Below are 144,179 nucleotides of genomic sequence, written 5' to 3' on the forward strand. Positions count from 1 at the left end.
GACTAGCATATGCTGCTGTACATTCTAAACACAATTACATGTTCAGTATAACTATTTTTAAACAAAACGTGATATAAATGCATGATGTTTTACAATCTTCTTTTGCTCTTAACTATACATCAGGGACAAATTTGCATGTTAATAAATATACATCATTATTTAATAGTTGCATATTTATTCAATGGATATTCAATGATTATGACCTCTGTGCTATGCTCCAGTGATCAAATAGTGAACAAATTAAATAGAGTCCCTGTCCTCGGTAAATTTGTCATGCATATTAATTGGTATTCTTATTTTCTAGAAGAAACATACTATTGGATTTGTTCAAATTATTTCAGTTTCTGCCCTCATGAAATTTATGGAGTCTGGGAGAGGCAGACATAATTACACAAACATTAATTACAGTTCTCTTAGATTCTATAGAGGAAAAGTATAGGTCTGAGTATATGCAACTAAGGGGCTTGAGCTCCCCTGGGGTAGGGGTTTGCTCTGAAAGCTGAAGGATGCTACAGGGTTAGAGAGGTTGATCTGCAGGTGGAGGACAGAGAAACTGTGATAAAATAACATAAGCACAGTGATCTCGTGGTTTTTTAGGGGTTTTAGTTTAGATTTGTAAAATCGTAGAGAGGAAAAGTCACTACCATTAAACACAACACGTCTAGTCACAGACTCATTGGCATTTAATTTGCTCCCCCACCCTCCCCTCCTCCAGCTCTATTCTTCTCCAACGTTGCTTTTCTTCAGAAAGTCCTTATTTTTATCATAAAATTCTCTCAGGAATGTTCATCTTTCTGGAACATTTAAGACAGTCTCTAACTGATCTTCTCACAGAGAAAATGGGAAATTCAATTCATTAAAGAGACTATATTTCTGATCTTGTTAAATAGATTGGTTTTATTAAAGAATCATTTCAAACCTTTAAAGATTATTACCCATTTGTTATAAAGCTACTTTTCAAATACTGGAGGAAATAAAAACCAATGAAAAAGATGAAAAGCAAATTGGAAAAAAAGAAGAAAACATGCTAAACAAACAAAAAGAATACCAAAAAAGCTTTTGTAAAAGTGATTTAAATTTTCCTATTAAGAGACAATGGACCTTAGATTAGCTCAAAATATGTCAAAGTTTATGATATTTACAAACAAAATGGTGCAAAATAGCTGAAAAAAATTTTTAAAGGAATGATATCCTAGATGTATAGGGCAAAAAGAGAAGAATTGAAACATTTGTATCATAGTAAATGGAAACAAAGTATTATTCTGTATCAGCAGGGAAAAATGCATAATGAAAAATATAACTGTCAAAAAAATCCCATATGCTAAATAAATAGCATTATATTGCAACATATAGATTGAAATTATTAGAAAACCAAAATAGATCAAAACACAATAGTTGCAGCAGAGTTAACAATTCCTCTGATTTTGATATATGAAGAATATAAAGATGCTTTCAATGCTTCTGATTAAATGAGTACCTACCCACCTACACGTTATGCTCTACTATATATACACATACATAAATGTACATACACATAATTATCTGTATAACACATATATATTACATATTATATACATACTAAATAATAATGTATGTACTTTTCTGGATTCATTTTCTATTAGATATGTTTTCTCGTACTATTATATGTTATACTATTATGTTCTCTCTTGTTTGGAATCATGATTTGACGGGTATCTTCTCTTGACAAATTGTATATTTATGATTATATAATATATAAATGATCAGCAGAAAGCAATTGTATGAGTCTGTGCTTATAATTATACATACATACATACATATGAAATAGAAGGAGCCAGCCTTACAAATAATGATTTAAAAAGAGAAAAACCACAGTCCAATTAGGTCCAATGCTTAATATTCTATATTATACAATAGAATATGATAATATTATATGATATCATACATACATGGAAATGAAACAAATTTATGGTAATATATACTGCTATATATTATTATATTATGTTATTTATATAGTTATAGAGGATAAATTATTATAAATTATAAATAACCTAAGTAGTATAATTATTCTAGAATTGCTAAATATACAAATATTTAGTAGATATATGCATGCATGAATGTATTATATATGCATGCATATATTAAAACATTGTATTTACTCATTATGAATACTTCTCATTATGAATGAATGATATATTTATTCATTTATTTGCTTATTCATTTTCAAGGGAAACAGCCTCTCAAATCATGATTTTAAAAAAGGGAGAGAAATCATAATAGTAAACATTAGCTTTGTAAATACATTGTCACAAATACCATTAAATTTTGAAAACTAGATAAAAATGAAACCATAATACATATGTAAGGATTTCACATTAAAAGTCTTAATATAAAGTGTTATCTTTAGAATTAGTGTTTAAAACCAGTAGTCCAGTATAAAATTACGTACTTGCTTCTAGGTGAAGCTGTTAATTTGAAAAACTTGTTCACTTTCTAGCCTCATTGAATATTTCTGTATGCTAATTTGGTATTCTGTGCTTTTGCACATCATAGTGTTTCAGATGTTGAATTGAAATTACCTGGTTTTTTTCCTTCTCCATTAAACTATTAACTTCTTTAAGGTGTAGCCTGTATTTGAATCATCATTTTATCTGAATGGCCTTGCCTGATATCTGCTCTACTAATGTAAGGAAAAGGGAGAGATGAAAAAGATATAAGGAAAAGACAGAGATGGAAAATATAAGATTGTGATGAGAAGTTACTGATAATTGTTCTTTTTAATTTTAAAAGGCTTTTTGAATGGAACATAAGTGAGCTAAAAATAAAAAGTATGTGAAAATGATATTTCAGATATGCTTTTTGTTTTCTCTTTTTCTTCTTACATATATATATATATACACATATATAAGAACTATATATATATATATAAGAACTCTCTCTCTATATATATATTTTAAGTCTAATGTCTAATTTATCATGCATATAAATTAGTTTATTTAGTCCCTGGTGGAAGTATAATATTGGTTTCAGTCAAATTGCTTCAATGTCTGGAAATAAATGTATTTTTAAATTTAAAATCAAATTGTTATTGACTGAGTCATGCTGAATTCAAAAAGAAGCTGAAATAAGACTTTTAAATGTCTATCTTTTAATCTGCCCTAATAGAACAATCTTTATGCCTGGAATTGAATCATCTAACTACTCCAACTCCCAGATACTTTTCCATGACATTTAAAAAACATTATTTTTGTAACTTCTCTATTCTAAAAAAAGAAGAAATATCATTAGACATAATTCAGCATACTTTCCAGTAAAAGTATACTAAAAATGCAGAAAATGTGTAACGTGTTTCAATTTGCTTGAATATTTAAAGCTTTTCCAAAAATATGTTTTAAAAACTCATAAGAAAATTATTAGAACTTCACAATAGTTAAGGACTATCTACTATTTCAATTTTTGCTTTTATATTATCAAAGCATTATTTCAAGACTGTCCTATAAATTATTCTTTAAAAATTTGACTAGTTCCCTATAGTGGCCTTCAACCACGAATTATGTTATAGCAGAATATAATTACTTCCATTTCAAATTATTAAAACTAGATATCATATATCTGATGTTAGGTATCAATTATATATAATCATACATCTAAATACTATGTAGCAGTGATTTCCTTTACTTTTTTCATTTGAAAGAACATCTTTTATATTACTTAAGATGTCAATATATTCATATATAGTTATATTTCACCCCCAGCACATTAGATCATTTTTTTACCCTTTACATCCTTAAAAATTTATTGTTTGCAATGCATATTTTTTTGGTTTGACTTAGAGAAATATCATCCATAGCATATACAGAAAGAGTTCAAGCAAGTAGTTTAATTGAAAAAGATTTTTTCATATTCAAAAAGTGAAATTCCTGCTGTTATGTGGAAAAGCATAAGGGTATTTGGTATAAATTATCCTACTTAAATAAGCTGTTAAAAAAACTGTGTAATATCTGATTTTTCTACTACTTTATATTTGATGATCTCACCATTTAGAGAAATCCAGGTAAAAACTCAAATTCTTAAGGGATCATTTAATACAAATCTAACATGTGCTAATTGTAAACAATTATAGCAATGGAAAAGAGTATCAACCAAAAAGCAAACCTCCTTCTCCCAGTGCCTCTCAAGCCCACTCTCCTATTATAACCAGTATAAATAGTTACTTCTTTATTTCTTTAAATCGTGTCTAGTTTAAAAGTGAGCCCTCCTTGTTCCTTAAACCATAGATAAGAATTCTTGGAATTCTTAATTTTATAGCCTGGTTAAAGTCAAATGTAAAGCCTGATTAATGAAAAATGCCAGAATTCATAAGCTCATGATGTTCTCTTTCTCTGGGCTTCTGTGCCTCTACCCACTTATGCCTGCTTTTTTTCACATTGTATTTTTATTATTGATTACACAGATACTATCAAAAGATCCGAGCTAGTGAGAAACATGATTTGACTAATGATTTAGAAGAATCACTCTGACTGATAGACTAACAGGAGATTGAAGGGACACAGGCAGAAATAAGGAGGCCAATCAGGAGATTACTGCAATAATCCAGTAGAGATACAATGGGCAGTGTCAGCAGGAGATGCTCAGAACTGGTCAAACACTGTATATCTCCTGAAGTTAATCCCAAGAGATGCTGCTGCTGGATTGGTTGTGAAGTGTGTGAACAAGACAAAAGTCAGGGATGATTCCAAGGCATTTGGCCTGAGCTATTGAAGGACAGAATTGCTATTTACTGGGATGGGGAAGACTGGAGAAAACAGGAAATGTGTGAAATTTGAATTGAGACAGCAAAATCTCAAATGCCTGTTAGACATTTATCTTGATTTTCTATTGCTGAGATGCTGAATAAATACTTACATTGGTTTCCTACAGCTGTCACAGCAAATTCCCACAGACTTTGGGCTTAAAACAACACACATTTATTATCTCACAGTTATAATGGTAAAGAAATCTAATCACACTGTGGCTGAGCTGGCTTTTCTTTCCTGTGTCTCACAAGACCAAAATGAAGGAGTTAGCAGGCAAGGGTACCTTCTGTGTAGGAGACTCTGGGGAATCATGCACTTCCAAGTTCATTAACTTTTTGGCAGAATTCAGTTACTTGTGGTTGGGATCACCATTTCCCTGCTGGCAGGGAGCTGAAGGCCACCCTTCACTTTTAAAGCTCTTTCTGATCTTTACATGTGGCCCACAGCATCAGAACCAGAAATGTCCTTCCTTCTCACACTTGAAATCTGTCAGACTTCTCTTTATGCTGCATGCATGGCTCTGTGCTCAGCCAGAAAAAAAAGGTTCTCTGCTTTTAAGGGTTCATGTGATTAGACTGGGGCCACTTGGGTAATCAAGGACCTATCTTGAGATCTGTCACCTTAATTACATCTTTGGAATCCCTTTTGCCAGGTAATGCAACATATTCACAGATTTGAAAGAAGTTGACGTTTGGGGGAGAGGTCATTCTGCCCATCACAACATCCAAATGGATATTTTAAATAAGCAGTTTGACATAGCATGAATGGTATTTATGGGAAAGGTCCAGAGTAAGCATGGAAAAATGGAGAGGAGAGTCATTAGCCTATAGATGGTACATCAAGCCATGACACTGGATAAAAGCATTAAAAAAAAATCACGTAGATAGAGAAGAAAAGAGATTGAATACAGTATTTTCCCAGTACTGAGAAATTTGGGAATCAGGAAGAAACTGCAAATGAAGAAAGGCAGAACATATGGGCAGAGATACACGACTATGGAAGAGGTGTCCAAATGCAATGTCCACTGTCACTATTTGAATTAGTGGCAAATTATTAGCTGAGTCAGGTATATTATTTGGTTGGGTGCGAGTTTTCACTAATTAACCTTTAAGATCCTTTGCACATTATAGTTTGACACCTATGTAGCACAAAATTTAGCTTTTTTAAATTCTTTATTGAAGTACAGTTTACAATGTTGTGTCAATTTCTGGTGTACAGCGCAGTGCTTCAGTCATATAGGAACATACATATATTCGTTTTCATATTCTTTTTCACCATAGGTTACTGCAAGATACTAAGTATAGTTCTCTGTGCTGTACAACATAAACTTGTTGTTTATCTATTTTATGTATATAAATTAGTATATGAAAATCTAGAACTCCCAATTTATCCCTTTCCACGCCCCCACCCCTGGTAACCACAAGTTTGTTTTCTGTCTGTGAGTCTATTTCTGTTTTGTAAATGAGTTCATTTGTCTCTCTTTTTTCTGTTTTTTTTGTTTGTTTGTTTGTTTTTTAAGATTCTGCATGTAAGTGACATCACATGGTATTTTTCTCTCACCCTCTGGCTTACTTCAATTAGAATGGCATTTTCCAGGTTCATCCATGTTGCTGTAAATGGCATTATTTTATTATTTTGGGGGGCATTGTATGAATATACCACAACTTCTTTATCCAAAATTAGCTTTATGTAGTGAGTCAACCTATCTTAATTTTAAATCAAAACTGAACAATGCCTTAAAGCAGTACACATTTCTTCATGAGTAAATCTTATTTTCTTTTTTATGCTGCTTTATTCATGTTTTTTATATTTGAAAATATTTCTATTCATAGAGATATTTTCAGCATAACATAAAAATTGCATTATTTTACATTTACTAGAATTAGTTATATTAATATAAACTGAGTTTTGTTTTCTCCACATGAATTCTTAAAATTGTGTCAGTTCATTTCATTTCAGTAAATTTATTAAGTTGGGAAAACATTTTGCTCTTCAATATGCATGGAATTTTCATTGAAAGAGCACCTATATAATTGTTATTAGCCATGTTGATTATGACATTTACCTACCGTTTGTGTCATTCTCTCACAATTTTACTGTTGTGGCAAACTTGATTAAAATTCTGGGTTTTGGAACCTCCATTGTGGTAAGAATTTCTTGTGAAATTACTAACAGCTCCTAAAATCCAAACAAAGTAAAATGTCAAACCCCCCTACATTTTCGCTTTGGAAAGTTTGTTTTACTCTGTTTTCTTGTACCAGTTAGCAATGAAGTTAAACTAGATCTTAAACCTTCCTTGTGAAATTAAGATAGAATTAATAGACCCTGCTCCTGGAAAAGTGTCAAATGTGAACATTTGATTCTAATTGTTTTAGGATTTTATCTTTGCCCATAAGGTAAGTTCATCAACATTTGCAGCATTCAGTTCTCCTAAGCATTGGAGGAGAAAAAAGTTTTTTAAATGTGGGTGACTTTCCTTGACTAAAATACATATTTTTGTTATATCTCTTACAAGTGATACACTAGGCATATATTTTCTTTTTCTTTTTTTTAAAGAAAAATAGCCACATAAAACTGAATGATGAGGAACATCTAGGCATTCCTTCTTCTTAGTTCATTAATGAAAACCCTTTGAATCTTCATGAGCCAGACACTGAGGTGAACACTGGGGAACTGAGCAAGATTGCATGAGGAGTTAAACTTAGGTAATAAACTCAGTTACTGGGTCCCATATCTTCTCTCCACCTCATTTCATCTGCCTTTACCAATTGACAAGTATAAAAAAATAAATCTGCCTACCTCAAACATGCTTAGTGTTCCAAATACATTAATTAAAATGCAAATTTTGGTAAAAAGACATTTTTAGAGAAAAATAAAAGAAAGTGGCATGGGAGACATACCTGGGACACAGACATCAGTGAAGCCCTGGTCCTCCGGCCGTAAGTGCAGAGTAAAACCCTGTGCTGACTTCATGATAAGCTTCAAGAAGAAGATTGTCGGTACCTTTCTCTTTCTATTGCAAACTGCCTTACATCATTTTAAAAACTGGTTGAACATAAGTAATGGCATTGTAATGTCAGTATTATGTGTATCTGGTCCTAAGTAGTAATATTTCGTTTTGAGTATTACATTCAAAACATCAACTTCTACCTGCCATTCATTCAAGAGTATCATTTTTATGTATGGTGGCTACTGAGTTCACCTGAGTATTTTGTCTTGGTTATCAAATTAATCCATCTTACTGCATCTGGAATAATTTTTGCATTCAGTTTTTAAAGCATGTGGTTCAATAGCAAGAATTGAAATCAAAGTTTGTTTTGTTGTCACATCAGATGGTCTGTTTAAAACTATTAAGCATTGAATCTATTATGACTTCTGTTATGCTGAAGCAGTATATTATGGTAAAATCATCAGTTGTAACCTTGCTTTTTAAATTAACTAAGGAGATATTGTTTAAAGTATGGAGTAAGTTACATTTAACAGTGCCATTCCATTCATTACAGTTGGATGTAAATTGGGTGGCAGTCGTTTGAAATACTGCTGATGTATCTTTAACTCCTTTCTATTTTCCCTTTTGATATCATGCATGACTAGGGAGCTGGCAAAAGCCGAGTGTGTAGCCTGAGCTAGCCTAATGATGCCCTCGTCCTCTATCTGTGAGCTTTTGCATAGTTTCAGCCCCCTTTGGAGGAACGGTTCAATAAGCTCCGCTGTTTTGAAACAGTGCCATTTAATGAACTCCTTAGAAACCCTCTCCTATTGCTCGTTTTTATCTCTGTTTCTTTCTTAACCATCGCACTCTCATTGTGAGATAAAAGTGAAATATGTTCAATAGTTACAGCTGAAAGAAAGACTCTGCCAAGTGGATCCTGGATGTGCTCGCTGGTACTTTTAGAAGGTTTGGATGGAGAGGCTGTAACCTGATCAGCGGTAAACGCCACCTCGGTCACAGTTTTGCCGCTGCTGCTGGCACAAAGATATTGATTCTCTACTTCCATGTCTCTTTGATGTTGCCTAACAGCATTGATGTAGAAAATATATATATATATATATATTATATATATATATCTCGACAGATTTTTGCTAGACATGCAATCAAGGTGTTGTTCTTGGTGGCAAGTGCAGAAATGAAATTTTCTTTTTACTTGAGTATTGGAAAATAACTTGTCCTCCAATGCTATATAGCTATTTTAGATTAAAGTTGTTCAAATTTTGTGGGTGTGAGAATCTCTGTAGACTTGGTAACCTATATACTGTTAACCTTTTCCTAGTAGGAAATTTAATTCCTTAAAATTCCTGGAACTAAGATTGGATTTTTTTCACTCTTAACTAAAAAAATCTAGGGGAAATTTTACTGCTATGAATGTTTCTATGTCCTTCAAAAGAAATCATAGTACATTTGGCAGAAGCTCCTGAAAAGTCTGAATTACACACAAGCTCTCATTCCGTAGTTTAGCTAACATGCGAGCCCATTTCTGTTAATGAAATTCATTTACTGCCTCCCTTCTGCATTTTTTGGCCAAGTACACATCTATAGTTTTATATTTCTCAGAAAATATTTTGTCAGAAGGACCCAAGAATTTATGAACTACTTCCCACAGATGGGTGAAATCGTACTGATGTGCTCTTACTTTCAGGATTCAATAATTCAATGATGTGTCACAACCTTTGTTAATCAAAATTGCTTTAGCTGTCTTTTTTACAAAACAGAAGCAAATGTCATCCTTTTCTTAGAACAAGATCCTTATGAGCTTTACCTTTTCTCTACTCTTAAAATCATCGTGAAGACCGAGAAATCTACCAAGAAGATCATGCATATAAACAAACTTGGACGTTTTTATAAAACTAATTGGCCTCTGTCTTATCCAGACTGGAATTTGCTCCCTTACTGATAAATACTGAGTTGCTAATCTTGTCAACATATGCTTAAAAAGATCCCTCAGAAGCAGCATGGCTTTTCACTGCCTATTCTCTGACAAATTTAATTCAATTGAAATTTTGGCTTCTAGAGACATATTTGAAAGAGTTCAAGGGGCTTTCAGCTGTGTATCACAACCATTTGACCACCATTTAATCGCAGGCAAGTTTTCTCAATTACTATTTGGCTGTATATATCACGTGTGGCATTTTCACGCTTAAGTGTTTTAATATTTGCCAATATCTTCCTCTTTAAATAGAGGTACCATCCTTGAAGCACCTGAATTCTGTTTGAATTACCTCATGAAAGGGAAAAAATTAAATTATCTAGTGACAGAAAACAACGTGTGGCCCAGCACTATGACAGCACTGTGACAACATCACTGTGATGTGAGTTGCACACACTGGAGAGAAAATAATATCTCACAGTAGGCTGTATCCCCAGAATCCCCAGAATGTGATGATATCATCATAATTCACATTTTTAGTTTCTTATCTCAGTGCTCATATTATGGGTTATTTGAATAATTTGCTGGAGAGTAAAATTTTAGAGAAGTATATGGGCCCTATGGACCTAGATACCAGCAAAGTACTGGAGATACTGTTTTTAAACTGTGCTGCTTTATTTGTTTTTATTTAAGATTATGTTACCACTACTGACCAGATTTTGAAAACTACTGTGCTGAGAAAATTCTCTGACTTTGCAAACTCTTCAATGTCCTTTTTGAACAAGGAAAATATGCTTATGAGCAGTTTAAATTAACTGAAATTTATGATTCATAATTGGGCAATCTTTGAAGGTAGTTATTTTGAGATGTTCAACAGTAGCAATGAATAGTGGAAATTAAAACTATTGATTTTCCAAATGCAGAATGACCACTGTAATTTTTGATCAAAGTTAACAGTGATTTCCTACCTAAGAACAATTTTATTTTCTTATTTGAAAAATAAAGCTATTAAGTTCTCATTTAAATATTTTAAATCTTCAGTCTATTAAGGAAGGAACATTTTGTAGCAGATTAAAAACAAGCCCCCAAATTAGAAATTCTAAGCTTTAAACTCTCCAAAGGACTCTTTGGTCTCTTTTGAGACCTTCCCGTGGGTAAAGAAAATCATGAGCTTTATACTTGGCAAACCAGATACGGTGAATTTTTGTAACTCTTTAATTGGCTTACTGAAGAGTACTTGATAGTTGATACTTTCTGAATTACATATTTTTAAAAGTCGTATCTATTAAAATACAATTCATATGTGATAAAATTTACCCTGCTTACATATAGTAGTTCTGTGAGTTTTTGCAAACGTACACAGTTATACATTTCTGTCACCCCTAATAATTAGCTTAAATGCTTTTACCCTTCGACTCTGGGCACAACTCATCTATTTTCTGTCCTTTATAAGTTTGCCTTTTCCAGCATACCATGTAAATGAAGACACTCAATATATAACCATTTGCGTGTGAGTTCTTTTCATTTAGCTCAATATATTTGATATGTGTCCATCTAGGTGCACTTCAGTAGTGTGTTAGCTTTTATTGCTCACTAATATTGTATCATAGGGACGTCCAACTTACACGCTTTTAGACCAATACTTACCTTCTGTTTTTAAAATATAAAATAGTGTTTTAAGAAAATAGCAGGATGCTAGAAAGTTTTTTTTTCTTTTCATGTTGTATATTTCAAGAAGGCCTTCAGAAATAGAAAATTGCATATTCACCCTCTAAAAACATGAACATCAGTACTTTTGTAGGAAAGCTGTATAATAAATAGTGCACAGTCTTTCGGATCAACATTAAAATTCGCTTTGAGTATGCTTAACTTGGAGTCCATCAGAAATGACTTTGGCTTGGCCACTGCCAGTGAAATAGGTAATCTAATTAGGGAGAAGCTGACTCAGCATACTTAACTCCAGAAAAGACTGTCCAAGACCTTTCTGTACCCTTGCAGGCATCATAAGTAAGATTTCTTGGCTCAGGCCTCTGTGTTTTTTCCAGGGCCAGTGCTCTTGATTCTTCTCTTTGGCATTATTCCATTTTGTAGATTTGTTAAATCTCTGGCTCAAAAATACTATTTTCCAACTTCTATACTGTGTTTACACCTGAACTGCTAAACACAGCTACCACTTAAATATTGTTAAGGAGCACTGATCTATAATGACCATTTTGTACCATGAAAGCCCTAAAAAACACTAGTCTCACTGCCAAGTTTGACTCTCCCTGTAGAGCCTATTGTGGGAATTACCATGCTGAAGACTGCAGACTCCAAATTAAATTCTCCAGCTACATTATCCATAGTGAAAGAGACTCCACTTACCTAGTTCAGCTCTATGACAATGTCCCTTATGTTTAAATTGGACAGCACAGACATAAGTCCTCCTCCCATAATAATTTTGCAATTTAAAAGAATGGATTTCCCTTCCTATTTATAACATTAACATTACTATTTATTAGACCTTTGTGAGGCATAGACCTTGACATGGTAAGTGTTATTTTTACATTGTATTGATTATTGTAAATGCTTACTTATGTCATAGATAATAGAAGATATCTATCACCCAACTTGTGCCTCACACCACCAAAGATATGACACGGTACACTTTCAGATTAATTCTGAATGGCAAGTTACCTTTCTTTAGACACATATTTGAGGCACAGAATTAAAGACACAATAGGTTTGGAATGAGAGAGAAATACATGAGGAAATTTCAATTCTCAGAGGGTTGTAGCCTGTAGCAATTGATAAATTCTGCAATCCCTTTAAACCCAAGAAATAAACCACTAGGCCGTTAATGATTTTAATAGACTCTTCCATGCTCTGCTTTAAAAAAATATATAATACCAAATCTTGTTACCTATAGGGAGATTGATCAATTACATAATAAAGTCACTTGAATCAGTTAACAGCTTGAAAAGTTTAAATTTTAATAAAAGTACTTGCATATTATTTCTATCTTAACTTCAGGAGATTTTCTTGACACTTGCAAAATATCCTGATTCTGCCACTGTTGTTCATTGCAACTCCTGTTTCCATGGAGAACTCTGATTAAGTCAGGTTTTATTATAGCTGAATCAATATTAACTTCTTAAATTGACTTATTATTGCAAGACTTTTGGGCATAATGAAAGGTAAGGGTGGCTCTAGAAGGGAAACATTAGAGGATAGTTGACTGCATTCTTGGCATTCTACTCAGTATTTCAAAACTCCCTGTCAAAAATGGGGCAATGGAATTACGAAGTCTGGCTTTTTGTTCCTAAATTAGCCTTGGCTCAGTAATTTTCCAAAGCATTTCTGGTCTTTGTTTAAATGTAGCAAAATGCAGAGTATATGTGTTAAGTTAAATATGTTAATGAATTTTGAGAATTAAAATTATACCACATTTATAGAAAATTCCTTAAAAGGAGAAGTAATATAGAGAGGGCAGTAATTTCAGGGGAAGTGTTTAATTTTGTGGGTTTTTTTCATACATTAAAAAATCTTAATGAAATAACTGTACATTTACATATACCACAGCACCCTTTCCAAAACCACAAAATCAAATAGAGTGTAAAATTTAGAAAATATTTTGCAAATTTAAAATAAAACTCAAAGGTTAAGGAAAAATGACATATGAATATTTTTCTTTAAAATATTCAAGTTGATAATTGATCCTGGCTGAGTTCATTATGAAATTGCTCAGTCTTCATACTGTCAAGAAGATTATGTATTTTATTTATACCTTTATTATAAAGTTGCTTATATATACATACATAAGTAGAGAATTTTTCAAAGAGATGAAGAAAGTTGCCTTGTAAATAAGCTGATTCAGCATGTTTGCATCCAGTGTTTGACAAATTGCTGTCAGAAATAATAGCAGAGGAATGTAAATTTAGATCTAACTAAGGCTTCCATAAATATACCAAGAGAAAAATCAAATGAGCAAACATAGTTGCTATGTACAGAAGTGTGCTAATGTTAATAAAAATTCAGGAACTACTTAAATAACACACAGAGCACATCAGCAGTGTTGGATGTCATGCAGAATGCTTTAAATATTTTAGCCATACTTTATTTTTATGTATACAAAATTTGTACATAGGTATTTTGGCCATATGAGTTATTAATTGTATAAACATTTATTGTATTACTGTTTAGCGTAAAGCAAGGGTGTTACATTGTTTTATTTTTTTCTCTATTACGTTGTTTTATTTTTGCTCTAAATAATTTTAGAATTATTTTTAAGAAGAAAACTACTTTAACAGTAACTACTTTGTTAGTCATTCTCTTCATTTTATACATTTAAAATACAATAATAAATGACATTTATTAGATAAAATGTCAGTCTTAATTACTAAAGTATCAACATTATTAATTATTTAATTTTTTTTCTTAAAATTGGGTATGTTAACTAAAACTAAGGCAGTAACACGATCTGGCTCACTGTTATCCAAGTCGTGTCCTAAAAATATTAATAGATGTTTCTTTAAAGTAATTATATTTCAGCATTTTTCTTCTAAAATTTATTTTAAATCCATAGTAAATATTATATTGGACCCAGATATTGGTTTCTAATAGTATTCTTCAAATAAAGGAAACCAGAGTTCCTTGGAGAAATGGCTGATTCTGAGACTAAGAGTAAATTTCAAAAATGAGGCTGGAGTATCTTGTAGTGGAGAAAAAAGTTAGAAAACTGTTGTAAACACATGCACACACTCACATGAAAAAATGTCAAAAGAACAAGAAACACAGGAACCAACCGAGAGAACTCCCAAGAGCCAAAGCTGAAAGAGTTTGACAAACAAATTAAGCAGTATTGGATTATAACCCAAAGTATAATATTAATGTGAAGAAATTATTTTATATACTTATATACAGAAATTATTGAATAAGTAGCCTACAAATCCTAATCCTTTGACATAGGTAAAAAATAATTTCAACAGAAAAAGTTAAAAGCAAAACTGATAAAACTGTTACAAGAAAATACAGTTAACTAAAAGAAATACCAAAAGGGGAAATATCTTCCAAAACACAAATCTCAGAAGTGATAAGGAAAAAAATGTATTTCTTTATATAAAAATTAAGAAGAAAAACAACCAACAGATAGTGCTCCTAATATAAAATTAACAACTAACTATAGAAGCAAAAGTACATACCAAGTCAATGTTCAGCTTCATTACAGTTTAAACAAGTGAGTTTTTCAAAACAATATAAAATCATTATACCCCATCAGATTAACACACACACACACACACACACATTCACACATGCAAACACAAAAAATATGAGAATGGGGATAGAGCAACTACCAGTTATATACAATATTGAATCAACTATCAGTTGATTCAGTCTTTTGAAAGTGCAATTTGATGATATTGTTTATAATATTTTAAAATTTTTTTATTTGTACAATGTATGTTTTTATTGAAGTATAGTCAATTTACAATGCTGTGTCAATTTCTGGTGTACAGCATAATGTTTCAGTCATATATGAACATACATATATTTGTTTTCATATTCTTTTTCATCATAAGTTACTGTGGATATTGAATCTAATTCCCTGTGCTGTACAGTACAAACTCGTTGTTTATCTATTTTATATATATTAGTTAGTATCTGAAAATCTCGAACTCCCAATTTATCCCTTCCCACTCCCTTCCTGTCCTGGTAACCATAAGTTTGTTTTCTATGTCTGTGAGTCTGTTTCTGTTTTGTAAGTAAGTTTTTTCATCCTTTTTTTTAGATTCCACATATAAATGATATCATATGGTATTTTTCTTTTTTTTCTGACTTACTTCACTTAGAATGACAATCTCCAGGTCCATCCATGTTGCTGCAAATGGCATTATTTTATTATTTTTTATGGCTGAGTAGTATTCCATTGTATAAATATACCGCAACTTCTTTACCCAGTTATCTCTTGATGGGCATTTAGGTTGTTTCTGTGTCTTGCCTATTGTATATAGTGCTGCTATGATAAATGCTGGAGAGGGTGTGGAGAAAAAGAAACCTTCCCACACTGTTGGTGGGAATGTAGTTTGGTGCAGCCATCATGGAAGACAGTATGGAAATTCCTTAAAAGAATAAAAATAGACTTACCAAATGATGTAGCAATCCCACTCCTGGGCATATATCCAGAGGGAACCTAAATTCAAAAAGATACATGCACTCCAATATTCATAGCAGTGGTATTGTTTATAATTTTAAGGGAATACATCTCTGAACCAAATAAATCTCTTCTAACAATTAACCTTTAAAAAAAATACTGTATTTGAACTCAATGATGCATCCTCGAGAATAGTCATGCATCATGTTTTATAATCAAAAAATTAATAAATAAAACACTACTTGTGTGTCCATCAATGGAAATAGAATAGAGAATATAATGGAAGACCATCTTTAGAGAATATTTTGTAGCTCTTAAAATATTAGATTTATATGACATAGAAATTAAGTCACTTAATTCTTATTAAGTGAAAAAGAAGTCTCAGAAAAACTGTCATTAAATGTGTTAAGAACTAATTTTTGGGAATGATTACCTTTGTGGAGAGATGTGGAATTGTACAGGAACAGTGTACAGAACTCTCTTTTGAGTCTTCTATTTCTTTAGATCTGGAAGTTGTTTTGTACTGCATGCGCAATACATAAAATAATAACATAAAACATAATTATATGCTCACATACCTGGTTCTCTTTTATTTATATAATAATATAAGAATAAATAATATAAGAAAAATAATATAAGAATAAATATAAGTAGTTAGTCAATTTTTGTTTTTAATGATGCAATGTAGATGGGCATAAGAAAGATATCAGCTTATAAGGTATTTCTCTTTCTGATAAAGAAAACATCAACTGTGCTTGTCAATTAAGTTCAGAAGCCAAAATTGTCTTGCATTAAAATAAACAATAGTACTGTTAATTTTTATCACAATTTATTCAAAAAATATTTTCATTTCTACTATTAATACTCTAGTTTCTAAAAGAGCATTCAAAATTACTTGAATACTTTTGTGCATTTAATTAAATCTACCAATAGCACAATTCTGTAATAATCTATGTTAATTTTTGTAAAAATCACACATCCAAAAAAATTTGCATGCATACCCAAGTCATTTTGCTATTCTAGGCCTAGATAATTACTTGTCTTTCCTGTCTTAAAAATGCCATGAAAAGTGTGAATTTTTTATGCTAATGACCCTTCATTATTCGCACAAGCTTAAAAAAAAGAACTTTGAAATGGTTAGAGTATCAAGTCACCAAATACTCCCTTACTCCTTCACATAGCTCATTGTTTATTTTATCTTTGAGTGTTATAAAAATCCAAAGAAATAACCTTGCATTAAAGGTTAAATTTTAATGAATCAGAAGTAATTATATCTACCAAAATAGTGAACACTATAATCACACAGGTATAGAAACTCCAAATAGATGTTGGTGGAAGAACAGAAACATCTAACAGTTACTCATCTGCCATTAAAATCTGTGCTTTTCTACATTCAGGAATCTTCCTAATGTTTTAAAATAAAACATAAATGTACATGTTTGATATGGATTATCCACTATTACTGAAGAGTCTTGTCAATATAATGAAGAAAGCAAACAATAAATAAAAACAGACTAAAAGAGACATAAATTACACCTTTCATGCTTTATATTTTGATTTACTGACACCCCTGAAGTATTGACAGTGACCAAGAAAGAAAATACACACTAAATTTAAAACATTCCTTGAAATTAAAAGCATAATGACAAAGACTAATAGATTTCACTCCTGTTTGATCTCTGTGCTGACATCATATTTAAATTGGTAATTTTAGCAAGGGACATTGAATCAATAACTCAATGACCTCAACTTTGTTGATGTACACTTTTATCTTACATCATCTATAAAACATTTATCAGCAACAATTTATAATATGAATGTTTGACTATGAAGTGTTTGGATACAATATCTATTGAAATGATGAAATAGCTATTAGTTCATGTATCTCTGTTAAGTAATGTTAAAAGTAAACTCCTAAATAAATACTGCAGAATCATTCAGCACCATATGCAGAGTACATCACTTCATCATATTTTTGGCAATCACATCACTACTCAAATTCATGAGAAGTGAACCACACATCTGTCCAAACTCGGATATTTATTAAAATGAAGTACTTATTTATTCTTGAAGGAAAAGAAGAAAAACAAAGAAGAAGAAAAAGAATAATAATAAGCAGAAGCACTGAATCCTTATAAAGCTCTTAAACATATTATATTCTGATTCTAATTTAGACATGATTTACATTAAAGATACAGAATTGGGGAATTGTAAGTATAATATCATTTTCCATTGGTTCGTATCGTCATTCCGAAGATGTGTGTTTTCACTTTTGATTTTCCTCAATTATCAATGCTTTTTCACACTTTTTCTATAAGCCTCGTTTTCCCCCAAGCCAATAATAAATGTTATATACTTTATAAATTTTCCCAATTGTCTATTTTTAACTTACTTACTTTTTCATTATAGTATTACAATATTCATTTCAGTTTAATAGAAAAAATAACAGAATTGGAATTTTAGAATTATAAACATAAATGGTAAATGTATTTATATTGTGAATTTGTTTCAACAAATTTTATAATTTATTGAGTAAAATCAATATTTGTACTGTTGATACACAAGGCAAAATAAGCAAGTCTCTATTTTCCATTAATTTTGCTATTTCTAGAAAAGAGTAAATTGGGTACTAACTTAAAAAAACTTAATGATTACAAGAGGATTAAAAGAATAGATTACTGGGAAAGCCAGATGAAGCAAGAAATATCAAGTGCTGGGTCTGTGACATAAGCAGAGGCTCTAATCATGATAAATTAGAGAATTGACCCAAAGCCATATAAGAATGGGACACACTTTTCAAAGAGGTAGAATTAACTTAGGTGCAGGAGATTTAATAAAACTTCTTAAATGAATACTCAAGCCATCAACATAGTTTGAAAAAGACCATACACCCATTCACCTGTGCTCTCCCACCCTTTTCCCATACCTACCAGTGCTCAAAAGGTGATTTTCCACAGTGAGAGAACAGTCTCAGAGCAGAGATGTCAGAGTTCACTCACACTATGTGTGAGCAAATAGAAAAACAACTGCAAGGTTATTCTGGAGCTAACCTTCAATAATTAAAAAATGGAAAGAAGAATCATTACATGAGCTATCAAAAAGAGCTCAACCCAGAATATCATATATCCAAAGCTGAAAGAAATTTCCCGTAACTCCTTCACTATAACACAACTAATAATAAAGTGTGTGTGTGTGTGTGTGTGTGTGTTTTAATGCAATACAAAGATGAAAAACACAGGAAACAAATATGGAACCATACAACAAATTCTTGAAAAATGTACATCACAAGTGCTAAAGAAAGGAGAGAACTGGACAGAATATAGGACAAGGATACAAGGAGATATACAATCTAAAATTGAGGTTAAGATACTGAGAATTATATTGTAGCAAAACAGAGAGGGTAAGAGAATAAATCAGAAGGAACAAAACATTCCAGAACTATATGTTAGTAATTCTAACCAGTGTTTTATAAGCTATACTACTACAACCAATAACAACAACAACAACAATAATAATAATACCCTCAGCTAATTTTAGGGTAAAATACAGTAGAAAAAAAATATTGGACAAATATAGCATATAAAATGGACGGTGAGAGTTAAAGGGTTCCAAGATTCTTATTTTGATTAGAAGACAGATTAAGAAAAATTAAAACTAGAATTATAAGCCATCTCATTCATGAAAAATAGATGCAACAAATTTAAACAATATACTAGCAGAGCCATTCTAGCAATGTGTAAAAAATATATTTTGGCATATTGTTATTTTCAGAGGATTGAAAAATATCAATTATTATATTTCAAAAATGTAAGATATTAGAAAATTATAAATATTTGAAACTTGCAGAAGGAAGCATATGATGAAATTGAACTTTTATTTATGTTAAAATAAAAACTTGTAAACTGAAAAGAGAATTTCTCAGATAAAATAAGACATTCTATTTGAGTTTATGATCAAGACTACAAAACATGCTATTTTAATATGTTGTCAACAATTTCTAATTCTATACATTCAGAAATTATAGAACTTATTTCTAAATTATCTCATTCATCAAAGAGAAACTCATAATGAAAGTTGTAAATAGTTATTAGTATAGATAACAAGGAAAACACCACAGGGTTCTTGATGTCATTGTTAGAGAAAACAAGAAAAAAGTTTTCCGTTTGTAAAAGAATCATTGAAACTAATTACTTTTGATATATTGATTTATTTTGATAGTATAGTTGACTGCATAGAGAATACTAAAAATTTTATGAACCTCTTTTTCAAACATTAAGAAAATTTAGCAAGATGACTAGTTTTAAGAAAACTGATAAAAATCTATTGCCCATTTGTACATATTTATAAACCATTAAAAACAATGAAGAGCAATAGCAACTAAAATATCAATAACTTGGACATAAAATAACAAACATTAAAATAACTTCGTGTAAAAAAAATAGCTTTATAAATAGACATCAAAGGAAATTCACACAAACGGGAAAACTTACCATAAAAAGGAAGACACTATATAGTACATGCGTTAAATTCTGTAAATGATGAAAAGTTCAGAGTAGTTGAAACGAGAATCCCAACAGGGATTCTGGATGAAAGTCAGTAAGTTGATTCAAAAACTTAAGTGGGAACTCAAATATCTAAGAATAGTCAAAACTTTCTGAAAATAAGAGGGTAAGGTGAGAGACATGCCTTACCAGATAGCAACTTCTTATAAACTAATAGTTATCAAAGCTGAGATGTATTGGCACAAGAGGACACAAATTAACAAGTAGACAAGAATAACAAACTCAGAAACAAGGGTAGAGGGAAAATAAAATATTTTTTCAATAAATTGACTAGTTATTTATTTGGAGAAGAAAATAAGTGGCTACTTCCTACCACAGAACAATAAATTGCCCCCAAATAAATCTATGGCTTAAATGGAAGAGGGAAAAATGTAAAAAAAATTAGCAGAAATTGGAAAAAACAGTTAAAGAATTTCTAAAACAAGATACAAAAAATGCATAACCTTTGGAGAAAAAAAAAGTGCAAGTTTCACAATATTAAAATAATATGTTTTATTTGTCTTAAAAACAACTTAAAAATTTTAACGTGCTGTGTGTTGCTAATACCGCCTTCATTCCCTGCACACTTTCCTCTCTTTATATTTTCTTCTAAACAATTATCATCTAACTACTATTAGTTCACACATTTATTTTGTATATTGCCTATCATCTTTCACTAAATGTATGATCTATGAAGGAGGCAATTTGCCTATTTTGTTTTATACTGTGTTCCAGTAATAAGAAGAGTGACTGGCAAGTATTATAGGATCAATAAATATTTGTTGAATGATTACATTAATGAATCAATACGAAAAATAAAAGGCAAACATCTTAATAGAAAAATGACAGAAGAAACAAGCAGCATTTACTAGAAGACGAAGGTACGAGGCATATAAATCAACAAATGGAAAAATGTTCAAACCTACTAATAATTAGAGAAATGTGAATGGGAATTACAATGATATATAACATTTTATACTCACTATATTTGTTAAATATAAATAGTATATTTTACACATGTTGGTGAGGAGATGTGTCAATGGGAACACTATAAACAGCTCATTGCAATATAAATAAATATAACCTTTTGGAAAATAATTGGGCACTTCCCTGAAACAGTGAACAGCCACAAACTTTACAAATAATTCAATTTCAAGACATGTACCACAGACAATGTCTTGCCAAAGTACAGTAAACAAAATACTAACATAGTCATAACAACATTATTCATAACAGTAAAACAATAAAGGAAAAATTCAAATGGCCGTTGATAAAAGAATACATATATTGTATTAATTTTGTTATCTTCACAGAATGGAATACTAGACAACCATTGCAAAAATTATTGGTTTGCAGCTATACACAGCAAAAATGATAATATAAACAAAATATTGAGAAAAAAATTGCAGAAGCCTGCTGATTTAGGGTTTTCTGGAGAAAGATAGTAAGATGCATTTTTTTAAAATACTTTTTGAAGAGAAATATCCTTTTTAGACAGATTTTATACATATATATATATATACACACACACACACACATATGTACTTTAACTATATTTATTATTCATTATAAGGAATTGGCTCATGGAATTATGGAAAGTGGCAAGTCCAAAACTAGAGAGCCGATGTCCCTTTTTGGGTCTGGAGACCTAAAGCTGTTGTAGAATCAGGAAGAGCTAATGCCCCAGCTTGGAGGCCCTGAGGCAGGATTCTCTTACTAGGGGAAAGGTCAACCTTTTTTCTATTCAGGCCTTCAGTAGCCTGAAAGAGGCCACTCAAATTAGGAAAGGTAATCTGCTTCACTTTGTCCACTAATTTAAGTGTTAATCTCATCCAAAGACAGAAACACCTAGAATAATGTTTGACCGAATATCTTGGCACCTTGTGCTCCAGTCAAGTTGATGCATAAAATTAAAAAAAAAAAAAAAACCACCGTATATGGTAAAACTCCTTTTTTATAGAATTTGAAACAAAGAAATATTAACCAGCTCTTTAGAAAAACATTTTTATGTCATGAAACTATGAATGTAAAATCACTACAATAGTCAACACCGACAGGCAATGGACCAACACCTACACAAATCTGAAGAGAAGCCGTGTGATCCAGATTTGGGGAGCAGGAAGGAGGGAGTAGACAAGCTGGGGAAGTTGCACTGTGCAAAATTAACAAATTTTATATTAATTTTTATTTTTTCTATTTAAAAATATGATTTTTTTAATTGCAAGTTTACATAGTTTAGTTTTTGATAATATCTGCATTTAACAGCCAGTCCATAGTGTTTCTGAAGAAGAAACAGTTTCCACAAATTAATGGAGCACATCACTGGGTGTGGTGAAAGCCAGACCGCAGTGGGATCTGACTTTCCTTATCAAGCCTGTAACCATAGCCCACATTGTCTACCTTTCTTGCCTCTGGAACAACCAGCTCCCCTACCTCTATGCTCCAGCCACACCCCAGTACTTCACATTAAAGGATGACATTGGTACAGAGATAGACGAGGAGATTAATGGAAAAAAATAGAAAAACCAGAAAGAATTTGGTAGCCCCCAAATTACACATATTACATATATATATAGATACAGATATAGATATATTCATATATATGGACATTTGTACATATACACATAATTTCATGTATTTTATATTTATTAAATATTCTTGGAGAAAAAGAAGAAATGAGGCCACATCTGTTCCTTCTATTGAGGTTTATGATTTATCAGAACTGTTAACAAATAAACATGGTTTAATAGATATTATGAGAGAAATAAATTATTTCATGTAATCATATTTAGGAGTAATTAAGTAATGGCATCGCACAGCTTGAGAGGCATTTATCAGTAATGCCAAAAATTAAGTACAAAAGGCTAGATGTAGTCACTTAGGTAATTGAATATAAAGGAGTATTACATGTCAAAAAAAATGGATGTTTTTCTGAAAAAAGTTACTTCACTCTTTTTTTTCTCCAGATCATGATAAAATATATATTATTTATAATGTAGCCATTTTTAGATTAATATGAACTCCCAATTCTAATACTAGTTCTGGGAAAATAAGCATGGAGACCTGATTGTACAGTTTTTATTCCCAGGAATCGCAATTATAGCAATTATGTGAAGGCAAGAAATGTTCTATTTCTATTATTGATTAATGGATTTGATGCCAGACTATATTTGGGTACAGAACAACTATAATCTCTATTAATTTGCTATCTGCCATTAAACTATGATCCTTGCAAGACATAAGTTCAGTATTTAAATTAAGAAAATATGTTCCAGAAAATAATGAAACAAAATTATAGAAATAGCAGAAATATTTAAGGAAAATAAATATAGCTTAAGGATAAAAGAAGATACTTTCTTATGTGGAAACCATCTGTTTGCAGTTATACTTGCATGAAGAGTGACTATAAACCCTGCTAACTTAAAGTACTGGAGTGATTAACCAGCATTTCAAATCTTTTCAGTAAGATTTTTTGATCAGGTTGTTCCTTATTTTCACTTAAAATGTTTATTATTAATAAAAGCATTCCATTACTTGTTTACCATTTGAAATATATAAAAATGGACTTGGCCTCAGTGCCTTGTGAAAAATTGTCTACATTTTTTAATGTAAAATAAAATGACAAGCACACATCAAAGAATATGCTTAACTCAGTGAGCACATGTATGTGAAAATGCAAATACACACATATCTTCAAGTTTCGTCAGAAAGCATTATTTACTTAATGCTTACATATGGCAAAACCCATATTGTTAGACATTAGGTTGATGCTTACTTTTTACCATTATAAACAATATTTTCAAAGTGTCAGCAGTAAAAGAATAGTTTGAAAAAATTATTCTCCGATTATCTTTGTTTTTTTTAATAGTGCCTTTAATAGATGACTAACCTCACAAAAGGTCAGACACAAAGAATGGCATTGTCTTCTTCTAACAGCCTATACCTAGACCGAATATACATCTCCAGTCTCTTTACTTAGTTATTTTCACATTCTTATCATATCTAAACTGCAATGACCAACATCTACAAAAAAAAAAATTACACTTTGGTGCTAAGGGCTTTAGAGAATGCTAACAAGAATTAGATAAGTAGATACGCTAAATGAGATTTTAAAAAATACCTACATGGAAATATAATGAATGATACAGTGTGTTTAATTACAAATCATTATTCATAAAGACTACACTCCTTCCAGTAAAATATAGTATAGTCTTTTGCATGTAGCAGCTATCCATTAAATGCAGTTGAACTAGACAATAAGATAAAATTTGCTGTACATAAACTTCAAATATACAATATTACATATTGCTAGTGTTTGCCCAGAAAGAAAAATCATAATTTTGGTTAAATGCTTCAAATGTCAAACCCAGAAACTCAGACTTTGTGTTGCAAAAATGGAGAGCAAGTAAAATATTTTTAGCAGATGAAACCAGCCATACATGTAGGATAAGTCTGCTGAATGATTGCCTAGACATATAATTGTGAAGTGTGTCTGACCGTGCTGGATCCAATCAAAGTTTTAAAATCAAGGAATAAAAAAATATGTATGGAAAGGCAGTAGGCAGGAATACTCAATCAACAAGAAAAATACATGGAAGATGGCAGAATCAAGATGGTTGTCAGAAGGATGGCAGTCCTTGCAGATGGTAAATAAGGAAAGAAGATAACCACAAAGAGTAAGTGAAGGCTCTTCCTCTCTCTGAACCCCAGGACATTTATCAGAGCATATACTCATTCAACAGTTCATTCCAATGGCTTCAGATATAGAGGTTCATTATTGTTCTAACATTCATTACCCAAGTCCCTGCCATTTTGATAAAGAGAAGCAAACTATTTATTAATGAACTAATTTCTTGAGAAAATTATTTTCATGCAAATGTGAGTTGATAATATAGCATTTATCCATATGCATTGTTAATTTTTAGTCATTCTTTTGATGATTATTAATATAATAAACACCCAATAATACAATATGCAAAGTTGTACCATGTATATGTACTCTTAACCACTCAATTTTTTTTCACAATCCTATCATTCTTTTGAATCTCAGAATCTGGTATCCAATGGATCTTTTACATCTCTGTTTAGATTTTTGTCATAAAAATTCCAAACTCATGATTTGTTTTCCCTCTAAATCAAAGCCTCTTCCATTTTTGTGAGTCTTGATTAAAATCATTATCAACACAAAGCCTTATGTCACAAATTTTGGAGTCCTACTTGACATTCTCTCCTTTCTTTCAGGCTCTACATCCTATCCATCACAAAGCTTTGCCTATTACTAAAATACTTCAAATTTATATACATATTTCCATAACCACTGCTACCACGCTACTCCAAGTTACCATTATCTGTTCCCTGGACATCTGCAGTAGGTTTGCACTGAAAGTCCTCACGTCCAATCTAAATGCCTCAACACAAAGCTTTCTCAACACAGCATGACATATTGAAAACACAAGTCTGATACTATAAACCCCAGCCTCTCATACCAGATCTCCAAAAGCTATAATTGCACTAGGACAAAATATAAACACCCACTGAAGAGCAAAACTCTGTATCTAACCCTTAAACTTACTTTCTCCTCCTCTTCCTGTTCTTCCTTATGCTTCTTACACTTCTTACTAATAACCATGCTCTTTACTGCTTCAGAGCTTTCCCACGTGAAATCTCATACCTTTTCCCCACAAAATACCCACACAATATACTCAACACATGGATAGGTACATGAAACATTAGAGAAGAATTTTCAGATTCTTGAGTGTATGTACGTCTCTCCTGTTATGGTTAAACTCTTCTTCTCCCTTTCATTTTTTATTGATGAAACTTACCACATCTTATACTCATACAATATTTGTATAATGTATTAAAGTGTTTTGTCTGCTTAAAATAGAATATCTTCTAAAAGTGAATTAAAACAACAACATTTAGAGTTTGCTTAACAAGAGTCTGGATGTGGTTTATCTCAAGTGTAAATTGGTAACTCAATGATATCACAGCTCTGAATCAGCATTTCTGCAATTCCCTTGACCATTCATTCAGTTACCAAGAATGGTAGCCACCATTACAAATGCTATGACCACGTCAGTTATCCATATGACAGTAAAAAAAAAAAAATGATACTCTTCTGACAAGACTTTTTCCTCACCAGGGAAGAAAATAGCTCTCAGAACACTTTTCTTTATATCTTCTTGGTAGGAACGGGTCACACACCCATTCCTAGACTAATCAATGGCAAAGAGGAATGAAAAAAAAACTATAATTAGCCTAACTCCAAACATGATGATAGGATCCTTTATAGGGATTTATAAAAATGTCTAGCTGGCCTTAGGCAACTCTCTTGTCACTCTACAACTCCACAATTCCTATATGAAAAATTGCACTGGAGGAGAAGAAACTGATACTAGAAGAATGTGAGATAATTGCTTAGCATATTAAATGTGAGAAGACAGCTCTGGGTCAAACAAGAGAAAATCAGAGAAAGGAATTTGAGATTGTCTACAAATCAATCCCCAGTTAAGTACATCATTCTACAACATTCATAACCAACAATCATTTATTGTCAGCTTAAACATTTCCAGAGATGAAAATCTTATTATTTTCCTTACCACTTATTTGACTTTTGTACTGAATGGATTGTTTTAAGGTTATTTTTTATTACTGTTTTTATTTTTTTCATAAGAGGCAATAGAATTTCATTACAGATCTGTTAACAGGTTCTGGTGTGATGTATTTTGGAGAGATTTTCTCTTCTGATTCCTTTGTTTCTTTGGTATACTCTAGTCAATGCCAATCTGAAAAAAAGATCTAATTAGTGTAATGCACACAAACAAAAAGGAATTACCTCTTTTCTTCTGAAAGTTTTGTATATGAAGTCTCAATCCTAAATCTACTTTAGTTCTACTTCTTTGATTTTAATAGATGTTTTACACTATTAGCTGGCGTTGAACTTGTATCCACCTAAACACTTAGCGATCTTTTACATAAACTACTTGTAAGCCAGGTTTGAGGACTACTTTTTTGCTGTTGGTTTTTTATTTACTCCTAGTAGACATTTACACGATTAATATATATTGAAATAATGATCAACTAACCTCTGCCTATCCTTTATAATCCCCATTCATGCCCCTAGTCTCATTATTAGCACTTGGCTGTTTCTCAGATTTATAAAACTCTCAAGAGCTTTTTAGATACAAAATCTGTCATCAAGTATGTTTATAATCTAATTTTGAATAAAATCTGATAAGCTGCACCTTTTTAGACATATGGAAGTCACTGATTAGGTGTTGACAAAGTGGGTCCAGGTCTCAAAGTGGAAATCACTTGAGACCACTCTCCCAAGTGAGAGGGATTCATTAATCAGGACAAAATGGGCACTGCTTTTCAATAAGCTTCAAATTCACAATCTATACTATTAATCACCTATTTTCTCCATTTTTCTATAGTTAAAAGCAATATCATGAGGTACTCAGTCATTTGACTTGCTGAGATGAAAATACATGCACTTTACACCATTCCTTAGATGTGCAAGATTAGTAAAGTTACTATAAATAAAGAGAATGAGATTTGGCTAGACTTGATGTTAATGAATTTCTGTTAGAGATCCAACTCACTAATTCTTTCAGACAACCTTAGCAATGTGTAGAATTTACCTCGTTAATATTCAGAGAGGGAGAGAGGAATCTCTCGGTTCTTCTACTATAGTTCCAAAACATTACCGTTTTTAAAAATTATTGATATTGGTTTCACAATAATATTCGCAGACTCTCAAAATTCTAGAGCTTGAAACCCTAGATCTGGCAGTTCCATCCCAGCATGAATTTATTAAAAATGTTTGCTTCACCCCTTGTAAAAGAAGCCAAAACATGTTGACAAAATCCCTCCTTTTTAACGAGTGGAAGTTTTTCTCTCTGTCAAAGAATAATTTCAATTTTATATGAAAATCATGTGTCCTATTCCTTCTTACTTCATACCCCAGTAAATATATGCAAACCTAGACTGTCAAACTTCCTTTGTTAAATGAGATGTTATAAAACCATTAGCCCATGACACTAAAGTATAAAGACATTGTTAGTCTATGAGCCTTTTAATATTTTCTTGGTCCCTGATTTAGGAAAATATAGAAAAGACATCTGAATCGGGTAGAAGCTAACACCAGATTTGATAAAACAGATAATTAAAAATGTAGCTTACCTATGGTTTACCTGATTGTGACCAAATTCAACCACTACTGAAACATAATGACTGAACGCATACCTTACTACTTTATAGCTTACAAGAAATTCTAGGTTATTAATGAAATATAGAAATGAACTGCAGTTAAGACAGGTGGAAGGGACATGAGAGTCCTTCACAACTTGTTGCTTTGTTCATAAATAGCAATGATTGATTTTAGGCTCCAACAGACAGGGAAGAAGGGAAAACTAGAATCAAAGGATGTATTCCTAACTCTATCTCTACCACTGAAGCATAAAGTCAAATGTGTCATGCTAAGATCCCAGTCACTTTGTTTTCAAAATGAGAGATAAGAGCTTCTTTTTATCTCTAAGATTTGATAATTCTAAGTTCTCAGCTGTCTTCACATTTAGTTTTCTGATCTGTTTGTTGGATTATATTGACTCTCTGAATAATAATTTTAAAAATAGCTGGTTAAATATCACGTATAAAAACATCAATACATCCTGTTCCTGACTTCTTTTTTTTTCTTCCGTATTTGACCACTACATATCTGAACTGATGAACTGAATCTAATCTGTGGTGCCTAACACATTCTTGCAATGACTAATCTTTATCAATCACCAAAGTTTGTTGTGCTAACTTTGAAATAGCTGTTGATAGTGTAGTTATTTCATCCAATTGTAACAAAAAGAATTTAATGAGTGTTTGAAGTGTGTGTGATTATGCTATTTGAAAATGATACATTTTCCAAGATAAGGATTAAATACAAATCAAAGGAAGTTAACATTTCATTATGAATAGAAGTGATTATATGTGATCGGCAAACTTTGAAGCCTTCTGCACTGGCATACTGAATAATCAACACTGTTGTTTTGTCATTATCAGTAGGATAGCACTTTTGTAGCTTTTGAAATGCCTGCTGTTTGCATAGTTAAAGGTAAAGAGGAAAGTTTGTTTTCCCACTAACACTTCATTGATTGTTTGCTCTTCATTGATAGTTTGTGACACTTTATCTCCCTGGCCGCCGGACTTTTTGCCTGGCTTATATGGAGTGTTTTCATTAGAACCTAATTGATCTTGCAATTGATGAACTCAGTGCTAGTATGTCTCTTATAAACTATTTCCTACATGGACCTTCTTTCTCCTGGTGGTATCAGAATAATTGGCTCAGGACTTAAATGGAGCGTATCGAAAAAGTAAAGTTACTGTGAACCGGTTCCGATGTGGTATTTATTTCTTATCTAAAGCAAAGATTTCCTACATCACTCCTTGCCAAGTCTTACCTCACAAAAGTTGATTATCAAAAGAAGTGACGAATGTTTATGTAATTCGTTTTAGATATTAAACAATGGCTTTACAGAATGGGAGACAATCTTAAAGCATGCACTCTAAAAACAGTCTTATGAACACTCTGATGAGATTTAGTTTAATGTTTTTCATTAGGTAAACTATAAAGTTTCCTTCTATGACTCTAACTCTTAACTCTATTTTGTGTGTGTCTGTGTGTTTATTTTCTATGTCTGGACTTTTCCTCAGTGACTTTACAGTCTTTAGACAGTATTTTTGGCTCTTTATGAAAAAATGTTTTTTAAGTCAAAATTACAACTTGATATAGGCAGTAGTTCTTTTTTCAAACTCAGTATACCTACTGCCCTATTGTAAGAAAAATACAGCATGTTTGACTTTCCATAAGAAAACCCCAAGACTTAATGAGCTAAAGAAAGTCCTAAGTGAAATCCGCTGGCCTATTATTTTGTTGTCCATGGGATTTAATAACCATGTGGAAAGCATTGTTCAGCGTACTAGAGGGTGGCCCCTTCAGGTGAAATCTTAAATGTGCCAGGAAAGCAGGATGAGAAACTCCTCTCTCCATTCAGTCTTAATCTCTTTCTTTCAGGGCACTAAATTCATAGCTTCAAGTTGAAGAAATTAAAAATTCAATTAAATACATATTTCTAAGTGGACACACTTGCTTTGAATGGAACAGCATCTTTGAATTATAATCAGTTTTCAGAAATATTATTCATCAGATATAGCTATTGCCATTTTCTAGAAGTTATTTAGCATGTTTGAAATTAGAAAATTTAATATGGACTCCAGAGATCAAAGGACCAATAGTTAAAAGCTAAATGCAAATATCTTCATGTAATTTTCTATTATTCTGTTATATCAAGGATAAAAGACTGTCTAGAATGTTATGTCCAGAGATGGTATCCTTTTATCATTTCTATATTTTAAAACTTTCCCCATGAACTAATTGTTCTGTAATGCTTTGACTTTATTATTCATTTTAAATCAAAGTACCTGATACATAATTGTTTCATAAAATTCTTCATTATAGGAAAACATCCTTCATTTCTAACATCAAAAATTATGTTAAAACTAGCTGACCATAATCTTTATCTTGGCATCTGAAGTAAATATATATCCACGAAGAAAAAATACTCAGAAAAACCTAAAGAAGTCCTAAAGCTATCTTTTAGCATCTTAGACATGAAACAGCTTTTCATAAAATATATCATATTTGAAACCGTGTGTGTAGGTTATGTTTTTCAATGATATAAATTAAATGTAGTCATCCCATAATTAAGTATAAAGCAAACTAACAAATAAAAAAGTGTTAACATTAAAATTGTCTAAAGGTTATGTTCTCAGAGCTGATAGCATAAATTATACTAAGGTTTTCAGGTACTTGGATGAACAAACAACATTCTGAATTATATCTTCAATCAATCAATCACCTCCATCTGGGAGATTGAAAATTCCAGCTTTCATCATGCCCTGTCAAGTGATTTGGTATATTGAAAAACCTAAAGTAGATATACTACAAAGCCAACACCTGAAATGCAGAGAACTCAGTCATTGAGATGATCAAAAATTACAATTGATCTTTGAATTTTTTGCAGACAATAGTTATCTCCTATGTTTAAATTACTAGCCTTTAGCGTATTCCTTAGGATTTGCTAGGTTTTCAGTGGTCAGTACGTATTTTTGTTTGCTTTTGTTGAATTAGTGGTTGATGCTCATAAAGGAATAATATGAAAGCAGACTGAAAAGAGGAGATAGAGTACACAAAATTTCTTTGAGCTTGTAGCTGATTTAATTAGGTGCAGTAGGCTATACTTTAAGACTTGACTAAGTGTCCAATGCATATTTCTCTACTTCCTGAGAGTCACAAATGTTTATTACATTTTTGAACAATAATGAGGGGATAACTCTGCTTAATTTTTAGTTACAAAGAGATCTGCATCATCTTGTGGATTAGTTTTCAGTGACATCAAATGTTGTCATCAGCCAGTCTTACAAAAATGAGCTGTAAGTCACAATGTGTTATTCACTTACAAATTAATTTTTTTGATTCTTGAGTATTCAGATATCCTAAAAAGATATGATTTATGACATTTTCTTACTTCATGCACAAGCAATAGAGATGTCCTTTAGCTAGGAAGAAAGGAGTACTATAAAAGTTATTTAGGCAAACATTTTTTGAAAAAAGTTAAAGAATAGAGATTTATCTTTAATATTTATAATTTTAAAATTTCTACACTTTAATAGATTCTTCTCTATCTTAACTCTTAAGGAATTTTTTTTACAGAAGTTTCTTGATTATGTAATAAAGAGAAAATATGATTTATTATTTTTAGCGTTCTTAAACATTTTTGGTCTTTAAGAACTTTGGTTATTAACATATACATCTCCAAAATATGATTTACTTTAAACAATAGCTAAACCATTTATTTTTTTAAGTAAATGCATTGTACTCTAAAAGTGAATATTATCTGTTCAGTGAACAATAAATAAACTATGTAGAGAACATCCTAAGTATATATACTATATATATTGGAATGTCCTGGATATACATATATAATAAAAACTATACCCACAATGTGAACTTGAGCACATAAAAACTAATCTGTACATTGGAAGGACAGAGACAATCAACAGATTTCAGCTTGTACAGGAGAATATTTTTAATGAGCACTGCTGTAATACTTCCCAAACTCTGACTCAGAGTTAAACAAGGATGAAATTTAATTAGTGCTAGATAATTTTTGGACCTTCACAAATGTAGTGTGATAATAATGTCATCTTTGACCTTCTCCATGATTATACTGTGTGAGAAATACCTAGAAAACCAAAAGAAAGAAATACATTTTAATGAGAAATTTATTTTATGAACCTGCTCCACAATACACAAGTAACATACGGCCACTGGTACAGTAACAATAAAAGCATCGTGAGCAATGTGTAGAGACCAAGCAGTCTTGCTTAATCTTTACTAAGATACGAAATACTGATATCAGAGCTTCACCGTAACAGTGGTGGGAGAGTACAGTGTCAGGAGGAGAGAGGTCTTCAGTAAGGTGCATCTGAGTTCAAATATAGCTTGTTTTAAATAGTTGTCATACTTGGGCTCCATTTCTTGTATCATTGTTGCTCCCAAATTGTGGGGATTATTACAGAGAGTGAGTCAATTTCAGGTTCCCCAACTCTCAACTTTCATCTTTCAAAATTTTTTCAAATTCTCTGAGAGATTTGCTCACAAGAGGTAATTTTTTTCCTAAAAGAATACACTCTCAGATCTGGGAGAGATCTCAGCTAACATATTGACTCACACCTTCAGTGAGAGGAGGAGGAAAATCAGCCCAGAACTGTTCGTAAATTTTAAGGATGATGCAGGGAAGCAGTCAAACACCTTGAAACAGAGTGGTTACCGACATCTTACTTCAGGTGCATTTTTCCCCTCACAATGCCAAACGTGTATCCTGCGCCGCATTAGATACTCAAACAATCTCATTTGCGAAAAGTTAAAATGAAGATTTTGTTTAAATGAATAACCTTCTCCTTCTTGCCTTTTCACTGTAAACTGCTTATTTTCCTGCATATCAGACTGAGGCCTCAAGGTCTAGCTAGGCTGTCTCTTCTCAAAGATGAAACAATTCTGACATCAGAATTTACATGAACTCTTATTGAACATTTCTTAAATGTAATACCTTTTTTCAGAATTTAGGTGATTTTTTAAGTACCAGTTAATTTTTTTTTGAAAATTAAGGTAACATTTTATAATAGAATTGAGCAATTAAAAAAATTAATGGACTTTTTTATTCAGCAGTTTGAACTTTACAAAGAAATTGCATAGGAAGTACAAAAACCATATGTTCACTCTCCACCCCTCTCATCATAGTTTCCTCTATTATGAACCTCTTGCATTGGCACATTTGTTATAATTGATGAACCAATATTGATACATTTTTAACTTAAAGTCCAGTGTTCACATTAGAGCTCACCATTTGTATTGTACAGTTCTATGGATTTCTTCAAATGCATGATGTCATACATCCACCATTAACATACCATAGTCTCATATAAAATAGTTTCAAATCCCTGAAACTTCCCTGTGCTCCACAACCTTCTCCTCAACCCCTGGGAATCATTGATCATTTTACTATCTCTATAGCTTGCATTTTCTAAGATACATAGGTGAAAACATAGAGTACCCAGTCTCTTCAGACCAGCTCATTTCAAATAGCAGTAAGAATAGCATTTAAGGGTCTTCCATGTCTTCTTGTGGCTTGATCACTCATTTGTTTTTATTGCCCAGTAATTTGCCATGTTGGTGGATGTACCATGTATTTTATCCATTCACACACTGAAGGCTAGCCTGGTTACTTTCTGATTTTATTATGAATAAAGCTATTATAAACATTTGTGTGCGAGTTTTTGTGTGGACATACGTTTTCAATTCCTTTGGGTAAATACTTAGGAAGGCAAGTGCTAGATAGTATGTTAAGACTATGTTTAGCTTTATTAAGAAACTGACAATATTTTTTTCATAGTCTGTCCCATTTTGCATTTCCACCAGCAGTGAGTGAAGCTTTTTGCTGCTCCACATCCTCACCAGCATTTGGTGTTGTCCATGTTTTGGATTTTAGTCATTCTAGTAGTATGCAGTGGTATCTCTTATTGTTTTACTTTGCAATTCCTTAATGACATATAATGTTAACCATCTTTTCATATGTTTACTTGCCATCTGTACATCTTCTTTTATAAGGGATTTTTTCAGACACCAAAACAAAAATGTGCTCCATGAAAAAAAATGAAGTTAGACTTCATTAAAATTAAACACTTCTGCTTTGTGAAAAAGTACTATTAAGAGAATGAAAATATAAGTTCCTAATTAGGAGAAAAATTGGCAAGACACATATCTGATAAAAAGAGTTCTATCTAAAATATAGAAAGAACTCTTAAAACTCACAATAGGAAAACAACCTGATTAAAAAGTAGGTAAAACATGTGAGCAATCAGTTTTTTGAATAGCAGTAAGCATTCCATACTCATGAATGTAAAATTAATTACAGCACTTCATACAACTACAGATCTACATAGTTTTGTACACTTGTTTATGTTTATCAGTCCTTAATTTTAAAAAGATTATTTTCAAGCTAATAGAGAATTACATGGATCACTCAGAGCTCATTAACTGGAAAAACAACTTTAACATAGCATTAATGAAAATGAGAAAAATGCATTAGTATATATTATTACCAATATAGATTAAGATCAAAAGAATATTGTGATTTTTTATTATTTTTAAATAACAGCTTTATTGATATATAATTTACTTATCATAAAATTCACCGTTTTAAAGTGTTTTTTTAGGACAGTCACAGACTTATGCAACATCACCATCTAATTGTAGAACATTTTAATCACTGCCCCAAGAAACCCATATCCGTTAGCACTCAATCCTCACCTATTTTCCCCTAGTCCCTGACAGCCAATAATATATATTCTGGCTCTATGGATTTGCTTGTTGCAGAAATTCCACATAAATAGAATCATACAGCACATGGTCTTTTGTGACTGGCTTCTATCACTTATCATAGTATTTTGATGTTCTTCCATATTGAAACATGTGTAAGTATTTCATTCCTCCTATTGCCAAATAATTTTGTATTTTGGTGATTAATCATTGACTTAGAAAACATTTCATATTATCTCATGCAAGGTTTCTATTGAGTACTGAATATGTATGGAAGATTCTCTTCAGTCAGTAGTTCATTAAGAAGAAATGGCAATTGATTTTAAAAATGGCAATATTGTTATAAGGGCCAGTGATTTCTTTGATGGGATAAAAAGCAGTATTTCTAATATTTTAATATCTCTTCAAGGGTGTGGCAGGTACAGTGCAAGGGTCTAAAGAACCTTCTTTCATACAATTTAAACAAAGACACTCCCAAGATAAAAGAACACAAAATGTGTAAATATGTATAGTTTTATAGACTATAAACTATTTTCAGCATGACTGGTGAAAATAAAGCTAATTATTGCAAAAATGATGGAATCATTTCTTAAAAAATAAAAAATGTGGTAAAAGCATAAACTTATTCAAAATAAATAATTTATAATGTTTTCACAAAGTATTGAATTTTTATAAATAATAAATATTAAATATTTTAAGGCTTACATATATAGTTTATTATGTATATACAGTTTTAAGTTTTCTCTAATCTTTAGAGAAAGCTTATTAGGAAATCTTATGCACTAACTTAACTTGTCTGAGTAATTTGAGTGCTATTATTCTAAAATACAAGGAATTTTAATATAATACACATACAATTATTTTAACAGATTAAAGGCATTTATTTACTGGTCCATACTTATTAAAATAATTTGTTTAATGTATAGAAACTACGTATTTTCCCTCAGTCTCTATCCACTAATGACAAATATAAATTCCAAAGAGAATAAGTTGATTATGAAATCTCCACTAAAACTGGTTTTGGCATTCATAAGTTGCTAAATGATATAGAAATGGAATTTCTTGAGAACAAATTTATCAGAAACTCTGAGATTTCAAAATTTGTAGATACTGAAAGGCATATGCAGAATAGATAAACAAGATTATACTGTATAGCACAGGGAAATACATACAAGATCTTGTGGTAGCTCACAGTGACAAAAAATGTGACAATGAATATATGTATATTCATGTGTAACTGAAAAATTGTGCTCTACACTGGAATTTGACACAACATTATAAAATGACTATACCTCAATAAAAAAAAAAGTTAAAAAAAACTATGTTAATTCTTTCCCAAGGGAACCCTGTCTCAAATCATTTGAACATTGTGTTGATTTGACACCTTTATCTCTTTTTATAGATTTTTAACTGGTGATATTATTGGCTAATGATTCTGAATTATTTTAGGGACTGTACCACTGAGAAGTCTCTAAGGCTGCTATGTTATATAGCTCCCTTAGTGTGACTTTAACTTGTCCACATTATGGAAATGTGCCATCCTAAATCAATAGATAGCAGATTAACCTTTAGCATTTACATTGCTAGTTACAGCTAGTTAGCAACTACTCCTAGTGATCTAGTGTTGAATATTCACCTAATTTTGTATTTGTCCATAATTTTAGCATTAAAAAAACAATCCCGTGATTTGTGCAATAGTACAACAAATCATTAGTGCTTTGCAGATGAAGTGAAAAATGATAATCGTCAGGACTTGGAAATCCAATATCTGTATATCACACATTTTATATGGCACTTACAATACTAATTTGCTCCTCTCAGATAAAAGTAGCTTAATTTACTTGTCCTTTACTATCTGGCTTGGAAAATTATTTTATTGCAAATAATTTAAACAGGAAAAAAGTTCCAAACTAAATATAGGAAATTAATTTCTTATGAAAAACATTCTAAATAGCTTATTGAAAATCAATTATTATTATAATAACATTTTCCATAAATCAAAATAGCTCTGAAAACAATAGCAGAAAATAGCCATTGATGCTGAAATTTAAGAACAAGACATTTGATGGGAGTGGGAAGAGATGCACTTAGTTCATATCAGAAGAATACTTGATAGATCCATGGACTTCAGAAAAATGTAGCGCAGTCAGTAATAACTCCTGGGCAATGTACATTCTAAAACATCTAAAAATACATTGAAAGTCAAAAGTCTACAAAAGATTCTAAATTTTATGTCTTGACATTCCTTTATATGTCTAGATTTTTAAATTACATTCATATTTTCATAGTACCAAATGTTAACTTGGAATCATTTTTTAAATTTGTCTTTCCATTATATTTGTATCAATGATACTTGACTAAATGTATATACAGATTTATGTAGTCAGTTAAATGCTGGTAATCTTTGACTTCCACAAAGGAAATTCTTTTGATAACAACTGCCAATCACATTATCTTTCTAGCTCTGAAATTTCCCAGGCTGAACTCCCCCAAACCAAAATTATGTTATTTGGACAATGGTTGAAGATTGTTTATCAGATTATTTGAATGCACATAGAATTATTCAATTGCTCTCGATTTTAACTGCTTTGCTTTGTATTCTCATAGGCACAAAACTGTTGTGGATTTTTTTTTTCATTTACCAGTTCTGCTAGTTCTGTAAATACTTACAAATATCTGAAACTTTGACCTGTATACTACATTCCAAAATGTACAGCCAGAACACAGTTGGCATTTTAATTGACCCTGATATTTTAATTGGCCCGAGACTTTTTAATATTTAGATCCCACCTGAAGCATCATCATCAGATCAAGGTTCTTCCTTAACCCCCCATTTTAAGTTAATCCCTCCCACATGGTCACTCTCCATCACATTAACTTGTTGGCATTGTATTCATATCTTTTATAGCGATCTGATATTATTTGTTGATTTATTTGTTATTTGTTGGTCTTTTCCAACAGAGAGTAACTTACACAAGAGCAATCATCTCTTCTGTCTTGTTCAACATTTTATTCCCAAAACCTAGAACAGTGTGTGACATATAGAAGGAATTCATCAATTAGTTGTGGCATGAATAATTTTCTCCTCTGACATGTCTATTCACCCCACTACTCAACCCATTTAGCTTCATGAAGATGCTCCTAAACTAACTTCAACTCTAGATTTATGTACTACCTATTTGATACAACCTCTGCACTCTTGACATTAGAACCAGGTAAACTGTTGTGGAGTCTGTCCCATCATGCATTGTGTTTAGCAGCATCCTTGGCTGCTATCAGTGACACGCAGATTTCTCCGTGTATTCTCATACTCTCATACTTAAACCACTGCCAAATTTTGTTCATGGTCCTTCCATAATGTGTTTCCATTCAAGCTGACAATTTATGTGCTAAAGCTCTGTTCAACATTTCTCTGGATTATTGTATTTCCTTGGCATGGTTAATTGATTTGCTGAATAAAAACCCAGTAGCCAGTCTCTTTCTTTGACCCTGTTTTAGCAAGCTTAGGTAACATGATTAACTGAATCATGCAATATGTTCATGCAGACTGTCCTTTCTGATGGGGTCTCCTAGTCTCTTTATCAGCATGATGCTGATGATTGGTCCCTTTGACTCCTGACTGTGCTAAACACGAACCATTTCTTCACATGAATGTTATTATTCTCTTTTATTGTGAATGACTCTCACATCACCCACTGATTCATATACTTCTTGGTCTTTCATCGATAGTTTTAGTTTCTATATTTGCCCCTGTTGGGATTTCCTCCATATCTTGAAGCCAGAGAGTCAATATAATTGGTCTTATTTTACCTAAACAAGCAATTTCAATTTAACACTTTAGATTCCATCTTGTGGCAACAGATATTGGCTGATTCACTGTTAATCACATAAAGGGTGATGCACTGAGATGGTAAATGAAAGCATATTGAATATTTCCTACTGACTTTCTGTGTTGTTGTTTGAAAAAACAGTCCATGTTAAATTTGTATGCACCTTTCAGAATATTTTAATTGCACAAAGGAATATGGCGTTTTCAAATGCTTGATAACCACACACACAAACACACACACATACATGCAACTATTTTTTATACCAGAAGAGTTGAAGTATTTACTTAAATGGTTATTTTCTTCAACCCTAAGACAAAGCAACTTTTAAATGATTGTACCAAATTGTTTTGTACTAATGATGGAGATTTTTAGCACTTATTTCTTAACTTTATTGTTGACTTTATCTTGCTACCTGTACAACTTTATAGTCATTATCATATAGTGGAAAGCACATTAATAAAATTCTTCATTTTGTATACATATAACTTATTACATGCTAAATCTTAACTTATTAATTTACCAAGGGAAAAATAAGTCATCTGTATTTTCCTTTTTGAGACGTCTCTCTAGGTAGAAAATAAACTCTTTTAAAATTTTACAAACAAGCTCATAATGAAATGACCTACAGAAAGCACAAGTTCACAGTATATTTGAAGTTAGGTTTATATTGCTTATATCATGGATCAATTAAATATTTTAATCTGAATTATTTAATTAAAATAAGACAGGAAGTAGATTTATCCAACTTCTAGAGAGATCACTTCTATCATATAGTAAAAACTCAATGATTGTATTTCTTAGCTATTAGATTTAGTATGGTTTTAGGTTTTTGTGCTTATTTTAAAATTTATAATCAACTATAATATTTTAAATTAAAGAAAAAATCAGTTGTTAAATTCCTATCCCAATAAAGATAGAAAAGTACCCAACTTTTAAAAAATGAAAACAATTACATGTTTAATTTGATAAGGTAATTAAAATGTATGTAAAATTATACAAATGTGACTATTTTAGAGCATAATTTATCAAATTCAGGCTTTGTCTGCTATACCAAAAATTTATTATGTATGATTAACTTCCTATTTATATAAATGGCATTTTCTTTGGATAATGTTCCATATAGTTACACAAGTAGACTGATGTACATTTCTTATTTTCATTTACACATCTGTTTACAAATTAAAATTCTATTCCAAAGACTTGAGTTCCATCAAATAAATATTTTTCTGACAACAGATACTAATTACAAATCAAAATCAAATTATATCCATTCCATTCAAGCCCACTATAACTTTGTCATAAGATCAAATATGGGAATGTTTTATTTATAACATGGGAGATAATTCAATAAAAATGCGTTGATATTCTCATAGCTAATTTTTAAAATAACTCCTACTTATTTTTCCTTTTCTTAGTTTGTCATTTCAGAATTCATAACAGTTTATATCTTTTGATTTAACATTAACATGGAAATTGAGGCAAAACAAAGAATTAAAGGTAGCCATTATATAACTAGAAAGATAAATAGCTTTTCTTTTCCTTAATTAAAAAAGTTTATAAACATGATCTACCAAATAATATTTGTCCTGATTAAATGTATCATTTCAGTTTATTCAGACTTTGCAAAATCAATTATGGTCATTTTCTATCAGCTGTTTTCCACCCTATTTTTATTTATAATTTAAATATCTATAGAATTTCTTTAATATACAAGCGTGAGTGTAATTAATTAAGTAAAGTTCTTTGAAAATAGTTTTTGGCAGGTACAAGTAGACCTTCAAATTTGAAAAACATACTTGAACAATAATTATAAATAACGGCTTAGTGTCCCAAAGGGTCTTGTCAGTGCGATCATTTATCTGTGTAAGAGTCTGTCGTAAATTTTGAATGAAAACCAAGGCACTAAATGTCTGGCTTAAATGCTGACTTCTCTGAAGCTAAGAGGCATGTCTCCTGAATTTAGTTGTCTTTCTTTTATTTGGCATTCATACACTGTTTCCTTTTACTGTGACTGTCTAAAGCAGACAAAGAAAAATAGGTGCTACACTTTCAGAGAGCACAAGTGACAGGCATTAGGACCTCTTGACTGCGTGTCTTGTGGTCAGGGGCATCCAGTGTTCTGCAGGTAGGGATTACACAGGCTGAGGAGCATCTGCTTTGCCCTGATGAGGGCTGATGATAGTGCTCTGTGTTATCCTGTAACAAGCCTACCGGTTAAAGAAAAAAAAGGTTGGAGAAATTTCTATCACGGAGCTAGTATGCCAGCAGGTGAGAGTGCAGCCCATCTGTGCATGAACAGCTACCCAAGCAAATAACATCTTATTTTTCTTTCAATGTAATCCACAAAGATAAAGGGCAAAAAGAGTCATCTTGGATAAGAACATGAAAAAAGATAGAAATAACACAAACCTGATACATCCTGTCACTTCTCAGAGTATGTTTTAAATACCGGGTTTCAGCTAGACATGGACTGAGCTATCACTAAAGAGCTGCTGTGAACTGGTTTGTTGTAAATATTATGCTTCACAAATTGATTGATAGTAGAGACTTATCCCGGAAATTTAAACTAATATGTTGACTTTCCCAATGTAGTCGCCTCCTGGCTTATTCACCTTATAATTATTCGAATTTATCTACTGTGACCCATGCAGACTTCCCTTTCTGGATAGACTATAGCACCTTTGAGGCTGGGAAGGTGTTTCAGAAATCTCTAGTAGCTAACATTTATGCCTGACAATAAGTATCTGCTAAATGAATCAAAAAGTCAATACAAATAACCTAAAATGTGAACCTGAAAAGATTTTGTTTTATTTTACTGGGAAACTGAATGGGCAAACTCTATTAAAGATTTAATTTTATTCAGAGATGGCACTTTTTTAGTGTTCTTGCTACAACTAATTTCATTTCTATGGGGAGACAAAGGGCATGATCTTCCGAGTTAAAATGTACTAATCATCTGTTGGCAGCTTCCAACAGTATGAGAAATGTTCTTGTCAGAACTGACCTTGTGAAAGTGGATTCCATGAATTTTCAAGAAGCGTATTAAATTCCAGTGAACATCAGCAAGTCCTGTTTCAACTGTTTTGCACACTGATAAAGAACTGAAAATGAGGACTGAGGAATTTTCTCTAAATTGCTGAAAATAGGTCAGTACTCATCATAGATTTTCAAACTATATTAGTATTTAAATGCTCAAAACAAGGTATTTATGGATTTTTAAATTAAGGTAGCAACTTCTAAATTTCTACACTGACCAGCAAATTTTTCTCATATTAAAACTTCGAAAGAGATTGTATTCTTTCCATACTAATATTGAATAATTTGATTCAGCTGACATTTTTATACAGAATCAATTTTAAGAATTGTTTTAACTTATCTTTTGTTTTTTATTTTTTTAATTACTTGTCTAGTATTTTAAATCAAAGTTCCAAAAGCAGATCTTAATTTTTTGTGTGGATAGGGGTAGGAAGGAGGATACTGATTCTGAATATTTCTGTAGGGCTTTGTACGTATTACAGCTACACCTGAACTCAAAGGCACTCTCCGAGCTCTTTAAGCCAATTATGAATCAGGGAAGCAAGGTTCTGCTTCCTGACCAAGAGGAAGCCACCCGAGTGCAATAGTCTAACTCCTTAGAGAGTAATTTTTCCTTAATGGGTTTCACTTCAGTGACTCATACTGATTATGTAAGATGCAACACAATTAAATACGCTTCTGTGTGGCTTTGCACACATGTACACGTGTATCTGGAACAATGCAATGACATTTGCAGTTGCTTCTTTAAATAGCTTTAAAAAAGGAACAAGCAACAGCATAGAGATTACCAAGAGCCACTTGAGTGGAGGACAGCGGGAAAGGCTGGATAGGACAAGAACTTCAGTGGAGGGAAACGGCCAGGCTTCGGAGAAGAGGTTGATTGTTTCTGTAAGGTTAGGAGTCATAAGGCGGACAGGAGAGATGGGGGCTAGAGATGCAATTTGAAAAGAGTCAATTAAGTCCAGAGAGGCAGGGAAGTGGTTCCAGATGGCAGGTAAAACACAGGAGAAAGAGAAAGTGGTGGAGTGGATAGAGGTGAAGAGGGCGAGGGGTGCCTGGGGAAGGAGCCTAGGGAGGCTTTTAAATCTGAATTTAATGATAGAATAAAGTAAGTACAAAGAAGCCAATGTTCTGAAACAACTTTCAATAACAATCTAACGTAATTCAAGATCAGAGTTTTAAGTACATTTGCAGCTATCTAGGAGTCCGATAGCATAAGCCTTCCCAGGAGCCATCTCCTTTCTGCCCTAGAGTCACCTGTCACCGCCGAAGCCTATGACGTCCGTACAAAGAAACACGTGGCTCATAGGCTGAGTCCACATTTTAAAATTGCCCAATATACTTTTCAAGATTATGGAACTCTATAATTATTAGTTTACACGTATTAAAAGGAATAGAAAACTAAGTTATAAACTTAAATTTTCCAGAGTTGAACTGAATTTCCCATGCCAGCCTAACAATTTTCTTTATAGGGTTTATAGGATTTAAGATTTAAGAGAGTAAGAAACCTCTTATAAAAATGCCCTTGATTTCTGTTTTCTCTTCAGATAATGGTGATGGCAACTATAGAATGGCAGAGATTGCTCCAATATAAGATGCAATCTGTTATTCCAAATAACAGATTGGAAGCAGTGGGAAGCAAATCTCTCTTTGTTCATGCTCTGGCATGAGAATTTTGCTTAAAAGTGCTGAGTAAAGTTGGTTCTCATTGAAAACTTTTTTATTTATTAGATGCTTACTTGTTTTGAATTTTTATTGAGCATCTATTATGCATTAGGAACTGTGGTGCGTACTAAGAATTTAAAGACTTATTAGGCAAAGTTTCTACTCTTCAGAAGTGTATACACAAATGAGGACACTGAGTTCAGAAAATAACTACAAAACCAAATTTTAAAAGTGTCAGAGAAATAGGGGAACATATAAAACCACTGTCTCATTAATCATTGAGACATCAAAGATGGCTCCCATGGTAAGTGGATCCCAGAGCTGTAAGTAGCCATATCATGCCCAAAGCATTGTCATGTGGTTTCTTCCAAAGGGAGGAACAATAGCTCCCATGAGTTGCCAGTAACTGTTCAAGTTGTCTGGCCTCACAACAATGTATTTTAGCTTCTTAAAAAACAATTTTTAAGGCCTTGGTAGGCTGTCAGTGTGTCTTATGTAATCACTCTCAGAATCTGTCTCAGTACTGCTGCTGGAGGGCAGGATGCTAGAATTTGACTGAGAGGCCCTAGAATAACAAAAATAATACAACCAAGGTAATGGATTTCCTTAAAGAAATAATCTTGTATAAGGCAGGGTAACATCATCATTTTAAATGATCTATCAGTTCTCTTTCTTGCATGGTCTAGATCAATGGTTCCCAAGCATGGCTTCACCATATAATTGTCTGGGGAGGTTTTTGTAAGAAGACAGACTTGTACACATATCCCATCCCTTGGAAATCTATCATATAGCAGTAGCCAGTGATGAAGAAATTACTGTGTGTATACATAAATATGTTGATTCCCTATATATTAAGCTCTCAGATGATTTTTTAATGCAGGACCATTTTGAGATTTGGGAAACACTAGTTTAAAGGGAGACAGCTGGCACTTGGAGCCAATGGCAAGTCCTCTGTCTATCAGTAAGTAGCTATGTTCCCTTCCGTGTGACTCAGGACCTAGCGTTCAGCCCTGGCACAGGACAGCCCTACCCAGAACATTCACTCTCCTGACCCACATGGTTCAGGTTCCAGGGCACGGTTTTTCCACACCTCTTGCCAAATACACTCAAAACAAAAGGCAACTGCATCCAAATGCCATCTGCAAAGGTCTGTGAGTTTTTCCGCTGCCAGCATCAGAGATGGATCATGCTTCAGAGTGCAGGCAGGACTTGAGCGACAGAAGAGCTTGGGTAGGAGAAAAGACAAGTTAATTAACCTGTCAAATCATTCCCTTCAGAGAGCACACATTCAATAAAAACTTGCATAATGAGATATCATTTCCATTTTCTTGCATCTTTTTGTGTTCTGATTCATTGTTCAAGAGGTACCTACAAATTAGTGTGGTATTTGCAAAAATCCCATATGTCTGAGGAATTTTACAATATAAAACAATATATTATTCTTAAATTTGTGTATGCTGAGGTCTAGCATGAAATGTAATTCTGATCCTTTACATTAACTACTAGGTTGATATTGAATACTAGAACTCACTAGAGAACATAAATGCAAAATGTAAACAATTGTTTACATTTCCTAAATTATCTTCTTAATAACAATGCATAAAAATTTGTAGATTTTGAATGTAATTACATTTTTGTTATTGGAGATTGGCTGACTATGGCTCACTGCCTGCTTTGGTAAATAAAATTTAATTAAACACAACTTCCCTTTAGACTTACTATTGTTGATGGCTGCTTTTGTGTTATAACAGCAAAGCTGAGTCACTATGAAGGACTATTTGCCTTTCAAAGCTAAAATATATACTATCTGACCCTTTACAGAAAAAGTTTGTTGACTCTGCTATAGGCCATTATTTCACTAGAATGCAAAATATGTTAAAATTTTAATAAAAGAACATAATATTTGCATTGGAGTTAAGTAAATATGGTGCCTTTTGTGGAAAATACAATAATTGGTGGATTATCTGTTTTTTACTTCTCATCCAGATATTGCCAATCAAAAGCCTACCCTGATATGGACGGAGTAATTAAATCAAAGCCTCTTTAATCATTTCTGAATCATACAAAAAATTCTCTTACATATTTTTTTGCTTGCTCATTTTCTAAGTTTGACAAGCTAGGACAAAGGGCTGCATTTTATTTGATAATTGGCTTTTGATATAACTTTAAATATTTAGAAATAGGCTATAGGGCCCCATTGTCTTCTTCCACGGGCTCCACAAAGGTACCACAGAGTCTCTGGACTGTATTTCATCCCTTACTCAATATGGGGAAGACCTCGTGCACAAGATAGGCTCAGAGAGCGCCAGCTGTCACCTTCTGTCAAGCCCAGAGAACAAGGTTTCCGGATTTCCAGGGCATTATCAACCAAGCATGAACTGTCTTTCCATCCCTGCTCCGGTTCTGTATGGACCTTGAAATCTATTTCAACAAATTGGGAACCCAAGTAGGGAGAGAAGACAACGGTCGGCCGTATCCTTCTCCCACCACAACCCCCCCACCACATGCAGCAGTCAGTCAGTCGGTGACAGGCCCAACGAGGGCAAAGTGGAGAGGCCTCCACTTCAATCAAATTTTGAGTTGTTAAAACAACAAGAAAACCTACGGAATGGGAGAAAATTTTTGCAAGTGAAACCGACAAAGGCTTGATCTCCAGAATATATAAGCAGCTCATACATCTCAATAAGAAAAAAATAAACAACCCAATCCAAAAATGGGCAGAAGACCTAAACAAGCAATTATCCAAGGAAGACATACAAATGATCAAAAAGCACATGAAAAAATGCTCAATATCACTAATTATCAGAGAAATGCAAATCAAAACTTCAATGAGGTATCACCTCACACTAGTCAGAATGGCCGTCATTCAAAAATCCAAAAATGACAAATGCTGGAGAGGCTATGGAGAAAGGGGAACCCTCCTACACTGCTGGTGGGAATGCAGTTTGGTGCAGCCACCGTGGAAAACAGTGTGGAGATTCCTCAAAAGACTAGGAATAGACTTACCATATGACCCAGGAATCCCACTCCTGGACTTGTACCCAGAAGGAAATCTACTTCAGGATGACACCTGCACTCCAATGTTCATAGCAGCACTATTTACAATAGCCAAAACATGGAAACAGCCTAAATGTCCATCAACAGGTGACTGGATAAAGATGTGGTATATTTATACAATGGAATTCTATTCAGCCATAAAAACCGACAACATAATGCCATTTACAGCAACATGGATGCTCATGGAGAATGTCATTTTAAGTGAAGTAGGCCAGAAAGAGAAAGAAAAATACTATATGAGATCGCTCATATGTGGAATCTAAAACACAAAAACAAAAACAAACAAACAAACAAAAACAAAGCATAAATACAGGACAGAAATAGACTCACAGACAGAGAATACAGACTTGTTGTTACCAGGGGGGTGGAGGGTGGGAAGGGACAGACTGGGATTTTAAAATTGTAGAATAGATAAACAAGATTACACTGTATAGCACAGGGAAATATACACAAAATGTTATGATAACTCACAGAGAAAAAAATGTGACAATGAGTGTGTATATGTCCATGAATGACTGAAAAATTGTGCTGAACACTGGAATTTGACACAACATTGTAAAATGATTATAAATCAATAAAAAATGTTAAAAAAATTTTTGAGTTGTGATTTTTACCTGAGATTGGGCATTTTAATTACTGAATTGAGACTCCATTATGCAACTTAAAAGAAATGAACATTTTTTTGTTACTCAAGAATAACCAGAGAGGTAATGAGACCTCACTGTATAAAATTAATGGAGAGCCTGAGTGACATAAATAAAAGTGCTTTATGATTACACCCCCTATGTTGTGTTCATGAAACCGAAGAGGCACACATAGACATTAGCACTTTTATAATTCCCAGTGACTTCCTATAATGTAGGCTATGGTACAGCGTTTATGACTCCAGACTCAGGCAATCTTGCCTAGGTTTGCTCTCCAGGATCACTTAACTATGTGGCCTTTGAAAGATATTTACTCTCCCTATGCCTCAAAGGGGCAAAAAACAGGGATGGGCATAACTGTAGAAGAGAATTGTGGAGAATGAGTTAATATGTGTACAGTGCTTAGATTAATGCCTAGTACAGTGAAGTGAGCTATTTTATGTCTTAGTTTTTACTATTTATTGCAGTATAACTTACAACTTGTATAAGTATACAAATATTAAGTGCACAGCTTGATGAGTTTTTTACAGATGTATACACTTATCAAAATCCAGAGATCAACATATAAAGTATTTCTTGTGCTCTCGAAGAATCCTATTCCCATTCCCAGGTAATATTCTTCCCCGACAAAGGTAACCACTGTTCTGTCCTGTCATCACCATAGTTTAGTCTGACCTGTTTTGGATCTTCATGTAAATTAAATCTTACAATATTCACTCTTTGGAGTTTTGCTACTTTTCCCCCTCCTTTTTTTTTTTCCTGTGGGATTCATCCTTCCTGTTGCAAAGAGAATAGTCATTTGTCTCAATGTCTTATAGCCTTTTGTAATATGAATTACCATCTTTTTAGTCCTTTGTAATATTGATGGACCTTTGTGTCATTTCTAGTGTTTAGCTATTAGGAACAAAGTTGCTGTGAGCATATTTTTACGTCATTTGAGGCAATAAGCATTAAATTTCATGCAATGCATACCAAATTCTGTGGGACTTGCTGATTCATAGAATACATATGTATTAGCTTTGTCAGAAACATTCAGTTTACCAAGATGGAGCCGATTTAACTCCCACAAGCAACATATTAGGTTCCAGTTGTTCACAGTCTCATCAAAATTTGGTATTGATAATCTCTTGAATTTTAGCCTTTCTTGTACGAGTGTGCTAGAAAGTGTACCAATGCAAGTGTGGTGGCATCTAAAGGGAGTTTTAATAATGAAAGTCTTCAGTCTTCATAGCTAATGAAATAAAGACTTCTGAACTTTAACATTAAATATGCTCATTGTTTATTTGGAATCTTTTTTTTACTGAAGTGCCTGATCAAATTTTTCCCTCTTTGATGTTTGAATTTTTCGTTCTTTTCTTTTTAATATGGAGGGGTCCTTACTCTGAATATGAATTCATTTTGAATATATATGTTTGTATGTATTGCACATATATTCTCTCAGTCAGTAGCTTGTCTTTATAGTCTCTTAAAAAGTGATCTTTCAAAAATGGAGAAAACTCCTGAATATTAACAAAGTCAAATGTATTACTCACTTTTTTATGGTTAGTTCTTTTATCTCCTGTAATAAATATTTTCCTACTCCAAGGTCATGGAAAGATTCTCCTTTGTTTTCTTATAGACATTTTGTTGTTTGATCTTTCACATTTACATTTGTGATCTTTCTTAAATATTACATATGGTGAGATGAGGTCAAAGTTCATTTTTTCAACGTTTGTTTTTATATCATTTTTTTTATCCAAATGATTCAGCTCCATTAATTCAATAGACTTCCCTTGCTCTCATTGTACAACATCTTCTTTGTCATAATTCAGGCGACATACATGTGTGACTCTCTTTCGGGGCTCTCAATTCTGTATCACTGTTTGCTTTTTTCTTCTTGTGCTAATACCATCCTGGATTAATTAGATTAGCTTTATAGCAAACTTGATTACTGATAATTTAAGTCTTTTAGTTGGTTCTTCTTCAAAATTACCTTGCATTTCTGTATAGATTTTAGAAAGAGCTCCACAATGTCCAGACACATGTGCGTGCGTGCACACACACATACACACATACATGTACACAATTTGATTAATATTGGATTTAATTCATATATCAATTTTAATTTGGCATGAATTGATATGTCAAAAATATTGACCCTTCCAACATGATGTTTCCACTGGTGAAACCACTGTTAATTACACTCATCCATATTGCTCAGGCTTCAGTATAATGTATTACACATATTTCCTTAGAATTAATATAAGAGCTTTACTTTCTAAAACTCTTATAAGCTATATGATTTTTAATGTGTCTTCTGTTGATTGCTAACATAAATAAATATAATTTGCAGAAATCCCCAGCAACCTTGCTAAATCCTTTTTTAAAAAATTAGATTGTAGATTTTTTTTCAGATTGTTCTACATCATACAATCATGTCTTCTGCAAATAATGACAATTTTACCTCTTGTTTAATATTTATGGCTTGTATTTTCAGATGGTCTAAAGTTTCCAGTACTGTATTTAATAGAGGAGCTTGCAGTAGACATTCTTCTGGTTTTTTTCCCAAATCTTGGGGAAAAAATTTCAGTAAATTTCAATACATTTCTATAAGATACATTGTAGGTGTTTTATAGACACCTTTATCAGATTAAGGATGTTTCTTTTAATTCTAGTTTTCAGAGATGTTTCATCATAGACATATGTTAAATTTATTGATTTTTAAAAATTCTTTTAAGATTTGTCCTCTACATTGCTGATGTTAGTTATAGATGCACATATATCTATAAAATTCCATATAATCAGTGTGAAAATGATTCAGTGCATAAGTTTTCCTAGTTGGTGCTTGCTATTTTTATCTACTGCAGTTTACAGATTAGGAAATTGACATAAAAACATTTAACAATCTTCTTGAACTATGACCTTTAGTCCAAATCTAGTCTTATTCCAAAGTTCTTGCTTGTAATTACTGTTCTGTGTCAGTGCGTGTGTATATATGTGTGTGTCTCATGAATAATTTAGTGTTTTATATGATAATTATAGTTTGCAGGTGAAGTAGTAGATACTCAGAATAAAAAAAGTCACCCATATCTCCACATATACCATACTTTTCTTTTTTTTATCAAAAAGCATGTAATATAGGAAATGGCTTAACTCATTTAGAATACCACAAAGGTAAAAATAGAACTTCGGGGTATCAGAGATAATGACTACAACAAGCAGTTACTAGCTGTAGGACTGGGAGAAAAGGGAGGAATTTCGGGTTATCAGAACCTAGAAGCTTGAAGAAAAGAGCCTGCATAGTAGAGCTCCAGAGAGCACAAAGCTGAATTGATGTTAATACCTCAATGTCAGGGTGGGGCCCTGTGGAACTGGATCTTGGACAATGAGGAAGGAGTATTGTTCATTGTCACTAATATATCTGAGACTATGAGTGTAGACCTGTAAATGTTACCTGACACGGAAACAGTGTCATTACAGATTAGGTTAGGTTAAAGATCTTGAGATGGGGCATTATCCTGCATTACCTGAGTGAAAAATGAAGTCACAAGTGTCCTTGTATGAGAGAGGCAAAGGGAGAGAATACACAGAGAGAGTATGAAGAAGGCTATGTGAGGATGGAAGAAGAAAGAGTTTTGAAGGTGTCTTGCTGTTGACTTTGAAGATGGAGGAAGGGGCCATGAGCCAAGGAATGCAAGGACTACAGCACTAAGATTTGGAAAATCAAGGAAACAGATTCTCCCCTAGAGCCCCCGGAGGGAGTGCAGCCCTGCCAACACTTTGGTTTCAGCCCAGTGAGACTATTTCAGACTTCTGACTTCTAGAACTGCAAGAGAGGAAATCTGTATTGTTTTAAGTAACTAAATATATCACACTTGTTAACAGCATATATAAAAATCTAATTCACAATTAGTTTTAAAAATAATAATATATATAGCAGTCACAACAAAGTGTTTTCTTGTTTTGAATTCAACAGATCAGTGAATCAATCCTTCTAAAAATTACATAATACAAAGTGACACCATTACAAATTAAAACATGCTGGGTTCCACATATGAGCGATCTCATATGGTATTTTTCTTTCTCTTTCTGGCTTACTTCACTTAGAATGTAAAAAACAAAAACAAAAACAAACAAACAAACAAAAACAAAGCATAAATACAGGACAGAAATAGACTCATGGACAGAGAATACAGACTTGTGGTTACCAGGGGGGTAGAGGGTGGGAAGGGATAGACTGGGATTTCAAAATTGTAGAATAGATAAACAAGATTACACTGTATAGCACAGGGAAATATACACAAAATGTTATGATAACTCACAGAGAAAAAAATGTGACAATGAGTGTGTATATGTCCATGAATGACTGAAAAATTGTGCTGAACACTGGAATTTGACACAACATTGTAAAATGATTATAAATCAATAAAAAATGTTAAAAAAAACATGCTGGGAGTGTATATTGGTGCAGCCACTATGGAAAACAATATAGAGTTTCCTCAAAAATTTAAATATAGAACTACCATTTGATCCAGTAATCCCATTTCTGGATATATATCCAAAGTAAATGAAAACAGGATCTTGAGAGATATCTGTATGATACCACCATGTTCATTGGTTCATTGCAACCTTCATCATAATAGCCAAGATATGGATACAATCTAAATGTCCATCAATGGATGAGTGGGTAAAGATGTAATATATGAATATTACTCAGCCATGAGAAAAGAAGGAAATCTAGCCATTTGCAACCATTTGAATGGACCTTAAGAGCATTAGGCTAAGTGAAATAAGTCAGACAGAGAAAGACAAATACTGCATGGTATCACTTATATATGGAATCTTTAAAAAAAAAGTCAAACTCATAGAAACAGAGAACAGTAAAGTGTTTTCTAGGTCTGGGGGAGGGGAAGGAGAAATAGGGAGAGGTTGGTAAAAGGATACAAACTGTCAGCTATAAGATAAATAAGGTCTGAAGATCTAATACAAAACATGGTGCCCATAGTTGATAACACTGTAGTGTATAATTAAAACTTACTAAGAGAGTAGAACTTAAAGGTTCTCACCAAATTAGGAAAACAAAGATAATTATATGAGGTGATGGATGTGTTAATTAACAAGATGGGGGAATCCTTTCACAATTACCTATATCAAATTATCATGATTTACACTTTACATATCTTACAATTTTATATGTCAGTTATACCTCAGTAAAGATAAAATTGAAAAACAAAAACCCAAACAGAAATTTGGAACATCAGTGAGAGACACAAATCAGGAGCCCAGAAAGACTCCAACAGGTGCATTAATAGTCTGGCAGGTGGGTTATCAGGTGTTGGTTTAAGATTGGCTTCACTTATCTCTTTCTGTTGCTTGGTTAGAAACTGGGGGCTGTGGCCAGGTAGCTGGGTTTACCTCACTCACACCTGACGATGCTTAGCACCTTTCAGGACACAGGGCTCACTCTCCCTCCACCTCCTTCCATGCTTCTTTTGGCTTCTGCAGGGAGGTGTGTACTAAGAAAAATTGGGGGACTGCTATGTTAATGTTAAATGAACCTCTTAAATTAGTGAAGTATTCTATTTGAATCTAGCAAAAAAAAAATTATTATTGGGTTGAAAATTACCTGTCTTGCTACCATGCTGAAAAGGTAAATTGGGTCCTAGAAAAACTTAAGGTGTATAACTGACCTATTATGTGTCTGTTTTCCATAGATTTATTCATGCTTTTGTCAGGCATTTGTATTTTCATTTCATACCATTTTACTAGTTAAAAAGCATAGCTTTTATTTTACTTTATCTTTTTATTGGCCAAATGTATAAGTAATATCATCAAAGAATATTCTTATTATGCTGTTACTTAGTAAGCCCTGTCCATACTCTTTACGTTTTAAAAAATACTTAAACATGTCATTATCTATTATTTGTCCATGATAGTTTCTTTTCTTACTCTTTCATCTGCCACTACTTTTCATGATTAAAGAATGGTTTTTATTTGCTTGCTTATATCAAGATCTACTCCTACAACAATTTAGACACTTTCATTCTTTCTATATATAATCGGAGTGATATGCTGTCTTCTTTTTGAGATTTGGTGAAATGTTTTATGGTATTTTAGTTGTAAGTTTGTCACAACTTTGAGAAAAAGGTCTACTTATGGCTGCTTTGTAAAGTACTTGCCAAATATTTATAAAGTTTTCTTGGTCACATCTTGTTTATGTTTTATTTGGGGTAAAATTGATTTCTTCGAGATAAAATGTCTAACCAAGACACTGGAAATATGAATTATCCCAATTATTGATAATTGGATAAACTCAAGGGAAAATCATGAAGCTTTGAGTGCATATCACATCACAGCCCACATCTGAAAAAAAAAAAAAGACATCTACAGCTGTCCCTTGTGTTCCTTGTCACTGCTGTGCTCTATCCTCAAAACCTGCAATTCCTAGCCAAAACTGACTGGATCAGAAAATGACAGCCATCCATGGAATGGACATAAAAGGAGCCAGGTGCCTGTGAAGAGGTCTGACTTGAAAATTCTGACCCCTAGAAATTCTCTCTTCTGGCTGGCAAACCACCAGCTTAGACAGAACTTTCTTGTGGGGGAGTCTGAATATGAATCACACAGAGAAGTAGTCTATATTAAATTAAAACAGAAGGTTAAAGAAGCATGGAAACCACAAGCAGAAGCCCTCGGGAAGAAGCGGCAGTGGAAATGGTAGTAGTAAGATGCAGTGGAACTAGAAGTAGACAAAGAAAAGGTGACTCAAGAGGATGGTGCACCACATTAGGCTGTCCAGCGGGCACAGCTGCTGCTGAGAGGTCTGTATTTCCTTAGACCCTCATGGATTTCACTTCCATCCCACAGTAAGCTGAACATCTATCTTTGTCTTAAACTCTAAAAGAGTCCTACTAAATGCTGGATATATAATTACAGTGTTTTACTCTGAAAGCAGCTACAACATCTTGAGCAACTGAAATAATTGAAGATGTGAATACATAACCTTGCCTCTGTCCATCAGCTAATATTTATAGAGTTCTTTGTTGATACCTAAGAGACAGGAAAAAACAGTTTCAGTCTTATGAGTGGCCAAACTCAATTTTAGTATATTTTAAATTAGCATTGAAAGGGGCATTAAACTTTCAAAATAAAGATGTTTCAAATGGATCTGATTAACTACATTTCATTGATCCCCTTAGATGTTGATGAAGGCACAGCAGGATAGTTGCTAGCACTATAATAAATGGTGTGTTTTTATTATGTTCATTCTTAGGAATCATAGTGTCAAATCTAGTCTTATAATAACAATTATAATGCTATTAGGAGTAGAGAAAGACTTCTGAAAGAATCAGGCTGCCACTAAATTGGTTAGTGTTCTAATGTATAGTAGTTTTGTAGCTCTTAGCTTTGAATTTCTTTGTTACCATATTTGTGTCTTGACCCAAAGGACATAGATTTGGTCTGAACACCAAATGATGTAAAAAGATGTTAAAAGATTTTATTTTTAACATGGTAAGAAAAAAAGGACCATATTTCTTGAATTAAGGTCTCATTTTCAATCTCAGGGGATTTTCTTTGTGAAACATTTACTAGAAGGAAAAATGTTAATTGAATCTTCTCATTTACACCTTCCATCTGTTTTCATTCCAGCTGTGTCTCCTTAGATACTTGAGAAGCCAGTCAAGTTTGCACTTAATGGTTTTAACTGATTGCAATTGTAATTTAATAAAACTGTTACAAATTAAAGGGAAAATGTGAATAAATATTATATACTTTATGTTAAATGTACAAAATAATAATTCCACCTTCTTTGGTTTAACTTAGTATGGAAAAAAAAAAATCAGCCCAGCACTGGCTTTCTTCTTCTGTAGGTTATTTGAAGAGCCATAGAGCATAGAGCATTTATATTTAGTTTCTATAAGTCAAGGTTTCCCAACCTTGGCACTATTGATGTTTTGACTCAATATGTATTTGTGTGTGTGTGTGTGTGTGTTGCTGTGTGCATCACAGGATATTTAACAGTAACCCTCGCCTCTACCCACTGGAAACCAGTACCCACCCCGCTCCCCAGGCACGATAATCAAAAATGTCTCCAGACTTTGCCAAATGTCCTCTGGGAGGCAAAGTCATACTGGTTGAGAATTACTGATGTGGGTAAATAATGAAAAAGTATTACAGAAAATTGGGTTAGATGCTCCAATGACTCCAGATAATCTGGTAATATTTGGTGAGACACTAGAAACCCACTAATTATAATGTTTTGTTGTTATTGTTCTTGTTTTCTAGAGTGCTTAGTGTGTTAAAAGTGAGTACATTTTCCCATAGTCTTTTTAGTCTTAGTTTCACTAAACTATAAACATTTCACTATCCTTCTAAAAATATTCAGATTTATCTACCACTTTGAGTACATTAAGAGGAAATATAAATATTCTGTCAAGAAAGAATGGGTCACTGCTAGTCTAGTACTTTCCATATAGTGGGAATTTCATAAATGTTTGTTGACTATAAATGAATGACCATAATTCTTACTAGGCCTTGAAATAAGCAACATCAATTGAATATAATGGTAAAAAAAATTTTTTTAAAAAGATAAACAGCAATCATCTTATTAAAAAGCATACAGAAAATGTACAGATCAAAATATTAATAAGAAAACAAGATTAAACAAGAAACTTACCCTAGAGATGTTCAAACAGGAAGAAATATGACAACTTCCTCTTTGGACAAAATAAAAAAACTCACCTTGGGATTCCCAGAAGATGTTCAGATGACATCAAGTTGGTGAAGGTGAAATAAAAGAGAAAAATATTATTGCCCTAGAGTCCCAATAAATAAAGAGTGAAGGATGGCATGAGTTTAGTCTTATTGGATAATGTAAAATACCCAGCTTTCCCAGTAAGATGGAATCAGATAATAATTTCCTTCCATGAATATAATTGCCTTTAAAATAGAAGTGATAAAATTTTATGTCTTCCAACTCTCTCTTTGGTGGGGGGGGGGGGGAGTGGGAGAGAGGGGAGGAAAACAGAAAGTGGCCCAAAATTGTACTAATGAAATTCTTAAAAAAAACACTTTTTCAATAAATTTTGTGTAGAAATTACAGAAAGCTTAAATCATTCAAATAGACAATCTTAAGGAATCATTTCATGCAACAAATATTTATCAAATGCTTAAATACACAAATGAAAATATGGTAGCATAGTTGAAAGGGCTTTGTTATTTAATTCTTCCCCTCCTTTATGTACGTAGCAACTCTGTAGCAAGTTATTTTGTACATAAGATGATTCCAGGATATCTGACAATACCTTACAAGATTGTTGTCGTAAAATCTAATTATGAGCTAACTCACTCATATATCTTTAAATAAAATGGTGATAGAAAATTCAGGCTCTGGAACTATTCAGGGATAGCTCATATCATTTTCCTGTTCACAGAGAAATATTAAAACCATACTAAAGATAGCTAAATTTGTAGTAATACCCTGATTATTGATGAAATGGCAATGATAGTCTAATTTCCTAAGTGTGATAGTGATGGAAAATACCGAGTGTGTGAAAAATTAATCTAGTGGGTAAGCTTCAGAGAAAAGACACATCTCTATGACACTTGTCGAATTATATTTATCAGAACAGGTAAACATGAGTGCTAAAACCACAATTCTGATTTACAGTTTGGAGGATTTGGCAAGACTATCAATGAGTGTTCAAGACTGGGCTGAAATCCATCCTTCTTTCGGTATATTCTAGGACCTGAGATAATTTATCTCTAATATGCAATTATACCTGTTACGGAAAACATGTTATAATCAAGACATATATGAATCTTGAGAAGACTTGACTGTTTTACTTATTGTCTGAAATGATCTTTTGTTGGTGTAGTAGGCAGAATAATGATCAGTCCTCAAACATGCCCACATCCTAATCCTTGAAACCTGTGATTATAGTACCTTACATGACAAAAGGTATTAACATCTTAGAAGTAATCAAGGTTGCTAATAAACTGACCTAAAAATAGAGAAATCATCCTGGATTATCCAGGTTGGACTAACATAATCACAAAGGTTCTTAAAAGTGGAATAGTGAAGCCGAAGGTAGGTTGGAGAGATGCACTGTGACGATTTAATCCTTTATTGTTGGCTTTGAAGCTGGAGGAAGGAGGCCACCAGCAAGGAGTGCAGGCAGTCCACAGCAGCTAGAAAAGGCAAGGAAAGGAATTTTCCCTTAGAGAAGCCAGAAAAGAATACTGCCCTGCCAACACCTTGATCTTAGCTCAATGAAACCTGTGTTAGACTACCACCTACAGAACCATAAGTTAATACATTTAAGTTGTTTTAAGTCACTAGTAGTGTGGCAATTTGTTATAGCAGCTGTAGAAACTAATATACAGCATTTTTATATCCAGTAAATAGGTCATCCTTGACTCAATTATATATATGGATTTAAAGCTATTTGTACATCCATAGCACATTTTCAGGCCAATTTCTCTACCCCTTACCACCCGGGAATGTGCAAGTAATTGCAAATAAATTTGATGAGAGTGTAAACAAAACTTTATTATGGAAAGAAATATCTGTAAATATATTTCAAATCAAACATCAGTAAGAATGGAATTTTCTACTATGAAGGACCATTTGAAAATCTTTTGTTTCAGTGTGATGGCAAATGTTGTGAAAAGTAATAAATAGTTTATATTCTAAGTTTTTCCTCTGATTTATAAGAGACAAGTTCATTATAGAATATTTGAAAGTGCACATATAAATACACACAGACACATATACATACATAAGCAAATAAATATATAGATGGGCCTAGATTTACAAGTCTATAGATGAACAAACATAACTTTTTTGTATTTCTTCTATGCATTCGGCTGAGGCATGTATATGCAAGTTTGCTTTATTCTGGAATTTTAATTAATAATGTATTCTAGATATATTTCATAATATACCTTTTAATAGCCATTCTGCATTACATATTTAACTGCTGCTCAATTGATGCAAATTTACTTTTCTTATATTTGTTATTACAAAGAGTGCTTAAGTGAACATTGCATTACATATATTTGGCATATTGAGAAATAAATTTCTAGAGTTAAAAAAGCTGAGTTGTGGGAACATACAATTCCAATTTTGATATTCCCAAATCACCAGCCCTAAAAATAGTACACAGTAGCGTCTGTTTCTCTACACTCTCCAATACTGAATATATGTATCCATTTTCTTGAATTTATTAAAAGCAAATGATAACTAATTGCACACATACACACACAGAGAGTCAGATGTCAGATTTCACATTAGAAACTGGAGACTTTATGGTGAAGCAAAGCACACAACTTTCTCTCCACTTGACTCTTACAGTATTGTGTTTGGATTTTTTTCTTAAAAAATTAGTTTATTTTTACGTTATAGTTTTGGTGAATTTTCTGTGAATTTCATAATCAATCCTTGAGGAGGTGGCATTAGATCTGAGAAATGAAGGATAATGATGTACAATCTATGGGACGATCTGGGAAAAGGTCAGGCCAGCAGAAGAAAGCACAATACAGGAGGTCTCTGCCTTCTTGTTTCTCACATTATATAAGGATGCAGGCAGACAGTAAAATGATGAATAAAGAAGTGAAGAAAGGAGAAAAAAGAGAGATCGACACTTGGGTTGTATTAGGAAAGAATTGGGAAGCTTCTCATGGGAGATTAGACAGTGGTGAATAATATGATGTTGAGAAAAGTCTTCTTTGAAGAAAAATGGCATTTAAGCTTAGACCTAAAAAGTGAAAAATTGGCAGGCACAGAAATTAGTAAAAATGAAACAGTAAATTTACTGGACCAAGGCCTGGAGGTGATAATGTGCCTGGCACTTTCTGAGAACCGGCTGGTAGGACTGCGCTGTGCTGTGTGGGGGAGTGCAGGGACCCTGCAGGGGAGATATCCAGTCCTGGGACCACATTTTGAAGGGCATCTAGAACATTCTTGAAGAAATGGAAGTCCCTGAGTTTATTCATAGCACAGCAGTTATTTGATAGCATCTACTTCTTAAAGTGACAGCTGTGGGGATGTAGCATGAGATGTTGGTACTTTTCTCTTCCCCTGGAGCTGCAGTCCCCCAGTTGTTTTCATAGTTCACTCTGGACCTTCCTCAGATACTCACTCAAATGTCACATTCCCAAGAAGGCCACTTTCATCTACTCTATTAAAAATTGCACACCACAGTTTCTCATTCACTTTCCATATTTTTTTCCCAGTGTAATTCTTTCAACCCTCTAAACTACATGCATTCTACATTTATTATTGTTTGTGTGTTTGCCACATTAAGTTATAGCTCCGTGAAGGCAAGAATTTTTGTCTATTCTGTTTACTACTATGTTCCCTATATCTAGAACAATGACTGGCACATAATAAATGTCTTTGTTATGGACTGAATCTTTGTGACTCCCCCACCTTGAAATTTATATGTTGAAGTCCCACCCCTCACTTGATGGTGTTAGGAGATGGGGCCTTTGTGGAAGTGATTAGTTGAAGTTATAAGGGTAGAGCCCTCATGAATGAGACAAGTGCCCTTACAAGAATCAGGAGAGAGGGTGCTTCTCCTCTGCTCTCTGCCAAGGGAAGAGGCAACCAGAAGTGGGTAGTCTGAAATAGGGGAGAAGTCCTCGTGAGAACCTGACCAGGCCGGCATCCTGGTTTTGGACTTCTAGCCATGAGAATTGTAAGAAAAAAAATTTGATAAGCCACTCATTTTATGGTATTTTGTTATAGCAGCCTAAACTGACTAAAATGGACCCCAATAACTATTTCTTGAATTAATAAATGGTGTGCAAAATTCAAATCAGGAAAAATAGGATATGAGTGGTCCATGAGAAGGATTTGACTGAACTGGATTATACACTGTCTGTAGAATCTAAGAATTTAGTCATAGATTCAGAATGAAGGAAGAAGAAATGGGTGGGATCAGGGCTAATTGCCTGACTTGTGGCTGCTAATGCATTTCATTTAAAAAGAGAGAGAGCGAGACTAAGGGAAGAAAGACTGTTGTGTCAGTCAGGCACAGTCTAGGCAAAGCATGGGAAATAGTCACTACGCCGCCACTCATGTATTCTGCTCATTTTTACCTTGAAAGCATCTCCCACTGTTTCGAGAAGTTGTAGTCCAGGCATACATTTTACATAATGTAACCATTCATATATGAGAATCCTAGGTCCAGTCTCTTAAATAGCTATTGTTAGTGTTGCTCATAATCAGAACTCTCAACGCTGGGAAAGTAATGTTACCTTCCCATCTTTTAAATCCCAATAAAGAATGCTTATTGTCGGGACGTTGTAGCGCTGAGCATTTCATGTATCATTTCTCACAGTCAGGCCTAGTGAGGGGATTTGCCTTAAAGGAAAAAGCAATCACAGACAAAAGAACTATTTTCTTTCAAGTTAAAATTCATTGTGAAAATGAGGAATTTTGCCTCAGGAGAATATGTGGATTTCCGTATTCAGTCCCATTTTAGACAGAAAATGTTGTCCTTGTGGACTAATTACAGACATTTGCTGTAATAAGTTTGCTTTCTTGTTTTATGCAAGTTCTAAGTCATCAATTTAAACAGTGCATTTTTTTGTTAAGTAAAGTAGGGGTGTGCCTGTGGCTTACAAGAAATGACTAGTTATTATATTTACAAAATAACCAATCATTTCCACTTCTAGATCCTTTCTTACTGTCTCTTCTTATATTTCTACCATAAGACAAATGCCACACTTGAATGAAGCTCGCCAGCCCTGTTTTCCTTAGAGAGCAACACTGTGAACAGAGGGATTGGAGTTATTACTCTGGTTATGATGATTCTGATTTAAGTATCATGGACCTTCTCATACTGCAGTACTGTATCCGAAAACCTCCAAAGGAATGGTCCCCACCTGATCCAGTTTCCCCTGTTCCTTTCAAGCATATTGACACATTCCAATACTGTCTACATTTTTGTGCATTCCCCAGACTGGCTTCTCCTTTGACTCGCCATGTTTTTTTCTTTTTCTCATATAAACACTGTCAATATCTTAAATGCCTTAACACTGAATATCCCTTTCTTCTTGGTCTTTTTTTTTTTAATTGAAATATAGTTGATTTACAATATTGTATTCATTTCTGGTATATAGAATAATGATTCAGTTGTACATATATATTCCTTTTCATATTCTTTTTCATTATAGGCAATGATAAGGTATTGAACATAGATTTCAACCTTGTCTTTAACTCCTCTGTCAGTCCAAGAGAGTCATACATTTCAATAAGTACGTCTTTGGGTTTGCCACATATTCACCACTCTCTTCGATCTTTATTACTCTTTCCAGCCCACCCTGCCCTTTCATTCTAAATTCAGTTTCATTTTGACCAAAATTCATCCTTTAGTAGTCTGTTAGGCAAGAGTTACTAAGTAGTGAACTTTCTCAGTCTCTGCCTGTTTGACAATGTAATTGTTTTACTCATCATTAAATAATACTGTTTCTGGGTATATAATCCTAGCTTGAAGGTTATTTCTTTGCTGTATTTTAAGTGTGTTTTATTTTGCCATTCTGGACTTGATATATTCCTTCAAAAATTCTTCTCTATGATCACTTTTAATATTGATTCTTCTCTGTTCTTTCTTTTCTCTTCTTCTGGAATTCATGCTCTTTATATGTTGATGCTGCTAAGACATATTTTGTAAATCATTAATTCTCTTTTTTTGACTGGATCTTCGAGCTGTTAACTTTTAAGTTTGCCTGTCTTTTTCCTTTCTGGAAATTCTCTGTGTTTGTGTTTTCAAATCTAGTTGTTAATTTTTTACACACTATGATTCTTTTTCTGCTGTTTGAATATTTCCCCCTTTTTTTTCCTCAAAACTTTCAAATAGTTCTGCTCCTCCCTGTTCTTTCTGTATACATTATCCTGTCTGTTCCATCTGTTATCTTTCTCACGTTGCTGTCCATATCTTTTGATTAATTATTTTTCACCAAGAGTTTATTTTCAACAGAGGCAATTTTCCTTGAGGGACCCCTTGTTTATGGATAATTGGATCCTACTACTCTCATAATTCTTTCATCTTCAATAGCACTCTCCATTATTAGTCTAAACTCCGGGTTTCCTTGACTTGCTTTTGAACTTTAAGTTTCATTTTTTATCACCATTTTTTTCTCTCAGGAGATATTTCTTCCTCTCCTGGGACTCCAGAGACATTTCTGGTTCAGGAACAGTTTTATGATCAGTTATTGATTGGGCCATTTATGCCGTCATTAATATGGATTTGAAGGTTATCCCACTGGAAGATACAGGCTTAGGTTTCTGATTCCCATCCATTGCTCCAGATGGACATTCAAGAACTTCCTTAAACTGATCAGTAGAGATATTTTAGTCCTTGCTTTTTTGTTGGACAAGCCTTCCAGCACATGGCTCTATGCACATAGTGAAGTTCCAGCTTCTTGTCTCTCAAAGAGATAGCCCTCATCTCAGTTTTTACATGGGCTTCAAGATTCGAGCTCCTAAAGCACTGAAGTCCAAGTATTTGTCCAGTGTGTTATGAATTGTTTGGCTTCAGCCCTAATTCCTACATCAAATTCAATTTTGGTCTTTTACTTCTGTTCCTAGGATAGTCCCTATTTTGTTTTTGAATTCAGTGTTATATTCAATTTCATTGTTATGTACCCTTTAGTATTTCTATGCATTTAAAGGGTCAGGAAATGTTAGGAGATCTGCACTACCTCACTCTCATGAATTTACCAGAAGTCCCCTATTGTTTCCTGTTGGCTCCTTTCCTGTTCCCTTGAATGTGTTGTCCACCCTTATTACTAATATCCTGAGTGATCCTGAGATCACCTTTACCTGAATCATATCATCACTTATGAGTCCTCTCTGTTTAATGCTACTATTTCTTATTCATCTGATTTAAGATTTTTCTGGATTTACAAATGCCTTAAACTTTATGATTTTATCACCATTTCAATACGACAGAAACAGAATTAACTTTATTCCAAATTTCCTCATTCTCCATTCTCCCTGTTTCTGGATGTGATGTTTCCACACTGCGAAATTCGTGCATAATTTTAATTATTTTGGCTATGTGCTGATGGTAAACAACAACCCAGTGTTCCTGCATTTTAGGCTGCATCCTCCCTCACACAGTCTTTTTACAATTATACTTTCTTTCTCAACACCAAAAAATTAAAATCTTTACCTGCTGCATGAGCTCTCTTTTTCATACATTTGAACCTTCTCTCCTCACCCAGTCACTTTAAGTTCAACATTCTTGAGACCTGCTTTATTTGCATTTCTGACTTTTAGTGCCTAATTTCCCTTTCTGTACAGCATAATGCCTGTATCCTTCCTGCAGAGTATATTAAGTCTGTTTTCTGTATGTATGAAGATTGATGCTGATGGAATTGGGCTTATCTGGTCCATATATGTATCTATAGCACTTTGGGGAGAGTTTCCTTGAATCTAGATGGAAAATTTGGTTATGGATTATGATCTATAATGAGAAATCCAGGCACAAGTAGGGGTACTGATTTTAAAATCCTTTCCAGAAAAATTGTGAGGAGGCAACAGTCCCTAGAAAGTAAAAGCAAGAAACGGGAGCATACCATATCTGAAGAGACTCTGGTTTATTTCTGTAACGTTGATCTTATCCCACGCCACTTTGCGTTTGGATTAGTAAGCTTCCTAAAATTAGAAACGTCACACTGAGTATCTATTAACTTATTTAAAAAACTCCCTTATATATAGTTATTCTTACAGAAGATATTGTTTGCCTCCAATAATGCCTGTAAAGTACTGTCGGAGTTCTTTGTTAAATTAGAAATAACTTCTAGCTTTCTCCACACTGGGCGCTCAACATATGTATGTTCTCTTTTCTGACAAAGTGTGAACATTGGAAAGTTACTACACTATTTTATTGGAAAGATAATCCTCTGGTTTCAATAAAGATAAAAATAGATAACCCCTTGGGCAGAAACCTGATTGTCCCCAGAAGTGCCATAGATAATGCTATCAACTCGCCTTCTCCCAAAGGCAACAGCTGGAGGATGTGTCTTTTAGCTGTGTTACATTTGACATATTTCTTGGCTTGTTTTGACTCAATTTGTTTCAGAATTCATTGCCAATTTACTGGCACTGGCACAAAAACACTCAAATAATTGTCATTTAGCAATCATAGTTACTTCCTTTCTTTCCAAGATTTATATAAATTATTAAGGTAAGTTGATAATAGATTTAGATGATTTTTTTTAGTTTGAACAAGTATATATACTCGTTTTATTTTTTCATTCCAAGAAGCATTTCATTATAATTACTTTGTACAAGCCACTGTGAGAGGCTAATTGAAGAAGATACAGAAGGAGTAAACTGAAAAAACAAAGGTTTGTTTTTTTTTCAAGAAGTTCCTTGTTAAGAGTTTTGTATATATTTAAAATAAAAATATTGAAATGACTCATGCTAGGAAGAAAATAGCTTGTCTGTTGGTGTAGAAAGTACCGTCCATATGGTTAATGTTGCACAACAACACTGCCTAGAGGATGTTTACTATTTGGGAAACACTGTGCCCAGTGTTTTCAGTAGATTGTAAAATTTGATTCCTATGCCATATTCATGTGTATTCCCTTACCACACCCACAAGGAAGCTGAGACATGAAGTTAACTCATTCGCATGAGGCTAAGTGACAAAATACTTTGCCACTCATTGGAGGCTCTATCTCTAATGTCTGATTAAAGAAATAAATTATCTTGGCTACAATGCCTGTCAGGTTTGTCGGCCAGCTCTGACTCTCACTGAACATATAACTTAGGGAAGTCTCTAGACTTGTATTTGCCTCAGTTTTTCCATCTACATACAAAAGGAGATCATCATCCTACTTCATGGGGTTCTTGAAAAATCAAGTGAATCACATAAACCGAACAGCTTACCTATAGTAAATGTCTAGTAAGTTTTAGTCATTGTTAATTTTTATTTACTACTACCCCTATTAATATTTACCAAGACAAATTTGATGTACAATAGGTTTAATTTTAGGGGAACTCTCAGACAAATAATGCTGTACATTGATAGGATTAGCTGCTGTGAAATGTCCTAAGCTGCTTATCACTAGACTTACCATTATGCTTCTTATCACTAACTTTTCATAAGACTATAATTTTATTGGGTGGGTGTTGAGGAAGTATTGAGACATTCATTTACTTGCTCACAAGGAACATTTCATGAGTTTCCTTATGTGCTAGTTACTAGAAATAAATGCTGTAAGAAAAAAATGACAAGACACAGACCATATGTTCAAGATGCTTACTGTCTACTAGGGGTGAGCAAAAAGAAACAGGCGGGTAGACTATGATGGGGATATGCATCATGCTAAGGGTTATACTCATGGCTGTATTCCAGAATGGAAGAATTAGATAGGCAGGGATGTTGTCTTGTTCACTACTGAGCCCCTTGTGCTTCGAAAAGTACCTTGCTTGTGGCAGGTGCTCAATAAACTTGACAAAGAATGAGTGCTCTCTAAGAGATGCTAAGCCAAGCAAAGGGATCAGGAGAGGCTTTTTAACAGGGGTGACCAATAGCAGTTAGATCAAGAGAAGGATGAAAGTTATCCCAGAAAGTGTGTATCAATTGTAGAAAATCTTAAAATCAAGTAGTTTCCAGAAAGTGTAAGTAGTTCACCATGGTGGAAGCTTAGCTCTAAAGGGGAAGAATAAAAGGAGAAAAAGGAGATCTTGAGGAACCTTGCACACCCTGATAAGGAGTCTGTGGCTCAATGGGGAAATATGCAAGCTTGTCCGCAGCAAAGTGATAGAATTAGATTTGCCTGTGAGAAAAAGTAGCATAGCCATAGTGTGGAGAGTGGTTGAGGTGGACAAGAGGAGAAATGGAAGGAAATGATAAATTAAATATACATTTTTCCCTAGCCTTCATATAGATATGATCATTTGAGATATTTTTGGATTAAATCTTAATGTTTCATTAGGAAGCCTCTTAGTCTTTGCAGTGTCTAGCTGAGAATAATGTTAGAAGCAGACATGTATAAATAGAAGGTAAAAATTACTCTGCTATGGCTTATTTCTGTCAATACATGATCTAAAACACAGCTATGGGATTTCATAGTCTGAGAAGCATTAAATATTTAATTAGAAAAAAGAAATAGACACTTGCTATTGAAAAGCAACACTTAAACAAACCACACCCTTTACGAATTCACTTTAAAAACTCTTCTGATTACTACTTATTACAGAAATTGAACTGAGTTGAAAATTTTGGATATAAGTTTCTGAAAGCAAAACGCTTTCCATTTTAGTAGCAAACAGCTGAATTTCACAGGGATTTTACTTTTTCAAACAATTGCAACTTTAATGACTAAGAATTGTTCACAGTTTCATAAAATTAAATCTCTATTTTGAACTCATTTGGAACCTGGGTCCCTCTTTAATCAATTTTAAAATAGAAAGCTTTGTGTGATGGATTTTATGCATCACTCAATATACAGCATATAATCGCCCTTGTATTTTGATTTAATCTTTGACATCTAAAAGTTTTAGTCGATTGAGATGTTTCCAGTCTGTTAAAAGAGAAAAAGACGTTTTGATGCTTCTATTTTTAATATCCTTGCTTCTAAAGCTCTATTTCCCAAATTAAGGGGTTTCCAAATATTACTAAAGAGAATGAAGAGAGCTACAATTTCAGTCTGACTGGAGTAGGTTCACACAACATCTTTTTTCTGGGCAATAACATTCTTGTTAATATATCTGCTTCCTGTTGTCACTCCAAATCTGAAAAAGGAATTTGAAACGTGTATAAGGCATACTCTTCTCTATATTACTTTGTCCTAGCAGCAACCAGCATGAAACCTGAAGAAGTATAACTGCTTTCTTCTGGGTAATATATTTGTAAGTAACACGTACCCAGTAATTTGTCCTTATCTCAACATTATATAGTGATCACAGAACATATAAGAAAATGAAAATGTGCATTTTCAAATTGTGCACAGACATTGAGTACTCTCGTTGGATGATCTTACAGTCTAGGAATTGTGGAAATTTCTCAGGACACCAAAGGATTATCACATTCTAGAAAACTTCATAGAGTTATACAGTGCAACCTCATATGCACAATATGCATTCATGCCCTTGCTGAATTAACTGTATTTGTATATCATTAAGGAAAAGAAAACTTCTAAGTTATCTATTTCATACTTCATCATATCATTACTACCTTCCCTGAAGAGAAAAAATAATTCTACTGGTTGAAATCCAGCATACCTCATAAGTAACTTCACGAATCTACTTTCAAGGAAGTTGAAAATAGGTTTTCCTGAATGGTCATGGTAAAATGAGAGTGAGATGACAAATATAATAAGGACCTAGTAGAGTTTGCAAAAGTCTTGGATTTGTTTTAAAAGGAAATTTTACATTTTATTTTAGTCATTATTGATAAAAGGTATGTATACTTCAGTAAAAATCACAGTTGCAGTACTTCTCAAATATTCTTATTCTTTCATAATTTTGAACATTTATCCAGGTATTCTGGGTAATATATGTAGCTATAATTCAATCAGTTTTAAAAGTTGTACAGAATTACATTGAAAAAACATGCCACAGCTTATTCTAGGTTGATATCTTTTTAGCATTCTAAAGACTTTGTTCTTTAGAATATGTAATTTTTTTCTGATTAAAAAAATCAGCTGTCATTCTTATTTGGTCCTCTATATATAATGTAAGTTTTTTTTTATTTCCTGTTCCTTTTTTTCCTCTGTGATTTTTTTAAAGTTTTAATTAGATATAATTCACACAATGTAAAATTCAACCAATTAAAATGTAGAATCCAATCTTTTTTTAATATATCGCAGAATTAGGCAATCAGGACTACTATCTAATTTTAGAAAATTTTTGTCAACCCCAAAATAAACTCTATATCCATCAGCAATCACTCCTGTTTAACTGCTAGCCTACTAGCACTAGTTAACCACTAATCTACTTTCTGTCTCTATATATTAGCCATTTCTGGACATTTTATATAAATTGACCCAAACAATATATGGTCTTTTGTGATATTTAGCTAAAGTTTTAAAAACCCATCCATGTTGCAATATGTATTAGTACTTTATTCCTTTTTATGACTGAATAATATTCCATTGCATGGAAAGGCTACTTTTTGTTTATGTACTCATTAGTTGATGGACATATGAGTTGTTCCCACATTTTGGCTATTATGAATAAGGCTGCTATGAACATTTGTTTACAAGTTTTTTTCAATATGTGTTTTCAATACTCTTAAGTAGGTATCTAGCAATGGAATTGGTTCTATGGGAACTCTATGTTTAATCTTTTAAGAATATACAAAATTGTTTTACATCATTTTAACATTCCACTAGCAATGTATGAGGTCTTCAGTTTCTCTACATCCTTATCAACACTCATTATTATCTCTCTTTTTTATTTTAGTCACACTAGTGTGTCTTGGTAGCTCATGATTTTAATTTCCCTAGTGATTAAGCAACTTTTTGAGCAAATTTCATGTCCTTGTTGATATATAATATATATCTTCTATAAAAATATCTTTTCATTTTTATATTTGGTTATTTATGTTTTTTATTATTGAGTTTTATATGTTCTTTACATACTGTGGGTACAAGTCCCTTATCACATATAAGATTTTGTAAATATTTTCTCCCATTCTGTGGATTTGTCCTCACTTTCTTCATGGTTCTATTTGCAGTACAAATGGTTTTAATTCTAAGGAAATTTAATTTATCTTTTTCTTTTGTGCTTGTATTTTGCTGCTATATCTAAGAAGCCATATTCTAACCCATAGTCACAAAGATTTAACCTTGTTTTCTCCTGAAAGTTTTACAGTCTTAGCCCTTGCTTTTAGGTCTCTGATTCATGTTGAGTTAATTTTATATATGGTTTTAGATAAGAGTACAACTTCATTCTGTGCATGTAGATATCCCAGCACAAACGTTGGAAAGACTATTCTTTCCTCATTAGATTGTTCTAGAACTCATTTCCAAATCAATTTAACCCTTAAATATAAGAGTTTATTTCTGAGTTTCTTTGAACTTCAAAAAATTCCTTTCAGTGATGTTTTGTAGTTTTCAGTGCATAATTCTTACACTTTATTTTTAAGAATTTTATTCTATTTAATGATATTGTAAATTGAAGTATTTCTTAGTTTTATTTTCAGAGTATTCATTGCTAATGTATGAAAATAAAGTTGGTTGTTTTAAAATGACTCTGTATTCTGAAACCTAGATATCCTGCCTTGTGGATTTATTGAGCATTAAGAAGTATTCAATAATAACAAATACAAGGTACTTAGGAATAAATATAATCAAAGATACTTAATAAATAATGAGGAAAGTATAAAATGCTATTGAAATACATAGATAAGACTGAGATAAATCTCAGTGTCTCAGTATGCTATTGTATAATTTACCACAAATCAATTTATAAAGATACTACAAACTTAATTTTTTTAAGGACAAGTTTGCTATTTTATAAATTGCAAAGAAAATCTTGACATTTGTATAGCAGAACAAAAAGCCAAGAATAGAAATATAATCTTGGGTAAGACAATACTTTAGATCCTATTGGTATCATATAAAAAATTATAGTTTTAAAATACAAATATTTAAGTTATGTAATACTGGAACATCGAGCTATGTAAACCAATAGTGATCATTACAAAATTATTAGTATGAAGTATTTAACAAATAGCACTAGACAAATTGTTTAAATTTGTTTAAATTAAATTAGTTCCTTGTATCCCATCACAAGCAACTATCAATTCTATGTGATTTCAGGAACTAACTTTTGCATTACTTTGATGCAATATGTTTTTTGTTTGGTTGTTTCTTATTATGTTAATTCTTGTTCCTACTTTTTATGATGTCATTTAGTATAATGACTGACATATTGAAGAAACCCAGTAATTATGTTTTTAGTGAGTATGTGAGGAAGGCAGTCAGTGCCACGCAACCTGGATTTGATCACAACAATGATAAACTCAGGAATCCATGAAGACTGTAGTCTATTCTGTACCTCTGCAGAGCAATGATATCGGCATTCCCTCAGTTACCATGAAAATAGAATCCAAAACAACATTCCAGTGAGAGATTTGACTGAGGCATTGACATGTATTTGTCTTATATTAAATTAAAAAATCTTATAGATTATTTTAAAAATAGTGAGAATGACTAGAAGTTTGGTGGAAAAACTGTAAGGCCTTATGCTTTTCTTACCAGCTATTCAATACTATTTGAAAACAACAGTTTTAATACAGTAAAATATACATTGGCATTGGCACAGGAATGGACTGTCAGCTCAGTGAAACAAAGATTCATCTAGATGTAGATACAGGTAAATACAGGGATTTAATGTGAGATGAAATTGACATTGGTAATCAGTGGGATGAATGTATGTTTTAACATTGTTGGAACAACTGATCTTCTATTTAGGAAATAATATATATCTATGATTGAATTTCTACCTCTCTTAAACTTGAATTAGTAACATTTGAATGGAAAACATAAACATGAAAATAAAATGATAAATGTACCAGACAAAACAAATGCAAATATTTTTACATTTTTTGAAATATGTAATACAATAAGAAACCAGGAAGCAAATTATTAAGACATTTTCAAAATCTACACTTTTAAAAAGCTTGTATAGGAAAGCAATTCATGAGCAAATTAAAATATTTAAAAATGGGCCAAAATTGATATGCATGCTAGCAAATGATTAACATTCCTTGAATATTTGCCAACACTTATTCCTCTTCCTCTTTTATTTCTAATAACACAACTTATTCTTCATAATTGATATATTTATTTTTTATTATTTTCCTTCATTCAATAAAATGTGAGCCATAAGAGGGCAGTTATTGTCTGTTTAATTTAATGATGTATTTTCAGTGTCCAGAATATGGGCTGGCCCTCTACAATTTTTAGTAAGTGACATCAGTAAGAAACATTCCCCACCATAATATGAAAATGTGCACAGCATTAAAAGAGGAAAAAAATGCTTAAAGAAGAAATACTAAGTTATCAGTAGTGATATGAAATTTGCTCAATCTTGACATTTACAAGTTAAAGCATTTACTTTTTTATTATGTATTTGTCTGGCAAGCTTCTAATAGTTTATCCATACTCACTGTTTATAAGGATGTAGAGAAATATATAGTAACATGAACTGCTGGTGGTAGTATAAATTTGGAGAATAAAATGGCAAGAAAAAGCATGGGTACATCAGGGTGCAGATATTTGATTTCTGGACACTTACTCTAAAAATATAATGAGAAAAACTATGCAAAAAAAATCTACAAAGGTGAATGTTCACCCCTGTGTTTATGTGTGTGTGTGTAGAAAGAGATGCATTTTATATATATATGGTACTCGGTAGCAAAATACACACAAGTTATACAAATATGTACACATATATGTATGTACGTATATACACTATAAAAATATTCTCCTCTGTAGCGCTACATACTGTTACATCTCTAAATGTATCTTGATAGTGAAATACATATCTATATCTCGCTATATAAAACTATAGATATAGAAATCTGGTATAATGCACACTCAAACCCTAACAGTGTTAGGCTTTAGAGCTATTTTCTAATTATTTTCAGCTGTTTTGTTGTAAACATTTACACTGTATAAGTGCCAAAAATTTATATTCTAAAAGAGAAAGGAATCAGTGGTATTTTTAAGGGGAACATCAAATTTTTGTGATTTTTTTTTAAGGGTAGTAATTGTCCCTATTTACCATTATATTTCTGTCATCAAGTAAAATGATTGGCAACTAGCAGATGGTTAATAATGATGTACTGAATAAATGAATGAATGAATGAATAGCAAGAGGATGCTTCAGATAAGCATGTATATTTTTCCCACCTTCTCTACTTTCCTATCTTTGAGGAGAATTGCCTAGAGACTCCATCTGTTACCATTGGTAAAATTTAACTTACTTTTATCTAACAGATTTCTAATTTTGTTTTCTTTACCGATGAATATAGTCCCTAGATTTTGATTCTTCACACATGGAGTACTTACTGATTAGTCTTGAAATTCCCTGTTGCTAGTTGAAATATGGAAGAAACTAGGGCCAGCCAACAATCTGGCTAAAAATTAGAGAAAAACCACCCACCTGGGGTCAATAACCCACTCTATTTCATGAAGCCATTCTTATTTCCACACTGAAGTGCTTTGGATATGTTAAAATGGCAAGGCTGATTGGTTCAGGTAACCAAAGTCACAGAAGGTGTTCACTTTACAATTAGATCCACTTGGAGAACCCTGTAATACATCCTGCTGAGGAGACTTACAGCTCCATCTTGCTCATGATCCATCTGAGTGAACTGATTGATAATCTATGCTGTTGCATCCTGCATCTCGCCTCCAGAAGAGCACAACCTATCAGAATCCACACTTCTCGGATTGTTAAAATAAATAAATAAAGAGCACAAAGTCAAACACAATCAGAACCAAATTACACAGTTTTTTTTAAATTAATTTGAAATTCTGGGTAATAAATGAGTCACTTCTAAAAGATAATTGTCTTGAACCCAAAAGAGATATACTTTTTCAAAGTGATATACCTTAATATTTGATATACATTGAAAGCCAATTGTGATTAATTTAATTCCTTAATTTTGATTAAAGATTGATGTGAGAAGGTTTAGTCTATTCTACTGCTAACAGTTCACTCATTTATATGTAGTCAGCGTTGACACTGAACAAAGGGGTCACACACTTTCATGTGCACAGACATCCACGTGCACACACACCTACAAGAAGTCTGCAGGTATCTAATGGGCAGAAAAGTAACAAAAAGCTTGACAATGTCAACAGACTTATCAGAGTCCAGTGTGATATGAAAAAGCTGAGCTGAGACAAAAAACAAAACCTTGTCAGTTCATTATCAATTCTGGGAAATGAAACATTTATTTCCTAAACTTGGACATTCTGTTGCATGCTGTAACAGAATTCACAACCAAGAGTGGAGAGGCTTGGGGAGAAGTCAGAAATCTACTTGAGAAGGAAAGAGGCTGGAAGAGAATCAGCCAAAGAACTAAGTGTTAAACCATAGAGCAGTTGAGATGGATTTGGATATTTACGTTTCCCTGGCTGGCACATGAAAGCACACTGTCAATAGTGCATGGACTCAACATTTGTGCTCAGATCCCTTCCCACACATCGCCATCTTGCCTTACAGATTCCCGTCCCCCAGTTTCAGATTGCCCGTCTCCATATTTAGGTACAGCCACCATGCTGTAGTACACTCCTGCATCATCCCACTGGCTTTTCCTTTGGGCTTCATATATAGCCCTAGACTTTTGGGAGGGGTTTTTTTTGGGTGGGAGTTGAAATATATCCTGTCTCTTCATTAAAATACATTCATTTTAGTCTTAAAGGCCTCTGTCAGGTAGGGAGGCCCTGGGATAGAGCAAAAGAGATTGGGTTTCAGAAGGTAGGTGTTTGTACAGAGAGCTCTCCCTGAGAGCCAGGATGCTCTTAAAGACTTCCTGCAGCCTTTGACATTAAGCACAGTTTAGCCAATCATTCTGAAGCATTTTATAATGGTGAAATTTCATTCCTTTAAATGATAAAGCACAGTCAGCACAGTTCAAACAGATTGTGAGCTCTTTAAGGTCAGGCACATTGCCTTATCATCTGTCACAATCCTTAATGCAGTGTAGGAGCTCAGTGAATGCCAAATGAAAGCATCAAAGAAGAAGAAAGGCCAAACAAAGAAATCTTTCTTCTTAAATAAATTCATTCTTTCAAACTATTTAGGTAACCTATAGATGAAATTGTTAGCCAATATTAAGCAGCTTTTAAAAATCAACTGTTACCAAAGTCTTTTCATTATTTCCCTTTAGATTCTTGAAGTAGCACTGAGAAATTGCACATTTAAATTAATTTGAAAATTTAAATCCAAGTTTCCATCATTCCAGGTTTTTCCAGGTCTATTTTAAAAAATAAAACCTTAGCTTATTTGCATTTTTACAAAGACGTATCAAACCCACATTTTTATCATTGGGTTTATTTTTCTTACTTACAGCTTTTCTTTTAAGAAATCATAAATGCCAAGCTTTCCAGATCTATTTCAAACCAGTCCTTGATTCCACCATATTACTCCATTTAGTTGACTTTCTCATGTATTGTTTTATAAGGTTTTTTTTTCTATTTGACATTTCAGCAATAATCTTGAAAAAAAACCCCAAAATCCTAAAACCTTTTTCTCTGTTTTTAACATTACAGATGGCTGCTTTTCTTAATTGTGGCATTTAATTAATTGTGTATCCATTTCCTTAAAATGTTATCTTCTGGTTTGCTTTCTAGTTTGACAGTTGACAGGTAATAAAATGTTTAGATCAGCACTTTTCTACAAACTTACAAAAAAAGTCAGAGACTCAGTGTCAAGCTCTCTCAGACTTATTTAATCATGAGTGGAAAGGAAGACATATTTTGATTAAGACTAGCTAAACCGATCAATAAAGACCTTGAACTTGTATAAGTTACAACTGGCTATTCCTAGTAATGGTGATAGCCTAAAAGTGAACCCTCAAACCATCAGCACAAAGTGAACAACAGACAACTTGAAAAAGGAATTTTTTTTCCCCTTTAAATATCAATTCAAGTTTGCGTACCTATGTTGGTACTCTAGGGATTCAAATTATGCTATTCTTACTGTTGTCCCTGTTGTTTTTTCCCTTTTAAAAATATTTTCTCCAGTTTATCATTCAGATAACCTTATTCCCCAAGCTCCATTAAGAGTGCAAATCAGGGAAACCACAGAAGGAATAGCCAGCCAGCTGTATACCTATGTAGCCTACCATTTTTGCGGATCCCAATTTTGACATGGTATTTGAAGTTCAAAAAGGCAGAGAAGGTCAAGGTGAAGGTGTACTACTTCAAAATACTCAAGATCCATTGGATATAAGACTTAAACAAACAAGACATTACTTTCATTGATTAAATGTAGATTGAATTAGGAGGAAAATATGACAGACACTGCTAAGGTTATGTCCCCCACTCATTGTTTAACTCAGCATGACTGATTCAATCTTCTGAGCCCCAAGGAAGGCCAGAGATGTCACTCCTGGGCTCCACACAATGCAGGAGCCTTAGAAGAGCAAAATCGACAAGTTGCACTTTATCCACTCACAGCCTGGAGCCACTGTTCTCATTCGGTCTTATGTTAGCAGAACAATGAGCTGCAGCAGGCATTGGGCTGTTCCGCATAATAATTATAGGTATCCCACAGGCAAAGCTGTTGTTGCTTTTAAGACTTGACAGAATGTGTCTTGTAGGCATGACCCAGCAGATGGGGACTTTTTCCTTTCATCTTTCCCCAAAAGCCACCTAGGTGAAATATATAAAGCATCTTGATAAGGGATATATTTTCTCCTATAGGGGTAGTTTGATTACTCTAAGCTGCTCTTCTTGTTCATTCACCTTAGAAATAATTGCCACTCCGTCGTAGAAGAAGTCAAGTATAGCCACAGAGGCAGGGATAGACCTTTTGCTCCATCCTGCTAATTTGTGTCACCTACTGCCCTGCCTTATGTATTGATGGTAGGGGAGAAAAAATGAAGCAGAAAATTAAGTCTGAAAGGATTTTTTGTCCTGCTGTCACTTTGTACAACATTTAGTTCAGTTGATATGACACTGTGCCTTTTGTTACATAAAACTGTCACATTGTCCCCTTCTGGTTAGCTGCAGTTGCTGCCCAAATCAATAATAACTGTCAAAACTGTCAAATAATGAAAGGATCCTATGATATGTTGGCTGCAGTGAATGGTATTTTTGACTATCCTTTTAAATATTATCAAATTAGTTTCAAACACATATTAAAAGAAAGAAATGAGATAAGCTTTGTAAATGATATAACAAATTTGAAAATGAGGACATCACTGTGTACATTAGTTACATAGTATTTGATACACTTCTTAGAATTTAAAAAAGTCAATTTTAGATGGATCATTTTTATATGAGAACTTTAATTCCTGAGCAAAGAGGTAACTCAAAAACCCCAAGCTTCTATCATTTCTCCCTGTATGTATGATAGTATTTAGTTATCAGAGAGAGAATTTATTCCAGATTTATGTACCTGTGGAAGAGCCCTTAAGGTATGCTTAGACCATAAGAGGGAGTTGTCACTTACTGGTATTGTTTTCAAACTAGACGACCAGCTATTGCCTTCTCATATTATTTGTAAGCAGGAAACCAAGTCACAGACAGCTATCGCTGGAGCCAATGTCTTAAATACTCCTGATCAGTCCCTCTAATTGAAAAGTACAGGGGAAAACTCAAGAATGGTTTCTTAGATGCCTTGGGTGAACTAAAGAATTGTATTTTGTATTTTAGTTAAACTGATCTCACTACACTTTGTTCTGCTCAGGGATAACATCTCTACATCTTCATGTTTTTAGTCTCTAAACAAGAAAACAGCATATAAACAAATTATGCTACTCACAGTTCCCTGAACCACCTGTTCCATGCTTTTGCAAAATTTGTGTTTTAGCACTTGAGTTTAGCCTGCTCTCAGTCACCCTCTCTTCGGACCTTCTAACCACGTCTCCTTGGTGTTTCAGACTATTAGAAATGTTCAGAATTAACTTCTCCCTTTTACATCTGATGTGACTTAGAGCATTTAGGTTCATGATACTCCCGCAGGTTTACCTTGAATCCTCAGTTCTACAGCCTGTAGAAATCTAAGGAGCTCTCCGCCTCCACAGTGCACAGTGCTGTGAACTCCCACACCTACCAGCATTGTGTTGGCTCAAACGTAAAGCTGAACGCCTCCGAGTTCTCCAACGAATTTATTATGTAGAAATATTAAGTTTCTGGGTAGACTTTGTTAGATATATTTTGGGTTAAAGATGATGAGTTTATGTGTTAAACATTCTCCAACGTCCTTTCACACATACCCTCTCATATTGAATTAGTATCATAGATTCCCACACAAAATGCATTCCAGCAAATTATTTTGTCCCACGTATTCCAAAGCTGTGCCATTCTTTAGGATTTTAATTAAAACTATTTAAAAATAAAAACAGATCTGTAAAAAAATCTGGCAATATCCTTCATATATGAATTTCGTTAATGGGCTTGGATAGAGAGAACATTTACCTCTCTTATTGGTGCACTAAGTCAATACCTGTTCTGTAAAATTCTGCAAGGCTTCATATAAATTCCTCCAAAAATATGGTCTTGGGTATAAGAACAAATAGTCAAATTTACTGAAAACATTTAAAATAAATTAACCCTTACAATACCCATATGCTTTAGAACAGAGAGAGTACAGTCACTTACACTGGTAAAAATAAAAATACATAAAAAGTAAAGATTTACTTAATTTATTATAAAATAATATTCTGACAAAATTACTCCACTTTCTGAATTCATAAAAGTGTCAATACGCTAATCCATCTGAAATTGTTGTTACAGGAATATTTATCAGAAGTCTTAGCTTGAATCTAGAATTCAGGCATGTGTAGGTCAGTCTGAAGGATACTGGATTCTGCTGATAATGCTCTATTTTATGATTGATTGGGACATTTCTGAGTAATAATTTATCATCAATATAGAGCTAAAATTGAACTTATGGACAATGAATTATTATTGAAACAGTTACATGGTTTAGAGATTAGAACTATATCTCTTGCTGATTTCTCTCTGGCTCAGTTTTATTGAAGCTGTATCTGAATCTTAGGACCAGGACACTGCAAAAAAGTAGTGAGGGAAAACTTAGAGTTAATTTAATACATAAACAAAGCAATGGCAGCTTAGATATCAGCAGCTGCATCAGAGTTTGGACAAAATGATAGTAAAAACAAAATATACCTGATTTTGTTGGAAACACATAAAGCAATGTTTAGAAAATGATTTACAGTATTTTTTTTTTTTTTGGAAAAAGGTTAATAGAATTAACAAATCTACAGCTCTATGGATCAAGGAAGAAAACAAATGAGGGATGGCACACATTACCAATGTTGGTTAGAGAGGGCACCACTACAGATTCTAAAGAAATTAAGTGAAATTAAGGAAATAATACTATTTACTTGATGCCAGTGCATTCAACAATTTAGATGAAATGGACAAATTTCTTAAAAATACAAGTTATCAAAACTGACTCAAGAAGAAGTTGAGGATATGAATAGCCCTACATCAGTTAAGTACAGTTGACCCTTGAACAGTGATGGGGCTAGGGGCGTCAACACCTGTGCAGTCAAAAACCTGCATGTATATAACTTTGTAGTCTGCTCTCCATATTCGAGGTTCCACATCCAAGGATTTAACCAAATGCTGATTGTGCAGTACTATAATACGTGTTTAAAAAAAAAAAATCTGAGTGTATGTGGACATATGCAGTTGAAACCCATATTTTTCAAGGGTCAACTGTAAATTAAATTTGCAATTAAACGCTTTCAGAAAAGAAAATTAAAGGCCCCAACAGCTTCACTGGTGAATTCTATCAAATATTTAAAACAGAAATAATACCAGTCATGCACAAATGCTTTTTTAAAAAAAGAAATGGGACCATTTCTCAATAAATATAATGAGGAAAGAAATTACAGACCAGTATCCTTGCATAGGTGAAAACAATAAGACAATATTGGTAAATAAAAAATATAAGGAAGTTACTAATTCATCACTAAAGGGATGTATCCTAAGAATGTAAGATTGATTTTTTAAAAATAATCAATGGAATTCAATGCATTAGCAGAATAAAGGGGGAAAGCATGTGGCCATATTTATAGATATCATACCAAAAGCATTTGAAATGAATCAACATCCATTCATGATAAATCTCTCAAACCACTAGAAAAAAGAAGAGAATTCCCAAAACCTGATGAAGATATCTATGAAAATTACAACAGCATCATATTTAATGACAATAAGGAATATTTTGCCCCTAATATTGGGAACAAGGCAAAGATTTTTACTCTTCTCATTTCTATTCAACTTTTTATCAAAGGTCCTAGCCAGTTAAGTAAGGCAAGCAAAGATAATAAAAGGCATATAAATTTGAAAGAAATTCTTAAGATTTACAGATGACATGATTGCGTATGTAGAAAATCCTAAAGCATCTAATAAAATGATCTACTAGAACTGATAACTGGGTTTAGCAATTTTGACTGTAAATTGTACCTTCCTATTTTGGAGGAGAAAATAGGTATGTTTTTAATTTTTTGTGATACAGTTGGTTTAAGATTTGTGGGAGATCCCTTTTTTGTTTTCTGTTTCTATTTTTTCTTTATATTAAAGAATAGAAAATATATTTTATTGATGTTGGCAATAAAGAGATACTTTGGTGGGTACCCATCATTTGTATCTGGCTGGATATTTTGGAACGTTCCTTCAACATTAGAAAAGTATCTCTGTATTTAAAATCCCTCATTATTTATATAGAGTAAAAAGAATCACTGTATTTACATACTCCATTATCATTTGATATAGGTTTCACCTGCCAGATGAAAGTAAGACTTTGATATAAAATACTGAGCAATCAAGTAGAGAATGGGGTATCCATCTTCTTGACACTGGTGACAGCAGATACTGCATATTCTATGGGTGAAGAAAAGCTGTAGAAGCTTCCAGACACTACTCAAATCAGAATAATTTTGGTGCTGGAGATAGTACCAGATTCCTGGTTCCAACAGATGCTTCATAGTTTTGTGATTGATGGGAATTTCATCTGAATTAACAGATAAAATCTGAAGTATGATGGAAGTGTGGGTTGGCTTTCAGTCACTGACTTCATTATTTACCAAAACTGTGCACCTTCCTGTGTAGCCTTGAGCCCCATCCCACCTGCCACAGCTCTCTGGGAACACCAGATCTCATTTCACCCTGCAGACTCAAGTTAGATGCATGAAAAATCAAAAGTGGAGCTTTCCTTCTTTCTCCTCTGCTTTTCTGCTGTACACCCTTACCAAGAGGGAATAAGTATATAACCTCTTGCTATGGCCCAACTGATGAGTGAAGGGTTAATATAAACAACTTGGAAGGAGAAAAATACATTGGTTTAAGTATGAAATATCAACCCTGCCTATTTGCATATTTATATATTTGCTCCACATAAGCAAATTGTACACCCTTTTCCCAGTATCCATAAAATACAAACATTCATTTAAAAGTACTCTCCAAAACCATAAATAAATTATAAAAAGTAAATTACATAAAACATGTTTTCTACCTACAAGAAAAATAATACAGAAAATTAATTTTTCTGAGTCCCAGTTGCTTAGTAATTTAAAAACATCAAATAACTCTTGGATTACAGCCAAAAATAAACTGATTACGGACTCTTAAAAATCAGTAACAATGAGAACTCTGAGTTTCTAAGTTGCAGCCAAAACGATATGCATTATAATAGAAAATTTCTCCATCTTGGTGAGCATTCCAAGTCTCAGTTGGACTTCAATATATTTTTTTTGCAAGCTTTTAATCACTTGCTTTCTTCTTTAAAAGAAATTAATGTCCATTTATATTTGTGGAAATCCTAATTCTAAAAGTTACCTCCTGTGTTCATAAAGGACTGAAATTAGGATATAAATTGGCTTTTCCACGTTATTGTCTCCAAGCTGGCTACGAGCATGCTCTGTCACTCTTGTTGCTTCCAACTGCAATTAGATTAGAGTGAAAGGCAAGTCCCCATAATCCTGACTTTCCTTAAAGTAATCCAATTCTATATTTTTATCAGATAAATGAACAACCTCTCAGAAGCTTCTCCATGTTCTCAGTTTTCTTCTAGGAAATGTTTTGCTCTCCCTTTTGTCAAAGCTTAGATTGCAGGAGCCCTGAGAAACCACCCCTCCGGGTCTAAAGGCATTTCCTGAGTGGGCTCTGTGAACAAATGACTTGTGTTCAAACATGTGTATTTTCCAACATTTTTTAACACTTGAACTTCCCCTAATCATCAGAAACTGAGCTGCTTCCCAGTAAAATGATCCAGAGACTAATCCAACTTAATGGCAGACCTTAAATGCCCTTTTTTGCAGGTGAGCAACCTCATCAGAAGACATCTAGAAACGGGTCCTTGCTAGTCATCCCTACCTCAATCAAGATGCATTCTTAGTCTCCAGCCTAATTCTTGGTGAAGGTGTTACTGGATCTGGGACCCAGGCTCTGCATCCTTCCTCTTCCTGCCACCACATGGTGTAGGGAAGACCAGTATGGTTTTTGGAAACTTAGGCAACATGCCTTTTTTCTGCTGTGTGACATATCATAGGCAACACCAGATGCTGCATGGCCAATTAAGGAGTGAATTTTTAGTTTTATGGGTCATTCCATTGGAAAATTTACCTTCTTACCAGAATCTTGGAAGCTTGTAATCTTTACAGGTGGCATTATGAGAGTCACTAGACAAGCACAAATACAACTTTTTCAGTTAGCAGAGGCTTACCCTTGAAATTTATTTTCAGTAGTATCTTCTTCTGATGAACCCTTCGAATTTTGTGAAATACAGTGCATGCACATGTATTGATTGATTGGAACACTCTAGCCATCCTGAACACATCCCCACGTTTCCTCCCCCATCCAGTCAGCAAGTGTGACAAGAAACTATGTTATAAAAATACTACACATCAAGAGGAGAAAGCTCATTTCTTTATTTAAAAGTATTTAAATAAAAAGAAATGCCGAAGACTATCACAATGATGCCTGGTCTAAACATAAATAAAGAGGGGTGGATATAGCTCAGTGGTAGTGTGTGCTCAGCATGCACAAGGTCCTGGGTTCAATCCCCAGTACCTCCATTTTTAAAAATAATAAATAAACAAATAAATAAATATAATTACCTCCCCCCACCAAAAGAAAGAGAGAGAGGGAGAAAGAGACAGTGAGAAAGAAAGAAAGAAAGAAAGAAAGGAAGGAAGGAAGGAAGGAAGGAAGGAAAGAAAGAAAGAAAGAAAGAAAGAAAGAAAGAAAGAAAGAAAGAAAGAAAGAAAGAAAGAAAGAAAGAAAGAAAGAAAGAAAGAAAGAAAGAAAGAAAGAGGAAGGAAGGAAGGAAGGAAGAGGGAGAATATAAAATAGGGAACAATGACAAATGTTTGAATTTCAGTCCGAATCTACTTCTCTATGAATGTAATTATGAAAGTATTATACTATGATTGATAAAATCATCAATCATACTACTTTGATAAAGTAAATCAAATAGTCTATGCATGTTACCTTCAGCTTACTATTTATTTTTGAAAGTATAAAATATGTGCGGTTGTTAAGAAATCCTTCATTAGTAGTAGTAATTATTTTCTGTAATCTGTCTTAGTTATCCTTACCATCACCAATACTTTTCTTGTTTTCATAGATGTTTACCCTTTTGTCTGATGGGTTTTGTGGATAAAAACGTGAGAGGATTAAATGGACAATGATCAGTTCCATTCAGTTCTAGAAGCTAAAATCTCTTCCTGCAGTTACAGATATAAGCTGCCTAATGCATAGTCTTTCTATTGAAAACTTTTGCTTGACATATTCGTTTCCCTAGTTAGTGTTTCATGTATAATTTCTCCATGTACGTCAACTACTGGATTCTCCAGACTCTGAAATTACACCATATTTCTGTTTCTGCATGTTGTGCTAGGATTCCTCTGACTGCGTTGCTTTAAATTAACAAGTTATAATATTTTGATTGGAAGTTCCTTTGGTAATTCATTGTCATCCATCACTCTATCCATGACAAAAGTGTCAACTTTCTCAGAATGTATTTCCTGAGATTGCTTCAATATACATACATTTTAAATTTTGTTGTTATATTTTGATCAGACAACTTTGAAGAAAGTGGTTTAAAAATGTGCACTCTCTGACTTTGCCTACTTCTCCTTGGTTTTATTTATTTGTTTTATGTATTATAACTGTGTGGCTAATTGCATATTCATATACATGTAGTGTCATGTATAGTATATGCCTTCTTATTTCTGTCTATATTAGAGACTATGTATATATATGTTAAATATATACATTTATATTTAACCATATTTGTTCTGGAATTAGGCCAATAATGGAACTGAATCAAGTCTTTACCACTTAATAACTGTGTGATAGGGCAAGCCAGTCAAACTTTCTGTGCCTCAGTTTCCTCATCTGTAAAATATGAATGAAGGTAATAATAGTTTTATTACGAATATTGAAAGAGTTAATACCTAGAACATTACCAGGACTTACTTAGCACTCAATCAATGCCTGCTATATTATTATATATTATTCTGTCATTTTTAAGGCTTTGTACCCACAATTCTATTTGTGACATAAATACTACTTGCTTCATCTTATTAGTATTTGCACAGTATACTTTTTCTCATTTTCTTTATAGTCAATCTTCCATTTGGGTTTTGAATGTCTCTCTCATAGAAAGCACAGTTCAGTATGATTTTAAAGTTGTATTTTCTAGTTTTTTCTCTGGTTAACTGTTGTTACCATTGATGCTTAAAATTATTTTCCTAATCAGATTAGAAATAATCAGTATTTATTTTATCTGGAATTTTAGTTCCAGGTTGTTTACTTTATAGAATCCGTTTACTGAGGAGTAACAAGTATCAATGAGTTTTATCCTTTCCCCTCTCTTTTCTACTGCTTCTTGAATCTGACTTCTTCCACTGCTGTTTGTTTGTTTGTTTTGGTAAATTTTTCAGAAAAAGTTTTGTCACTTTGAAATGGTCTAAGTTTTTTCATGACCTCAGTGTTTACTTTGCTTTCATATATAACTGAATTTGGATGCCTATATTCAGAATTGTTTTTCTTCTGGAATTTGCAAGCATTTCTCCACTATCTTGAAGTAGCCATAGATGCTGTGAGAAATTTGAAGCTGGTGTGAGCCTCATTCCTTTGTAAGTAATCCAGGTATTCCCTTTAGCTTTTATTTTTGTCATGGTGCCCTGCAGTCTTACTATGATGTGTCTAGGTGTGTGAGGTTTGAACACTTCTGCCCCATGTTGGTAGGCTGAATTATTAGATGGTCTCATGACCTTAACCCCCTGCTGTCACTGTCATGACTGCTTTATGGCAAAAGAGTCTTTGCAGACACAATTAAGGTTGTTAGTCAGTTGATCTTAAGGTAGCAAGATTATCTAGGTGGCTGGAAAGGCTCAGCTGGTAACAGAAGTAGAAGTTAGAGATTTGAAGCAAGAGAGAGAGTTACAGATTTGACAGGAGGGAGGTTCTCTGTTGATGAGATAGAGGAAGCCATGGAGCAATGTTATGATTTTGTTAAATCATCATGTGTTAAGTAGAGCCCCAGGGGATCAGATGAGGAACCAACCCCGAGGTTCAACAAAAGATCGCAAGAGGAACTGAGATAGAGAAGTTTATTATTCACAGGTCCTGGAAGAAGTACATGGCATACATACAGTGAGGTCAGGCTTCAGGGATAAAGAGCAGAAGGGTCTGCGGCACATGCCTTTAGGCTATTAGAGTAGAGAGCTTTGGTGTTCCCAGGCTAACTATAGATTGATCAAATGAAGAATGGCAGAGTTTTGGAAAGTTCCACAAGGGTCTTATCTAAGGGGTGCCCAAGGGGAAGTCTCTGAAGATGGAGGAGTGTCACAAGAGCCATTGAGAAATTATATTAGGAGCTTACATTTATTTGTGACTCTGAGGGCTTATCTAAGGCATGTGCTTCATGAGGGGCTAGTGTCAGTTTAAGGCCTCTGCAGGTTACTGGGGGAAACAAAGTAGATGCTATGGTAGCAATGTTGTAGAGTAACTCAGCCCTGGACAGGCAAAGCCCGGCTGAGAGTGGGTCTCAGTCCCGCAGCCGCAGTGAACTGAACTCTACCAAAGACCTGAATGAACATAGAAGCAGATTCTTCTCAGAGCCTGCAGATAAGAGCCCAGCTGGGCTGACAGCTTGATCCTGGTACTGTAAGACCCCCAGCAAAGAGCCCAGTTGAGCCCATGTGGACTTCTCACTTATAGAACTGAGCTGATGAGTGGCTGTAGTTTTAGTTTACTACATTTATAGCAATTTGCTTTTGACTCAATTCATTCAAATTATAAATAAGGAGACATCAGTTACAGGGCTTCTAGGAAAGTTCTTCGGCCCTCAACACATGAACAGATGTTAAGAATTCTTTTTTTTACCATTCCTTCACATGTTTTTTTAATTAGTAGACTTTATTTTCTAGAGCAATTTTACATTTACAGAAAAACTGAGTGAAAAGTACAGAGAGTTCCCATATACCCCCTTCTCCTCTCCCTTCCTACATAATTTGCATAAGTTCACTCTTTGTTTTATATATTCTGTTTATCTTGGCAAATGTATGGCATATATCCACCAACACAGCATCATGCAGAATAGTTTCTTTGCCCTAAAAATCCTTTCTCCTCCACCTATTCATCCCTCCTTCCCTCCCTTCCCTTGGGACCCTGGCAACCACCATTCTTTTTACTGTCTCCATAGTTTTTCCTTTTCCAGAATGTCATATAGTTGGAATCATATAGCAGATCAGTTTAAGATTCAGCCATATCTTTTCCTGGCTTGGTGGCATACTTCTTTTTAGCACAGTATAATAGTCCACTGTCTGGATTTACCATAGGTTATTTATCCACTCACTTATTGAAGGACATCTTGGTAGCTTTCAAGTTTTGGCGGTTACAAATAAAGTTGCAATAAGTATCTGTGTGGGTTTTCATGTGGACTTAATTTTCAGTTTATTAGGGTAAACACCAAGAAGTGCGACTGCTGGATCATAGGATCAGTTTATGTTTGGTTTTGTAAGAGACTCAAACTGTCTTCCAAAGTGGCTGAACTATATTGCTTTCCCATCAGCAATAAATGGAGACTTCCTGTTGCTTCACATCCTTACCAGCATTTGGTGTTATCAGTGTTTTGAATTTTAGCCATTCTAATAGGCATGTAGCGGTATCTCACTGTTGTTTTAATTTACTATTCAGCTATGACATGTGATGTTGAATATCTTTTCATATGTTTTTGGGCCTTCTGTATATCTTCTTTGGTGAGGTGCCCTTTTTTGAATCTTCCTATTCATGAACATGGAATATCTGTTTGTTTAGACCTTTGATTTTAAAGTAAGTTTTTTGATACTCCTATAGCCCTTTACTTTGTGGGTGATGGAGAATTCATGCTGAGTGCTGAAATCTGTCACCCTAGACTTTCTAACTTTCACCCATGCTTCTGATTCCATGACATGGAATATACCCTGAAATCTTATTTGGACTTATTCTTACATATATCAGTGCTATAACAGGGACAGGGCTGACTGCCCTTTGTAGTGTGATCTCTAGTTCCAAGATCACACTGCCTCTGAATTCTTCACTTAACTGCCTTTTGTGATTCGTCACGTCATTGCCCTTGTTAAAATTCTTCACATTTACAGTTTTCCTTACATTCTGATGGGTTCACTCACTCCTCACATTAGCCGGCTATGCTACAGAGAATGAAAGAAGCGGGGCGTGAGGGGTGTAAAAGGGAAAGCTTGAGGGTGAAAGATTTTTGGCACCTGTGTGTGGGTTGTTATTTACACTCTTGAGTCTGCTTCAGGGAGCTTAGTAATATTCATTGTTCTACAGTTTGCCATAAAATCAGCTGGTGGGTAATGTTTTATGGGAATCCTAATCAGGAGATTCACAGACTTACAGAAAAAAAGAAATATGTATATATATACCAGCCACCAACAACAATACCCTTAAGTAAATAACATGAAACAAAAACTATAGGAAGATTGAGAATCATTTCAGTCTTACACAGACATAAACTTTCTATCTCAAAAAAAGACAATGCCCATATATTTTTGAGTTGGGTAAGAATTCTATTTTATCTCGGTTCTGCTATTTATTGCAAAATATTTCCAAGACATTACATTGAAAGGAAAATAGATCACATACTAAGTCGTTTTCCTTGATGTCAGTAATTGTTTTTGAAATGCATTAAACTTCTCCCAATCTTGGATTTTATTTAGGGTTGCTTTTCTTTCTGTGCACCAAATGGAGTTACGAATTTTCTGGAGAACAATGTGCATCTATCCTATAAACAATTGGATTTTCTTTTTTATTGAAGTATAATTGATTTACAATGTTGTGTTAATTTCTGGTGTACAGCATAGTGTTTCAGTTTACATAAATATATTCCTTTTCATTTTTTTTTCATTATAGGTTATTACAAGCTATTAAAAGTAGATGCCTATGCTGTATAGTAGAACCTTGTTGTGTATCTATTTTAGTATCTGCAAATACTATGGTATGGTATTTATGGTAGTTAGAACCTGCAAATCCCAAACTCTCCATTTATCGGTCCATCTCCCCACTTCCCCCTCTAGTAACCATAAGTTTGTTTTCTGTGTCGACGAGTCTTAACAGCTGGATCTTCTGTGTTTGCTTCATGTGCTACAGGAAAAAAAGAAACTTAACAAACTATAAGATACAGAAAATTTTTATATCCAGCCTCACTTTCCTACTGAACCAATCAAATTCCCCTGGTCACTGACTCTGCCAGGAGACCAGCCTGGACAGAGCTGGTTTAATAATCCAGGCCTGAAACCACCCTATCACCAAATCCTCCCCAACAAAACTTCCTAAAACCTGAGTTTTATAGTTTTAATTTGTCCCTTTATAGAGAAGGTGGTTTTTTTTTTTTTCCCTCTGACTTGTTTCAGGAAATTTTCTTTGTCTTTGATTTTCTGAAGTTTTAATATGATTTGTTATTGACATTAAGGCAGGCAAATTCTCACTCATTATTATCTCAAATGTTTCCTCTGTTCTTTTTTTCTTTCTTCTGCTTATGGTATCCTTATTACATGTATGTCACATCTTTTTGTAAGTGGTATACTGAAGATAAAAGAAACACAGAATGGGTAGTAGAAGAAGGTATTTACAAATATTTACAACTGTATTTACAGTTACAACTATGTGACTAGTTAGAGAAACAAGAACAGTAAGTGTATGTGTGAGTGTGTGTACAGAAAATATCTATTTTTTTCTCTCTTAACCCTGTATCATATAACAAAAGATGCAGTAACTTTATATCATAGTATTTAATTATTGTTAACTTTACATCACAGTATTTAAGTCACAAGGAGAAGAATTTACATCACTTGCCTTCTCTTTTGGGGAAAGGGTTAATGAATTTCCAGATTTCTGAGGATAGTTGTATCATGTTAGATTAGGTATGACATTATTATCTTAACTTAGAGATTAAGTATGGGTTCAAGGGATGCATGTTGCTGCCAAGTTGTCTAGCAGTGGTTTGTAATGGTTTAATTTATGTGCTGACTTGGTCAGGCTATGGTGCCCCAATTGTTTCATCAAACACTAGTCTTGATGTTGCTGTGATGATACTTTTTAAAAATGTGATTAATATTTAAATCAGTAGGCTTTGAGTAATCAGGCCTACAACTGCCTGGTCCCTTCTTAACTTGCTAGCTGAGGCTATTTCTCCATGACTCCTGCCTTCAGAAATCTCAGAGGCAAGTACCATCATCTCTGTTCACTTTTGCCCCCAAATTAGGAAGAGCTTGTAAGAGGTTCCTAAGGATTATGTGAACACATTTGACAAGAATAAAACCACCTGATGGGATTATAGATTCAGCAGGTCAGAAAAATGCCCAGTTAGAAAACAAGAACCCAGTCTCCCACTGTTGTCGTCAGACAACTTCCTGCGTGGTTTTTTGCTGTCCTCTCTAACTTCTCTTCTTGGCTCAGAGGTGGTGCAAGCCTCGCAAACAGCCATTGCTCACAAGGCCTGTTACTCCCGCTCTCTCTCTCCTGTTGTGGTGCTTGTTTGTTTGCTGTAAACATGGACTTGAGAGTAAATATTGCGGTGATAGCTGATTGCACGAAGTCTGAATTCTACTGCCTCTTAGTGAACCCTCGCAGGAACTGCTTTCTCTCAACTATAACAACGTTTCTCATGCAGGAAACTTAGTACCTCCTTCTTTTAGCATTAAGATTTATCCTCATTTAATGACAAAGAAAGCCATCTCATTCAACTTCCTTGTACACTCCATAGAGTATGTTGTAAATTATTGGTATGAGATGATTTTGACAGTCCTCAGAAGCTTTTATAAACATGTGTTTCACTTAGTTTTATATTTAATTTAGTTTTCATTATAGCCTTATGAAGCTTACATTTCAGCTAAAGTTTACTAATTCTATTGTCAGAATCATGATTTTGTCTTTTTACATATAATTCCCTTGGCCTAAAATGTATGTTCCCAACCTTCTTGTCTCCTTTTTCTGCCATTACGCAGTCTTTCATGCTGTCCACACCTTGAACATCTACAATCCACCCGAAGACAGTGCACACTCTTCCAGTATAAGGCAGCAGAACCTCATTTGATCTGAATGCAGTGTCAACTCAGTACATTAAACTCCAAGTTAAATTAAGGAGATAAAAAGCAGTATATATTTTCTGAAATTTTTTTGGCATGTGCTCTTAACAAAATTCAATTTTCTCTTTGTTTCCTAAGTAGGTTGTTTAAGGATTGGTCCACAAAATTCAGGTGTTAATTCTCAGTGAAAATGTTTTCTCCCCTGCAGAAAGTTGAATGCCATTGAGCTTGATTTATTTTAAATAGTATTTTATTGTTTACATGTGTGTCTGCATGCATGCATATGTATGGACTTTGAAGAAATGTTAGAAATTATAAATGAGCTAATTAAGATCAAATGAGCCATAATTGCATTACTTTACTAGTATGCCTTGTTAATGGAGATTAATGTTGGAAGTGATATAACTATTAACATATTTTATTCAGAAAAAGACTATACCAGGCATCCTTTTTATCAAATCTTTTTTATTTCACATATATTTAATAATATATTTGGAATACAATTTTAATTCAATTAATTGATTTTTAGAATACCATATTTTTCATAGCATCACCATATTTAGTTGCCTAGAAGTAACAGAGTATACATATTTCATTTTCTCTTTTGGAGCAATTTGGTTATTGTTTCCAGCATGTTAAAAATTATATTAGAAAGTCTAATTGTACCTACATTTTAAATTATATCCTTACTTACAGAATAATTTCACAAAAATTGAATTGTACAGTCAAATGTCAATTACCACTAATTTTGTTTTGAATATACTGCAGTTAGAAAGAGGTAAGTAGATATGGCCAAAGCACCATTAAGAATATTGCCTAAAGCTCCCAAAATAGTGGCAAGATAGAGAGCACATGAGAGCTGACGTGGTTCACCCTGGACTAGATCTTTGAGGAAGCCAAGGGAAGACAGGGGAAGGACAGAAAGGATGCACAGAGGGAGAACTTTGGGGATCATCTATATTTAAGAAAAAAAAAAAACGACTGGCAAGCAGAAATGAGAAGAAAATCTCAGAAAGAATGATATAGTGTGCTTTTGTATAAAGTAAAATAGGGAGTTTTAAGAAGGATGTAAGCAATAGTTTGAGTGACCTAGAAACAAACATCAAGGAATTGTAAGCCATACGTCCATTCATTGAGTTTTTCTTAATTCAACCAGTATTTACTGAAAGCCAACTCTGTATCAGGCATTATGGGCATGAACACAGATAAATTAGAAATACCTTCTTCTCTCAAGAAGCTTAGGCTAGATTCTCCCAGAATCTAACCACTAGATTCCAGGAGGCCCCTGTTCCCTAATTATGACAACCAAAATGTCTCCAGGTATTGCCAAACATTTCCTACTGGTCAAGATCAGAGAACCACCAATTTAAACTAGTAGCTCTTTAAATCAGCTAGCCAAGGTTCTCAAGAAACTTATTCCTGTTAAAATAAGGATGCAGTCAACTCTAATACTAAATAGAAAGGTAAATGTAGCAAAACAGTGACACTATTACATAATCAAGGGGCTCTGAGATTATTTAGATGAAGGAAAGATGTAATAATTAATATTAATTATTTTTAATAAATGTTTGGCATAGAGTTAAGTGGAAAATTCATGGATATAAAAGCTGATTAAGTGTTGCTTCAAAATTTTCTATTTCCGCAATGACAAGCTTTCCAAAATACTGTCAGTTGACTCATTTATTAAACTATCAACAGATCTAATAATTATGCAGTATTAGACAACCTTAAATATTATTAAAGTGCAACATTTCTTGAGTTCATATAAAACAAATTTGAATTTCTTGATAAATAAGGGATAAAAAGAAAGTGAAAAATCTAACAAATAAATTAATAGCATAGATTAAGAAAAAATTTAGTTTGATTTGTAAGTATTTTTTGCATTTACTAGGTGATCTTCAAATATATTCTATATTCTTCATCAGTAGAAATTATATGTGCCTTACATTTTACTGTTCTTCCTCAAAAGTCCTTTCAGAGCACTGAAAACGTAAGTGCTTAACCAACCAATGAAGAATTGGAGAGAAATGATTTTAGAGAAAACAGTATAAATTTCACTGTTTCTGTTGCTTGAGCCAACAAAACTGCTTTATTTGCCAGTGTTGTTTTTCACATATGAGAACAAAAGTAAAGATAAATATGTCCTATATAGCCCCCACTAAAAAATCTTTTTAATTAATTCATTTACCTTCACTCATTCATAAACCATTTTTGGTTTTGAAAATGTAACTTGACCTTATTTGCTACTCTAGCCGTATGCTTTAAAGTAAAGTTCTTATTCTTGCAGTCTTGGAAAACTGAGGGACGATGTCTGAGTGAAGGACTCTTCTATTGCCGGATGGACAGTTAAATGCTACTTCAATATCTCTAATAGAGGTGTAAGTGTTGAAAAGCTCATTCCTTGATGTTTAAATATGCACTTTCATTACTCTTCTTTTGATAGATTCTGATCCTTTTATGACCTAGATTTTATTTATGTTATGTATTTTTTTTTTGCTTATGCAAATCTATCAGTGGGAGAGCTATCTTCAACCTTTAAGGTCAAAATACAATTCAGAACACATACATCCAAGATACCTAAGAGGCGTGACATTTTACATCAGACACATACGAGAGTGGAGGAGAAAAAAAGATATATTTTATATACTCAACAGCAAAACATACTTTTGAGAATAAATGACGTATATGTAATGCTTTGCAAATGAAAAACAAAATGAGAGAATAATTGACATTTCAGTATGAGGTTCCAAGAGGCTGAATAAATCATATTTTAATATTTAAATTAGATAAGTAATTTTACATCCTGAAATTTTGATTCTAAAAATATTATTATTGTGGTTTATCTATAACATTGTATTTCAGATTTTCATGGATTACAGTTCTCCTGCCAATCAATGTGTTGACTGTTATCCCAGTGTTATACTGTTACAAACAGAAATGTCATGATCTCACTTGTGACACTGCCACTAATAGTGTTTATAATATTCACTATATGTGTAAAGCATGATTGTAATAGGCACATATTTATGCACATTTGATTGTGATCTTATATTCTAACATTTAATTCATTGTCCAAATCAATAAAGTTACTTTTACAAATGTGTAACTCCTAAGGGAAAATGCACCTTTAAAAAACATAACTTTTGAAACATCCACATTCACGGTTAGAAGCATGCATGCATATTGAATCCACATGGCTTTAAACAAAAAGGAAAATACTAACAACAAAATAGGCTCCCTACAACACTAATTTGTGCTATCTAAATACACATGGGGGAATTAACACACTATATTCTTCTATTTCTGTTTATAAATAGAAATTTAAGTAATTAAGTAATGGCTTACAGAGTAGGATATTCATATTCTGGAAATATTTGGAAGAAAGCCTTTGACATACTGGAGGAAGATATATAAACTATATCACTGCTCAGGAATATTTAGAATATTTCAGATACTAGAAATGACATAGTCTTTGTGTATGGTATGCCTTTAGTACAATTTAGACCACCATTTGTCCTCAAGTAGGTCTATTTAAAGTATAATTGAGTGCCCTAGCAATTATTGTGAATAGCAGCTGTCTGCTGGTAAAAAGGCATATATATAATGAGGGAGAAAGGATCAAATACATGCAATAGAAAAGAAAAGCATAAAGAAAATATCTATATGAGGTATTTTAGCCCAGATTTTATACTTGAAAGGGACAAGGCCTATTAGCCATTTCCAATTAGGGACTATAAAAAAATGAATGAAAGTACTCATCTATTTATGAAAAGCAGCTGGGACTCCCTAAATCCAAAACTAGCAAAAGTTTATTTGTTCTAAAATTGTTACAGCTTACAGCATTTCATTTATTTTCATTGGCTATGTTAGGTTTTGTGAAAACCTTTCTTGTATCATGTACCTTCTGCAACACACAAAAACACCTTGCTTTGTTTTTCCCCTAAATAGCTACATAATTAGATGGATTATTTCATGTGTCTGTGCCTGTGTTTGCTGAAGAGAACAAGCCAGATAAATTAGCACTTAGCAGAACTCACAATAGCACATAATATGCCCTTGTGTTTCATATAAAGCTTTATTTGTCATTCACGGCTGGTTGGCAAAACTGACTTTGCTTTTGAAAATGACAGGTGGTACTCTGGTGAGCTCTGTATGGAAAAAGAAACAACCTTCACCAAGACAGTTTCTATCAATAGCTTCCATGATTTGGTATTCAATCTGGGCTTGTGTTTCTTCTAAAGTTCTCTTTCATTTGCATCTCTTAGGTCTGGCCTCACCAAGGCTCTTTAATAATCGGGATTCTCTACCACAGGGCTGGAAAGGCAGGCTTCTTCTCTCTGCAGGCCTGATTAAAAGACAGGTGAAGTTCAGTATATTTCAATAAGCCTCAACATTCCATGTCAGGAATCAATAGCCCTCCTTCTTTTTTTTAGGGGTTATTAAATTGCAGCTGTAACATTAGCCTTCTTTATCTAATTGATTGTCTTTTCACAGGGCTAAGAAAATCAATAGCAGTCAATGGGACTGCCCTGTTTTTACCTAATAGATGTTTTCTCCTAATTGGCTGCCTGGGTGGCTTCTCGGAGCTCAGTATGTTTTCAGAAGTCCACAGTATGTTGCAACCCTTGTAAACTATTTTACCCTGTGCAACAGTTATCGATTTTATAATGAAATCTAGAAAAATCAATAGCAATCAGGAATATAGATCAGGATTCCTAGGTACCTTATGACAAAGGGCAAACTCACTTTGCTACCACTTCAAACTGTGATCCAATTAAACATGTCCTTAAAACATTACATTTTCCAAAGACTTTGATCAAAGTCACTTGATTTGTTGTCCAAGACCTGGCTCGAAAGCCAATATTCAAAATGTATAATTTTAAAATAACATAGCCTTTTTTAATGGACTATTTCCCTACAAAATGAGATAAATTGAAATTATTAAGGGTCAAGAATTTGCTGGGAAAAAAATGTGACCTTTCAAAAGTCATTATATACAAGATGTGGTCAGTTATACTAATTTCCTGAGAATTAATAATAAAATATATAATTTTAAGTGAAAAATGTATTTGGTAGACTTGCCTAATTCTTTACATTTAACAGTAAGCAGCACCACCCCAATATAGGAGAAACACAAGTATTTTCCAACTGGTCACGCATCACTGAATTCGTGTTCAAATTCCATGTCTGAGTGCTATTAGATTTTTGCCACTGAATCTGTTTTGACCACATACCTGTGTAAATAATACAATGCTATAAATCAGTTTATGCTACAGTCGAGTTATGAAGTTCTCAAGAACAACTGTTCCCGCTTTTAAAAATAATCACAATTTAAGAGATATTAATATTAACTACTGCTTTTAAAATTTTAATTTCTCTTCTGAGAGAAAGAAATGGCTTTTATTTCTAAAGATCCAGAAGAGTCGGATTCTCTATATACGTGTTTTTTCACATTTGCTTTGCTCTTGCTGATGACTGTCATTTATTGCTCACTATTACACAGCTTAATTTTGGAATCTTATTTTTCTTGATATCTTAAATTCGAGACTGGGTATGTTTCTCAGATATAATTGCATTGCCCATTTTTATTCCAACTCCATGTGAGACTTGCATATCTGTATTCTTAAATCCCACTTGTTTTGATTCCTACCTCACAATAAAACAAAAAGTAAAGTCAGAAATTTCCACTTAAGGCCTGCCATTTTGTAAACAGTCCTTTTCCCTTGTTATTGCAACAAACTGGACATTGCCATTTTTTTTCAAACTAGAATCATAGGCTACAGGGCAGTTTTCTCACACATTCCAGATTAGTATGCATGTAGCTTAGTCATTATCATTCTGCAGTGAATTGACATGCCCTGCTAAAGTGTCCTCCCATTTTATATGCCTAAGCATGATGGGCATGGCAGTTCTGGAGCCCATGACAGTCAACCCATGTGTGTGGGGCTCTGACATCACATCTCTTCTGCATACATCGATTTGACCTCAGTTCCACCAGTTCTTTCTCTATTATCTGGCAGATGAATAGATAAATAAATCACATTACAAACCTAATGCCATTTATAAGAATTGGACTTTCATATGTACTGTTCATAAAGAAACCCAAGAAAAGATCAAGTCAAGATCTTTTTTTTTATTTCACCAAGCTTTGTAGAATGGGGGCAGGGATTGAGGGTGGGGAAGAACATTGAAGATAATGATACCTTTTTCAAGCCTAACAGAGACAAATGTCAAAGAAAGGCACTAAAATGTCAACCAGGCATGGCCAATAACGTCCATGTGCCTCAGAACATAATGCCATTTATCTAGTGTGAGTAAGTCAGTGTCCTCCCTTGCTTTGCAGCACAGACTAAATAACAGTGAAATTAACGAAGTTAGTCTCCCATTTGCTTTCCCTTCCCCTCTGGTGGCCTATTCTCCAATCTCAGGCACTCAGCACCTCGGAACTTTTCTCTCTCCTCTCTCCTATTTATAGATTCTCAGGGCAGAGCAGTGATAAACTGTTTCATGCTAAGTATGAATGACTGATAATGTTAAATATATCACCTCTCCTAAGCCCAGCAACTTTTAATATGGATCAAAACTTACTGCTAAGAGTGTAAATCAGTAGTACTGAAATACTCGATCACTGATACAGGGATTGGCATTATTTTTTAAGACTCGTTTTTTGCAAAGTATTAGGTTCTCATGGCATTTTTTAACTAAGTAAGAACATGGCATGTCTGTATTCAAAAGGTTACAGTGAAGCATAATAGGAGTGCATAAGTATGCAGGAAACTAAAAATATGTAAAATTGAGTTTTAGATTACCAAGGATGCTGTTTTTTTGGCAAAGGTATCACAGCCACTTACAAATGTGTAAAGTGATTTTCACCTGGAAGAATTTCTGATTTGGTTATTGTATTAGGGTCTTACACATCATCAAATGCATTAAAGTTTATGAGCCAGTAAGTTAACTTTAATTACCCAGTATTGCTCCTCATTTTGATAAGTAATCAACAACATAAATTCATGAAGCAAGAAAAAGAAAATTCTGCATGATCTGAGTATTTTGCCGTCAGTCTTTGACTACAGAAGGTTTTGGCTGCACCTCTGCTATTTCTTTCATTTGTGCATGCAATATTCCATGAATCCAACTAGCTTCACTTTTATCCCCAAGTTGATCTTAGCCCCTTTTTAAACAGAAGCACAACTAAAGTCTAAATGGGTTAAATATATGTATATAAATACACGTATTATACATACATATGTATGGATATGTGTGTATGTATGTGTGTATATGTATACATATTCACCTATATGTGTATGTATATAAGTACATATATGTATATTTGCTAACCAGAAATATGCACATGTATATGCATCTGTTGATACAGTAGTTGCTGTGACTATCCAGGCAACACAAATTTCAACAAAAAGTTTGTTCCCCTTCATTTCCACTGATGAGCACATTAGAAAAAATGATATGATCAAGTTATAAAAGAATGTTCACAGTGCAGCTGCTGCTTCTCCATCTCCTCCTCCTCCTTCATTAACATCATCACTGTCATAATTATTGTTATAAATCCAATGTGATTATAGTTCTAATGATTAAGATGGTGATTTTGTGGTTTATTTCATTTGAAGGGCTGTAGTTATCTTTTAATACACTTTCTCACATCTCAATTAACTCAACTCAAGAGACCTCTTTACATCCCCAAACATAAAATATTTGTATCAGAGAGCATGGGTAAATGAAGGGAAACACTCATCCTTTTTCTCTCTTCTTTGAGTGCCTATTTTAAAATTGGAAACAAGTATATTGCATTTTAATCCAAGTAATCTAAACATTTTTTTGATTCCTGTTTTTAAACTTTTCTACATATAAAAAATGAACCATCGCTCTTAAACTTCTATAGCATTTCATTTTGAAATTGGAGAAGCTAAATGTAGGTTTAAACAAAGCAGTTTTACCTGTAAGTTTAGTTGACAGTCTTACATTTAAATTCTTGCATGACAGATCAGAAAAAGTAATGATTCAATAAATTTTTATCTGTATTTCTAAAATAGGATATATATTATACTTCTGTCAGAAGCATAGAAGTTGGTGATTGTCTTGCAAATATTCACTGCTTTCTGCCCGACCACAGTCTAAAAGAGGAGCTGGCCCCAGGGTCACCCTTCATAAACAAGGTCATGTGAAATGGCCAGAAAAGGACAAGGTGCACAGCCAAGAGATGAATGAAGTATTTTAAGTGGAAGACCTCTTGCTCCCTCCACCGAAGCAAAGTTAAAAGCAGTGCGTTCTGTTTGGATTGCCTTCTCCTTTGCCTTTATGTACTGTGCTAGATGAAAGCCAAAAGTAATAGGAAAAAGATAATCATTAGAAAATCATGTGTATTATACTGAGAACTGAGAAGGAGAACTCTTCAAGAATGAACAAGAACAGGGATTTATCTGTGATCTCTGCAAATAAGCCAGATGATTTAGGAACTAAGACAAAATGATGACAGTGTAGAGGCTCAATTCTAACCTCCGCAGGCTGGATTGTCACAGGTTATTGAAAAGCCTGTTGGCAACAACATAGTCTGTCTTGAGCTGGAAATAGTTACTGAATACAGGTCTCTCTCTGACAACATAATGAGCCATAATTGTTACAACACTTGGACTTCACATGAAAATTAGAGTAACCTTATGTAGTATCAGTCCTGAAGTGGGTGTTCATGATTTTTAAATATTGCTTAGATTTTGCATCCAAAAGAATTATAGATCATCTGTCCAGCTGGTTTATCAAATGAGAACATGTTTGATCATTGCCCTCATCGTGAATGTAGGTGGCATTATTAAAATCATGAAAATAATTTCTTCCAACATTTATTTATGTTCTGCTTATGTCACAAAGGGAACATGATTTCTAAAGAAATTCACAGCTTCACTGCGATACCAGCTGTGACAAAGACACCCTTTGACACTGTGTTGACGCTGTGTCTGTGTTGAAAATTGATCGAATGCCTCGTGGAAAACTGACATTGAGAGATGCAATTGAGTAATTGAAGATTTTAAAATTCTCCCACATTCTCTGAAGAATCACTTAATTTTTTAGAGATTTATTTCAATGTATACTAAAAAGTTAGCCCAACATGCAAAGACAGAATTTCTTTTAAAATATGGAATAAAATCGAATGTTCTACAGAAACAGAAAAGTCAACTCTGCTTCAGTCTAGGAAAGTGATTGTTATCTGTCCTTAAATCCCTACTAGATCTAGTCTTCCTTGGTCCTCTTAGGGGTTACGATAAAGTGGGGAGAAGTGGAGATTGTGGGAATGGTGTGGGGGATCAGAGCAGGATGGTGTGATATTAGGGCAAAATGAAATTCCCTCTAGGCTCTTATTGAGGGCAATCATTCTGCCTTAATAACTTCAGCAACTGATATTTATTAGTATAATCTATATAATTTATGATTGTTTGAATATAATTCAAATGTTTAATATGCATGGTGTTTTGATGAGGTATCTGGGGAAGTTGATGTATTCATTCATGTAACATATATGTACAGCTTAAATTCCAGGAGTTCTTCTAGTATTGGATGAATAAGACAAAGTTCTCACCCTCAGGAATCTTACATTGTAGAAGGTTATTACCAGAAAGAATATTAACATTATTAACCTAATCTCACTGTTTAATGACCATGAGCAAGTCAGTACATTGCAGTCTCAGTTTTAGATTCTGAGACCTTTTTTTCTACTCTACTTGACCATATATTATTTAAATAAATGTTTATTAATGTATTTTAATATAATTATATATGCTGATATAATTATATATGTTTATATAATTCTCAGACTGGTGGCAAATGGTCATAAGCCAACCACCTGCCATAAATTCAGATGACTTTTTCTATTGTCATTATGATATTACTATTATAATCATACTTGCAAACCCCAAATGATTTTAAATTGCTTCCCCCGTCTTCAATATCCCAAAGTTAATCATCCATCAAGAACTGCTATTTATTTCTATGAATTTACTTTTATATCCTTTTACCTGCTTAATTTGGAAGTAAACATCCTTTTCAAACTTCATTAACAAATTGCTTCACTAAGCTCCTAGCAAAACCCTGAATTAGTGTCTTGACAAATGCCAAATGATTTTCTAAACATATTTTTCTTCAGACTATACAATGTAAAGTCCACCAAGCAACTGAAATTTTCCTTACTCTATGCTTAGCTACATTTCCTCAAATATATTCATTTTTCCTTAAATATATTAATATGCTCTATTTATTAATAACAATTTTTCTATCATAGTTACTGTAGTTATCTATCTATAACTTGTATACAATTCAATGGAGAAAATTGAAAAGAAAATCTCCCTTTGCAAAACCAAAAACTTATCCGTAATACCACTGTAAATTATAATGTCTGTTAATTTTTTAGTGAATCAACTCTCAGTTTAAGTTCACACTTACAAAAACAGAGATCATGATATACATACTAAAATTTTAAGGTATCATTTACATCAAATGAAATGCACCCATTTTAAATAAGCAGGTTAGGAATTCTGCACCCAGTTACAACGTGTGTGTTGGGGAAGGGGCTTGCCATAGATGAAGGACTCAGTCCTAAAAAATTTCACCCCCGACACACATTTCAGTTGCTAGTTGCAAGTCCAGGTTATCATGTGTGCTTCTGACTCACTGGCTATAGACTCGGACATTCCAACAACCCCTCCTTGAGTTTAATTAATTTGTAAGAGTGGTCCACAAAACTCAAAGAAACATTTTATTTACTAGATTGCTGGCTTATTATGAAAGGATGTAACTCAGGAAGAGCCAGATGGAAGAGATGCATAGGACAAGATATGGAGAAAGGCTCAGAGCTTCCCAGTCCTCTTTGAGCAGACCACTCTCCCCAAATCTCCATGTGTTCACTATTCTGGAAGCTGTCTGAACCTTATCATTTGTTTTTTTGTGGAGGCTTCATTATATACATATGATTAAATTGATCAAATCATTGGCCAGGTGATTAAACTCAACCTTCATCCCCTCTTCCCTCTAGGAAGTTGGTGGGATGCTAAAAATTCTAATCCTAAAATCACATGGTTGGCTCTGCTGGTAGCCAGCCCCCATTTTAATTGCATTCCAAAAAATCACTTCATTAACTTAAATCCAGTTGTGGCGAAAAGGGACTTGTCATGAATAACATTATACTCATTTTACCTTTATGGCTCTGAAGCTATTCCAGGAACTGAGGACCAGAAATCAAATAGTATAACAAGAGGTGCTCCCACCATTCCTACCACTCAGAAAATTTCACGGCTTTTGTGAACTATGAGCCAGGAACTGTGGATGAAGACCAAATATATGGACTATATGAGGATTATATTTTGGTCATCTGAATGACCAAACATATATTTCTTATATATCACGGTATCACACAGGTTGATGAGTAATGACAATTCTATACACTCAAGCAATCATCATCCAATCAAAATATAGAACACTTACATAATCCCAGAGAGGTCTCTCATGTCAGTTTTGAGTTAACCAACCCCTCAGCTTTCACCCAAGACCACTGATTTTAGTTACTATAATATAAATTTATCTTGCCTAGCATTTTGTATAAGTGGAGTCATACAATATATACTGTTTTATGTCTGGCTTATTTCACTTATCGTGATATTTTCTAAAGTTTTTTTTATTGTAGTTGAGAACACTTAACATAAGATCTACCCTGTTAACAAATTTTTCAGTAAAATACAGTTTTGTTAACTATTGGTACAGTGCTTATAGCAGATCTCTAAAACTTATTCATATCCCACATAACTGAAAGTTTATACCCTTTGAACAGCAGCTCCCCATTTTCCTGCCTGCCCACAACGCCAGCCTCTAGTAAACACAATTCTGATCTCTGTTTTTATGAGTTTGAGTATTTTAGATATTTCATATAAATGGAATCATGTAATATTTTTCCTTTTGTGTCTGGCTTATTTCACTTAGCATAATGTCTTCCAGGTTCATCCATGTCATCACATATGGCAGGATCTCCTTTTTTAAGGCTGAATAATATTCCATTGTATTATATAGCACATTTTCTTTATCCACTTATCTGTTATCAATTAGGTTATTTCCATGTCTATGCTATTGAATTATTACTGCAATGAACATGTGAGTGCGTATCTCTTCAAGATTCTGATTTCAACTCTTTTTGATATTACCCAGAAGCAAGATTGCTGGATCATATAATAAGCCTACTTTTCGGTTTTGAAAAACTTTCATACTGTTTTTCATAGCAGCTGTGCCTTTTACATTTCCACCATTAAAAAATATTAAAATTAATGAGTATTTAGCAAAGTCACAGGAAATAAACTTAACATACAAAAATCAATTGTATTTCTATATCTAGCAAAGAACAATTAGAAAGTAAGATTGAAAATTAACAATACTTTAATACCATTAAAATAATGAATAATTAGTTTAAAATATATATCTAAACATCAACATTTAAAGGTAGAAAATATTACTGAAAGACATAAAGAAGAGTGTTTTATTTCATTTTAATTTTGAAGAGTAGTTTCTCTAGGTATAGAATTTTCAAGATGACTTTAAAAGGTGACTCTTTTAGCATTGGTTTTCAGCAGTTTGACTAAAAATTGACAAAGTATGGTTTTCTTTGTTCTTAACCTATTTGGGATTTTCTGAAGGCTTGAATCTAGAGGTCAATATTTTCATCAAATTTGAGAAAATTTTGGTCATTATTTATTCAAATAGTTTTTGCTCCATTTTCTCACTCTTTTTTCTTGAGGCTTTTAAAAAAAACATGTATTTTAATTGTTTGTTTTTGTACCCAAAATGCCTGCTCACTTTTCCTCAATCTCTTTTATCTGTTTTTCAGATTAAATTATTTCTATTGATCTTTTGTAAAGTTCAGAGACTCTTTTATCTCTGCCTCTCCAATCACCTGTTAAGCACTTTCAGTGCATTTATCTCATCTTTTTTTTAAGAGCTTTTAGTTTTAAAATTTCCTTTTGACTCTTGTTTTACGGTTTGTATTTCTCTGCTGGTATTGCCTATCTGTTCCCTCATTAATTCTCTGACTATATTTTCCCTTATTTCTTTAAATATATTTATAATAGGTTTTTAAAAGTCTTTTCCTGCTAAGTTCAACATTTGGGCCCTCACAGTATTAACTGCTATTGAATTGCTATGGAATTTTTTTCTCCTTGACTCTAGGTCACATTTTTCTATTTCTTTGCCTATAGTTACTGATTTGCATTGTATTTTGTACATGATATGTATAGAGATTCTAGTTCCATTTGTTCCCTCTGAAGGATGTTGATTTTTGTTTCTGTAGGCATTTCTATAACTGGCTGATCATTTTGAACTTTTTTTATGGGCAGCTCTGCAGATTCCTAATTCCTAAGTAGGAATTTTCTCAGTCCTCTCTTAGAGGAACTTGACCTTCCAAGTCTATCTCCCTTGAAGATCTTGTCAGGATTTGATTTTAGACTCTGTTTAAAAAAAAAAAAAAAGATAGAGTAGGCCTTATTTTAGGGCATGGTCCTTACTGTTAATTCATAGCCTTTCTGGTTTCCAAGCTGTTTGCCCAGATTTTTCAGCTTGCTAAATTGTTAATAATGTCACCACTCTGCACGTGCCTGACTTGCCTTGTTCCCCAGAACCATTTAATCTATATGGCATCTGTGCTGTTCTGTTCTCAAGCCCACAACAGCCATTGTCCGTTTAGCCTTATGTAGTTTTGCCCTGCACTTCTCCAAAGATTCACAGAAATGCCGCATGCAACTTCCTGATGTCTCTGTCTGCATGGACTCGAGCTGTCTATCTGGTGCTTCAGCTCCTCCTTACTTTGTAGGGCTCTGCTTGGACCCTAGGTTTTTGTGTTATGGTCAAGAAATTGCCCCTGGTGAGATCTGGGTGATCGTAGAATCAAATTGTAAGTTTCTCATTATTTGAGAATTATAGTCTTGTTCATCTGTCATTCCAATGTCTGGAAACAGATACCTCATCTGTTTATCAGATAGTCTTGAGTGGGAGAGTTTGGCTAGTCTTAGCTACTGTTACAGACCAAAAAACAAAAAAAAAAGTCTATTGTTAGAGCATTTTTTCACTTGTCAATAGATGACACACATTTTTTCCATGCCAACATGATTTGTTTTTAATTTACATCATATTCCATTACAAAAGTGAATTTGTTTATATAATATATCCTCTATATTTGGGGATTTGGTAAATCTAACATTTTTTTAGTGTTTTCTATGTGCCTAGTATTGGACCAAATGTTTTACACAGACAAGCTCATTTCATCCTTGCAACAAATCTGTAAAGTAGGGGCACAGCACTCAATTTTCCAGATGAGGAAGAAGTGTAGAGAATTAAAATAATTTACACAAAATCATCAAATTATTCAAGTGAAGCTGAGGTTTAAGCTTAATTACAAAATACTGCTTAACTCTCATGTGTTTAACTCTTACTATCAAAAATCTCTTTGATGGAGTTAAAAATAGTATCACATTTAATTAAAAAATTATTAATATAGAGATTTAAATATTTTATAGTTTAACTGCCCATAAGTGTTTCAAAATCTGTGACTTGCTGGTTTATATAATTTACTTCATTTGCCCTGATATATTCATGTTTTATTTGTTTCTGAGTATTCTCCCTGGATAAAATATTACCTACCAATCATTTCTTAAACACTACCTGCATAAGTTGATCATATTATAAAATTATATAAACATTTATCTGTATGTTTTAGGGTATTTTTGTTTGTTTCATTTAAGTTTCAACTATTGATTTTTCCTTCCAACATAGCAGTTTCTTTAACCAGGCATTTATTAACTAAAAAGATATCATTGATTTAAAATCACAATAATTCATTTATAAAATATTTAAATATTTGTAGGTATATTTCTGAGCTTTCTATTCTGTTTTTTGTTCTAATTGATCATTTGTCATTAGTGTACAATAGTACATTTCTTTAATTATCTTAGCTATATGGTGCATCTTAATATCTGGAAGGGAATGTCCCTTTTTAGTAATTTTTTCTTAAAATCTTGGAGATTATTTTTGCTTTTTTTCCAGATTTCATATAAACCTGAGAATAAGTTTGTCAAAGTATCTGTGTATATGTGCTTTCCTTCATATATATCATTCACTATTTTAAAATTCACATGTATCTGCCATTTTTATTTTTGACTGCTACAGTGAATGTGATTTTCTCTATTTAAATTTTCTACAGGTTGTTAATAGCATGTTAGAATGCTATTTCACTTTGGATGTTAATTTTATAACCAGTCACCTTACTGAAGGCTCTTAATATTTCTTTTAAATTTTAAGTTGATTGTCTGGATGTAATAAAATAGTTAATATCCCGAAATTAGAAAAAATATGTTTAGAAATGTAATTGTTTTAACAGATAAATTTTTTTGCTGACATGCATGCACTGGCTAAAACATTTAGAAAAATAAGTAATTATGGTTGTGATAAAAAGGTTGCTTTCCTAATAACTGGTTTTAGTCAATATGTTTCCATTTTCATCTCCCTTCTCAACTCTATAGATCTGACACTGCTCTTCACCTGTTACCTTCCAGGAGAACCCTGCACTTACTACTCTTCTCAGGGTCAATCACAACAGCATTGGTTTCCCAAAGCAGCTCAAACAGTAAGTCACAATTGATCTCAATCTCATTTGTGTAACATACTGATGAGTTTAGAGCAGGAGATATATTATTGTTTCCCATTTCCTGTAGAATCAATGTGCCACCATGGATGAACATAACTTGGTGGAGCTCTCACAAATTAGAAGCTGTTCCTTCTGAAAAAGGGTATCTTTAGAAGTCAGATTGACTATTCCCAGAAAGAAAGATTTTATTAGAATATATTGAAATTGTCTCAAGAATAAATTGTGCCTTTTAGAGAAATAAAGATTGTTTTAAAGATGGAAAAAATTTAAATGTATGTTAAAACCACGGCAGGCCATAGCAGGCCCTCTGTTGGTCCAATGAGAAATCAAATATGGAAGGACCTAGCAATGATGTAAGGAGTTACCTTACATGATAGTAGGAACACTCTGGAGTGTTGGTGTTGTTCCTTCCCTAAGTCAATGGTACAAAGGACAAAGACTCCTTTGATTCTCTACCTCATGCAGGCTGCACTGACCACTTACCTTCAGCCTTTACCTCATGAAAAACAAAGGAACTATCAGGGGATCTCATCTGTACCCTTGTAGTTATGTCTGGTGTATATTATCTGCACTGCTTTGTGATGATTTGATAACAAAGCAAAGGTGGAAAATCTTAACATTAAAGGTTGTCAATCTTGACACTATTCAAAGTAGGACCAACCTATTATTGTGAGTCCTAAATCAGAGCATTTGAAAATGTGATTTAGAATATTTGAAAGGCTTATAATTTGTGATTTACTTATGAAACTGTGTAACATGATTGTTTATCATTAATTTTACTTCTGCTATCAGGACATATGAGTTACTGCTATATTTTGAATCATCACACTGTCACTTAAAATATAATAGAGAAACTATTTGCAAATCATGTCCTACAGGGCTTATTAAAGGTTTAGTGTTCAAGGTCTATGACAGATTTTGTACATTTTTAGTGAAGACTTTTTTAGAGGGAATTTTTGAAATATTTGTGGTCATACTAACATTTAATCTAAATTTTTTCTCTCTACTATCTTCAATTTGCATTTTTATCTTCACCAGGTAGCTGAACATGAAAGGGTAGACAGATGATGTAACCTTAGGTAGACAGAATTGTGCCCCTACTAAGGTATCATGTCCCTGTGCTAAGCCCCATAGCCTGCGACTATGCTACCTTAATGTCAAATGGATGTTGCTAATTCAATTCAGTTAAAGATGAGATGGGGAGATTACCCTGGATTATCTGGCCCAATATAATGAATTTAAGTCTTCAAAGGGGAGAACTTCTCCCTGTTATGACTGGAGAAGAACCATCAGAGAGATGCAATGTTGCTGGCTTTGCAGGTGGAGGAAGGGGGCTAAGAGCTAAGGAATGTGATGATTTTCTAGAAGTTTGGAACAACAAGGAAATGGATTCTTCTCCAGAATTTCTAGAAAGGAAGGCAGCCCTGCAGACACTTTCACTTTAGCCTAGTGAGACTGATGTTGGATTTCTGATCTACAGAGCTGTAGAATAATAAATTTGTGCTTTTTAAGCCACCAAATTTGGGAAAATCTGTTATAGCAGCAATAGAAAACTAGTACACTACTATCAATGGAAAGTGTACTAAATTTATTTAACAATTGCTCAACATATATCCCCAACTTTATTATCATAAAATTAAAATATTTAATACTATTATTTTAATTTCCTTAGAATGTGGGTCTTTCATCATAAACCTTCATTACACTTCTGACAGGTGCCTACTACACTGAGTAACTACTTGCTGTATAAATATATGTGTGTACACACAGGTGAGCATATATGTATTTACAGATTTTGCTTTTTGATTAGACTTCATTTAAAATGTAAAAGATCAAGGACACTTTTAAGAAAGCTATTCTCAGAACACTTTGACTCTATAGCCTACATAATACTGGGCAATGGGGAATTTTGTCATGTATGGCTACCCAATATCTTTAAATGTATTTCTCTTGTTTTTGTAATTTCCTATGTTCCCAATGCAGAACCTAGAATATGTTAATCTACAGATTTCCTTAAAGCTGGTGTGCAGACACTTGACTCAGTTTCTATTAATTAAGGCATCTATGGAAATCTTGATTTTAGAAGCAAGCAGTGGGGACCCTTTATGGAGGAATTCCCTTCACCGAGACTTCTGTTTATTGTGGAATGGTGGCTGGTAGGTAGAGCAGCTAGCATGCAGCTCTGCGTGTGATGGGTACTGAATTGGGTAGGCAATGATGTGCTTGCTAGAGAAGAAAGATCTCTGTGGTTGGCATTGGCATTGTTCTTGACTGCATACCTTCTGTGTCTGCTTCTCTAGACTTTTTACTAACACCCTTCAATAAATTAATTTTTTTTCCTACTAAAACCAGCCAGAGTGGATTCTAATGCTATTAACTGACAATTCTAATTGATTTAGACACACCATTGTTAAATACCTCCTGCAGGCAAAAGAAGGGTACCCAAGCAGCCCCAAATGGGAGAAGTCATCTTCTGCTTGTAATCAGAAAGTTACTCTTCCACCTAGAAGGAGTTGAAAGTATTTGTTAACTTATTAATTTTCTATTAAATTGTTAAATTATAATTTGTTACTTTTCTATGTAAAGATAAAAGATATCCCAGTTTGCTTCAGAAATGATTAGGTGAAAACCTGGGGACACTCAGAAGAAAGTGTTGCCTTGGTTATTAGCACTATGGTTTATATTTTGCCACTCATATTGGCAGACATGACTCTCTGGAAAATGCAATAAAAAAATACTAGATATGAAGGGAATTTTGAGTACCTGATGATAGTGACTGAGAATAATGGCTTGAACCACGCCACCACTATTTTCGTACAAACTACTACCTGGCATAGGATAAGACAGTCAAATTAAAAACTATAAAAATAAACTGTGTTTTAGCCCAAATGACACCTTTGCAGAAAGCTTTCCCTGATTCCTCCAAGAAGATCGGGGAGCCCTGTTACCTGTTTCTGAGTTAACTGGTACCAATTATTCATACTACTCACGTCTTCTAATTATTGGCCTTGAAGGCAAAGATAGCATCTGCCTTGATGCTGTTGTATCCTCAGCATCTACCACAGGATGTTACATAGAATACATTCATTAAGACATTTCTGTCTGACTGCTAGACTGATTGATTCAAACGACAGCATGTCTACCCTGGCTCTGTCACAAAGTACGTACATGAACTTGGGAAATTAAGTTGCTTTTCTGAGACACTTTCCTTATCTGTAAAATTATGGGGATTTAAAAAATTGAATGTATTAATTCATGGTTTCATTTCATATGCAAATATTTATACTTATTTATACATTTTATATCTTATATGTAAATGTTTGTATATAAATATATAACTACTGAATTTATTTCAGAAAACCAATGGTACAAAAATAAGTATACCAAGAACTCAGATATTTTAGACCCTGATGTTATAATTTCCATTTTTTCTAAATATAAAGGTAATTTGTTATAAAAAAAAATTAGAAATGGAAATATTCCTCATGCCCATCCCTAATTTCTAAAGACAAAACCATTAATAATTATGTCTGTTATAACCTTTTTGAGCCATCTCGTCAAATGAAATAGTCAGACCAAAATACTACAACAGAAATCAAGACAATTTTATTTTCTAGTAATTTTGAATTTTTTAAAAAGCTACAGATCATCTAACACAAATATCCCCTGTGTTGTGTAAAATTTTAGGGTACTTTTTCAGGGTAAGATCTATGCCCCCTTCCACAAAATTTCTTTACTTATAAATGTGTACAATATATAATATTAAATATTTTTTAAATGTCTTTAAATTGTTTTAAATTATTGCAAAGAATATGCTAATAAGTTCTTTGCCTTTTGTTTAATTTATATTTAAAAATTATCAACAATTCTTTTATGATACTTTCATTTAAACTCTCCATTTTGGGGTTTTCATAAATTTCTTTTTTTCTGTTTTAAATATTTTTCAATTCTTCCTATACTTGCCAATGTCAAAGGCCTTACTCATCATGGAAAAATCAGTTCATGGACAATCAGTAATTTACTATATCAGGTCATGACTTAATTACCAAAAGAATTTATCTCAGACAATAAAAATTGTTTCCAAAACACAATGCTTTTATCTACAATACCTTTTATTTGGCCACGGCATAAATCACAGACACAATCTGAATGACATTATTCAAAAGTATATGGAGATATTTTCAATAGTTGCAAAAAACAATCATATGAAAAAAAATTTTCGAGCATTTCATGGCAAGCAATCTCCTTAACTTGTGATAAAGGACAGTCATTATGTAGAATAAATCTATAGTTATTTTATAATTATGGGAAATATGTATAGTTTATGGAAGTTAGTACATAGTAATCACTCAATAAATAATGTTACTCATATTAAGTAAACAATACCATTATTATTTAGGGTTTTGTTGATATTCAAATAGTAGAGGATTTTATCTCATATCACAAACTCCACAATTCTAAATTAGTTTTTTTTTAATTTAGCAAAATGGTACATGTGATTTTCAGTTCTTTAGAGCTGTGCTCCTGCCCCATATTGAGTTAAATAGGGAAACAAAGAGAAAACTAAGCCTTTAATGTTTCTAATATGTTGACTTGTGAATAAGTGAATTATTTTTTCATTTGTATGCAGGTTAAATATAAGAAGTAATCTAAAAGAACTCAAGGTTCAAGTGGCATAAAAAATAGAAAAAACATGCAGCTTCTTATGGCAAATGAACATGTGACTTCAATAAATACCTATAAGAAATGTGGAGGACTCAATGTAGAGGACTGAAAACTGAGGCTGTCCCACTGTGCCAGTTAGTGGCCTCTGAGAAACAGAGCCCAAGAAAGGATTAGACATGCAATGATATATTGAGGGAATGGCCCAAGAAAGATAAAGGAAGAGAAAGAGGAGTAGGTGAGGAGAGCCTTAGAACAGAGTGCCCCACTGCCCCTTTAAGGAGAGAAACTAAGGGAAGGTGGGATTGGGTAGGAAAAGCCCCAGACAATAGCACAGTCCTGAGAAAGACAGGGCCAGGCAGCTAAGAGGCTACCAAAGCTTGCTGTTACACATTTGTGAAAGTGATCCTTATTAAGTGGAATACAGAATGCTGGATGGTGAGCAGTGGTTCAACAACTAAGTGCAAGAGGAATTGAAATAGAGTTTATTAGTCACAGGTCCCATAGGAAGGACCTGGCCTGCTTCACGGGGCCACACGAGGAGGTCAAGGCAGAGTGCAGACAGAGAAGCAGGACCTGGGGCACATGCCTTGAATAGGGTCTGTGGGTGGCGTGCTTTCGGGCTCCCTCTCTAAGGCTGGATTGGTCAATTTAAACCAAAAAAGCTGGAGTTTTAGTGAGCCCCGTGGGGGCCCTATCGCAGGGGTGCATAACGGGGAGGCATTGGAAATCAGAGGAGACTTGATCAAGGGCTTGGGGGAGATCATATCAGGAACTTAAATTTGTTCACGATTCCGCAGGCTGCTTGCTACCTTAGGCATGAGCTTGCATGACGGGGCTAATCTAAGTTAAAGTCACTGCAGGCTGCTTGGCCGAATAAAATGGATGCCAAAGCAGCAATACCATGAAGCAGCTTAGCTGAATTCTTGACATTTGCCCACAGGAGGAGTTCCAGGTCAAATGGGAATTGCCAACTCCAGTATTTCCTGCTGGAGTTTAGTCATTGGGTGGGTGCAGCACAGGGTAACTATGGCCTTGGTTGACCCCCTCGATTCATCAAAAAGCCTTCAGCTGCCACCCAACTATGCTTCCTGCAGAAGTTTCTTTTAAAGAGAGTTCTGAATGGGAAACTTCATGGCTGCCTCATCCCAAGACAATCTTCTCAGCAACATCTAAATTAAAAATGCAAGCATGGGGGCTGGTGGGCATAGCTCAGAGCCAGAGTGCCTGCATGGCATGCGTGAGGTCCTGGGTTCAATCCCCAGTACCTCCATTAACAAAGAAAAAAATGTAAGCATATTTATTTGTTAACATGTTAAGTTGTAAATATTTAATTTTAAAATCCAAGTATTGGAGTAATTTGAAATCATAATGAAGGCATGAAACAAATGTGGCAAAGAACATTTTAACTTTGCCAATATCTTCAATTTCATCTCACTTTCAGAGACTACTTTTTCTCTCTGAACAGCTTCCTCATTCTTCTTTGAGGAATAGTCCAAGTTCTAGCCTTCCTCGGGTCTTCTCAGGCAACTCGGTCTTCCTTTAAAACGTGCTTTCACAGCCTTTCTGTCACTGACGCGAGCCCCACTTAGCACCACTCCTTTGAGTCAGCTTTTGTTATATAAAAAGAAGTTACAAATTAAAAACAAAGTCAAAATTCTAATAAAATTCTAGTGCAAAACATTAGTGAATTAAAGGATGATGTTTTGCTGAAATCTAATCATCATTTGCAAGGAAATATCCTTGCAGTGTCCTTTCTTTTGGGCATACTTTATTACAGCGTGTCACAGGCTGCTTTATGTCCACATCATTTTTTCTATTTGATTTCTTGCAAACCTTTCATTTGCACAGTGTGTTGGGTGAGTTGTTGTTTGGCCTTCCCTCAGGTATACAATCCACCTCAGGTCTTTCACACCAGGTCCTGGGGTGATTAAATCAGAACTATTAAAAAATTGATGATAAATCCCAATTTGATTGAAAATAAAAATGTTAAGACAAACCCTGACATCTGTTACATGGTCATTAACTGAATAAAATAGAATGTTTATGTATTTTAATATCAATATTTTATGCATATTAATATAATATTAATACTTTAATATCATCAACTCTAGATAGATAAAGTAATTTAAATATATACATAAATATCTGTATCTAGCTATTGATCTAACCATAAAGATACTATGACTATCCTTACTTTCCCCATATTTTGCCTCATTAACTCAGCTGGAATTGTACTACTTTCTCTGATTTTAGTATTTGTTGCCTGACTTAGATATAGCAACTTGTGCATTGTGCCTTCCTTTTGAAGTATCACCAAGACCAAAAAATCCAAATGTTTCTGTAGCCTAGAAGTCAGAAATCCCTAAGCTTTATCCTGACTCTACAACTAATCTGGTTTACGTTATTATTTTATATTAGAAAAATTTAGAGATTAAAACTCTTTGTAGCTGAAAGAGATCTTCAAAATTATTTATTTCTGCCATGATCTCATTTTACAATAATTTACCATTGATGGGTCACACAGTGAGCTATTAGCCAAGGAGAAGACTCTTTTATTATACACATGAATCACGTGTAAAATGAAATAATTCAAGGAGTTAGCAAACTTTTATATGACTTATTTTTTTTATCTTTATTAAGACCCCAAAATCTGATGTTATTTGAGTTTAGCTGTCCACGTCTTCCTGGTACTACTTCCACTGTGAAAACTGCTGAGATAACGTGTGTCATTTAGATTGAGAACTCACCTTTAAATGTTGTTCTTTACAGTGAGCATAAAAGCACGGTTATTGCATCCTAAAGGACGGGCATGTATAAAACAAATATTTTTCTTGATTTCTGGTGTACTTCTCTTTGGTAGAGGTGGGAGGAAAACCATATGGTCTAATTGAGTTACTTGAAATCTAAAATGAATACATAAATGATTGAAAAAATAAATTAAAAATGAAGATACCTAACAATGCTTTTGTTTGGCCTGTCAAACTCCAAATATCTGCTAATACCAAACAGGTTATTGTTTAACTGAAAATATCGACCCGCTGTTTTTTAATATCATTAGGAAGCAGACTGAACTGAAAGCAGAAAGAACTGAACAGAAAATAATTGATGAAAAGTTGTATGTTATCCACACTTAGCACGTTAATCTAGTCTCCAGAAAACTTCATGTGGCTGAGAAAATGTTATTGTACAGATCATAGCAGTTATGTAATACAAAGCAAGAATATTTATTTTTCCCCTCCTTTCTGTTTTTCCTTTAACAAGGCCAACCATAGAAGAATAGTGTGTTGCTAGCATGCCTGCCAAGTTTTAATTGAAACGTTGTGATAAATTTCACTGCCAGGTCAGATGTTATTTTCTGGTTAAGGAGGGTCAAGCTGGTCTCTTAAAGAACCACTTTTGATTTTTATAGTGTCCAGTGATTTGCTCCTGGAAGTTGATTTACCGCAGATCTGACCTCCGTCCTCTCAGGTGACCTCTGCTAACATTTTCAAGTCTCCCGTTCACCTATGGCCACTGGTAGGAAAAAGTATTTTATTAAACTGGGCTTCTCATTTTATTAGTGTGAAAATAGGCCTTTCCTAATCGATAGAACAGGAAGCATTCACTTTATTGCTTTAGACTAGAGACTAAAGGTCATTTAACATAAATAGAACAAGGCACATAACAAAAACAGCAGTTAATATTTGATGACTCAGCATAAACAACTAAAACAAAAGGACGATCGAATCTGCATACAAAAGGCCTTTCTTTGAATAGTGGATAAGAGTTTCTGATAAAAAAAATATGTAGCACTTTTAGATAACTTTGGTAAAGGTTATGATTGTTCTTGAGCTAGTGATTGAGATAACTTCAGAATATATATAATCTGGAATTTAGAGTTGAAGAATTACTACCTTTGACTTTAGGATTAAATGAGCTAATGTACACAAAAGTATAAAGCACAATATATGTGTTATTATTTTTATTACTTCTTGCGGGATTTTATTCAGGATGCTTACTTACTAAGCTAAATGTAATGCTTGCTTTCATTACCCAAAAGTGCAGAATGTGCACTTCAGTGTTCTAGTTATTTATGTAAATTATGAACAGTCATAAAAAGCTCAGGAAAGTTTTCTATATAAGAATACAACACTGAATAAAGTGCTGTGTCAGACTAATCTTTCCATCATGTGAAGCAAGCAAGAAATTTGTCTTTATAACAAAGGAGCAACATTTTACAATCAGGTCTATGGTCATTTAGAAATGATCAGAGGCTTCAGGTATGCAAATTCAGTTTGATTGATTTATATAATATTAAAGAGATAGATTCTGTGGGTCTACATGAAGGGGCACATAATTTGCATTAATGAATCTTTCATTTTTAACCAGCTACTTAAGCATGATGTCATTGCAGCCCTGGCACACATTAGGAGAGAGACCGTGACAGTGAAAAGGAGGACCTTGGACTTGACTACCTTCTGACTATGGGTTGGGTTGGAGGTTTAGGGAAACAAGAGTTAGAAGCTAATTTCATGAGAGCCTTTATGAGCCTTGGGGCATGAGGAGAGTTCTGGGCCCAGGTGACAAATTGTGGCTGAGAATTATAGAAGTATTGTTTCCCTCCGTGTCGGTGGGGAACCCACTACAAGAAAGAGAAGCTTTGGCAACTCTGAATGACAAACACTTGGGATCTTATAATAGCAGTGGCAATAGGAGTCCCTTTCAGGTACCTTTGCTAATACTTTATGTGAAACAGAGTGAACCTAATAAGAAGGAAGGAAAATAACAGAGTATCAGGTGGTCATTGCATTGATCATACTGGTAACTGTCTTATAAGCAAATGTGCAGGTACACTTTAAAGTCTCAGAAGATCATGGGAGATGGGAAGCATTTGGAGCATGATGGTGGTATTTGTGTGCAGGTAGTGATTATTAAAAATAATATTTAATTTCACAGGTAGGTAAGGCTTTAACATGATGAAAGAATCTCAGAAGTTCCTAAGTAGTAGGTAATTAAGAGCAAATCATAACACAGCCACTCTTCTAAGGACTATATATGGAATCACCCATTTAATCCTCACAACAATCCTATAAAATAACTATACTTATATCCTCATTTTATAGATGAAAATACTAAATCAAAGGTAGGATAAGTAACTATGTAAATAGTGGAGTTGTGGCTCCAACTTAGGTAGTTTATGTTCTGAAGTGGTTAGCCCTATATATCTCATTTTCCAGGTGAGAGCGTAAATTGGGAAGTTTAAGTTGCTTTCCAAGCACACAGAATTAGCAACCACAAAGCTTGGATTTGAACGTAGGTTGTTCTGACTTCAAACTCAGTGCTTTTAACCACCTCATTATCCTGTAAAGTATGTGAGGAATGTCCAAAGTAGTGAAGATTCTGAAATTCAGAGCTTTTCTATACCCTTACCTTAGCTGACAGGGTTTCTACTAGTGGAGAAAGAATTAGCTTCAATTCCCCCACCCTGTGTTTCTGAAATAGCCAGTTGCCTCAAAAGTGGGTAATTTATTCCAAGTCAGCTACCTATTGGAATTACTATTGCCTGAGAGCCTGCCATGTACCGGGCACTGTGCTATGCATATGTATACCCTACATCTGTTAGTCCTCACAACAATACCAAGAGGAGTGTGTTATTAACTTACTAACTTTGTTTCCGTATGAGAAAACAAATTCAAGAAGTCTAACTCACCTAAGTCTAACCAGCTGACGAGGAGCAGCTCAGGTCTATCAGATCCCATTAATTCTACATTCTACCTTCTGTGTCACACTCAGATCCACCCGGTCAACTCCATGTGCTGTTGTTACATGGACATAGGTCGTCCATAGCACAATCTTGTCTGAACTTGGTTTTGTCTCATCTTCCCTCTTTATTTGCTTATTTTCTTGGTTGACTTTAATACATAATCAATGACAATAGGAATGAAAAAGATAAAAACAAAACAATACATATATACATAGTATGCTTATATATACATATTATGTATACGTGTGCACACATTTATATATATTCTTGTTAAAACACTTCTTGTGTGCTATTATATCCCAAGGTAGTTCACAAAGGCCAACAGCTATTTTGTGACATAGATCTCATGTTTTATTTAACTCATTCATTTATTAAGGGAACTATAAACTTCCGTGTACTTTCATATTTCTCACCTGTCTTCATGCATATTGTCCTTTGGCTTATAAATTAATGAACTACTATTTGAAAGCATGTCTTTTTCCCCCCTATTTGATGTTTAGCAGATGCCACCTGTCTCTAGAGGACAGGTTGTTTGTTGTTATTAGGGCACCATACAGGGTACAGCACGGATAAACACAGTGGTTGGAGTCTAATTACTTGAGCTCTTTATGGAGGTGGATCATCTCACAGCACAATGCTCAACAGGACAAAGTAAGGCCAACTGTCTTTTACAGCATCAGCTGCCGCCCTGAGTTTGGTGTTTTGCCACCGACACCAAGTCTTCTTTGTTTATCAGGTAATTAACAGTAATGATGTCTTGCTGCTTAGCTTTGTTGTTGAAGCAAGGCTTCTTCTTTGCGGATTTGGGAGGACTCCTAGTCCTGGGCTGGTGGCTTGACTGTCATAAGCACCAGCAGGCAATTCTAGGCTTAATTACCTCCCTGTTTTGTTCTTTACGTTGGGCAATAAACATCCAGTCTAAAGGCAATTTGTGGGAGAGAGGGGAGAGGAAGGGGAGGGGTGCCTTCTCTCATGGCAATGCGTCCATCAAATAAACTAACTTAAAAATGTTTTGACCTTGAGTTCTTAAACATTATTGTAATTTCTCGTCTTATAAGGAGAACCATTTTCAAGAAAGTTATTCAAATAAAACACAACCCTACAGATAGGCAGTCTGTTAATGAAATATGAGGGAATTCAATTACCCACGAATGGATGAATGGCTTTTTTCCCTCTCTTTGTCTGGTCATCATTGTTACTGTGGATTTCTTTAACAAAAGATATCAAAATAAACAGAAGTGTCTTCCATGAACTGTGAGCCTGCCGTTAAGTGGCATATCTATGGGAGTGCGCCTCTGGGATGTATTTAGTATAGCTATGATTTTTTTAATGGTGCATTGTTGAATTTTTAGCAAAGTCACACTAAAAAAAGAAATTACTGCATAAGAATAAATAAAGATCTAGGAAAACACCACATGGAGCTTTTTTTTTAATTCTTACAGAAAGCAGGAATACTTACGTCATTAGATGTCTTAAAATTTGAGATAATTTTGGTTAAATTCTGTTGATTGTAGATAAAATCATATGGAAACTATATTTGAGCACTTGTAATGTTTTAATCTCAGTGACTAGTTGACTATTAATTTTCAACTTTATGGTATGGAAATTGTACTTGAAAATAAATGTTAGTATGTAATAGTTGCTAGTAATTTTTAGTACTCATTAGTGATATCTGGAGTATTTCAAATGCCAACACCCTAAGATGATAGAGATAATTTTATTCATTTTAAGCTGTAATATAATTACTCGTACTTTTTTACTGGATAGCTCTTGTGGATAAATGACTAATTTAAAATGAAGTTTGCCTCTTCCATGTTTATGAAGCATTTAATTATTCTACAAGGTATTCCATATTTTGCTCTATTTTCCATTTAATAGAATACCTGGTTAAATTATAGATTCTGCATGTAACAAACAATATTCAGTACATATTTCAAAGAGTGAAATAATTTCCCATCACATTTAACAAATTTAATAAACCTTATATGGGAGAATTTTATGTAGAAAGGAAGGGCATTTGTATAAAAATGTGATTTTTTTTTAATTTCTAAAGAAATCTCACACCAAAATTTGCAAGATTTTGCACCAGTGTTGTAAAATTCCTCCATTATTATTGATTGGAAATGTTCCTACTTTTTCCTAATATCCCTTAGATTTTCATAGATAGAATATGTTTCCTAAAGATAATACATAACCTTCTTCCCAATATTTCAGCAAGAAAACTACTATTTTGCTTGGTATTCAAGTAGTCTTTTCCATTTGTCACTACATTTTGAAAAATTACTTTTATATGCTTCATTTATATGTGGATAGAAAAGAGAATATTTTAAAGTTAAACAGTATCCAATTTATTAAGTACAAAATATCAGAAATCTGTCAGATTTTCACTGCATCTATGCTTTACCAAAAGCCTATAGTAAGGCCACTGGGAACATTTACATTGAGAAAAGTGAATTATTTTTCCACTAAATTTACTCATTATTGAGTTAGCTTGTTTAAAATTTATTCTACTGAAAAGAAAAATGAATAAATTGTTCAAGTGAGGGTGGTATGTGGAGGGATATGACTTATAGTGTCAGGTAATTTTGAAACCTTATAAATATGACATGCTATTGATAATCTACCAGGATTTATCTGCAGAGCTCTTGAAATATAATGGTTCTCTTTCCCTTTCAATGTAAATATGTTCTGTAACCTTGAGGTTCACAGAAGGACCAACAAGCCCTTCACACCATTGTTTCACAATGGCCTCCTACGTGCAATAGGTGTAAAGGGCTTAGCCTGAATTGGCTCTTAAAAAATCATAGCTATTTTATTATAATTCATATCATAACATGATTATTATTATTTTATTTGTGCAAAGAGGAACATTATAATTATCTTTGGACATGTGTTCTCAACTGGGGAAAAAAATGGTTTTTACATCTAGGAAAAATGGTTGTGACTGTTACTCTTGGGAAATGGCATCAACATCACCATGGGTCTGGATGGAGGTTGAAGGGGGAAAAGGTAGCTAGTTCAGTCCCAGGACCCTCCCACTTTCCTTCCAATTGACATGCTCTGGGCAGTGTTTACTTTTTGCACTCTAAACCACGGAACAATGCCAGGAATAGTAAAGGATGCAATCATTTCTTAACTAAGAACCTATAATATACTATCTACAAATGTGAGAAAGAGGTCCCTACAATCATTTTCGCCTTAGGCCATCTTTTCTTTTCCCAAGGACAAAATGTTTTGGCAGTCAGATATTTAGTGAAACAATAACAACAGGCAAGCCAGCTGATGTTTCTTTGTTTAATTCAAATCTGTGGGATGGAACGATTTAGACACGGACTTAGTGGCTTCATCTAAACATCTATAGGCACATGCTTTGTTGAACCTTAAGGGTATATTCATACACACACACAAAAAAAATTTGTAGTACTGTTTTAGTATTTTTTTAAACTGGAATTAAATTTTAAACTCAAATAAGAGTCTGAGAGAATACACCTGTGATCAAGTTTATAGGTGAGTTTAACATTTCCAAGCTTGATGGAGACAGTGTACAAGTTCTTGATAACCAGCAAATATTAAACAGATGATTTGTACAGTGATTTTTTTTTGGCAATTAAACATCAAATTGCTTTTACATTTTTCTCACAAACCATGGGAGAAAAAAGAAGTAATAATAATAATGATGATGATAGTAATCCATTTTGACCATCTTATTATTTTTCCCTTATTCGCTTGGGAGCTACAGTGGAGTCTTAACCATCCCATAAATACTTATTTAGTAAAAGGAAACAGAATATATTTTCCCTGAAACTCTCTGCATTGGTATATTGAAATAGTAGGGAAGAAAAAAAAAAGGTCCATAATGCTTCATTAGTTAATTGTGCAGAGTACAGCTCTTTAGGGGTAAACAAGTGAAGGACATTTGCTGAATGGCCCATCCGCGTCACGCATATTATGGCCTAATGATGCTAGTAATGGTAGGAGGCTCCTGGAGAGTCATCTGTCAAATTAGCACATTGAATTATTTATTGCCTCAGAATAAAATTGTTGAAAGGTAGCAGCTGAGACATGGTTTTTATACATCTAAAATTCAGGGGGAAAAAACTAGAAAACTTGCACAGCTGCTTTGTGGGTGCATTTGCTTTTTAACACTTGGATTTATGAACACAATAGTCCTTATTGGGTACACAGATGATTTCTACCTTTAAATCTGATCTGTAGTGGGTGTATGTATGTGTGTACATGAAATCCTGAGCAACTCATGCCATTAGTTACAATGTAATAACCTAAAATTCAAGCTAGTTGTTTTTTTAAGTCTTCATAACTGGTTTCCACTACATCACCTCTGTGAAACATGAGACAAAATGCCAATTTCTACTAGACTCTGTGCCCAGAAACTAATGTGGAGGGCATGGTCCCTGACTTCCAATTTTGGATACTGTTCATATTCCTGTTTTTGCACAATGTTGTCTAAAATAAAAAGTCTATTTTCCTGGGGGTGTAGAGAAGAAGACAAACTTGTACTCAGTTCTATGAAACAAGACGATAAGTATGACAGGGAATATATATATGGAGAAATGTAAGCATTTGGAGGCCTGAGCAAGCTAATAAATTTGGGGTCTCTTGAAAAATATTTTATTATTTATTCAATATTTATGTAGTGGATGTGGACAGATTTTTTTTTTGTTAATAAATGTTATATAGAGAAATATTCACTTACCAATGTGGAGGGTCACTGTTCTGGAGGAAGGGGGAAAAAACAGATTTTCTATGGCTCCTATTATCTCTTTACTTCTTATTTTTAAAATTCTTACCCTGAATTAGACAACTACTTGGGAAAGTTTGAAATTTTTGATGATAAAATAGACCATTAATTTCAAATAAGTAGAGCTACACTATGAGTATTTGGTCTCAAAGTAGTCATTCATTGACCTCAAAAATACTAAATTTGAATCACTGTGTACATTTGAAGATAATATGTGTATGTGTATTCTTTTTTGGTCAGAAATAGCTCCAGTTCATTCTAGTGATGTTCGGGTACCCAGGGAGACTGGGACCTGGCACCTTCTGGGTCAGTCAGTCTTTCATTGGGCGAGGGAGCAGGGGGAAACTCTCACTGGATCAGGATCTTGAAATATGCATGGGCTATTGATGGGCAGAGAGAAAAACACATGCAGAATCATCTTGGAAGATAAGCATTCAGGAAGGGAGTGTTGCAGAATATATATACAAGAAAATTAGGCTAAAAACCAACTTGTGCAATTTCACAGAATGTCTTAAATGTTCTATTAAGGAATATACACTTTATTCTTAGGGAAAAAATAATCATTTTCTTTTGAACATTGATTGAAGACACTTAAGCCACATTAGACACCACATCTGTAAGAAAGACATGGGAAGATTATTTGCTAAGATAATAGTGGCAGTAATTGAAATAAGGAGATTGATTCAACAGAAGAATCTTTAGGTAAAGATTAAGTAATGTTATATATAGGAAAGTACTATATAAATTCTAAAAAAAATTATATACATTCTGATTTTCATCATTATCACCACCATCACTACCACAAACACCACATGACATTGGAAGGGCTGGTAACAGAGACAGAGAAAAACTTTGAAGTGCTGAGCTAAGTAACCTCTGTCCTGGGAGAAAAGTGATGTTAGGAATGAAGAAGAAAATAGTCATTGGGAGAGAGTCAAGTTTGATAAGGAAGATAATAAGATTCCATTATGGAAATTTTGATTTGGAATAGTAGGTAAGGTTTCCGACAGAGATGTCCAAAATGTTGAAAAGTGGAAATGTAGCTCAAAGAGGGGTGAAGGGAATATTTACAGACGGAAATTAAAAATGACATTCATTCCGGTATTCCCGGTCATGGGAATAGCTAAATTGGTTATTTGGTATGGTTTGGCCAACACAAACGTTTGCCAGCATATTTCACTATATTTTGAAAATTTGGACGTCACATTGAGTCAGTATAGTTCTTGTTTCAGCAACAATCTTCTCATCAAGGACTTATTTTTCCTGCTGCTGCTGTCATTTCAGTTCTTTTTAGTTCACCTCCCCTTTCCTAAGTTATGTTTTATTGCCTCTCCTCTTTTGTGTGTCTGTGTGCCTACCATAGCCAAAGGTCTTCAGAGGAACAGTGAAATGAGGAAATATTTATCAAGTGTTCCAGGATCGTAAGCACTTTATATGTGTTATCTGATTTAAAATATTATGGGGAAAATTGTTGTTCTCAGTTTGTAGGAGTTGAAACTGGTCCTTAGCAAAATTTAAGACCCTTCCCGAAGTTACATTGTGTATGAACACAGGTCTGTGTGATTCTAACGTTTTGATTTTGCTTTTTTGTTATTTCTTTATCACATTGTCTCCTGCACAGATATTTCTCTACATAGATGCCTCTCTGCTATTATTTCTACCATCTCAGCTTTCCACTCTCATTCCTAATAATTATTCTCAGTCTTTCACTTCCATTTTTCTCCTTCCTTGAGCTCTTATTCTATGTCTACTTCTCTCATTGGCAGTCTCCCTCATTCTGCAGCTTTGCCTTTTATTATCCTGCTGTACTAAAACACTATCAAGTTATATTAACTCACTAATTTTTAAAACATCTTTACCTTCAAAATTGACAACGGCACTGTAAGTAGTCTCAAATTCACCCTCCTTGCACCAATCCTGCAAAGACATAGCTGAAATCTCTTGCTTACGTTACAAGGGGCCGTGCCGTGTCAGCTGAATGGAGAGTATAATTTCATAGTATGCCGTTTGTCCAGGGAAATGTTGCTGCTCATATGAATACATCTTAAATTGCATTGTTATTCTTCTTATCCACATACTTGTAGTATGTGGTCCACAAAATAGTTTAAAGATGAAAATGTTATAAGGATTAGAGCTGCTTCAAGCAGTCAGGTACATTTTTAAAAATACAGTGGGGTTTTTTTTTTTCTCTTTTAGAATCAAGTATCTACTACAGATCCAATGTGAAAGTTGAATTTGATCAAGATGGGGTATCCCACAGATACCTACTTGACATTTAGAAAAACAGAATCTCCTCCAGTTGCCCCCCACACAGTGCATAGGACTGACCCCAGGACAAGGGGAGCGCAGCCAAGTGTTGAAGCAGTTCACGTCTAGCTCTCTGGAGGATGACTGAAATTATTTCATGTCTAGGAGCTTCTCTTGAAACAAATGTGGGAAGGTTTTGTAGACAAACTGGGGTTTTAATTTTAAAGTCTGTCATTGTAAAGGAACCATATTTACGTATACTATAAGGCCAGCGGGAGTGGTATTGATGCTCCAGTAGGTGGCAATCTTCACTCAGAATATATGTCAAACGAGGGTCCCAAGTCAGGTCTGGGATGTGCAGCTTCCCTAAATTAACACCAAGGATAGTGTGTCTAAAAGTGCAAAATTTCAACAAAAGAACACACTTCTCCTTACATGTTAGAATACATTCTACCCTCTTAGAAGACTAAATTTTAGAGACTCCACCTTGTTTCATCAAAGTAAATTAGGAATTCTTTGGCCTTTAAATTACTTTTGCTTGTCATTAGTAATATAAGGATAGCTATATTCACATAGCATCTCTACCACCCTTCTCAAATAACACTTGACTATTTAGTAGAAACTGCTCTTTGCCAAAGATCTATTTGTGACACTTTCCATAGAGTAAATGAGAGCCTTTAAAATGTCATTAACCTTGCAATATTTTTAAGGCAGAGACTTTAAATGATTTTGTGGACGACATCTGACTCTCCACCAAATCCATGCCACCCATTAAAGAATTGAGATTTTAAGGTCTTGAAAAGGCTTGTACAAAATAGCAGAAGTGTTTCTCAGTAGGAAGTTTGAAAACATAGATTTTATGAGGAAAGATAAAGCAATCATCAAACCTTATCTTGGAGAGAAAGCTTACAGGAATATTTTGCTGTGTTGTAATATTACATTTTTATTGTAAAATGTCCTGGTGATGTGTAATACAGTTATCACTGCTGTCATTTGGGGATTGTAATGCTGTTCTTCCTAGCAGTCACAGGATAAGCTAGCTTCAATCTTCAGTCTTCTTATCATTTTTTAATCTTACTTAATTTTTAAAATAAATACATTATTTCAAATAATTCTTTTGAATTTGGCACTTAGTCTCATAAATACTGACTAATATGGTAACATTACTACAATGCAGTAATATGTAGCTCTTCTTAACTTCTGTGTCGAAGAGGGAATTGTGCTTCCCTGTTTCCTTGATGTTTATGTGGGTGCAACTCACTTTAACACAGAAATGTGTGTGGAAGTGACATATGTCACTTCTGAGCAGAAACACAGAATCACTAAAGTGAGGGTTTCCAGACTGTGGCTTCTCTGTCAGCCTCGACCATTTAGTGAAATCAAAGCAGAAGAAGGTCCCTAGTTTACCACAGCAGATCCATAATGTGATCAAGGAATAGACCTTTATTGTCACAGGCTGCTGAAATTTGGGATTTGTTTGAGAGCTTGGCAAAACTTAACTTATCCTGACTAATACCATAAAAAGGAATTCAATTTAGTAGTGTGGAATAGATGATAAGTTACGGTAAATCATATATTCTGTTTAATTCTCCCCTTCTAGGACAGAGAAAAAAATACAATGCACATATAGATAAAATATATTGCGTGAAAATACACTTGGGCACTAAAATCATTTCAAATTGTCAAAATGTTTTCCTAATTTGGAGGAGATAATTGTTCCTCCATTCTCCCTCCCATGTGGGCAAAAGCTGAACCCTCTGTAATCAAGCAACAGTCTTATTTTCTCAGCAGGTTCGAGAATCTTCTAGAAGATGGTATTCCAGATCAGTATCAGAAAATCAGAGGGTTAGCTGAACATAGATATTTAAATCTCAGGACTAAGTTAGATAAGAGATGGTTATAGTTAGGACATAGCTAATACAAGGGCTTGTTACCTATTTACTAAGATACACCTCTACTGCAGGACTTTTCAAATACTTCAGAATTCATTGTGGGTTTCCAAAAACGGAATATAGCACTATGGGCAAGGTCAAGGGCCTAATAATTTCTATGAAATATTATCTCACTCTGACTTGTGTTTAAACAAAAAATGATATTTTCCATAAAAATGCTAATGTACTTAACCATTACAGAGAAAATTTCCTTCATAATCATTTCCTTTTAGAAGCATGCTTCTGAAGGAATCCCAGAAAAGTTTATAAATGATTTTCTTGGTTTTATTTTTAATACATTCATGGTTGTCCCTAAATAGCATACTCTCACTCATTCTGATATGTTTACTGCTTGGGAGAAGGGAGAAGTTTAGTTTAGTTCCTTGGATATTGTACAGCATCCTGGGTTATACCCTTGGTGTGTGTGTGTGTTGAGTACGTAAATTCCATCCTCCGTTAATCAGGACGTTAATCAGAGTTTGCATGCTGCCTTGCTGGAGCACAGCCTCACTCCTGATTTCTATATTTGGTTAATATTTCATGGTCTAATTTACTCATTTACTCAACAATTGTTTATTGCATACCCGACGTAGGCCAGACCCTATGTTTAAGTACCAGAGATACAACTTTAAAGGATGTGTGATCCTTATTCTGAAAAATGTCATTCTTTATCAGAGAGTACAAGTGACTTCAGTATACTATAAATGTGAAAAATAAGATATCTTTAAATGCTTTGGATACCAAGACGATAAAACTATTCATGGGATTTTAGAGAATGATCAGAAGCACAAAACTTGCAAGGTTTATGTGATATTTGGAGGACTACGTGTGATCTGCTGTGGTTCAAAATGGCCCAGGGAGATCTGGGATATAAGACTTACCTAAGACTATTTCTTGATATAAAATAAATACTGCTTTATTACTTTGCTTAAAAAGAAACACTTTGGGTAATTAAAGATAGAAAATAACTGAAGATATTTGAAACTCACCAAGTAAGACGTGCTGTGAAAACCACAAATGGTCCAGATAAAAGGTAGATTGGAATAGGAAGGTAGAGAGAAGGGGCCATAGTGGAGGTAAGATAGAGAAATAAACGTTTATTGATCACACAGACTTTTTAGACACTTTGGTCATATTTTACGCATATTATCACATTTCCTATTTATGATCAACCAGTCAAGTAGGCATTATAATTCGCATTTCATGGACATGCTCAAAAGGGCTCTTGGCAAAAAAATGAAAAACAATCATTTTTCTTAAATTATGAACACAAGCCCATTTTCAGAAAATAAATTTTGTTACTGTTAAATAATCTGTTGTTTTTACTTATAATGCACAGTTATAATTTGGTTTTAGAAGTTTTGCATTTCTTGTAAACTTGCTGTGACTAGGGTATTGGATTATTTCAATGAAAAGAAGTTAGCACTAGATATTTCCTTGAAAATAAAAATTTTTATAGAAATGGTAAATACATGTATATATATATATATGTATCCTATGTATTTTTACCACATATTTATCCATATATATGTCTCTTATACATTTTTTTTTTTACTTAAACATGTTTGAGGAAATATTTGTGGCCTTAAATTAACCTGAACAGACTTTGAAGAGCAGAAATAGAGGTTACTTTCTTCAATGTACTCCTTAAACTGAGAGTGAATATTTCCCTGAAAACAACTCACTCCTATTGTTTCTCCATCCTATTTCTTTTTTCTGGCTAATATGTCTTGCTATCACAGTTAATATGGCAGTAAAAACTCCTGTTAAATATCTGATATTATTTAATGCAACATAAAAACAGTTCCCTAATAAATATCCATCTAAAAACTCTCTCTCTCTCTCTCTCTCTCTGTCCAGCAGCAACACAGATGTTTATCAGAAAGCCTCCTACTGCTTTTAAACCTTAAGATTGGGCAGCATGATAACTCCTCCCATTTTCTGCTAGTTTTCTTAGTCTTACTTTTTGCCATTCTCAGTCACTGTCCCTAATTTCAGCCTAAAGCACTAAAACCACATATAGGCAACACATTCCCTGTATTCACTCAAACTTTGACCATGGTTTCAGTCCACCGTTCTTGCATTGACATTTCTTACTTACTTTCAGTTAATTCCCACAACCTGTACACACTGACCAAAATCTCATACTATGCACAAACGTAAAGCACTGTGGCTGGCTAACAGAATAGCCTACAGAAGAGGTAGTACTGAGTGATAGTTAAGGCTAGCCACTGCCTCCATCACCAAATGTGGCTTTACAGCAGAAGGGTGGCCAGCTACCGAGCGTGCAGTGGCAGTAGCACCCTCTAAGCACATCACCAAAGTATCCCAGCTAAGCTGGGAAGACAGAGCTATTTCTCAAGTGTTCTCCCACTGGTGATGAACATCTCGAACAGTCAGTAAGGGATTCCATGTCAGGGACAGGCACGAATGACCAGTGTTTAAGGATCTTTTTGAGATGTCTGGCAAGTTTTGCCAGTACTGGTATCTGTTTTTACATGGTGGTACATGGGTGTTTGTGGCACCCAGTCAGTCACAGGAGAATGAATGATGTCAGGCCATTTTGTGTGTAGGCATCTGAAAGGGGAACCAATCAAATCCAGACATTAAAATCACACATTACAAGTACAAATCAGAAACCTGACATTTAAGCCATTCCCTCTGATTTATGCTTCCTCAGCAAATTTGGCACTGATAATTACAGCACAAACTCTCTCCCCTCAAAATATGAGACAAACTGCAACCAAAACACCATTTTATAATGGATTACACTCATCACAGCTATGTATTTAAATATTTTATTGCTAATAAATGCAAATTTGAACCCTTCATTCAAGACAATTTAAAATCAACCCAAGGATACTAATGAACATAGCCCTTGAAGAAAGCCACAGGCCCTAAAGCAGACTGTGATATTGCTCCGGGATATCTCGATTTGAGAGGCCATGAGTGTCTCTGCATTGTTCCAACTCTGCCAAACAAAAGAACTAACTCCTGGTGGAAAATAAATGCACAAGCTGGTTTATTTTTATAAAAAGAATAATATCGACAAACTAAAAATCACTGATCTTAGAACATTTAATCATCATTAAAATCTAATATAAATATAAATTAGCAATACCATGAGGTTGAGAATTTCCAACCATCAACATACAGCAATAGCAAATTGAATTTTTACTTATATTTAAGAGTCAAACTTCAGCTAGTTTCAGTATGGTTTTTAGAATGGGTATGTCTACAATCCCACTATCATAACCTGCTTTATTAACCTTATGTACTATAAGAGTATATAGGGTAAGGTGTGATTTTACTTTAATAGGCAGTTATCAGCATTATTCAACAAATATAAACTGAGTGATTATTATGTATCAGTCTCAATGAGACCTGAATTGAAATATACCAACCCCCTTATTGGAGGAAGATTTTTCTTCACAAAGAATTATAGTTTGGGTACACATGAAATAAGTTTAATTAGCATATATCTAAATTGCAGACTGGCAGCCCATGGGCTATAATGAGGACTACAGACTTTTGGGAGGTTCATAAACTTTTTAAATATTTGAGTTGGAATTTGTAAATTGACAAATCTCACATAATAATCTGGCTTTCCAGCATCTTCTGGAATATTCAAAGATGATAACAAATACATGAAGCTGAATAGCGGGCCACATACAACAACTTTTTAACAGTTCTCACACCTTCCAATACTCAGCCAATTGTACACATTTATGTCACAGGCCTGGCCCCCTGAGATACCTGAGTTTTAGATCCTTGTCTTAGATTCTTCCACAAAAGATGGAATGACTCTGGATGTGTCTTCCTCTCAGCCATCTATCTTGAGTAACTTTTTCTGTCTCTTCTCCTATCCTAATTCTTGTTCAGATATCCCCAGGTCTGAAGAAATAGTCTGTTAACAATAAAATCAAAAGTCTTAGCACATCTTATTTTATAATTAAGATGAATTAAAGATGTTATCTATAAGTTAATTGCATATACATTAGAAACAAAATCTAAATTTAGATAATTTTAAAGTTCCAGGAACCAAAATTGCTTTCTTGATCTACCATTTATTGTTAATGATTTTATCTGCAGAATTCTTTTGGTATAAAGATACAGAATTAGTTAGGCAGTGTCCCTGGATCAGGTTAAATTGTTTGGTATATTATCTAAAAATTAATTACTGCTATCTTTTCTTCCTTGTGGCAAGGGTTGATTCCAGGAACATAGGCTGACACTTATATCTGACAGTGTCAAGGACAGTGGAAGGTGCTATTTCCTCTGAAATGCTCATTTGCAGCATCATTTTCTACCTAAACCACTACAGATAAAACTTCATTTCTAGGCTTTACCACATGCATGGTGTTTTGCCATGCTAAAAGTTAAGTGCATAATAGGTTGTTAGAATGATCAACAGTAGATTGAGTCAGCAAGAAAGACTCAAAAGTGGATGATGTCCTGGGCACACAGTTAGCAAGGAAACATTTAGAAACACGGCAATCCATAAGCAGACAAGTCTGGCCAGATGGGTAGGTGGAGCCAGACATAAGCAGGGTAACTAGATACATAGATACAGGTTTATGTAATCAATAACAGAGAAAACAAAGGCAAAAAACAGTAACCTATGACCAAAAAAAAAAAAAAGCCAGAATATTAGAACAAGCAAGTAGAATGATGTGCACCTGTGACAACAAAGAAAGGTGAGAGTAGCAGTTGAAGAGACAGTTAAAAGCATGGAGTCCACGCTGATCATCCTTGTATGAAAAGCAAGGAACAAGCCAAATGAGATATCCAAAAGGCAGTATTGACCCCAGGTGTTCAGGTCACAGATGACACAATACAGATATTTGCAAAAGGTAGGGGTGGCTCTAAGGAAGCTGTATAAACAACAGGGATTGTTGGACCATAACACATTCTGGTGTGCACTTTATTCACTCTAACTAAACAGGAAAGCCACCAACTGCCACATTCATTGAAGTTCCTCTCCTGGATTTTCAGGCCACCCCAATGGATTTACTCCCTCCAGAGCTCAGACAACCACTTCCATCTAAGGTTCATGGTTGGTCTTCCAGGTACCAGAGCAAGGTTAGCAAAGATTCTTCATCTTATCAGAAGGTAGGCTAGCAATGGACACACTGAGTTCTAAGTTGACAAAGCTTTTATTATCAATCACTGATGTCTACCACAGGTGTTCGACTGTGTCTGAGACACAAGTGCCTGCTATCCCAACACTGAAAGATATTTTCTTCCCATTTGGAAGCAGTGACTCCAGTCACTGGAAAGTGAAATTTCAGTTTTTTAGAAGTGTGAACGGCAGAAACAACTTTTGAACCTCCTTCATTGTTCTTGCAGGGTAGAGCTGTTTATCTCATCTTCCCTAGGAGCCTAGGGGTGGGTTTTACTGGCTGAGAAAGTCTGAGTGAACCCTTGGGTGGGGAGTAGAACATAAAGAGGGAAGGCCTAGGCCCAGAACCTTCCCCCCTACTTCAGGCTCACCTGTTGCTGAAAGTACAAGAGGAAACATTGAATCTGTCAACACAGGTCTCCAGTTTTTAAGATTTTACCAGTTGTATGTAGTTCTTTTTTGATAGAGTGTAACCTTTTATCAGGAAAAATACTTACAGGAAAAACCTTTAAATTTAACATAAAACCTAATTCTTTTGCACCTATTGAAGCTTGGAAAGCTGGATCCTTATTAGAGTGCATTTCCACAAAGAGATAAACATTTTAAAAAATAAGCATGAATGGAATCCAGGATAAAATGCATCCATTTGTGCAGGAAAATAGCTTTTACTGAAGAAAATGGCACAAATTCATCATATGGAGAAAAATGTCATTTCAAAGCCTATTTCCAAGATCAAAATGTAGAACTTTTCATACAATATATTAGCTTTTTAGCTACTCTAAATCTACAACTTTTTCAAGCCAAAGGGTTTTTTCAGGCTTGTTGAAACTATCAGCAATTAACTACCCCTATTAATAGAGAAATTGTCAAAGTTTAAAACTGCCAATGTAGGAATAGCACATAAAAGGGGCTTCACACATTTCTGCATAAAAGACACACTACATCAAGCAACAGTTTCATCAAAGTGTTTCAATTCATCTTCATATATAACCGAATACTAAATGCAAATTACTAACTTCTCGAAATAAACTCACATGTCAGGACTGCTAGTTTTTGTGTCCCTCAGGTTAAACGCAATCCCACATGCCGCGACACACAGCTAATAAAAGGGCATCTGTCACAGGGGACTCAGTACTAAAATCAACAATTTGCATAGTGAACAAGGTTTGTATTGTGGCGACTCATGTTGCCTTGTACCGAACAATGGGATGAACACTCCCTTATGGCCTCTACTAAGTACTAGACATGTGGCCTTAGAAAAAGAAATCCCCTCTCAGCTCACTTTTTCCCAGTGGTGCTTTGTTAGTTCACAGCAAGGGTTTGACTTCGTGCCCTGGTCTCTGTCTGAGAGGAAGTCCAGTTCAATTCAATTTGCATCTCTCTGCCTTTTAGTAATGAAACAGCATCCATTTGAGCAGGCCCCAGGATAATGCAGAGCAGATGGGCAGAGTTTTGTCTAATTAGATTCTGGGCGGCCTGTTTGCTGGAGTAAATGTGCATGTATTTGCTTATTTCACACTTATTTCGGTGACAACAGCTTAGTCAAGACAAGATAGAAATGAATATGGTAGGTAGGCTCACTGACGAGCTACTTAATACAAATGAAAATTTTAAATTCAGTTACTATTTACTATCACCTCTTTAATGAGTTACTTGCAGGCTCTTTGATCTGGAAAGAATACAAAATTTCCTTTATAAAAATTATTTTACTTTGTAAATTTTTCTTCCTTCCTTTTTTTCCCTCTACCTCGGTTCGTTTCTTTCCTTCTTTCTTTTTCTGTCCAAAGATTATTGGTAAGGTATCAGGGTCTGTAATACAGAGTCTGTAAAAATCCAATGACTTAACTGATTTAAAAAATTCAATACCAAGAGAGCCATCCTATTCTTCATACACTTGGACTTCTCAAAAGACATATGAAGCTGTTTTAAAATGTACCACAGACTTGTGCTTGATATAACCACCAAAATGATGCTTATCATCATTCTCATCATCATCGCTCGAAGTCCTTTCCTCTGGGTGTAACTATGCAATATCCTCTCCTGTGAGAGAATCACCAAAGAGGGCACACTCAGGCTGTGACAGTTTCAGTGGTTAGTTTCAGAAACAGGATCCTCAGACTCCCAGTCTTGACCTTTTCCCACTAACTTTGCAGCTTCTTTATTTTTCCTAAACTCTTCATACATAAATGCACACACAAAGTCTAACCTGAGAGAAATGGTGAAATAGAAAAAAGCTTATATTTGGGAGGACACAGTTTTATTCTTACTCCAGTGATCTTTCCTGGACTCCTCGTCCCCTTATGTACCCACCTTCTCTCTCCACCTTCTCAATCAAGTACCTCATAATGTAAACTTAAGTCAGCGTCTTGCAGAGCCAGTATCCTTGTATTACGTAGCAAAAGTCTGTCATGTAAAATAATTTCATGCTTTCAATAAAAACAGTTATGTATAAAGACTTTAAAAAGGGAGAGGGAAAAAAATCTTCTGGATGAAATCTCACCACATAGATAGTGGACTACTTGATGTCCTTACAAAGAAATGACTGCGTAATATTCAGAAGTACACGTTGTAAAAGCCAGATGTTTCATTTGGGTTATGGCTGTTGGATCCTAGGAGAAGCTCTATTTCCCGACTATGTGGGGCCAGTAATACAAGTCTCATTCTTTGGAGTTGGCTTATCTGTAAATATTGTTAGGCCCCCCTGAGCAGACATCATTCACCAGGTACTGAATTTAAAACGGTCAACTCACCTCCCTTCCTCGTGGGCCATTTCAACAGAGAACAGTAAATAACCAGCTCAGTTGCGATGACAACAGTTAAAAAAAAAAAAAAAAAGCACAGGCCGTAGTACAAAAATATGCGAGGCTGGCTTGGGAATCCAAATAGTCCTTATTTAAACTAAAAGATGAAAAGGTCTAAACAATTAAATTGCACTGATATCCCTGGTGAGAAGAAAATGAATCATATTCTCACCAGGGGTGCAAGGGAAGGTGTAGGCTAATCACCGTTTTCCCATCAAGGTGAAGAAGAAGAGAGGCCAGGTCTCTGAATTTTTTTCCCAGGGTGTATTTCAGCCGACACCGATGGGAATTTACCATCTACCCCTCCTCCTCCGGAGACCTGCTTCCCTTCCAGTCTTCCGTATCTCAGTAAACGACACATCCATTTTATGTCACACAAACCAGAAACCTCGCGGCCTTCCCTGATAGCTCCCACTGCCTCTCACTTTCTCCCTCTATCACATCACTTGTTTCTGCTAACAGCCTTCTAAACAGCTCTGAATCGCTTCCTCTTTCTCCGCATCCTCCATCAGCCCCAGAGGGGGTCTTCCCTGTCTCTCATCCGGAAGACACCAAATATCCTAGCCAGCCCCTCACCCCTGCGCTCTCAAATCCCACCACAAAATTAATCCTCTGAGAATGTAAATATAATCTTCCGTGGGTTTTTTTTCTGCTTTACAAACTTCACTGGTTCTCCATTATCAGTGGGTTGCAAGCTGAAGTCTAACCAACGTCACCGTCTTCCAGCACCTTCTCCCTTTCCGTACCTGAGGAAGCAGCCTCACCGAATTTCTCATCCAGCTCAGAACGCTCCCCAGTCTCGGTGTCCCTCTGGCTGCAAACACCACTCTCTGAGCTTTAGAGTTCTTTTCTGATGTTCCGGCCTGGGAGCTCCTATTTGTGACACCTCAAAAAGACCCTTCTCTGTCACAACTTCTCTGCCTCATCCTCCACCAGCTTTTCCTTGTGCCCAGCTTTGTGCCTGTGACATTTTATGGTAATTGTAAGAACAGAGAATCTCCCGGAGATTCTGAGCACCTGAACAGTGGAGAACATATCATTTCTCCACTGCAGTCTCGATGCCTAACTGCAGGGAATATAGAAGGAAATTGACAACTGTTCATTGAATTGATGACTGTGTGCCCTCACTGTCTCCTTTCTAAATGTTTCTTTCTATGTTAATGTCGCTACCATTTACTAGTCACCAGGCAGAGAGCTGTGCAGTTGCCTTGTGGGTAAACATTTCCTCCAGCCCTGACTCCCTTATTTATTCTAGCCTCTAGGTCCTTTAAAATTTTAACTAAATTCCTAGCTCTGATTAAGACTAAACTTTTTCACTGTTGCTGAGTCACTTTGTTTTCCTGTATAGAATACAAGACTTTGTGAAAATGATTTGCAACATCTCAGAAGAGATCATAATTGCTGCTTAATGATGTGTCTAAAGTAAAATATAAAATTCATCTGCTTGTATTTTTAAGATACAGATTTCATTTTACCGAGTACATGATAGAAAACAGGAGACAATTTCTTCTGGTAAGAAGGAAATTCTTGATTCGAAGGAACTGTCTCTCAGTGTCACCTGCCTCTCAGCCCACACCATCACTCTCTTTCCACATCACCTCAACTACCAGATACACTGTTTTCTTATCTTTCAGGGAAATTGATATGCATTGTGGGCAGCTGAATGTGCCCCTTCTAGCTTTTTTTCCTTCCAAGTTAGATAAAATAATTCTACTGCCAAATTAATTTGACTCCTTAATACCAAGAAATAAATGCCAGACTCCTTAGCCTACCTTTTGAAGCCCTCCCTGATCTTTCCTTCATTCGTTTCAGCATCACCTCTCACTATGATATATAAATATAAACTGATACACATCTCCATCCTATAACTACTCTCCACAAGACCATTTACCCTCCTCCAAACAGTTCTTGCTCCTTCTTACTTTTTCTCTTCTTTGTTCAAACCACCCCCTCACTTTATCCAGAGTGCCTCTTGCTTCCCTGTTTTAAAAAAGTGGAAATATGATTCACATACCATAAAATTCACCCTTTTAAGTGTACAATTCAGCATTTTTTCATATATTCATAATGCTGTGCAATCATCACTACTATCTAATTCCAGAATATTCTTATCACCTCAAGGACAAACTCTGTACCCATTAGCAGTCACTCCACACTGCCTCCTCCCCTTACTCCCTGGAAACCAGAAATCAACTTTCTCTTTTATGGATTTGCCTATTCTGGACATTTCATATAAATGGAAACATACAGTACATGGCCTTTGTGTCTGGTTTCTTAGCATCTTTTAAAGTTTATTCGTGTTGTAGCACATATCAGTACGTCATTCCCTTTTATGGCTGAATAATATTCTGTTGTATAGCTTTACCATATTTTGTTTATCCACTCATCACTTAATGGACATTCAAGTTGTTTCTACGTCTTGGCTATTGTGAATAATGCTAATATAAACTTTGTGTACCAGTTTTCATGTAGACATGTATTTTCAGTTCTCTTGGATGTATACTTCAGAGTGGGATGCTGGGTTACATGTTAACTCTATTTTTAACTTTGAGGAAATGATGAGCTGTTTTTCAAAGTGGCTACCCCACCTTATAGTCCATCAGCAATTTCTTATAATCTTGTTAACACATTTTATTGTTTATCTTTTTTCATTTTAGCCAAACTAGTAGGTAATAAGTGGTATCTTATTGTGGTTTTGATTTGCATTTCCCAAGTGACTAAGATGTTGAGGGTCTGCGTATGCTTGTTGGCCATTTGTGTATCTTCTTTAGAAACACTAGTTCCTTATTAGATACGTGATTTGTAAACATCTTCTCCTATTCTATGGTTGTCTTTTCCCTTTCTTGGTGCTGTCCTTGAGGCTCGAAACCTCCCCTGTATCTTATCAGTTAAAATTCTGCTCATCCTTCAAGACTGTTTTTAAGTTCAGTGTATTTCTTGCTAGTCTTTTTAGTGGTCTCAAATGTATGCTCTTTATTTTTTTTGCATGGGCATAGCAGTTGGTTAACATCTGCTATTGTATTTATAAAATATTACCTTCAGACAGTGTTCATTCTCTTTACATTTGGATTCTCAAGATCAGCGACTGTGTTTTATACACCCTGTATGCTCCATGATGTATCTTCGCTTGTAACAGGAGTCCCCAACACATTTTGTTCATTTATTAAACAAGCAAGGGCCAGTAGAGCTAAAAGACAGGTAGTCTACATATGGTGTAAGCATGAGGAGTATGTTTAAAATGACTTCTTCACGTGAACAGACTTTTATGGAAACTGCTCTCTCCCAGGGTGGGGATGTCAGCGTGAGACAGTTACACTTGGATACCCTAAACAAGAATACCGACAGGAATTGTATTACCTAATATTACTGAGTTTACTTCTCAGCTAGATTTTTTTTAAGTAAACACAATTAAGAATGTTCTATTTATCAGCACACAACACAAACTGTTTTTGGCATGTTTCTAATCATATGTTTCCATAATTGCGTTTTCTTCTACTGTTCACAACTAGAAATTTGCTTTCTTTAAATGTGTGTTTTTAAAAACCACGAGTTCTTGATTGCTCACTTCTCAGGGCTAAATTAGTGTTAGTCTTCTTTCCCTTATGACTAGGTAATACTGTACTAATGAAAAACAGGGCCTCTTTATTTATAATGGCCTTGGGGTCAATTATCAATTTATCATCATGTCCTGCAGATTTAAAATAAAATATGCTGTGCAGTATAACCATTGTACAAAATTGACACTAAGTAGATTCTCTGAGTTTGGACTTAATAAAAAATACAAAGAGTACTGCCTAAAAGGTTTCTCCAACTATAAATTCTATTAGGTAGCTTTTAATACAAGACAGTAGGAAACTGAACAACTAAATTAGAGAGAATTTTTTTCGCTGCTGTTTTTTGTCTCATACATGTGAACCATCATTGGAGGACAGTTTGCTAATTCACAGAAGCAATATTTCATATCTTTATAATAATAATTCAAAAGCTGCCTAAATTTTTGCCTATGTCAATCTTTGTAATGATCTTAAAATACTCACATCCAATGTGAGCCTATTTGCACAAGACATTCTGTTAACTTTGAGGAATATATGCGTGCAGTATAAGGAGTAGTAGTTTCTTTTGTCAAAAATAGCTTAAGTCCTTCACACTTACCAATTAATCCATATACAACAAACTCAGATCATGTTGAGACAATCCTCCTGAAAATCCGTGAGATGACACAAAGTTTTACATGTTAACTCCTATTGAAAACAACTCTAATTCCCATGTGAGTATGTTAGTATCTGTGCTGAGACTCTGGTCCTGTTTATGTGAGATTAAGATCAACATATCCTGCCTGTGCACGTGTTATTCGAGGCACAGCTTTAAGCCACAAACTCGATGAGAATGTAAAGGCAGAAACAGAGTTGAAGGCTAATTGTACATTTGAGAGTATGAGGTTGGTTGTTAATTTTAAGGGACAGACTCTACCTGCTAAGTCCTACCCAATGGAAAAATGAGAAAATTCAAGGTACTACGCTATCAGTGTCTTGGCAGCAACAGCTCTATTGCAAGTGCTCAGTACCCATTGGTTATTCTTTTGGACAGCATACTTAGAGAACGTTTTAGTGGTCTCAAATTTATGCTTTTTTTTTTCATAGAAAGTTCTATTGGACAGTGTTGTTCTAGAAAGCTAGGGACCAATTCCTTTACACCTTAGAATTCATTGCATTTTTAGTGGCCTCACTTTTGTAGAGGGATTTAGGCTCAGACCAGAATTGTTAATTCTGCCAATTTTATGTCCTTGTCTGCACCTTACAGTTAGTGTTCTTTGGTGAGAAAAGTAGAAATGGAATGTAAAAAAGAAATAAAGGAACATAAATGATGAGCAAGGTATGAAGATACAGTATCTTAGTGATGCCAAGGGACTTTGACCCTTAGTTCAGAAGCTGTTTTTTTTTAAGAAAAAAATATTAAACCCACAGAGCCCAAAAGAGCCGATATAAAACTAAACACTATATTGAGAAATTTTGTTAGTTTTAAATGGCTGCCAGAGCCATTTAAACATTACATATTTTCTCAATAACCAGTTTCTTATTTATAATTTTTCATATTAATTTAAGTAGTAACAAAGCATAAGAATATTAGTATATGTGTGTGTGTGTGTGTGTATATATATATATCTCCATAGCCCTGTCATGGGAATATAAATAAAATAATATTAAGTTTCTATACTGATGTTTTCTCTAATTGGAAGCACTGAAAATATTTGAAAATATTCTGCTTTTAGATCATTTGTAGAATTCATTTTCTAATAAGCCCATTCATAAAGCATATTAATATTGGAGTAAAGAAATGTCATTTCCAGAAAAAAATTCTTCTTTCAAAGAACTGCTTCTGGAAATGCATGTGGTCATCTTAGATTATTTATGAATTGTCATCTAGAAAATTGGTTTAAAGTAAACGTTGTTTAAAGCATTGTTTCTGTGAACTACACAGCTAATATTCTTCCCTTCATTTGCCAGGAGCAGCCTAGATGGGAAAGAGGTTTGGTTGTACGTATCTATTTCTTTTTAGTGATTTTTTTTTTCACCATTTACTTTCAAAGTGGATCTTTAAAAAATAATTATAACAATATCTGGCTGCCCTGGAAAGAAAGGCTTTATATATTCATCAGTCAGGGGTAGCTTTCTTTGAAGGAATTACGTTCCCCATTAACAACTTTCAGTCTGGGTCTAAACGCTGGGGGCCGTTATGCAAAACACACCAACAGGTTGCAGAGACAGGGCAGGTTTTCACGCAGCACCTTCTGCTAAGCTGCCCCAAAGCACAGCACGCCCAGGCCCTGTCTGTGCAGCTGATGAATGTACTTCAGGCCGGGCTAGGACGCGGCTCAGTACAGTTCTCTAAACGGTGATAAATGACCACCTTTGTGTGAAATGGGTTAGGTGGGAGGGCCACCCTTTGACAAGGCAGAAAATGAAATGATTACTATTGGATTCTATTGACTTGTCTGGTTAGAACAGTTGTGCCTCTTCCTAGAGGTTAATTGGACTTGAACTCAAGAAATTAAGAGGTCAGCTGAGGTCACAGTGACAGCAGGCCCACTTTTAACTTGCTGCTAATAACATTTGGCAGAAGGAGGATGAATCGGGGAATTTTTAGTCTGGGAGCAGTTCAGTATCTCTAAGGGTAGGGTTTGTACAAATTATTAAACAAACCTAACTTTGTATCACACACAAAACTTCAATATGTTTGCAGTTCCTACCGGGATACCTATATAACTGAATTTTCTTGAAACAGTAAACATTTGAATACTACATATGTCTTGAAGTATATAAAATATTCTTAGAATAGTTTTATTTTATTGAAGACTCTCCATCAAGAGACTTGGATTTAAAAAGAAAAGATTCAGAAATGCTTGAAAATAACATTCTAGTGTAGGTACTGGGGACGAGTTTTTCCCATAACACTAAATGCTACACATTCTTTATCATAGAAAATGTAAGGAAAGTGGAGTGAAGCATTTTACAATGAATACAGTAAGGCATATCCTAATGTATAAACTCTCTATTTCACATGAATGTTTGCAAGCTTCAGACGTTTTGATTTGAGAATACGGTGAAACATTTGGCACTGCTTCCTGAAAAGATACCCCAGCTTAGTCACATGAGGCTTCCTTCATCTTCACTGTTCTTTTCTTGGTTACTTTACTGACCCTTACTTGAGCTGACTCCATCACTTTCCTGTGTGGTACCTGCCACACCGGGGCACCCCATGTGGAGCCCGAGTGAGACGCTGAGTCCTCAGGTGCTTTTCGAGGGGGAGGGGCATGGTGTACAGTGAGCCACCAGGGAGCAGAGAGCCACAGGGGAGACTTGAGCTGGGCCCGGGCCTTGCGGTCCAGATGGTGTGGAACAAGGCACATCACCTAATTAATGGTGTGCTCCAGCAGCTGTGTAACTGGGGCGACTTGAGTGAGGCAGACAACACTGCTGAAGCTGCTCCCCAGCCTCCTGCACTGTGATCGGTCTGTGCCAGTCAGATACTTGTATGCACACCTAAGAAACTCAGGCATGATGGGGAAACGCTTTCGCTTTTTTATCCTGATCATAAACCCAAAAGAATAACGCAGCTTTGGAGATCATGTAGACAACTCTCCTTTTTTTCCGCTTTGTTATAAAATTGACATATGACATTATGTAAGTTTAAGATGTAAAATGTGTTGATTTGATACACTATTGCATCACAAAATGATTACCAAGTTAGACTTTGAGAATACCTCCATCAGGTCACATAATTACTATTCCTTTCTCATGGTGAGAACATTTAAGACTTACTCTCTTAACATCTTTCAAGTATGTAATACATTGTTGTTAACTATAGTCATCAGGTTGTGCACTAGGTCACCAGAATACATTCATCTACTAACTAGAAGTTTGTGCTCTCTTTGACCACCATCTCCCTATCTCCTCCACCACCAAAGCCCCTGGTAACCACCATTCTACTTTCAGTTTCTACGCATTTGGCTTTTTTAGATTCCATATGCTTAAGTATAAGTGATATTATACAATGTTTGTTTTTCTCTGTCTGACTTATTTCACTTGGCATAATACTCTCTGGCTTCATCCATGTTGTTGTAAATGGGAAAAAAATATTTGCAAGCCAAATATCTGATAAGGGGTTGTTACCCAAACTTTTAAAAAATCCACACAGCTCAATGAAAAAAAAATCCAATTAAAAAATAGGCAGAGGAACTGAATAGAAATTTTTCCAAAGAAGACATACAAGTAGCCAGCAGGGACAGCTCCTTTTTCTAATAAAAACTTTAATTCCCTTATATGCTACCACTTCCCGGTAAGAGGTGAACCACAAGAAGGAACACGATCGTATCAAAGGAGCGTGGTATACTAACCAAATTCAGCCACCTTGCTACAAAATCTCGTTACCATTTAACTTAATAAATTTCAAAGTCCCTAAAACAATCAGAAGAAATACGTCAGGTTCTGATATATTCTATAGAGGAGAGAATGTTCTGGGCTAGAAATCGGGAACCTTTCATTCTCTGACACTTACTGAAAATAATCCTAGACACATCATTGAACTCTACTGGTCCTCATCGCCACCTGGAAAAGGAGGGCATTGGTTTCACTGATCGCTAAAACCCCTTATAGTTTGGGAAATTGGAGGGTCTATGGCAGGAGGTCTCAACCCTGCCTGCACATTAGAATCCCTGGGGAGCTTTACATTGAATTAATCTCCAGGGTGGATCTGGGCATTGGTGTGTCTTAAAAGTTCCCCAGGTGATTCTAATGTGCAGGCAGGGTTGTGACCCACAGCTGTATGATATCACCCAACCCAGGCCATGCCCGTAATTATAACACTACTCATATTTATAGGGCAGGCAGTACAGGCACTGCACTTGTCATCAGTTATCTAAATTATGCAATCATTGCAACTTGCCATGGATTAGGTTTTATTAGCCCCACTTTACCCTGCTTTACAAGGAAGGAAACTGAGGCTTATACAGATGAAGTAAGTCAGCCAAGGATGTCCAGCTAGAGAGAGGTCAGGATCTGAGCCTAAGTGGATGCTGGAGCCTGGGCTCCTAACCACTGTACTGACAGCCTGGGAATGTCTCTAGTCAGCTCCTCTACTCAGTCAGTGTTGCAGCTGCAATTTGCCGCTGGAAGTATCCATGTCTATGACTGATCTCTGCCATCTCTCTGTGCTGATGCCTCCAGAGACAAACTCCATCCTCCACTTAAACTCCCAGCCTTCACAGCACTCTGTTTGGACAAAAGCAAGATCTTCCTAGAACCTGAACAAATTAAATACAGGACTAAGGTGTCTTCCTATGAAGAGGAATATTGTCCTGATCAAATCCTTGGAGTCTTTGGTTATAAGGCTAAAGATACCTAGTGATGCTGCAATCCGGGTCCAAGCTATTCATCAATGAAAGAATATTGAAACTTCTACTTAACTTTTTTGTTTCTCATTTAAAAGAGAAAAGTCAGGGTGAATCTTAACTAATCAGAAAAAAATTCAGTACCTAGTCTTCGCACCTATGAAGGCACAGCCTTTTAAAATTAGATTAAATAATTTGATGCAAACATATGCAAATAGAGGCACATTTTGCATTTGGAGGTCCAGTGAATGTACCAATCATATTCACATTCATTGAAATATATTATTGTGAAGGCAAACGTTTCACAATATTCAGGATAATTTATAAATGAACCAGCTAGTCACTTTTGAACAAGCATGTTTTGATGTTCCAATAACTGCTTGAAACTTTTAAAATAGGTCTTTCAAGTTTTTTTTTTTTTTTGCATATCCAAAGAAGTTAAATCATGTCAAGAGCAAAGAAACCTGAACTCCCTATTTGCTAGCTTCTTCCACAGGCATCTCATGGAAGGAATGCTGGAATATTCTCTTACTGGTAACGATCATCAATCCTCCTCAGCTGTGTTGCTGCTCTTTGTGCCAGGAGGGTAACCCAACTGCTTTACTAAATCCCAACTCGCTTTAGTGAGAACTGAGCATTGGCCATCCCCTCAGCCTGGATGCCATTCAGAAAGAGAAGAAAAGCTTCAGCTCATATTTGAAGTTCGGCCCAGGTGGGCACGAAGGGATGTCGACACCCATGCATCGGTGCAGACCTTCCACAAAGACAGAGAAGGCAAATTCCTCTCCTTTGAACCATAATGCCTCTAAGTTATACTGCAGCCTGTCAACAAAGCATTAACATGTATTTTACCACAAGGCCTGATTGAAGGTGGGATAGCAGCTACAGCTGTTATGTGTGTGTGTGTGTGTGTATGTATATATACACATATATATATATTTAACCTCAATCTTTTAAAATAACAATTTACCAAAATACAGCTAGTAACTTTAGGGTATAGAAGCATGCTTTAAGTGATAAAACTGGCTTATTCATTTCACAAATAGGGATTAAATATCTTCTATGTGCCTATCCCTGTGCTGGGCACCGGGATAACTATGAAATTATGATGTACGCCAAGTTGCATAAGTTCTGTCTGGTTAACTAAAACATGTGCACTAATGTTTTTGCCAAGTTTTAAAACAGAGTGTTTGGTCACTGTATCAGTGAAGCCTGGACTTTTATGCCTTGTAGATTCACAACAGTGTTCTTTCCTGAGAATCCATAGTGCTTTATATACTTCTTTCATTGTGTCATTAAAATCTTATAGAATGAGGAGGTTCTGGCAATACTATCTGTATGCTCAACTTGGTACTTTAGTGGTATTGCTCTCTTATGCTTTGAAGAGCAAGGACAACAGAGGAAACACCGTTTCTCCATGACTAATGTTTAAAGGGGAGATGTGGCAATGCAAGACTGTCTTTCTTTTCCTTCTGTTTCCTTCCCTTTCTTTCCTCCCCTACCCCCTCAATTGAGTACTTGGAATGCAAGTTTAGAATGAAATCCCTGAGGGTGTTTGAGAAGAGAAGAACTTGGAGGTTTCAGGGCAATAGCAGAGTGAGCGCGAGAGCAAGAAAGAAAAAAGGAGAGAGAGAAGTTGGATTGATGGAATGTTCTGGATTGTATTTGCTCCTCCCCCAAATTTTCCTATGTTGAAGCCCTATTCCCTAATGTGACTCTCTTTGGATATAGGACCTTTAAGGATGTAATTAAGGTTATAGGAGGTCATAAGGGTGGGGCCCTAATTCAAATAGGACTGGTGTCCTTATAACATGGGGAAGAAACACTAGACAGTGTGCTTGTTTGCTCTGTCTCACTTTCTCTCTTTCTTTTTCGTTCTTTTTCTTTCTCTCATACACAGAGGAAAAGCTGGGTAAGAAACAGCAAGAAAGCGGCAGCTGTCTGCAAGGCAGTTAGAGAGGTTTCATCAGAAACCAACCCTGCTGGCACCTTGATCCTGGGCTCCTAATCTCCAGAACTGTGAAAGAATAAATTTCTAAGATTTAAGTCACCTAGTCTGTGCTATCTTGTTATGGCAGCCTGAGCAGACTAGTACATGGAAGGAAGGCAGCTGTAGGTGAATGAATGAAAAGATGCTGTTGGCAGGGGACCCAAAATGACTATTACGAAAAGGAATGTCTTATGAGGGATTGCAAGGGTTTTTGTGCACGTGCACTATGCGATTCCACCTTGTGACCCCCACATCTTCAGTAGACCCTACTACACTCATATATGCTCACCGTTTACCTTTTGTTTCTGTCCTCAGCAGCCAAGGAAGGGGCAGAATTTCATACCTCCGTAGACATAATGCAAACCAGAGGCAGCACACACAAGGAGGAGCTCAGGGGCAGCTGGGGCCCGGGGAATACAAGCTAGGGGCAGGGGTGACATTGCAGGAATCCGGAGGATAGATTTAGAATTTGGGCAACATCATCTAGACCAAGAGACATCTTAAAATAGGGATAAATTGAGGAACCTCAGAAATTATCTCTAATGTAATCCTTCAATTTAAAGATAAAGAAATTGGGGCTTTGAGAGGTGAGGACTAAAATATTCCTGTGC

Source organism: Vicugna pacos, chromosome 3 (genome assembly GCF_048564905.1).
Source record: "Vicugna pacos chromosome 3, VicPac4, whole genome shotgun sequence".
NCBI classification, from domain to species: Eukaryota; Metazoa; Chordata; class Mammalia; order Artiodactyla; family Camelidae; genus Vicugna; species Vicugna pacos.